The sequence below is a fragment of the Nelumbo nucifera genome, chromosome 1 (genome assembly GCF_055504915.1).
Source record: "Nelumbo nucifera cultivar China Antique chromosome 1, China Antique-T2T, whole genome shotgun sequence".
NCBI lineage: Eukaryota > Viridiplantae > Streptophyta > Magnoliopsida > Proteales > Nelumbonaceae > Nelumbo > Nelumbo nucifera.
The window spans coordinates 176,704,376-176,848,554 of NC_142649.1; the positions used below are offsets into that span (position 1 = coordinate 176,704,376).

The 144,179-nt window shown below is 37.2% G+C and overlaps 6 protein-coding genes across 13 annotated transcripts; 4 read left to right on the forward strand and 2 right to left on the reverse strand.

Moving 5' to 3' along the window:
* Nucleotides 1-728: 728 nt before the first annotated feature.
* On the forward strand, nucleotides 729-15,343 carry LOC104587249 (short-chain dehydrogenase TIC 32, chloroplastic-like). Of its 2 annotated transcripts, XM_010244785.3 has the most exons (9): nucleotides 729-1,381; nucleotides 4,151-4,382; nucleotides 4,548-4,627; nucleotides 5,077-5,230; nucleotides 6,165-6,243; nucleotides 12,761-12,845; nucleotides 13,724-13,770; nucleotides 14,858-15,046; nucleotides 15,135-15,343. In XM_010244785.3, the coding sequence occupies exons 1-8, from the start codon at nucleotides 1,276-1,278 to the stop codon at nucleotides 15,014-15,016; spliced, it is 942 nt and encodes a 313-aa protein (XP_010243087.1). In that variant the 5' UTR covers nucleotides 729-1,275; the 3' UTR covers nucleotides 15,017-15,046; nucleotides 15,135-15,343. The 2 variants fall into 2 exon arrangements, with proteins under 2 accessions (XP_010243087.1, XP_010243086.1); XM_010244784.3 differs by having other exon boundaries at nucleotides 14,858-15,343.
* A 21,383-nt stretch (nucleotides 15,344-36,726) lies between these two features.
* Nucleotides 36,727-71,808, forward strand: LOC104587248 (ERAD-associated E3 ubiquitin-protein ligase HRD1B-like). 5 transcript variants are annotated; one of them, XM_010244782.2, is made up of 8 exons: nucleotides 36,727-36,857; nucleotides 38,329-38,873; nucleotides 41,952-42,128; nucleotides 51,064-51,213; nucleotides 51,306-51,514; nucleotides 51,731-51,884; nucleotides 61,443-61,725; nucleotides 71,425-71,808. In XM_010244782.2, exons 2-8 carry the CDS (start codon nucleotides 38,341-38,343, stop codon nucleotides 71,593-71,595), a joined length of 1,677 nt encoding a protein of 558 aa, XP_010243084.1. In that variant the 5' UTR covers nucleotides 36,727-36,857; nucleotides 38,329-38,340; the 3' UTR covers nucleotides 71,596-71,808. The 5 variants fall into 5 exon arrangements, with proteins under 5 accessions (XP_010243084.1, XP_010243085.1, XP_088751514.1 ...); XM_010244783.3 differs by having other exon boundaries at nucleotides 36,735-36,870; XM_088895388.1 differs by having other exon boundaries at nucleotides 36,856-37,887.
* Nucleotides 71,809-77,939: 6,131 nt separating this feature from the next.
* LOC104587247 (large ribosomal subunit protein uL6c-like) lies at nucleotides 77,940-86,937 on the forward strand. The gene is made up of 3 exons (XM_010244780.3): nucleotides 77,940-78,198; nucleotides 85,295-85,603; nucleotides 86,440-86,937. Exons 1-3 carry the CDS (start codon nucleotides 78,164-78,166, stop codon nucleotides 86,774-86,776), a joined length of 681 nt encoding a protein of 226 aa, XP_010243082.1. The 5' UTR covers nucleotides 77,940-78,163; the 3' UTR covers nucleotides 86,777-86,937.
* Nucleotides 86,938-93,108: 6,171 nt separating this feature from the next.
* Nucleotides 93,109-96,260, reverse strand: LOC104587246 (pentatricopeptide repeat-containing protein At4g13650-like). 2 transcript variants are annotated; one of them, XM_088895386.1, is made up of 2 exons: nucleotides 95,369-96,260; nucleotides 93,109-95,263 (listed from the first exon to the last, which is right to left on the reverse strand). In XM_088895386.1, exon 2 carries the CDS (start codon nucleotides 95,040-95,042, stop codon nucleotides 93,291-93,293), a length of 1,752 nt encoding a protein of 583 aa, XP_088751512.1. In that variant the 5' UTR covers nucleotides 95,043-95,263; nucleotides 95,369-96,260; the 3' UTR covers nucleotides 93,109-93,290. The 2 variants fall into 2 exon arrangements, with proteins under 2 accessions (XP_088751512.1, XP_010243081.1); XM_010244779.2 differs by having other exon boundaries at nucleotides 93,109-96,083.
* A 13,882-nt stretch (nucleotides 96,261-110,142) lies between these two features.
* LOC104587245 (CDK5RAP3 protein homolog) lies at nucleotides 110,143-119,142 on the forward strand. Of its 2 annotated transcripts, XM_010244777.3 has the most exons (10): nucleotides 110,144-110,346; nucleotides 110,480-110,614; nucleotides 111,031-111,125; nucleotides 111,217-111,311; nucleotides 111,419-111,554; nucleotides 111,641-111,790; nucleotides 111,902-112,462; nucleotides 114,800-115,008; nucleotides 116,424-116,556; nucleotides 118,831-119,142. In XM_010244777.3, the coding sequence occupies exons 1-10, from the start codon at nucleotides 110,286-110,288 to the stop codon at nucleotides 118,960-118,962; spliced, it is 1,707 nt and encodes a 568-aa protein (XP_010243079.1). In that variant the 5' UTR covers nucleotides 110,144-110,285; the 3' UTR covers nucleotides 118,963-119,142. The 2 variants fall into 2 exon arrangements, with proteins under 2 accessions (XP_088751513.1, XP_010243079.1); XM_088895387.1 differs by lacking the exon at nucleotides 110,480-110,614 and having other exon boundaries at nucleotides 110,143-110,346.
* Nucleotides 119,143-134,936: 15,794 nt separating this feature from the next.
* LOC104587244 (small ribosomal subunit protein eS4x) lies at nucleotides 134,937-139,667 on the reverse strand. Its single transcript, XM_010244776.2, has 5 exons — nucleotides 139,528-139,667; nucleotides 136,807-136,884; nucleotides 136,530-136,710; nucleotides 135,712-135,809; nucleotides 134,937-135,582 (listed from the first exon to the last, which is right to left on the reverse strand). Exons 1-5 carry the CDS (start codon nucleotides 139,528-139,530, stop codon nucleotides 135,145-135,147), a joined length of 798 nt encoding a protein of 265 aa, XP_010243078.1. The 5' UTR covers nucleotides 139,531-139,667; the 3' UTR covers nucleotides 134,937-135,144.
* Nucleotides 139,668-144,179: the final 4,512 nt, after the last annotated feature.

Genomic DNA, 144,179 nt, shown 5'->3' on the forward strand with positions numbered 1-144,179 from the left:
ACCGGTGCAAGCCTCATTTGAACAATCTTTATAGCCTTGCATTGGGAATATCTCCCCATGAAATAAAGCATTGAAGTACGGAGATGTTCCCAATTCAAGGCTGCTCAAACGGAGTTTGCACCGACTGAAGTTGATCCCGTCCTCCCCCAAAATTCATATTTCAAGAAAAGAACTCCCCTATACAGCTAGTGCAGAAATTGCCATCCCAAATGAGTCTGGATCTCCTACCCACACAAACTTTGCCCCACATAACATCACAGCCACACATGGAGAACTTTTCATCCTTCGACATAGTATTACGCAGGGGGAAATGTTCCCAATTCACGGGGGTAGTGTGTTGTGGATAGACGTGGCAGAGTTCTCCTGGGCAGTGATCCGGATTCCGGAGTCATCCCACTCATCCTTTGCATGAATGACAAAATCATGAATTAGAGAACAACCGAAAGCGAAGTGCGGTTGGTGTGGAACGCGCTCTGGTGAGCAAATGGGATCTCCATTCTAAGTCGAGTCGGAACGGGATCAGCATAGCGCCTCACAGACACATCCCGTGAATAATAACAAATAAGCACGGGATATGTTCCGTGAATAATAACAAATAAGCACGGGATAATGTGTGTATGAGGCGCTCACTGGCGCCAGGTGTCAGGAGCAGATCCGGTCTCAGTCGAGTCGTCTTTAGTTTAGATCCCAATATCGCATATAATCTCCCTACACACGGCCCATATATTGATGACGTGAACTGTTTTAATTGATCCAATTCTTCTATTAACAATTCTATGACTATGATACCTGAAATTCATTATACCGAAAAGAACTTGTAACCAATCAACCGGTATCAATGAAAGTGCCAACCAATCGTGTGGTTCTTTATCAAAATCAAATTCAGCAGGGGAGGGGGTGATGGTCGAGAGTCGACAGGTCGAGGCCCTTTTTCCAGTATCATGTGTTTCCGGCAGCGTAGATTTTTCCATTATTCGATGATGATTTACTTACTTTGACGAGTTTGTCACTTTGTCCTCGTTTATCAGAGTCTGAATTTCTTCCACACACACACACACACACAAAAAAAAAAAAAGAGTCTGAATTTCGGTGGCTGGATTTTTTTTACATTACGTTTCCAATTTTTGATTGGGGAAGAAGGACTTGTGCCGTTGCGCGGAGGCTCCGAGTGACGTTGATTGGTCTTTGGTTTTCATTTTCTGGTTTCTGTTTTTCCAATTGTCAGAATCTTTCTTCTGTGAAGTTTGTAGAGTGTAGCTCTGTAGGCAAGAAGCTATGTGGTTGTTTAGCAGGAAAGGACCTTCTGGGTTCTCATATAATTCAAATGCAGAGGAAGTAACACAAGGAATTAATGGTACTGGCCTCAGTGCCATTGTTACAGGTAACTTCGATCTGGGTTTAATTTTCTTGTGCTTTATGGTATATTGCTTCTCTCTCCATTTGTTGATCTTGGTATTGAAATTGGAAAAGAATATATTATATATTTCTTTTTTTTTTCTTGGCGCTAATTGCCGTTCTTTCAGATGAACTCAGTAGGGGTTTCTGTTTTTGGTTGCTGGGATTTTTTCTTGCATTTTAAATACATCGACGAACTAATTGCCACTTTTCTGACGTTCTAAATCTAAACAAAATTGAAAATTTGTGCTATTCTGTAAGTGGATTTTCGTGAAATTCTATTTTTAGTCACTGGGTTTGGTATCACTTTAGCTAAATCCTTATCGATCCTATATGCTTGTTATGTTAGTTCATGTAACTACTACTCCTTGGATAGATTCAAAACCCCCAACTTGATGGAATAACACACACGCACGATGATGTTCCAGTAGTTTGTTACCTGTTTGAGTTTACTTCTAATAGGGTTCATTTCTAATGGTAGAGTACAGAAACACTTGTAACAAACACTGGTATTACAGTGCAAATTATTTATTCCTGTTATGGTCTGATATCCTTGGAGTTAGCTCAGTCATTTTCCTCAATTTTCTGGTGTGATTGTAGATGCTTGAGCTGATGGGAGTTGTTGCAGCTAAACTATGAACGAATTCAATATTTGACTAAAAGAAACCGATAAAAAGAAAGTGTTGAATGTATATAACAATCAATGACTGTTCAATAGGGCTTAATCTGGTGTTTGTGTCTGCTGTAATTTCTCTACACTTTGTTTGTAATCAGTAACAAAAAGCATTATATGTACCGTTGACAGAAATTTTCTTTCTTCTACTTCATACTGAACTATTAAGAGTTTTACAGATGGAAATGAGGGATAGATTCTTCACATTGTACCTGCTAGAAAAACTGGTTTGTTACAAGTTGAAGGGGCTAGAAGAGAGAGCTAGGGGCAGACCAAAGAAGGACTTGGGAGAAAGTAATAAGAAATGATTTTAAGTGCCCATAATTTAACAATGGATATGATACTGACCAGAATGGAATGGTGAAACAGGATTCATGTAGCTGGCCCCATATAATTGGGACGGGGGTTAGATGATGATGATGAATACTGTCTAAAGACCAAAACCAAATAAAACTTTCTTTCTTTCTATCATTTTTTTTTCACAATATACCTATGTGTGCTGTTTCTTATTTCTAGCTACTCAATGAATTTATTGGTATGTGAGAGTAATCACTTTTTCAAGGATTATTTACTAGGAGAGATAAGTGAAGTTTCAAGAATTGTATGTGAACTGTTTAAAAGCATCTGGATTTTTTAGCAATAGTTGTGACGATTTCCTTCTAGTAATTGCAAATTCCATGGGATTTAGTTCATGGTCTCTTCTTCCTTTTTTTAATCCAAGGTCTATTGTGGAGATCCTTTAAATCCTATCCTCTTATGTGGAGTCATATTTACTTAAGAGAAGGTCCAATGTTGCCGAGGCTTCACATATCTTTTATGATTTCCATGTCACTTGTCATCAGGGAGTTGAATGAGATTTTGCATGACTTGACCTGGAATGACAAATGAGTCTGCCAATTAAGACCCAGCTACTTTCAGATTCCATTTGAGGAACTCCTATATCTTCTTCCAACATTATTAAATAAATAATTTTTAAAAGCTATTTTGTTGCTTACATAATGACTATTGCAAGGTGTATATGAATATCTGTCTTTTTTCCTGAAGAAGGTAAAGTATTGAATTGCATTAATGGAAAAGCCAATTACATCAACCTATGTACAATGAGATCCTGCACAATGGGAATATACAAAAAGAACTGACTAATCACTCAAAAAAAGGCCCAGATTGCAAAAAAGAAATAAGCTGGATACCCTGAAAAGCTCTTTGTGTACACCCAACCAAGAGCATAAACAACCTATAAGGTTGTTCTTAACTGAGTTGTAAAAAATGCGACTATTTCTTTCTTTCCAAAGAGACCAAAAGATAGTAGCCGGAAAGGTCCTCCATAGCATTTTGCCCCTTTTGTTCAAACCCTTGACTTCCCACCCCTGCAGAAGCTGAAGAACTGATTCAGATGGGCAAAAATGAACACCAAAACAGGACTAAGCCATTGCGCACAACTGATAAGAAAAGCTACAGTGGATGAAAAGGTGATTGGAAGACTCAGGAATCTCATTGCATAAAGGACATAAGATACTAGGAATATGCATCCCCCTTCTTAGCAGCTGGTCTGGAGTTAAGCATTTTCCATGAGCTGCAGTCCAAACCAGGAAGGCTATTTTTGACAGGATGTGGGAGGACCAGATTAAAGCCCAAGGAAAATCAAGGTCTTCTCTAGCTGAGAGGTTGCTGTAGAAAGATTGAGTAGAAAAGGAACCTGAGTTCTCCCAATACCAAAACCTTTTATCATCAGCTTGAAGATTAGGATTTATACTTTGAATGAGGCTTAACAATTCAGTCATACTCAGATACCGTGAATATCATCAGACCAAAAATTAACAGATACTTTGAATATCTGTTAATTTTTACTTATTCATGTCCTACTCAGATAAACACTACATGATGAATTTTTATATGGTTTTGTTGTTTTAAAGAGCAGAAGTCTGTCTCTATCAAAATGGTGGGAATGCCCATTATTTACTTTGTTTTAGTTGTCTTAGGTTAATTCTAATCTGCATGAATGATTTGAATCTGTTCTCGACAATTTTGTGACTTGTGTTTGAGAGCATTATGTTCATACTTATCAAAAGAATTATTCCTCAGGAGCATCAAGTGGTATTGGCACTGAGACCACACGTGTTCTGGCACTACGTGGAGTACGTGTAGTTATGGCTGTCAGGAATGTGGATGCCGGTATGGATGTCAAAGAAACAATCCTTAAGGAAATTCCTGATGCTAAAATTGATGTTATGGAGTTAGATCTCAGCTCACTGGCATCAGTAAGGAAATTTGCATCAGAGTTCAATTCCTCAGGACTTCCATTGAACATCCTCATGTAAGAAATGGATGCTATGCTTTTAACATTCTTTTATCCGTGCATTTAAGAAGTGAAGTTACATTGATATTGATTTGATTCTGATTGTTGTGAAGACCTTGTAAACCTTCTTAACTCATAGATTTGGTGAAGAGCAATGTAATTTTCTTTCTCCTCTTCTGGAAGTAACAATGCAGGTGTTATGGCAACCCCATTCAAGCTTTCCAAAGACAACATAGAACTACAGTTTGCAACAAATCACTTGGGTATGCTACCAATATCTAGATGAATTGTCCATCATTAGATGATCTATGTAAACGTGTTTGTGAGTCCAACAAACATCTTCATGGGAGTGGCAACTTTGAGCTGTCGAAATTTTTGTTTTTTATTATTATTTTGGAACTCCAACAACCAACCTGCAATTTTTTCCAATCCTTGGAAGATTCCATTATACTGTTCTGTTGTCATATTGAAGGAGGTCAAAAATACTAGATACTAGATAGCATGAGTAGTTTTACTTCACCATCTGTCAACATGGCTTGATGGATTGTCAGTATTCAAAAATGAAAAAAGAGAAAAAGAAAAGGGAAAAAAATCTTCATGATTCAAATGAAGCACAATTTGTTGATTAGGTAATATACTTATATGTGCTATATTCTGTATGCCTTTCACTTCATGCATCAAAGAATGATGTAGAGTTTCTGTTGTTTTGCAGGTCATTTTCTCTTGACAGATCTCTTGTTGGCAACCATGAAGATTACTGCACGTGACAGTAAAAAGGAAGGGAGGATTGTCAATGTTTCATCAGAGGCTCACAGGTTTCCATATCGTGAAGGAATTCGTTTTGATAAAATCAATGATGAATCAGGGTAAAGTTTTCAATATCATTCATGATTGCATTGCTCTATAACTAGGAAAAGTTAATATTATGATTTCTGGGATAGAAGATCTGCAAATTAATAGCAATTTCTTTTTTGGGGTCAGCACCCCTTTGTCATGGGATGCTTTGCATATTGTACTCACCTTTTAATTTTTGAATGCAAGTAACCATTTCCAGTAAAAAAATCAGCACTAGTTATGCTTGTTTTCTTTTGATGATTTTTGTGATCTTAGGATGTGTATGGATCGGAGCAGAATTTGAAATGGGGCAGAATATGGATTGTGAATGCAAGTAACCATTTCCAGTAAAAAAATCAGCAGTAGTTATGCTTGTTTTCTTTTGGTGATTTTTGTGATCTTAGGATGTGTATGGATCAGATCAGAATTTGAAATGGGGCAGAATATGGATTGTGAATTCCACAGATCTCTGGATCCCTGAAACTAGGTCCATTTAGCAGTGGACCAGGATTTGGCAAAACATGGAACTTAATCTTCAAATTCCATGTTTTAGCAGTGTGCATAATCTGGGGTAGTCATTTCTATTCCATGGAATCAAGGCAGGAATAGGATCCAAACACATGGTCTAAATAGAATCTTAATGAATTTTAAAATCTAGTAGGGGTACGTGGCAGAAGCGTAGTTACATCTTTATCATCCTTCTAAAGGAAAAAAATTAACCTGTTGGTTTTGTTGTTTTAATAAATAAAAAAAAAGTGACACAAGTTGCAATTGCTTGATCTAATTGTTGGATTCATTGTTCCTGTCCATAATCATGGGACATAGGTGCTCCTGTTCACTTCTAGTGGTTTTTAGTGTTATTCTCTATTAATTTTCCTTTTTCTCTAATGGTATTGCTGTGTATTTTATGTTCATCAAATAGAGAATAATTCCTAGTTATTTGTCTTTCAACTTGTTAATCTGCAGGTACACAAGTTTCTTTGCTTATGGCCAATCAAAGCTTGCTAATGTATTGCATGCAAATGAACTTTCTAGACGTCTAAAGGTATAAAATCTATTTGCTAATAACAAGCAATTTCTTGACATAGTAAAAGATAATTGGTCAATGGCATTCTTTACCTGCTTACAAGAGTTCTAAGATGATTATATTATCTTGATGTGTAAGAAATTGCTTCAATACAGATTTAGAACTGCATTGCAACATTTATCCTTTTCTTTTTCATAAGGATTTTTTATTAAGAGAAAAAAAAAGAGAGCAAAAAAAGGGCTCCATTACACTTGAGCCAATAACCACAACACCCCTTATGCGAACCCAATGCAAAGCATGGGATATACATCAGAAAGATTGTGAGTAATAAAAGTAGGATATGTACTCAACTTCTGACTAGGAGTTTCCCATGATATCACAAGAAGGCGATCCACTCCCCCCTTTCTTATTCACACTCGTGGCTGATGTCTTTAGCAGGTTGATAACAAAAGCCAATAGGATTGAGGCAATAAGTGGTTGGAGGATAGGTAGAAATGGTGTGTCAGTGATCCACTTGCCGTTTGCTAACGATATCATTATTTTTTTGGTAAGGAAGTGACATTGAAGGTGAGAAACCTCAAAGATTTAATTGTCTATTTTCAAAACATTTCTAATTCGAAGATTAAGTCGGATAAAAGTTGTGTGGTGGGTCTCATATCAACTCTGTTGCAAGTTGCCTAGGTTGTTCCATTTCTTACTGGTTGCTAAAGCACTTAGATCTTCCCTAAGGAGCCAGCCCAAGGGAGAGTAGGTTTTGGGATCCAATGGTTGAAAATTTTGAAAGGAGATTGGCATCGTGGAAAAAATAATTACATTTCCATAGGGGGTAGGGTTACCTTGATCAAAGCCACCTTAGCCAATCTACTTGTTTACTACCTATCGGTTTTTAGAACTCCATCTAGGGAGGCCAAGAATCTAGAGAAACTTATGAGGGATTTTTTGTGGGAACTAGGGGAGGAAAAAAAAGGACCATCTAGTCAACGGGGAGATAGTGTGTCAAAGTAAGGAAGAAGGTGGTTTGGGTTTAGGGAATTTACGGATTAGGAACTCTACATTGTTGGGGAAGTGGGTATGGAGATGGCCTTTAGAGAGAGACAAGTTGTGGCATGAGGTAGTTGCAAGTATTCATGAAGTCTTGGGAATTGGTTGGGATGCTAGCGTCTCTCGTCATGCTACTATGGCTACACCCTGGAAAGCAATTCGCAGTATCCTTCCTCTTTTTCTTAACTTTGTGAGGTATAACGTTTGTACTGGTGACTCTGTACTTTTTTGGAATGATATTTGGGTGGGTAATCAGTCTCTAGAGGATCTCTTCCCATCTCTTTACTCCATTTCTTTGATTAGGAACGAGGTTGTTTCCAACTTGCTCTCCTCACCTATTCTTCCTTTGTCACTGACTTGGGATTTTGGCTTCAGGAGGGGGTTGAGGGATGCTGAGGCTTCTTGTGTTTCTGAATTTCTGCTTCTTCTTGATAGTGTTTGTCTGGACCCTTCCAAGCCCGATAGAAGGCTTTGGTCACCTATCCCAAAAGGTACCTTTTCTTGTGCGTCCTTTTTCAAGGCCCTTTGTTCCCACCCTATTCCTAGGGTGTTCCCAGATAAGGAACTTTGGTTTAAGCCGGTGCCACCCAAAATTGCTATTTTTTGTTGGGAAGTGTTTCATTGAAAGATTAACACTTTGGACAACCTGCAAAAGAAAAGACCTTTCTTGTTCTGTCCCCTAACTGGTGCTTTTTGTGCAATGTTAGCGGGGAGACTTGCTCTCACTTGTTTCAATCTTGTCCTTTGGTTGTAGCTATTTGGAGTTGGATTTTCTCTTTGTTGGGTGCAGGTGGAACCTACTGGCAGATGTAAACTTACTTTTTGATCCAGCTCTATTTGTTTGGCCCACAAAGAGGGGGAGAATTATGTGGAAGAGTGTTAGAGCAGCCACCTTTTGGACAATTTGGGAAGAAAGGAATAGCAGAATCTTCTGTGAGAAAGAAAGAAGTCTCTTAGAACTAAAGGAGTGCATTTTAACAAGGGCAATACATTGGTTGGGAACCCTTAACTCACTTCACTCTTATACATTTGATGATCTATGAGGAAACTGGTTGGTAGTGGCTAATAGCTCCACAAGGAGCACTAGAAGTATTTCAGATTGGTCTCCACATGTGGATGGGTTCATAAAATTGAACCTTGATGGAAGCAGTCAAGGAAATCCAGGGTGCTCAGGTGTGGGTGGGGTCTTGAGGTATGAGGCAGGCAGCTTATTAACCCTTTCTCAGGCCCAGTGGGATCAAGAGGCTCTACAAGAGCTAAACTACTAGCTTCTGGTACAAGAAATTCAGATTGCAAGTCAACTGGGTGTCAACAGATTATGTATTGAAGGAAACTCTAAAGTGGTGGTAGGGTGGTTACAGGATCTAGATTCTGCTATTTGGAAATATGGGGATTTATTAAGGAGAATTAAGTGGCAAACAAGAAATATGACAATCAGAATACAATGGGTGAGCAGGTCAGCCAATGCTATGGCTGATGTCTTGGCTAAACAAGAGGCTGTAAGCGAGTTTCTTTTTGTGGCTGAGTTGTAATACCTAATTTTTTAGTTCAATTTTCAGTTTTTAGGCTCAAGGGTGTGGCTGCATCACGTGCCCCCCAAAGGGGGCTTGTACCTGCTTTAATCTCTTGTCAATAAAATCTATTCATGTATCGAAAAAAAAAATAAAAGAAAAGAAAAGAAAATCTTCAATGAACATCACCCAGGGTCCTAGCCCACAAAGACCATCTGTACATGAAAGATCAGCAAGTTCAAAGTGCATTGGTGCATGCACTGCTATGAAGGTAGTCGAGCCCCAAAATCAACAGCAAAAGAAAACAACACATCTTTATTCAAAGTTGTCAAGGTGTCTAAGTGATTTGGGGTTATAGTGACTAGTGGGATGCCTAGTTACCTAGTTCCCTAAGCATTAAGCAATAAGAAATATAAAATAAAAACTAAAATTTCGCTAGTTCCCTAGTTTTATATACAAATCAGCATTCACATTAATTGAAAAAAGTAACAATTCTCTTTATTATTAAGAACATTAAATCTCCTCTCGAAACATTGCAAATCATTATATCTAAAAGTTATCAATTCAATACTTCACTTATAAAAAAATCAATATTTTCAAAATAATACTAATATAATAGGCAATAGAGCAATTTCATATCAAATTAGCAACTAAAGAAGGCTATAATTTTATATGATAAAAATTTAAGATAGAGATTAAGTAAAAGAGAAAAAGAACAAGTTTGAAGCTGCTATTTTATTTAATATAATAGAATAGAAAAAAACAAAAGAAAAAGAAACCTGTTTATTTTTCTTTCTTTCTTTCTTTTCTCTCCTCAAAACCTTTGAGTCTTTTAAGTTCAACAGTATAACTTCAAAACATATGAGTGATATATTATTATATAATTGAATGTATTAACAAATATATTAATAGGATGCACCCATATTAATGATATCATAATAAGGAGTTTGTCTTATTATCTTTGTTGCCTAGGTGGGCAACTTGTTGCTTTAAGTCAAGGCATTCAGGTAAGGTGCGTAACCATGGAAACCTAGTCAAGTAGGTGTGTATGAACCCTTTTTATCTCTCATTTTTCTTGTCAAATGATGATATCACCTCTAGATGGAGGTCATGACAGATGATAAAAAAAGACAAAGAGGTAGGAAACTGATCTGAACAAAATGGAGTGGCAAAACAGGGTTCATGTAATATATAGTTGGGACAAGGCTTAGATGATGATGATGATGATGAGCATATACAAGGTGACAAGGTGAAGCTAAGCAACAGGAGAGTGTGTAGACACTGGAGTTGGAAACAAAATGTGAATCCTGGGTTAATTCCCTAGGCTTTATAGCAAGAAGTCCTTCCTTATAGATTGAGATTTTCAGGTCTTTAAGAGTTCAAGGTGGCATCCATCAACTTGTTTGTTGATCTAACCTTAACAAGTAAGAAAATAATAGAAATAAACTAGTATTTGAAAATATTATAAACCCACAAACTGAATAATTTAGTGTAACAATGTTTATAATATTATAGATTCATAAAATGAAAATATAAAAATATTATAAAGCACCTTGTATAAAAACAACCAGGCTTTTGGGCAAGGTGACCCAGTATGGGCACTCAGTTGTGGAAGATGATCTATCAAATGACACCCTGAAAAATAAGCTTAAAGAAAAATGGTGTCATTGTATCTTAAACTTAAAGTTATAAAAGGTCTTAATAAAACTCTTTAGACTATGTTTACCCATTTAGATGATTGACCAAAATCTTAGTCATCCAAAAAATTATGAACTTGGCATTGGATAAAGAATCATGAGGACTGATCAAAAATAAAAAATCATGAGGAAACTGATTTATTTCTCCATGGATTCTTTCCTTGTTTTCATGTCTGCATCACCATATTTAATCCCTTATACCTCCTTTGTCTTTCTCTGTACACACCTTATCCCACCTCAGCAGGTGGAATTTCTTTCTCTCTTCTGGATTGTCTCACAAGAAGTCCCTTATTTTCAGGGACATTATCTACAAAATCTGGTATAGAGAAAAGTGATAAGCAATTGATAGGTAGTTTAGGTAGAGCTTTCTTCTTCAGTGTTATTTTATAATAGTTATTCTTGAGACTGCTATGGTGTTTTTGTTATTTATTTACCTTTTATCTATAATCGGATTATCCCTCAAGTTGATTTTGTTTCACTTGGTATGCAAATATAACAAGGGAACAATCAACAAGATTATCCAAGTACCCTCTTATCCTCTACATTGTACTGTAGCAAAAACTAAAATTTCTTTTTTTTTTTTTGAATTTAGTTTCAGACAGCAATTATCCTGATATAGTATAGCTAGTCTGCTTCTTAAGATGTGACTGGGATCTGAAGTTCCATATAAGAATTTGAAACCATAGGTAAGTTTATTGTGAAGTATGCCTTATAGTGAGTAAATGGTAAGCCTTGAATATTGAAACAGAGGGAACAGTCCTGAAAAACCATGGACTTTTTTATTATCTATATATGGACAAGTGATCTGTTACAAGTTGAGGGGCTGAAAGAACTAGGGGGCAGACTGAAAAGGACTTGGGTGGAAGTAGTAAGAAATTATTTAAGTGCCCATAATTTGATGATGGATATGGCACTGAACAGAACAGAATGGTGAAACAGGATTCATGTAGCCGACCCTATAACAAGGCTTAGATGATGATATGGAGAGTGTACACAAACTAGACCAAGTGAAGTCTTATCCTAACTGTATATGTTCAGCTATACCAAATCTCATTTCATGACTTGACTCTGTTATATCCTCCGTCAAATAGTGAGTCCTTGGATCTTTTCTTACAACCTCTTCTCAGGAGACCTATCGTTTTTCTCTTTTCATTTTCAGTAAGACATACAGAATCTTGTGTATTGCATGCATTACATGGTTTCACAGCACCCTTAACATGTTTTGACTACACTTGATGTCTCATAAACATTATTAATTTGTTGGAAGTTTGCTTATTATCATGCAAATTAGAGTCATAGTTATCAAGGTGTCTAGACAATTCTAAGTGACAGTGGGGTGCCTAGTCACCTAGGCGATAGGCATTTCATAAAATAAAAACTAAGTTTTTCGTGGTTTTCTAGTTTTATATACAAAGCATGCATATTAATCGTAAAATTAGCAATTTTCTTTATTAATAACATTATCTTAGATATCATCTCAAAACATGATATCTAAGATAATAGTATTTCAATTATATTCATTTCAATACTTTCAAAAGTGATACTAATCAATTGTACCGGGCTTTATTGTAATCTAGCTTGTGTAATTGGGGGGGTACATCCTGTAATCAATTGTACTAATCTTCTTATAATCATTTTAATAAAATAACTTTTTGCTGATAAAAATGAAACTAATATAATATGTATGTATTAAATAGAGCAATTTCATATCAAATTAGCAAGCAAAGAAGGTTATATTTTATATGATAAAATTTAAGATGGAGAGCAAGTAAAAAGAGAAAAAGAACAAGGGTGGAGAGAAGACTTCTTTATATTTCTTTTATTTTTTATTTTTCTCTTCTCAAAACTTTTGGATCTTTTAAATATCAATAGAAAAATTTTAAAACAAAGTATAAATGATGTATATAGTGTTATTATATGATAGAATGTAGTAACAAACATACTAGTAAGATGTAGCAATATAAATGATTTTGTAATAAGGCACCCACCTTGTCATTTTAGTTGCCTAGTGGACGCCTAAGTGATGCCTTGACAACTATGTTTAAAGTTGTTTCTGTAAATCTGTAATCCATTCCTGAAGGATATTTACTGATGTCTATCAAATTCTCTTAGCTTTTCTTTTACTTCTCAGCCATGATTTAATGAAATTAATTTGATATGAAACCAGTATGGTGCCTATACACTCCTATGAATCATGGTTGTCAATTTTGTTTATTTTGTAGTAGTCTTTACCATGTTAAGCAGAAATGTCCTTTATTTTTGTGCTTTGCCCTTTCGTTTGATCAGGAAGAAGGGGTGGACATAACAGCTAATTCACTTCATCCAGGATCTATTGTAACCAATCTTCTGCGTTATCACAGCTTTGTAAATGGTAAATCACTCAAGTTTTTCACTTTCCAATGTATTTTCAATATTCTCAAAGATATGCTTAGCAATTCACTTCCATAGATAATCTTGCATTGTTTTGGTTGAATCCTATTTAAAAAAGACAATGTCATCATTAGCAATACACACTACCAGATATCATTACTAAATCCTTATTTTATCAGTATTAGATCTTAGGTTGCAATGTATCATAGTGAGATATGGTCATATGTACCTTTATCTTTCTCCATCAGAGGGGATCATCATCAGGTTCAGTCCCCTTCATCTCTTGGAGCGAGCAAGCTTAATTTTGATGAGTGCTCGTCGGGCAATCTGCAACCATGGGCAGCAGGAGTTTTCAAGATCCATGAAGGAGAAATTCTAGAAGTGTATTCTTACCTAGTGAGTTTTGGTTGTTTGGTGGAAGATTCACAGGCCCCTATGAACAATGTATTTGGGAAATAGGATCAATAAAACCTAAGGAAATGATCAACAAATGATCTAGAAGATCCTCAGCTGGGAATGGCATAGGGAGGATGTAGGGACATGAACTTTACATTGGAATTGACCCATCTGAAATAACTTAGCATTGGGGTGTATGGGGGCCTGTGATAGGCAGCCCAGGGGGTAATGCGATTTTTTTTCTACATTTTTCAGTTGATTGTACTGGTGCTTTTCTAATGGTTATAATAAAAAATCTTTGAGCTGGTTACTAATAAAACAATAGCTGCGTATGTGGTTCAGAGGCTCTAATGTTTATTTTATGCTTCAGATGTTTTAGTTCCCCCCACCCCCAGCCCCATTTACTTCCCTTTAATTAAGCAGTGGTTTAGATTCTCTAATAGTCAACTCTCTGTTTTTTTCTCTGTTGCTTCTTTAATGCAGGTCTTGTGCAGAAGTTTGGCAAATATGTGCTTAAAGATGTTCCTCAGGTATGTTTTTTTAAAACTGTTATCTGAATCCGTACATCAGAACCTCTTAAAGAAAAGTTCAACTTATATACTCAAATCCTCCCCCAGTGCAACAAGGTTTGGCTTCAACCATTTGCTTGAAATGCCAGGTCTGGAAATGCTATATGCCTCTGTTGGTCTCACCCTAAACCCAATAGAACATGTGAAACTTTCAATCCTGCCCCATGGTAAGCCCCCTTGTACCAACTGGATGACCATAAGGAAGACCATTTTCAGCTATCCATTATTGGAGAAAGGGGGGGGGAGGTGGCAGTTCGTAACCCTTCAGAGGGAATTTAATGTTCTGTCATGGTCATTTCTTGTGAATTTTTGTTTAAATGATTTCTGTTCTGCAAGACTTTATATTTCCTTATTCAAGGCTGGGCACCCTCACTGAAAGTCTTAAGAATTCTCTACCACTTGTCCAAGTGTGAAAAACTTTTCTATATTCCTGCTATGGTACTGAAAAGGTGTGGGATTCACAACCAGACTCATTCAAATTCATGTGAAATTTTGGTTTAAGTATTCTAGGTACGGTATCTTTTTGGTACCATAGAAATTGCCAATAGATTCCTATTGGTGAGGCTCCCATACTGGGCTTAGATGAGCTCAAGTCCAACCTAGTCAAAATACTAAGGTTTAATTGGGTTTAGGCAATTTCAACCATAGTGGCCTAATCCAAACCCAGCTCAAATGAGGTGGACCATGTATTAGGTTGTGCTCAAGTTGGTTTGATTGGCAATATCTTGAATTAGAATTTCATATATGGACACATGCTCATATTCCCACTGAATTTGGGTTCAGACAGGCTTGTTTTTACTTGGGGCCTAACCCAGGTCTGGAAGACCATTGTTCTAACATAATGCACCTCATATATGCGTGCATAGCTATTAACCATCATTCAAGAACAAGTGAATGATAATTAACAAATGAACATGTTAACTATCATTCATTTATTCTTGATTCTATGCACTTGTTTTCTCGAGGCTCCAATTGCAATGTATACCTACCAAGAGCCCCATGCAGGATTGGAGCCTGTGCTTATGCATTTTACTGGACTTTATTGCAGGGGGCAGCAACGACATGCTATGTGGCATTGCATCCACAGGTCACAGGTGTAAGTGGCGAGTATTTTAGTGACAGTAACATAGCCAAACCAAGTAGACAGGCTAAAGATGTGGAGTTGGCACAGAAACTATGGGATTTTAGCCAGAATCTTGTCAATTGATGACATTGGAGCCATGAAGAGTATGAAAACGTAAGAAAAATGTTGTACAACATATTAGATGTTGGGATGAATTCCCATTGTTTTACATGTTAATGTTAATTGCTTCTTGCCTCATTAGGGGCGATGATGAGGATGACAATCTGACAAATTTATTGGCTGATGTTCCTCAACTCTAATCCTGTTGGCATCAAGTCAGTGTTTTGTATCTCTCTCCTACTATCCAACCAGATAAGGATTGATTATGGGTGAGCCCGTCTTGTGTTAGACTGTTTGTCATTGAGATTGGACTGCAATAGCTAATGAATCTAGCTGGTTCAACATTGTGTTGATGATCTCTTTACTTTCCTCAGTTCTCTGCCTAACTATCTGCCATGCTTGTGCTTATTGCCCATTCCCACTGTTATTCATGGGACATGTCAACCTAGTGCTAGGTCAAGTAGAACGGGCAGGATTCAGGTTGCACCAAGGTGTTTGCATCAATGTTTTTGAACCACCGTTGACCCGGACGGTCAGATCATTCGGCCTGGGAACCATCTAGGCAACTGGTTCAATTTTACCCCAAACCCGGTCCTTGGCAAAAATCGTTGAATTGGCCAACGATTTGTTGACCTAAGCGGTCAAACCGTCGACGCGCTCGACCCATTCAATGATATTTTGCTGTTTTTTATTTTAATTGTTTTTTAATTTTTAAATTTTGCCAGAATGGGTTGCCCATTCAAACCGAACAGTCAAACTGTTGACCCGAAAACCAGTGGTCAAAACGGCTCCGGTTCTGGATCGGTTTTTAAAACATTGGTTTGCATCCCCAAGTCGATGTAGCAAATAAGTTCCTCTGATGTCTGGAGGCCAATCTAAACATTGTTTCCCTGTGAGCTTAACCGAAAGATAATCCTATTTGCTTAACAAATAAAATAGGGCAGAACAGGATAGAACAAGCAAGGCAAGGAAAGTGTATGGTGTTAGACAGTTTTGTATGCCCTTATCTTCAATCAGAATGATGTACTTTATGGGTTTATTGTAAATGAATAAAAGTGCATATTTGATTCATGTTCCCTTGGTATGTTTCTGTGTAATACCCTTAAACTTGACACTTAATGAGAATCGTGTTAGTTTAGAATGTTCACAGTCAGTGGGTTGGTCTGGGGAAACCTATCTTGATAAGGCTAACACTGTGGTGCCATCAAATCGGTTGGGGTGGCCTGTCTCAGCTGCTAGGGTGAGACCCTAGGCATATACAGTGTAGGATTAATTGAATCTATGAACTGGACCAGATTTCCAGTATTGCCTTGGACCTTGGAGATTGATGGGAAAAACTAGAAAGTTACACCCGACCCCTAGACTCGATTATGATACTGCACTAGGTGTCGGATTTGGTTGTCTTTGATATACCAATCAGTGAGATCCTTAGCGGGGGTCAAAACTTGGGTATGTTGGGACAATCTGAGAATTCATCTAAGTGGGTGATCATAGTGACAGGATCAGTCCCTTTGTCGGACAAATGTAATGATCGGGGATGCACTCTCACTAATGGAAACCAAGACTGCCGGCAGCCGATTTCAATCGTTGAGATTTGTTTTGCAAAATATATTTTATATGAAATATAAAAGTATATATATTATGGTTTCTAAAATGTTTGCAAAAATGTTTTAATTCCCGGGATCCATATAAGTAGAGAGTGCAACACTGTTCCTTGCAGTCGAGGGAGATGTCCTCTCTTGTTGGGCAGTGTATGATCATTATGGGCTGAGAGATTATGTGTAAGACCATTGAGGGTAATGCCTGATGGGCTAATTTTGCATCTGTCCACAGTCCCCAGGTGTTACAATGTGGCTTGGCCCAGGGACCACTTATGGTAAGTGTTGGGCCCATAGAGCCCATTTGATAGGTTTCAGGGGGTGCACTGTCCATAATAGTGTATTCGGCCAAGCCTTGTAACAAAGGTTGGGCCGAACCCATGTGGTTGATGTGTAGATCAATGCTTGGGTCCCACGCCATACAAGGAAGCCCAACTGGGCAGTAGTTAGGAAGGTTAAGTGAGCACATAAGCTTAATGGGCCTAAAGCCCATTTCAAACTGGGCTATTTAATTAGTTAATTATGGGGTGAATTCTGAGATGGATTAGCAGATAGGATAGGGTCTTGACCCTATCCACTCAGAGAGTCCAGATTTGAATGTGATTCAGATTTAGAAACCTCCTAATGAGATTAGGAGAAAACTAATCTAATCTGCAGATAAGATAAGGGTTTATCCTTATCACCTAAAGAGAGGGCTGATCCAAATATGATTTGGATAAGCAGCTCCTAATTGGATTAGGAATTGATCTTTTAGGTTAACAAAAGAATGAGGGGGCGATAGCCTTTAGAAGACACACATAATCAGATCCTCTTCAGAGCTGAAATCACAGAAGAAAGAATTAAGCAACCCTGTAGAATTCTTTCTTGCCGCCTCCTTGTTCTTGCCGCCCTGTTTGCCAGTTCGATTTCCAGTTGTGGGAGAAGTCAAGATTCGATCTTGACGTCAGTTCTTTGAGAAAGAATTGATAGGAAGTTGTGCTCACGTGCCATCTTGCTGTTTCTTGCGAAGGACAGAGTTCTTGGAGAAGAACACTGCTGATTCTGCTCCATCCTGCATTGCGCCATTTTTAGTGGGAGCAGTATTTGGATCATTCCTTGGGCGTGAACACCTTCGTTGGGGGATACTGTTTCTCCGTATCAGGTATAATCCTCTCATACTCCTTTTGATTCAGATCTGGTTTAGTTTATGGTTCAAGAATGATCATTGAAAATAAGATTTTCTAAACAGGAAATGTGATTACCAGTTGAAGGGAGAGAAAAATTTTTAAAATTCGCCCATTTATTCCACAAGATTTGGGCGTCCATACGATGGATCTCTCATCCCTTCATATGGGACATGGATAATTGAATGCATCTCTAACCTGATTAGTGGAGATACAATGCTTCTGGCCCATTCTCTATCCCCATTTTTGGCTATTTCTTTTCTCCATTTGGTTGCACTAAAACAATTATTACAATTTTCCATGCTCAACCATTGCAAATTGATACTTGACTGTCATGAACCATCACAAACCCATGCTCAACTATCATAAACCAATATCTAACTGTTACAAACCCTATACTTGACTATTAGAAACTGATGTCAACTATCACATTCACAATCGAAAAATATTTCCACTGAGCTACAGCATTACAATTTGTCAAGATAAAATGTGCTTTTAAGTTTTAACTTTCTAAGCCATTTAATCAACTTTTTCTTATTGATAGTATATCAACTAGAAAACCCATAAACATGACACGATTAATTGATCATTTAAATTAATGATATTCTTCATTTAAATCATATTTTAAATCTCCTACCATTTTCCTTGGCATATCCTCGTAGTTCAAAATTCAGATAAACTGTTGAAGCTTTTTTTTCTTTACGTGCATATATGCAAAAATTGCATACCCATAGTTTCTAATAACTGATACTCTTCTTTTATTTTTTATTTTTCAGTTTGATAAATTCAGAAGTATATTAGGTTAGGCATTAATGTTTAAATCTACTAAAAAGCCTAATTCCTGATATTTAGCATTTCACTGGCCCTACAAAACCAATATATCAATACTTTGAACCACGATATTATGTATATATACACCTTATTTTTAGTTTTATTAATGTATTTTTGGGTTTTGTTTGAATTTTTAGAACTTATCCTTATTTTTCAACTGTATCCATGTGTATATTTTGATGTATCTTAATATCATGTTTTTTATGCTTTGTGTTTCTGATTTTTTGTATATTGTTCTCAAAACTCAAGGTGATGCATAGATTCATAGTCATTACATTCAAACACACCACAAATATCCTATATATGAAAAATTCATGCCCAAAAGTCATAGAAATTGTCATTAATACTCAGTTTGGAAGGAGTACAAATGCAAATATGTACAGTGCAAAACCTTATATTTTGTATTGTTTTATATATATTTGTCATGTATATATTTGTATTTGTACTCTTTCCGAACTGAGCCTAAAGTAAAACACCAATTGGTTGGATCCGATATAGGTTTGGCCCAGCCCAAACCCGATTCCAAGCTTTGTCATTTCTCTAATAGATGATGTATTCTAACGACTACAACGTCCATTAACATAAGTATTTGTTACAGCTCTGGACCAACCTGTATATATTCTTTCTGGCTGTTTTTACCCTTTCTTTGATCTTCTCCAACTATGCTCCTTTTTTTTAGTCTTATCACCAGTTCCTACATTCCAAGAGAAAATACATTTTGCTGTTAAAAACTCTCAAAACCAACCAAAGTCTAACTGTTTAGAAGATGATTCTCACCTTTGCTCGGTTGATGGGTCAAAGAAGAAGAAGAAGAAAAAGAATCATCTTTGTCGCTGAAGTCGAAGCCCATGAGATTGGAGATGTGTCAAATTTCGATTAGAGGTCTTGCAACGCCAAATTATGACTATGCTTCACATCAATGAAATCGGAGATGATAGCTCCTCTGCACATATTTGGTTTAGATAGAGAAACAAATATCAAAATCAAATAAACCCAGAGTGATTTCCACCACACGCCTTTCATTTATAATGCATCTGTTATACTTAATCCTTGAACCATCCATCCAATAATACTAAAAACGAACAAAATCGTAACTTTGCTTTTTCTTTTTGGTGCAAACATCTCTAATGAAGGGCAAATGAAAGGACGAAGAAGAAGAATACATAATGTATGATGGAGATCATGGGTGATGAGGAGGGGCATGTTTGGAAAATTTAATCAACAAGTAAGGACATTTTTGTCTTTTACATGAGAGATGACTGGCGACTCTAGTCCTGAGTTCTCGAGAAAAAAAATGAAGTGTTTTGAAGGATATTTTAATAAATATACATCTAGGCTTAAGGGCAAAATAGGCATTTAGAAAAAACAAGCACGTTAAATCGGCTTTTCAACTAACATAGGGGAGGCTTTTATGATTGTCAAAAAACTCAAGGTGGTTTTTATATTTTACCCCAAAACTTAAATAAGGTCAACTTGAACCAAATATGGTAGAGGGTTTATTGCTTTACTCGAGCTCTTTGATAACAGCTAAACTTGCTAAACTGAATGACTTATTAATTTGTCTTTTAGTGGATAAAATAATTAAATAAAAATGAAAGACCGTCTTGTGAAAAATCGAGTGAGCTCAAATCGACAATCATTCATTTGCTTCAACTTCTTTGTAGGGTGTCAACGGTGTTCGAAAATTTGATTTTGAATTCGAGATTTGACATAATCGAATCGAGTTCAGATAATTTAAATATCTAATTGGTCGAATTTGGATATCTTATTCATATCGAATAGTTAATCGGATTTGAATTCAGTTATGACCTGATTCGATTCGATAAATATCCAAATTCGACCGATTATTTAATTCTTATATATAATATATAAAATATTTAAATATCTTATATAATTTATATAAATAAAATATTTATTAATTACCTAAAATAATTAATTAGTCGATTTCGAATTCGAATATTAATTTTTAATATCCGCCGGATATATAATGGAATTTAGATATTGAATTTTCTAATCGAATTCGAATTCAGATATTACTTGATCTGATTCGAATTCGATCCGTTTACACCTCTACTTCTTTGTATAGCTTATCTAAAGCCTTTTATGGCGAATTTGATTTAACATAATGCTTTAGTTATTCAGCGGACTGTGGAATCAATGACGAGGTTCCATGCTAGTAATAAATTTATGATCCCCACTATAAAAGATCTACACTAATAATAAATTCATGAGCCCTACCGTAAAAGATGCGGGTTCTATGTCTTTAAACACTAGCATGAAACCTTGTCATGTGCTGAATAGCTAAAGCATTCAGCTAAACCTTGCTATTTTATGGCGAGTTCACATTTGCGCCCCATAGTGTCCCACAACACATCTTCGTCGTGCATTGGGAACACATCCTGGTGATGGTACCTGTCTCGATGATGTTTGAAGGGATGAGAGATCCATCATATGGATGGTCGAACCCTACAGGAAGGTTGGGCGAAATTTCAAAAATTTCTCTCTCTCCCATGTGGGAATCGCATTCTCTATTTTAGAAAACTGCATTTTCAAGGATCAATCTTGAAACCAAACCAGACCAGTATCTGAAACCAAAAGGGATGAGAGAGATATACCTGATACGGAGTAATAGTAACCCCCAACGAAGGTGTTCATGCCCAAGGAGAAGACCAAAGACTGCTTCCACCAAAGATAACACGGTGTGAGGTGAAGCAAAATCAGCAGGATGACTCTTCAGCAAGAATATGATAGAGGACTGGTGAGCACAACTTCAGATTGCCTCTTCTAACAAAAGACAATGTCAAGAACCGTTCTTAATCACTCCTATTGGTGGAGATTGAACTACGTAGGGGCGGCAAGAGCAGAAGACAAGAGCAGACAAACTATAATGTCTTCTCTCTATGATCTGCAAACTCTGAACTCTGTACTGTTGTTATTGTTGTATATTTGGAGGTTCGCCCTGCTCTTCTATTTATAGCCTTAAAGAGAGGATGTCATAATCCCATTAGGAGTTTCCTAATCCAAATCTTTTATTTGGATCTGGACTATTTTTAAGAGATAAAGATAATCCCTTACCTTATCTGCAAATAAAGGCTGTAGCAGAGAATCAGAGGCGGTTACACCCGATTTGACAGGGCATCAGTATATAAAGGCCCCAATTTCCAAGGGGCAAGGTAATTGAAAATCGCGCATCTTCACTCTTAGCATTTATTAATTCGCAACTCTCCCAGTTTTCCGCCGAGTTCTAACTTAAGCATCGGAGTGTACCCGCCGGGTGAACTCCCCGGGGATCCTTCGTCTTCTTTTCCTTCTCAGGTGTTGTCCGTTGCCAGATAGGAGCGAGGCCCCTACCAGCTAGGAGTGACCAGATCGCGCTACATCACTAGTGATGCAATTGCAAATGATATTAAACCTTGCTTGTTATCATAGGGTTCGTATAATTTACGTACAATAACTATTGACAATGTGTAATTTGCAAATGATGTAGTTGTTTGGATTCTTAAGAAAATATTAACCAAAAAAATGGTTTGTTATTTAATGGTGATATTGTTAAAGATGGGGGATTAAAGAAGTTGGGGACTTAATTAGTTATATTCGTAATAGCATCAAACATGTTAAGAGTTCCCCATCTTAAATGTAGGAATTCAAGTTGTGCATTAATAATCGAGGATAACAAGTAAAAAATTAGTGTTTTTGGATGTTAGCACCCTATGGAATTCCATATGCTTCATGCTAGAAAACTTCATTGGAGTTCCAAAGAGCTTTTGAGCACTTATAAGAGAAGGATATAAATTTTTTGGTTTAACTTAAGGATGGTGCCCCTATTGAGTTTGATTAGGGAAGAGCAAGGATTTTATGCAAGTTTTTGGATGCTTTCTATAAGGTTACAAAACTATTGCTATGATCAATTTATGTGACAACCAATTTGTATATTCATGAGAGATGATTGGAATTGAACATTGTTTGAGTAAATTGTCAAAACATGATGGTTGTCCTTTTTTTTTATAGCATGGCAGTAAGAATGAAGCAAAAGTTTAACAAATGCTAGGGTAACATTGATAAAATCAATGTTTTGTTGATCATTGTTATTATTCTACACCCATGTTACAAAATAAGAAATGTGCAATTTTGGTACTCTAATGTATATAATGATGAAAACATGCATGGTGTTTGGAAGCATGGATGCTTTTTGGGACCAATTTTCAAGAAAAAATGTCCATGCTTCCAAGACCTGTTTTTCACAAAAAAAACAATTCTACCACGTAGGCAATGAGCAACACTATGCTCTTTGGTAAGGTGATTTTCAACACCGTTTTTCATGTATGTGCTGACAAGTAAGGTAAGCACCACATAGGATACACATCAGTCAACCGTTGGGGGAAATCGTTCACCAATTTTTCATGCATCAGTGGGGTCCCGATTTTCGAGGCATGCTCGATTTTTTAGTAATCAGCTTAACCAAACAATGAGATACATGAGTGTTTGTTGAAACGCCTATGTGGATCCGACATGACACCGTTTTTTTTTTTTTGAAAAATGGCCACGGTTCCAAACATCCCCATGGTTAATGGTGGCTTGACAAAATTTAGAAATATTATGGACCACCTTTTTTCAATAGTATAAGGATGTTTGTGCAAATCCTGAAATGCTAGTAGAAAACGCCATCTCAAAATAGTAAGGAAGATTCTGAAGAGTTGAATGATGATCAAACTGAAATGTTTTAGAATTTCATAAAGTTTTGAAGAACAATGAGATGTGTGTAAAGTCAGAATTGGATTACTATTTGGAGGAAGCATTGGAAGAAGATCATGTAAATTTTGATATTTTATGTTAATGGAAAACAAATAGCTCAAAATATCGCATACTTTCTTATATAGCTCGAGATATTTTGGCTATTCCTGTATCTACTGTTGCATCTGAAAGTGCATTTAGCATGAGGGGTCGAGTACTTGATCAATTTTGTAGTTCATTGACACCAAATCGTGGAGGATTTAATTTATACTCAAAATTGGTTAAGATAACCTTTACATGCAATTCAAGATGAAGAGAATTTGGAAGTGCTTAATCTCATGAATTTATTTCTGAGTTCTTATTTATTTAGCAACACTTCCTTTTAATCTACAAATGAAGCCCCTACTTCCACTCCACTCTAAATTATTCTAATGGTATGGCATCATGTTCCATAACGTTGAAGCATTGCATAGAAATTTTCAGGTTTGGAATCTATATAAGCATTAAAACTTATATAGTACCATTGATATTTCTAGTAAAATTGATAATGTAGATTTTTCTTTTCCAGGTTCAAATCCATTAAACATTGAAGCTTAAACATTTTGGGCAGATTAAAGAAACCTATGATTGGATGGTGACAAGATTTTGAAATGACATATCAATTGGAGATCATTGGAGTTTTTTTTATTAGTGAGAAGACGAGATCGTGGTTGATGATGAGAAGGCTTTTTCTTTATTATGTGATGGATAAATGATGATGATGTTTTTTTCTTTTGATGAGTTTATGGATCTATTTTTAATGACTCTATGTTTTTTTTTATTTAGTTACTAGTTGTTATTTTGTTCTTATATTTTGGTATCCAAACAAGAGTAGGTCAAACAATATGAGTTAATGTTTTGATGGATCGACTGGTTTTCTGATTTCTTACTTGTGTATTTATCTAGTGAGAATTGAACCTCCTTATTATTTTTCACCATAAATTTATCCAATAATTAAGGGGAAAAATAGCTAAAAAGAAGAAACAACAACAAAAACAAAAGGAGAGATGAAGGGGAGAGAGAATTCTAATTTCTAATAAGTAGAGAGAAACATGAGAGAAAAGAAGAAAGAGGGTGGTTTACTTGTTTTCATTTTGGTCCTACCTCCTACATTAGTATTGGTCCTTACAAGTGAAGTCAAGGTGGAATGTTGGAGATAGGGTTCACATTACTATCATCAGTGCAAGTTCACTATCATACGCCTGTGGAAGCTTTTGGCCTTTTGGTTAAAGGGTGGCTAGCGTCACCATTGATGCTTCGGTTCTCTCAGTGCAGCTTCAAGTTTAGTTCTCTAACAAACCTAGATAACCTACGGACTCGAAGGTGCAACTTGGGTGGGCCCAACCCAACCCGAGCCCACCCCAAGTGTGTTAAATTTAAGCTCGGGTTGGGCCGGGTCTGATCCTTTGGTTTTTACTTCGGGCCTGGTCTGGGCTCAATCCCTACTTGTAAATGATAGGGTCGGGCTTGTGTTTATCATAAGCTCATCCCAACCGGCTCGACTTGCACCCCTATGAATGCAAGTTAATACTTTAATACTAAATTTAGTGATTAGGAATTGAATGCATTGAATATCTTAAAATTATCCCCTGAAAAGCCGACTATCCTATTTGCCCCCATTTTTTAAATTCATTTCATGCTTTTTTAAGGTAGTATAGATATGAGCATATATATTTAAATTGTAAGAAATCAAATTATATCGGATTGGATAGGGAGGTAATATTCATTCCACTTATAAACAACTTGAATTCATAACATATTTACGTGATTGGATTAAAATTAAAATCCAGTCTATCAAATTACTATTTACAGCCTTGGGCTGGACCAGACAATGGGGCCTAACGAAAAATAGAACAAATTATATTTATCTTTTTTTCACATATAAGGGAGTGGTCACTTTAACTTTTCTTTCCTTTTTTTTTATAATTTCCTAGTTACCCTTTTTTTCATTCCCCTCTTTTTTTATTATTTTAAATAAATATTTGTTAAGAATGAATATTTATTAGTATCATAAGAGACCCATGCGGTGCATGGATTGGTGTTAAATGTGTAAGTATGAAAAGATCCCTAAATCTCGATTTGGAATGAGTATAAATATATAATACATACATACATATATATATATATATATATATATATATATATATATATATATATATATATATATATATATACTAGTAATTAAGCACATGTGTTGCACGTGATAAATTTTTCTTCATATTAATTACTTGAATTTTAAATATATCGTAGTTAAGATAGAAATCGAAAATTAATAAAAATAACACTGATTAAAAATAAACTTAAATATTTATTATTCAATTATGACATCATAGGGATGGATCATTGACCCACCATCTAGATAAGAAAATAGCATTATTTTTTTATTAGTTTTAAATTAGGAAAAATTATAGTCGGAGTCGGATGTACATTTAAAAATAGGCCACAAGTTGGTCCACAAACCAACAAAACCTTGACAACTGGCTCTACATTTCAAATTATAAAAACCCTCACCATGTCATTGGAGGCTTATGTGGCTATTGCCAACATGGGACTCTTAATCCATATTATACATAACAAAAAGCTTATACCGAAAATGCCCTTTAATGTTGGGTGATTGGAAAATAAAAAAAATAGTGTTTTTAGTTTCTTTCTCTCTCTCTCTCTCTCTCAATCACCCTCACACTCTCTCACTCATAGCCATCTTTATCTACTCAACAATTATGTGATTTGAAAATAAATAAAAATGGTTTTTGGTTTCTGTATTTACGTTCTCTATATCAATTTCTCTTATTATTCCTTAATTTCTATCGTTCTCCCTTAGTTTCTCTCATGCTCTCTCTCGTTTTTTTTTTTTCTTAAACACTTATATGGTATTAATCAGATCGTATAAAAGAACATGAGACCAACTTGGTATGGTTAAAAAATTATTACGCCAATTTGATAAAAATTCACAATAAACTCTTGGTTATGAAATTTACACCAACTAGAAAACGATAGAGATTGAGGGAGAAGGAGATATTGACTAAGGGGGAGAGTGAGGGAAAAGAATGAGAAAGATTGAGGAGAACAAGAGAGAGAGAGAGAGAGAGAGTCGTCTTGATTTGGCTACAAACTAAAGCTGAGAGAGTGGGAGAGACAGAGGGAGCGGGATATCGAGAGATGACTGTGAAAGTGAGAGAGAATGGAGGGAGATCGAGAGATAGAGGGAGAGGGAGAGAAACTAAAATCCTATTTTCAGTATAGTTTTTTTGTTGTGTCCAACATGGGATAAGAGTCTCGTGTTGGCAACAACCACATAAGCCTCCAATGACATGGCGGGGGGTTTTATAATTTGAAATGTAGAGCTAGTTGTTAGAGTTTTATTGGTTTCTGGACCAACATGCAATCTAATTTTAAATGTACAAATAACTTTTACTATAATTTTTCCTTTAAATTATATATCTCATTTACATTATATAAAATATTTTTTACTTATCATACTTAATTTTTGTTTGTCTATGGTATCGTTTGACTGAAACCACCATCTAAAAATAAAAATTGTTTGATTTCTAGATTGACATGTGATGATGCATGATCCGGTCGGTCCTAGTTGCCGATGACCTTGCCTCTGACGGAGCAGGAGATGCTTGAAACAAGGAGGAAACAAGAGATTCCGGGGGAGGAACCCGGTGGGAATGCTCTAATGCTCAAGTTAGTACTCTTGAGAAGGCAAGGAGAATGAGAGATTCTGATACCAAAAGGCACAAAAATATCACTTACCTTTACTTTGGGGGAAGAAGGTCTTTTATAACCACCCTGGTGCACTCACTCCCAAGCCTCTGCCAGATTAGGTATAACCACCTCTATGGAGGGCAGGCATAATCGACATTGTCTTCTCTGTCAGGGCTGTCTCTGCAACAACTGAGATGGTGGTAGCAGATGGCCGTTGGAGTGCAGTTGTCATTTGTCAAATCCCTGATCAGTTAGGTGCACTGCCTCAGAGTACGAGCTTCTTTGTCAGGTACGGTTTATTCAGTCACGCGACCTGAGCCGAGGTGTCGGAGTGGTGCACGAGATGAAGTATTGAGTCCGGATAGGAGTGTGGCCCAGACTGTCCCGAGGTGCCGGGGTGTGGCCCGGACTGACCCGAGGTGGGTTGGTCCGGGCTTCGCCCTTTGCGGGGTTCCTTGCAAGGTCGGGACTTCTAGGGAGAGCTCGGGTTCTTCCTCTTGGGAAGCACGAGTTCCTTTTGGGGAGCTTGGGGGCCTCTCCTCGAGGAGCTCGGGCTTCTTTTTGGGATATGGTTATGTCGCTGTGCCGAGCTGACGCTCCTGCCAGGTCATACCCAATTGCTTCCACGTGTCGCGCAGCCAAGGGGTTGGGCCAAATCTACCTCCATCAATTGCCCCCCACTCCCCGTGCCCGGGGTCTTGACCCGGCATGGGGAGTTCACAGATTGACGGGTGGATTTGCCACGTGGCGTTCTTCGTCCAGTTCAGAGATTCTCCGGTCTGACCTGCCTATTCTCTTGGCTCGACTAGGGTCAGCTCGGCTCGACTAAAGGTCAACCCGGGTCGCATACAACTTACGCGCGGACGTCAAACAATTATCAGTTTTCGGACGTCAAAAGTTCACGCTAAACTGATTTCACCTCGGGGGTCGTGCAGCCGGTTTTCCTGAGAGCCGTTGGATGGCTTTGATCTTGACCGTTGCGCGGGCATTGCGGCTATAAATAATGGGGGCCCTGGTCACTTTTCCTTCGCCAGTATTCAGTGCTTGTTTCTTGAGCTCGCGTCCAAGGTCTTCAGCTCGCGTCACTTTTCCTAGTTTGGTAGCTTTCCCTTGGTGATTCCCCTTAGCTTCTTTCAATTTCCTTTCCTTTTCAATGTCTAGTTCGGGTAGTTCGGGTAGCTTAGAAAGGTTGCCCCAGTGTTTAAACAACTTATTCACAAGCCTTTGAAAGGTTGCCCCAGCGTTTTTTAGTCCAAAGGGCATAACTTTGTAGCAGTACAGGCCGAATTCGGTTATGAAGGCGGTCTTTTCCTCGTCGGTCGGGTACATCCAGGAAGCTTAGCAACTCGTGCCCCGAGGTCGCGTCTACTAGGCGGTCGATCCTGGGGAGGGGGAAGCAATCTTTTGGGCAAGCTCGGTTCAGGTCGGTGTAGTCGACGCACATGCGCCACTTGCGGTTAGTCTTTTTCACCAGAACGGGGTTGGCCACCCAGCTCGGGTAATGAACTTCCCTTATGAAGTCTGCTGCGAGGAGCTTTCCGACCTCCTCGCTGACCGCCCTCTATCGTTCTAGGGCTAGGTTGCATTTCTTCTGTCTAATAGGTCTAACTACAGGGTCTGTATTGAGTTTGTGAGTTATGAGGTTAGGGTCTATGCCGGGCATTTCTGCCGCGGACCAAGCGAAAATATCTAAGTTACAGAGTAGGAAGCGTACCAGTTCGGATCGCAAGGGCTCCTCCAGGGAAGCACCGACCTGAAGTGTTCGGGTTGGGTCCTCTGTCGAGACGGGGATGGTAACAGTCTCCTCCGTGGGCGCTGCTCGCTCCTCGTTCTGTTCCACAGGTCGCTCCAGCTCGAGGTCGCTGGCCACCTTGGCTTTTCCCTTGAGGGCGGCGACGTAGCATTTGCGGGACTCAAGCTGGTCGCCTCGCACTACCCCAATGCTGAAGTCCGTGGGGAACTTCATGGCTAAATGGTAGGTGGAGACCACAACCCTTAAAGCATGGGTGATCGACCGACCTACTATGGTATTGTATGGGGAGGGGGTCGCAACCACCAAGAAGTCATGTTCGAGCCTCACCATGCTAGGCCACATGCCGACTTCCACAGGTACTGTAACCTTTCCCAGGGGCCTTACTTCTTCTCCGCTGAAGCCGACCAGTGGGGTGTTCGCGGGCTTCAAGTCACCCTCTTGGAACTGGAGTTTGTCAAAAGCCGCTTTGAAAAGGATGTCTGCCGAACTGCCAGAATCGACGAGGACGTGCCGAACTCCGAAGTGCAACCCGCTACAATCGATCCTCCAATGATCATATGGATCGTTCCCCGAACTGGCCTTTCCTCTGGGAGCTGCTTCTGTGACTGCTTTGCTGGCCGGTTACTGGACTCGGGAGCATCCCTACTGTGCTCCCCCTACCGACCTGCCTTATTGTTATTATTATTACCATTATTCTATACAAAATTCCTTAGGTACCCGTGATGAATGAGTTCCTCTATTTCGTCACGAAGATTCTTACAGTGCTCGGTACTATGACCGTGGTCATTGTGAAAGCTGCAATATAAATTTTTATTCGTTTCATTTGGGTTCCCTTTCAGACGGGGTGGCCACTTTACGTACGGGGTGTCCTTGATCGTCATGTGCCATTTGAATTCCTTGTGCGTCACTCCCCTCTTGGCCGCTACGAGCTGTACTGTGGGGTTTAGGCGTGGTATCTGTAAGTACGCGTCGTTGAATCACTTGATATAGCCTCGGATGGATTCCCCTTCCTTCTGGACTATACCGATGAGGTTCTCCTCAGTTCGGGGGCACCACTTGCTAGTGACGAAGTGCGCGATGAAGACTTGCACGAACTGGGTCCAGCTCCTTATCGACCCGGGGGCTAGGTTCCTATACCAGGTGCGGGCCACTCCCCGGAAGGTGGTAGTGAAGGCCACACACATGCAGGACTCGCTGGCTCTCGCTAGGTGCATCTGGGACTGAAAAGCATCTACATGATCACTTGGGTCAAAGGAGCCATCATATTTGTCTAGCGGGGGGAGTTTGAAATCTTGGGCATGGGGACAGCGAGGAGTTTTGATGACAGGGGAGAAGGGACTAAGAGAATAGGGGTAACCTTTATCTCGTCTGAGCTCGCTTCCTCTTTACCTCTGAACTCGGGTAGGATGTGGGTGGTAGTTCGGTGAGCTCGTCGGCGCCTCCGCGGCTGCTTGGAAGGCCCAGTGTTGGCGCTGCTTGCTTCAGTGTTGCTGAGCTCAACGGGCTCGGACTGCTGGTGTTAGTCAGCGGCTAAGGCGTTGAACTGGTTTTCCGCGAGCAGGAGCCCGAACTGAGAACGCCGAGCTGATGCTGGCTTGATAGGTTGGGAGGTTCCCGATCCGTCGGCATGCTACGAAGCGGGGGTAGTTGGTCTTTCCCTTCTGCCAGGGGATGACGCTTGGCTTTTGGAGGGGTTCTGAGCCTGGGAAGCTTCTCCCCGGTTAAGGCGCCCGCCCTGAGGAGAGGGCTTGACTTGCTTGACGGCAGGGTTCCGAGGTGGGAGTTGTGGCTGGCTCTGAGGCAGTTGGGGGAACTAATGTTGGTAGTGGTACTGAGAGACGTGATGTAGTACCTGCTGCTAGTAGAGTTGGTGTTGCTGAAGCTGCTGCATTTGGGCTTGCATGGCCTGCATGCATTGCATCAAATCATCAAGTTGGTTCTGGCTAGTTGCCAGGGGAACAATGGTTGGTCCAGTGAAGGTTGTCTCGACAGAGGGGGGAAGGGGAGCATTCACAGGCGCCACTGTTCATGGCACATTCAGGCTAGGGATTCTGTCCACCGAGAGGGGGATGGTGAACTGCCCGATGCAGACAATGGGGGGCTGAGGGTGTTCCCTGACGACATTCAGGTCGGCATTACGTCTATCACTACCGGAAGAAGCCATGAATGCTAAGTTTTCTTTCTTTAGGAAAGAGCTGGAGGTTGGGGGAGGCTTTTTGAAGCGTTCCCACAAACGACGCCAAATGATGATGCACGATCCAGTCGGTCCTAGCTGCTGGTGACCTTGCCTCTGACGGAGCAGGAGATGCCTGAAACAGGGAGGAAACAAGAGATTTCGGGGGAGGAACCCGGTGGGAGTGCTCCGATGCTCAAGTTAGTACTCTTGAGAAGGCAAGGAGAATGAGAGATTCTGAGACCAGAAGGCACAAAAATATCACTTACCTTTACTCTGGGGGAAGAGGGCCTTTTATAACCACCTTGGTGCACTCACTCCCAAGCCTCTGCCAGATCAGGTATAACCGCCTTTGCAACAACTGAGATGGCGGTAGCAGGTGGCCGTTGGAGTGCAATTGTCATTTGTCAAATCCCTGATTAGTTAGGCGCGCTGCCTCAGAGTACGGGCTTCTTTGTCAGGTACGGTTTATTCAGTCACGCAATCTGGAGCCGAGGTGTCGGAGTGGTGCACGAGATGAAGTATTGAGTCCGGATAGGAGTGTGGCCCAGACTGTCCCGAGGTGCCGGGGTGTGGCCTGGACTGACCCGAGGTGGGTTGGTCCAGGCTTCGCCCTTTGCGGGGTTCCTTGCAAGGTCGGGACTTCTAGGGAGAGCTCGGGTTCCTCCTCTTGGGAAGCACGGGTTCCTTTCGGGGAGCTCGGGGGGCCTCTCCTCGGGGAGCTCGGGCTTCTTGTTGGGATATGGTTATGTCGCTGTGCCGAGCTGACGCTCCTGCCAGGTCATACCCGATTGCTTCCACGTGTCGCGCAGCCAAGGGGTTGGGCCAAATGTACCTCCATCAACATGAAATTTTGTATTACATTTCCATCATTGATAAAATTATTTCTTATGTTGAAAACTTATTTTTGTTCAATATAATGAATTCACAATATTAGAGATGTACCCAATATTTTATTTTTTATAAATATATAACATTAGATATGTGCCCAAAATTTTCTCTATCTTTTTTTTTTATTTTTGTGATTCTTTGTATTTTCTATTATTAAAAATTTTATTATTTGACTATGACATCATTTAATTTCTAGGTATATTTTGAATTTGGCATTCCATTTTCATCATTAATAAAAATACTTCTTACATTTCATAGTTATTTGTTTTAACTTTTATTATTTAATTATGACATTATTTATTAATCCATTTGACCCCAAATGGTCGAATTGCTTTTACCCACCACTGGGAGGGAAGAAAATGGTTTTGTTTTCAATTTACTTTTCAAAATATTTATTTTTATACTATTAAAATTAATATTGTGAATTTAAGTACAATATTTTAATGACAAGAAAAATATATCTTAAATATAGGATTTAATGAGAGAGAATAGGAAAATATTTTTATTTCCAATTGGCTTTAAAATTTATATTCCAATTTCATCATTAGTAAAACATTTCTTAATTATCATACTTATTATTGTTTAATATGTATGTTAAAAATGTTTCCAAATTTTTTAATTTCTATTTTTTTTATTTTATCTATTTTTTAATTTTATTATTTAATTGTGGCAACATGGATTAACCCATTTGACCCTAAATGATTTAATTTCTTACCACTACTTAGATGAAAACACTATTTTTGCTAGGTATATTTTAAAAGTAAAAGCTTTAATGTTATTATAATTATTCATTTATTAAGTATGAATTTAATTAATAGAACTTAATGATGAGAAGAAAAAAAAATGACTTAAATATATGATTCAATGAATATTCTTGAGAGAGGGAGAGAGAGAGGGGCTCACTTTGGAAATAGTGCAAATGTAAATACATACACATTAATACAAAAACTCGAGATTTTGCACTCTACATATTTGCATTTGTCTTCCTTCCAAACTGAGCCTAAATAACAAACCACTACTAAGCACAACAAAGTTTTATGTTGCATGTCCTCAACACTTGAATTATATATATATATATATATATATATATGTATATATATAGGCAAAAAACAAAACCTTCGTTAAAAGACAATAGAATTTAGAAGTCCATAATTCTGAGTTCTTAGTTACATTATTATCAAGACACTTTTGTTAATAGACAAAAAATGCATATATGTTACTACATTCATATTCCTATTTACATAACTAAAACGAACGTGTTGAAAAAAAAAGAACTTGATTAAAAAATGTTGTTCTATCAGTATTTGACGATTCAAGAAATAATCCATTTATGCTTGTTAATCTTCTTATCATCTGTTATGCATCTAAAACATATTTACACCTCTAAATCTTCATTCAATTGCGACTTTGCAAGTTATATGCTAGTGCACAAGGCTCTTGCCAATGTGAGATTACATACAAAGAGGTTGTTTTCAAGATTTGAACCTTGATCACCCACATCGCAATGAAGTAACTCAAATTTTACACCAAGGCCCACCCTTCCCAAACTATAAACCATGTCCCTTAATTCAGTTTCACCACTGATACCTATATCCTTCTGTGCAGTCAATTCATTATTAGTAGAGAAGAGCATGGCATAACTAAACATGTTGTTCCTACTCCATGATTGAATGATGTGGGAATCGACATATGACGGGTTGCCCCTACTTGAATGCTGAGATGGTAAAATTTTGATTAGCATTATATTCTCTTCCTATCAATGACATAGTAGCCTTGCAATTGGTTTACAATCTTAGTGGAATGAGTTGTATATTATCTTGTGTCTGTATTTTTGTGTTTAATATGAATTACATTGTCCTAAAACTATGGACAGATATGTGTGTAAAACTTGATTCTTGGGTGAGCCTTGACACTAGAAATATCTTTGTAGCCCTTTCATAAACTATTATGTGCATATTGTTGTATGATACTATATTAAATATAGAATCCAACCAAATAGCATTAACATATATGTTCATTGGGTACTGTTTTTCGTCTTATATCTAATTTCCAATTGGTCATAAACTCACGAAACCCATGAAATATTGTTGTAAACGAGTGTCTATTTCGTCCAAACATGAATTTGAATACAATCCAATTAAGGGTGATCTAAACTTGATATATTTATAATTGGATTGAATATGCATCCAATCCAACCGTATCCATTGTATTTGTAGAACAAATATGGATTGCAATTGGTTTGAGTGTTATTTGTTTAGTAGAGTCATAGGTTCAAGTTATGTCAACTTTTTTCATTCATAACACACCATATAGAAATAAAATTTACGGCCCATTTGGTTCATGGGATTAAGGGTCTGGAATTGAAACCAAAATGGGTCATTCCGATTCCAACTGTTTGGTTGGGTGGAATTGGAATCTCATTTCCATTCCTAGTGGAATGACATTTATCCATTTGAGGGAATAGCCATTTCCTCCCCTCCCATGGGAATGGAATCCCATTTTCAACTTATTCCAATTTACTTCTTGAGTCAAACAGACTATAGAAATAGACCATTCCAATTCTAATTCCAATTCCAATTCCAAATTGATCTAACCATGAGTTCAGATTATCCATGATGAATATACAATTTAGACCATTGGATATTACTTGTTTTGCCCAAATGTCAGCTCTTGTACCTATAAATATATAATTACAGGTTACCCATCACCGAAAATGTATGGAGCCAATAGAGGATTCGGGTGAAATCCCCAATTCACATGAGATACAGGTAAAGACACAAAAATCTACTGAAATGGCTATATATATATATATATAACAATTTGGTTTATTGAACCGGTTTGTTCACATATTAATTAAACATCATGCTTAGAGAATTATTATTTTCCAACTTCTTATCCTAAAACATGGTTGAATAAAGATCCAAACATTAGCTACATCTTATTGCGGCCAAATCATGAATTCAAATTAGACCTCAATATATTTAAAAAAATGGAACCTATAATGATGATTGGGAGCACTTAGAGAGAGAGAGAGAGAGTCAAGGGAATGTTCTAAATAAATTTTGCAAGAGTCAAGGGACAGTTCTTAACAAATTTTGCCATTCATACAATTCTAATAATTTTCTATAACTAATCAATTAAGAGTAAATTAAATAACAGTAAATTATAATATTGTATGATAATTTCCAAAAGAGTATTAAAACTGCTATTGATTAGTAGTAATGTATAGTAAATTAATTATTTACTTTTTTAAGCCTAATTTTTTTACTATTAATCAAAATAAATGTAATTATAATAAATTAATATAAAATATATCAAGGTGACATGGAAAATGAAGGATTGGGGTAATGGAGCAAGGAGAAGCAAGGTGACGTGGACCGTCTTATTTATATATATATATATATATATATATAATGTTATATTATAAAATTAAAATGACACGCATAATATACAATATATCATATATTGTATCTTATACACATATCAAAAATATATTATATCTTATATAATAAATATTATAATATACATTAGACAAAACTTTAATTAATGACTTGGGACCAAAGCTCGCCCTAGCTTGACATGGGCCCGAGCCTAGGCTGTAGTTTGTGGGTGCTAAGCCCGGCCTGACCCATGATCACCCCTGCAATTATAACCTTAGTTGTTAGTTTGTACAGAACCAACAAAGCTATCAATTTCTCACATGAAAACTTCCAATCTAACAGTCCTAAACTAGTGAGGTCCGATAGTGTTGTCCTCCCTATGTAAGGTGGCGTTTGATTGCACTTTTTAGATGTCTGATTCTAAAAAGTTTGCTTTTCAGACACCTTGTTTTGTTTGGTTTTACCTCTTATTACAAATTTGAAATTGGATTTTATATCTTAATTTATAAGAGTTGGAGAAGTTGCTTAATGCGCTCAGACCCAATTTAGGGGTGCATAAATGACATAAATACTCTCAAAGAAATTTTAATATTACATATTTTTGTCCTTCATGTAAATCGAATTGAACCCTCACTGTGAACTAACGAAGCTCCACAACCACCACCACCGTTGCATTCTCTCTCTCTCTCTTTCTCTCTCTCTCCGCCCTGTCTTTCAACCGCCATTGCCGCTACAAGAGAGAGAGAGAGAGAGAAAGAGAGAGAAGAACCAATGCCGCAACGGTTCTCTCACTTTCTGTCTCAGCCCAGTCTTACCGCCACTGCTGCTGCAACTTGCAGCGACTCTCTCTCTTTCTCTCTCTCTCCCACCACTGCCATCATCGTTGCAACCAGCAGCGGTGGCTCTCTCCCCCTGTCTTCTCTCTCTCTCCTCCCTCCCTCCCCTTATCTCTCTCCCTGTCTTCCACCGCAAATTTTTATTATTTTTTATTAAACATTAATTATTTATTATTAAATTTACTCGTGTTATTTATTATTTATTTCATTATTTTTAAAAAAATATTTTAATTTTTATTTGTGTAAATTATTAATTAGTAATCATTAATTATTTTAATATTTTTATAGTCATTAATTATTTTTTTTTAATTTTAATAATTTTATTTATTAATTAATAATTAATAATTTATTATTTGTATTGTTTCAATATTATTTTGAGGTTGAAAATTATTTTTTATGAGATAATGTAAATTGAACTCCACATTTCCAAATAATATGTTATAGAGGTAAAATAGTAAAATCAATAAATTTTAGATGGTAAAATCAATAAATTTTAGATTGACTTTTCATATCTGAATTTTCTTCAGATTCATCAAACCCCACCTAAACGTCTTCCGCTAATTACGAATGTTACTACGTGGCCGCCACCTCTAAAGAATGGACAAGTGTCTTTTTCTGATAGGTTAGACAGCGTGTCTGACATCGGTTGTTCACGAGAGACCGGGACTCGGTTTTTCACGTTTGCGTGTTTTCCGCGTCGACTCGGTCGACGAAATTCTACTCTAATTCGATTTCTGCTCGACTGTTCCAGACTTCCAGGTACGAATATCTAGTAAGTATTCTTGATTCTCGAATTAATTCGACTTATTATTTGCAAATCGTTAATCTGTAGTAAAGCAGAATTTAGGGTTTTTTTCTGTTGGGTTTGATCTCAAAATTATTAATTTTTCTTCGGATAAGAAGTCGCGGTATTCGATCGAGCCTTGGTCTTGTCATTAGGGCTCCTTCTTCCAGTGCAAATTGAATTTTGCAGTCTCAATTAGGGTTTTCTGAAACGATGTTTTCTTCAGGGACTCCTTTAAGAAACCTTCCACCTCCAAGCTTGCAGTATTTCTCGTGAAATTCGACCTATCACAGTATTTAACTTCCCTCTTTTTCTTTTTGCGTAGAATCAATTTTCCCAAATCTATCATATTTGTTTCATCAGTGCATTTTTTGAACTGCGTATTAGTAATTTGGGAGTTACACTCTATTAGGGTCAATTTTTTGTGGAGCTTATCTATTTTTTAAACTTGTTCCGATTGAATCTATTGTTGGCAGTTTCAATACTTGGATGTTTTGTAGTTCGACTCTCCTATTTTTGCTGTCTCTAGAGCTGGTCCTCTCTGGCGTCGAGAATCAGAAAAAAAGGAGCTTAATGTTTTTCTTTAGCCTTTTCCCCTATTGAATATAGTTTTTAGATTTCGTAGGTTTAGAAGATAGAGTCTGTTCTATATAGTTTTATTTTATTTTTTATATTTATCTTATTTTTTTGTGCCTGTTCTTATAAAATTTAGGAGAAGAGAAGTTTAAGTTGGCATTTAGAAGTTGCCTAGCTGTAGATTGAGGATCATTTCATCTATTTTTTCATTGGCATTCTAACCCACAGAGGCGCAGATTCATATATAAGGTGGAATATTGTTGGAATTATTTTTTTTTATAGGTAACGAGAGATAAAATTTATATTACCAATGAAAGGTAAAGGGTAAGATAAGCATAAAGGAAGGAAAAAACTCCCTCAGAAGGAGAAAAGTAGTTCCACAGCCCTGTCTGCACCTGAAAGAAGGAAAGCGCACCAAATCATAGGCAGGTGACAGAAGCAAACACACTTAACTCAAGAAAGCACCCTGCAGAGGTGAACCATATAAATAACCGTCCCATCCTGCAAAAAGGATGACTTTCAAACAAATCCACTAGTAACAGACCTCCAGTCCAGTGATTTATCTTATTCACGCAGGGGTGGTATTCTCCAACCATCTTCTGCTTTTATCTGGCTAATGCCAAAATCATCAACCCCTTTGCCTGTATTGCCTATAACACAACAATATCCAAGTGAAATTCATTTGATGAATCTTTTGAAATAATATTAGAATCTGTGCCAATTTCATTATAGATGATGATTTTCTGCTTTATATAAAATACAAATGTGTACATGCCAAATGGTTTTCTGTTGTCCCATAAGTTATTGGAACTTACTTTCAATTTGGATATGGGTCTGATTTGTGTTCTTCTAAATGATGTGCTGAAACAGCTCATATAAGTGATGATGAGGCTGCAAACTTATGCCGGGCTTAGTTTAGTGGGCACACTTGCTATAATTTATCATGCCTTCAGCAGTAGAGGTCAATTTTACCCAGCTATGGTGTATCTGTCCACATCCAAGATCAGTTTGGTGCTTCTTTTAAATATGGGTCTGGTCATCATGTGCATTTTGTGGCAGTTAATTAAGCGCTTGTTCCTTGGGTCCCTCAGAGAAGCAGAAGTTGAGAGATTGAATGAACAGTCATGGAGGGAGATCATGGAAATCCTTTTTGTGATTACAATATTCCGACAAGATTTCTCTGTTATGTTTCTTGCAATGGTAACTGCTCTCCTGTTAATTAAAGCTTTGCATTGGTTGGCTCAGAAGAGGGTTGAGTACATTGAGACGACTCCATCTGTTCCCATGTTGTCTCATATCCGGATTGTGTCTTTCATGGGTTTCCTTCTTATCTTGGATAGTCTCTTCTTGTACAGTTATTTGAAACATTTGATACAGACATGGCAGGCTTCTGTTTCTATTTTCTTTTCATTTGAGTAAGTGGCTTATGCTTATGCATTTCTTATTATTTATATACTCGTGATTAAAATGTTTCTTGCTATTGATTGTACATTAAGAGTATCTGTCTCCAACTATTTTGTCATTTTCAGTTTTTATCTTAAAAAAACTTACGTGCACTGCAATGGTTATTTGCACTTTTCCCCTATACATGCCTCAAGTCTTTTTTGTATACATGCAATAGGCAGCATATTTTAAAGAATTGCCTATGGACTTGACTTGGCTATCTATTCCTGTCTACTAAATAAGGGGTATGGAACAAATTCATGGATGCTTTTGGAAGCCCAAGGAAAATTTTATTGGCTAGAAGTAGCATAATATTCCATCCAAAAACATCCATGAATTTGTTCCACTTCCATGAGGAATTAAGGTCCAGTTTAAGACCTTGGCCTCATGTACACATGCATTTCTATGCATGGAAATTATATATTCAATGCATATTCAAATATCCTATATATGTGAAAAAATTGGTAGAAAATAAATAATTAAAAGGTAAATGTGCATAAGCAAATTTACCTCAAGAAGGTAAGATCATGAAATTTATTAAATAATGATGGGTGATGTTTGGGCAACTGAGGAGCTTCAGATGTTGGAGGAGTTTTTAGGGACCATGATGAGAATGTAATATCTTTGTTCTTGAGTCCCATTGGCTATGGGGACTCTATAGGGGTGGAATTTCTGGATGTGTTCTACATGCACTTAGACTGGGAAAATCTTTATAACTTCAGGAATTTTAAGGTTGAAAGAGATTCTAAAGTTGTATTGGGCTGGCTTGTTCATAACAGCATAGGTCCTTGGATCCATAGGCAAACAATAAGAGAATAGCAAAACTGACAAGGGGACTAGAGTCAGATCAGCCAACGCAATGGCTGAAACCCTGGCTACTCAAGGAGTGAATAGGATCCAATTATTTTGGGGGAAACTTTCAAGGGGAAAGAGGTGTAACTTGAATTTTGTAGTACAAATAGGACACATGGGTTAGATTATATGGGGTGGTTTGGCATGTTTCTTTGTATATTCATTGTACACTATTCTTTTGTTTAACTAACAAAACCTACTGATAAAAAATGCAGAAATAAATTTATTATTTGAGAAAGCTTCAGATATCCCATCTGTTAGTTAATTTTGAATGGTTGAAATGAAAATTATTCAAGGATTAACAACTTGATGATATGTTTGAATATTTCCTACTCAGGACCAAAACGTGTTTGAAAAGGGTTTAAGGGCTTTACTGGATTTTCCTTTGCTAATTAATTTAAAATAAGTGGTTGTTTACTATGAAATGAAAATTAGGTGTCGTGTTGTTGTAAAGCCCCTGGTTTGAAAGTGAAAAAGAATTAAAAAAAACATGATAAAAAGATAACCGGTGCTTTCAAATAGGTTAGGTATATTTGCCCTGATTACTTATGTGGTATACTAGCCATGAAACTGAACTTGTGTGTGATAATGTTGCCCTCAGGTTGAAATTAGAAGTGAATAAAGAAAACATGTTAAAAGGTGATGAAAAGGGACCCGATGTAGGGCAAACACTCAGAGAAGCTGAACAATCAAAACTAAGAATTAAGGGCTCAAGTGGGAACTTAAAAGGTAGGTTTTGAGGATCATAAGAAAGGAAGGGCTGGACTGATTTGTCAACAAAAGAGATTAATGATTTAGAAGTAAAAGGTAGACTAAAAATAGGATTAAGATGCATTGAAAATGATCCTGCCCTTTTTGAGATTGCAGCAGGTAAAGGGGGGCACATATCTTATTGTTATGAGCAAGTGGGGGAAATGTGGTTTGGACACCATCATCAGGAGGAATTTCGAGGACTGGGAACTGGGGGAAGTGGCATCTCTCCTGAACACAATTATGTCCAAAAATGGAGGAATCAGGGGTGTGGAAGTGGAGGAAGGGTGACAAGGCTTACTGTTAAATCATGTCCAAGGATCTTAACTCAATTGCAGAATCCTTTTTCATGTAATATTGTTTGGAACTATTTGGTGCCAATGAAGGTGGCATTTTTAATGTGGGTGGCTGCACATAACAAGTGCCTAACTAAGGTTCATCAGAGCAGAAAAGGTATGCCAATTCAGAATATTGATTGCACTCTGTAACCTGGAAATATTTGATCACCTATTTATCCATTGCCTTTTGAGCAGGGAAGTGTGGTATTTTTTCTCAAAGGTCCTTGGTATTAGTTAGGTGTTTCCCAAATCTCTTAACGAGACCTTTGGGGGGTGGGTAATTGAAGGCCTTGGTAAGAGATGAAAAGCTTTTTGGAAGTCAATTTCTGCTGTGGCTGTCTGGATTGTATGGTTTGAAAGGAACACTAGAATTTTAAGGAATCCTGGACCACTGTGGATGAAGTCATTAGGGGGGCTGATGGGTAGTTGTTTTTGTGGTTATCTTCTTCTAGCCTGTTCATGGATGTTTTCTTTAATAATTTGTATTCTATTGAGTGCTTGATGGGCTGATTTGGGGATGGGCTCCTTGTTTTTTAGGAGCCCTTGTATTCATGTTGTACAGTCACTGACTGTATACTAGGGTTTCCTTTTTTTTTTCCTGATCAACATCCCCTTTTTTTGTTTATATCAATGCAAATACATTGCTGTCTCTCAAAAAAGGATGTATTGAATTTGGGGAAATAGAAAAGTACACACAAACAAAGATAAAGATATGATTTTTTATGCTAACATAAAAATTATATTAAAATAAAAGAAAAGCAATATAAAACTAGAGAGAGCTTTGCCCAAAACCCTTGAGGAGTCTTAACTCTCATCTCTAATCTTGTGCAATACTAGTCTAGAGTGTTGGGCAAAGAATGAATCGAGAATTCATTTCTCTTTGTAAGTATGTGAATGTGTGGTGTGATTCTGTACATTCAATGGTGAGATGCAACTGAGTATTGGACAAGAGGTGTTAGTGTTACATTGGTATATATAGAGCTTACAAGAAAAACTCCTGATATTTCCTCAAATATTAATTTCCTAAAGCATTACAATCATAGTAGAAATGTTCTGCTTGTTTTATTCATTTTTTAGCTTTAAATAACGACCTTGATTATTGTGTTTCAGGTACATGATACTAGCTACAACTATAGTGTCAACATTTGTAAAATATATTTTCTATATTAGCGACATGCTGATGGAAGGACAATGGGAGAGAAAAGCAGTTTACACCTTTTACTTGGAGCTTATACGTGATTTGCTTCACTTATCTATGTACCTATGCTTCTTCTTTCTGATTTTTGTGTAAGTGATTCATTCAACATTGAATTTTCTATTTGGAGGTTGTAGAGAAGATGGGCTGAATGGCCCATAGGCTGTTTATCCTTTTTATCTTTTATGTTCTTTGCTGTAATGGGCCTTAATCTGGGCTTTATTCTTTCTTATGTTATGTCTTTTTAATTTTTTGCCTAACTAGGGGCCTCTTTATAAATTATTAAAGTTTAACTTAATGAAATAGAATTAAGGGAGTAAGAGAAGAGGTTATGTTCGAAAAATCTCTCTGAACCCAAGTTGCCGCCACCTTCTTCTTCTTCTTCTCTCCTCTTGAACTCTGATTTCTGCTAATTTCTTTTGAATTTTTGCAACTTTCTAAACAATCCTTTCTTTTCAAAAGGCTGTTTTTCTTCTTGGTATCAGAGCAGGCTCGTTTTTCCCTCATTTTCACATTTTCTTTTCCCATACATAGTGTGTATGGAGAATTGAATCGTATGAATAGTTAAGGAACCTATTTCAGCCCAGTTGTTAGTGGTTTCTGGAGAGAAGGGGACTGGTTTTGTCGTCCTCTTGACAGATTCAAGTGTGTTGCTTGAAACCCTAATTTTCTAGAGAAATCTGATTGCGGGCCCCACAGGGATTTTGACCTAGGCGCTCAATGACTGAAGGCCTTCTCATTCTTCTTGAAGATCGAATCAAGTGGATTGGTGTTCTGTGAAGTCTACAAGGAGCAGCTGAGCTTTCTCTGTTTCTCTCGTCTTCCGGGTGTGATGCAGGTTACTGGTATGACTGCATAGAGGTTGGCTCACAACACAATTTTTGTTCTGTCTTCATTTGCTGTTGTTTGAAGTCATTTTTGAAGTATTTAAGAAGATGAACTCCTCAGACTTTGAAAACAAGCATGTTGCTGAATCCAGACAGGTTTCGGGAGCCTCTGTAGACTCTCTACTCCTGACCACAGTCAAGCTGGATGGAACTAATTATCTGGGTTGGTCACAATCAGTAAAAAATCATATTTGTAGTAGAAGCAAATGGGGTTTTATCTCAGGGAGCAAAAAGACTCATCCGAAAGATGATCTATCATATGAAAAGTGGATGTAAGAAAATTATACTGTTATTGGATGGCTTGTGAACTTAATGCAATCACAAATTAGTTAGCACTATTTGTAGATGAATTTAGCAAAGGAAATTTGGGATAGTGTTGCTGAAACCTATTCCCAAAAATTAAATGTGGCCAGGATTTACAAGTTGAGAAGTGATGTGAAGAATTTGAGACAGGAGGAGAAACTATTAGCTGTATACTTCTCAACACTGAAGTCTTTATGGCAAGAAATAGATTTGATAGAAGCTGTAGCCTGGGACACCACTAATGATGCTGAGACCTACAAAAACTGGTTGAGAGAAACATGGTGTTTGAGTTCTTGACAGGGCTAAATCTAGAGTACGACACTACAGAGCAAAATATTTTATCCAAGGATAGTATCTCACTGTCTCAAGCATATGCCTTGGTAAGTAGTGAAGAAATCAGAAGGCTTGTCTAGGTCCAAGGGGCTGGTCTAAATGATCACTTTGCTAATATGGGAGTGAAACCCAAGGGGGTTGCAGGGACTCCAAGTAGCTCAGGGAAAAAGAGATTATCTGTGAGTATTGTAAAAAGCCAAAACACATTAAAGACAAGTGCTGGAAATTGCATCCTGAGCTTCTACCACTTCGGTTTCAGAAGAAGTCTGATAATATGAAGGTAGGGAGTGCCAATGTTGCTGCTGGTCCAGATAGTGACAGATACCAAACTGAAGAGATGACAACTAGTGAGCAGCTAGCAGCTATGAAGGCAGAATATGAGAAGTTTGGGAGGATGATCAGTCACCTAGAGGGTGTGACTTCTTCTTCCAACCCTCCATGAAATTCAACCTCTTCTGCATTTGCTCCGTCAGGTACACGGGCTTCTGCCAATCATGCAACCATTTCAGGTAATCGTAGGATCCCTTGGATTATTGATTCTGGTGCTTCTGATCATATGACCGGCCTTTCCACTTTGTTTGTTTCATATGATTTACTTCCTGGACATGACAAAATTACCCTAGCCGATGGATCTTTTGCTCCTATCTCCGGCAAGGGAACCATCAAGGCTACAAACTCCTTGGTTCTTCCTTCTGCTTTTCATGTACCCAGACTAAATACAAACTTGTTATCTATAAGTAGCCTAACTAAGTCATTAAACTGTTGTGTAACCTTCTTCCCTTCCTACTGTGTTTTTTAAGATCTGGATTCTCAGAAGGTGATTGGGAGTGGTCGTGAGGCGAATGAAATATATCTGCTGGATACTCTTGGACAGTGCCATGAACAACCTGGAAAAACTGCTTTTGGGTCTACATCTACAGAGTCCATCAGTCGAGTCATGTTATGTCATTTTCGTTTGGGTCATCTTTCTTTTTCTGCATTAAGTCATTTATTCCCAGAACTGTTTAAGGGAATTAGTTTGTCTAGTCTTAATTGTGAGTCTTGTGAACTGTCAAAACATTGTAGAAACAATTATCCTCTGAGTAATAAAAGATATTTTTCTCCTTTTAATATTGTGCACTTTGATGTGTGGGGGCCTTACCACTTACCTTCTATGGGTGGCTACAAATATTTTATCTTGTTCATTGATGACTTTTTTCGGTTCACTTGGATATTTTTGATGAAATCCCATGATGAAGTTCCCAGACTTGCGAGGCAATTCCATGAATTTGTCCTAACCAGCTTGATACCAAAATTAAAATTTTCAGATCCGACAATGCAAAATAATATTTTGAGAAAAACCTGACCTGCTATCTCACTGATTTAGGGATTACTCATCAAAGCTCCTGTGTTAGGACCCAGAACATAATGGAGTTGCTGAAAGAAAAAATAGACATATTGTTGAAGTTGTAAAAAGTATTCTATTTGCCTCTCATGTCCCTACAAAATTTTGGGGTGATGTTGTTCTCACTGCTACCTACCTTATAAACCGTATGCCATCCAGGTTTTTAGGGTTTAAGTCTCCCTTCAGTCTTCTTCATCCAGACAATGATTTTTTTCCTATTCCTCTTTGTGTCTTTGGCTGCACTTGTTATGTACATATCCCAATTGTCCAGAGACATAAATTTGAACCAAAAGCCCACAAGTGTATCTTCCTTGGTTATTCCCCCACACAGAAGGGTTACTGTTGTTTTGATCCGAAGACTGACACTCGGTATGTCTCAATGGATGTCACATTTGATGAACTTTCTTCCTTTTATGGTTCTTCTCTAGAGAGACGTTGAAAAAAAGGGGGAGGATTTGTCACAGGTGTTTGCTCTTCCTCTTCCTGTCCCAGTTGAGTCTTTTGCCGAGTCTTTTCCTCTTTCAAATGAGTCAAGGGAGGATCAGTCATTTCACTCTCATTCTAGTGTTCCTATTCCTCCTCCTTTACCTCCTTGCCCTCTTTTTAATCCCAGGTTGTACCAACGGCCGATAACCAGAAATGAGCAGATTGTTTCCCCCATAACACATGAGCCTCATGCACTTCCAGTTACAGATGAGACAACAGGTACTGTTACAGCCCCTTTGGAGCCATCCTTCCCAGACCTTGATAGCCCCATCGCTATTAGGAAAGGAAAAAGGAAGTATACTGTACATTGCATTTCCAAACACCTTTCTTATAGTTTGCTCTCTCCTTCATATTTTGCCTACCTTTCTTCTGTTGCTTTTAACCCAATTCCCAGGTCTGTGTCAGAAGCTCTTAATATTTCAGAATGGAGGGATGCTATGAGAACAGAAATTGATGCCCTGCACAAGAATGACACTTGGGAAGTGGTTGATTTGCCTGAAGGAAAGGATTCAATAGGCTGTAAGTGGGTTTTTACTATCAAATATCATGTTGATGGCACCATTGAAAGGTACAAGGCTAGGCTGGTTGCAAAAGGCTATACATAGACATATGGGATTAATTATCTGGAGACCTTTGCCCCTGTTGCCAAGATGACTTCTGTGAGAGTTCTACTATCTTTTGCTGCACACTCAGACTGGCCACTTTATCAACTGGATGTAAAGAATGCATTTCTGAATGGAGAGTTACATGAGGAGGTCTATATGTCTCTTCCTCTAGGGATGCATGAAACAGATATGAAAGGAAAGGTCTGCAGGCTGAAGAGATATTTTTATGGATTCAAACAGTCCTCTAGAGCATGGTTTGAAAGGTTTAGGGCTGCCCTTATTAGCTTTGGCTATGTACAGACACAATCTGATCATACCCTCTTTGTGAAGAGGAGAGGATCCTTGGCTGTTTACCTGATTGTGTATATTGATGATATTGTTGTGATTGGTAATGATGTATCAGGGATTAATGATCTCAAATCTTTCCTTCATACAGAGTTTGAGAACAAAGATTTGGGATACTTTTTTGGCATAAAAGTTGGTAGATCCAAGGATGAGATTGTTATCTCTCAGCGAAAGTATGTTCTTGATTTGCTCTCTGAAATAGGGAAGATGGGTGCTAGACCAGTTGCTACTCCTATCGATATGAGCCATAAACTCTCTGCTTCAGATGAAATATTGTTAAAAGATAAGGGAGTCTTATAGGGACTACTTGGAAAACTTCTCTATCTATGCATGACTCGGCCAGACATTGCATATGCTGTCAGTTGCATCAGTCAGTTCATGCATGCTCCTAGGGATACTCACATGGCAGCAGTAGGGCGGATTCTGTGTTATTTGAAGGGCTCCCTTGGAAAGGGAATTCTATTTGCTAAGCATGGCCATATGAAACTTGAAGCCTACACAGATGCTGACTGGGTTGGAAACATTGATGACAGAAGATCTACCTTTGGGTACTGTAGCTTGGTGGCAGGTAATATTGTCTCTTGGAGAAGCAAGAAACAATCAGTTGTTGCTCAATCTTTAGCCGAAGCAGAATACAGAGCCATGGCTCATGGAGTTTCTGAACTATTGTGGCTTAGATTCTTGATGGAGGAACTGGGTATTGAGCATGATAAGCCAATGATGCTATACTGTGATAATCAGGCCGCCATCAACATTGCTCACAACCCAGTGCAACATGACAGAACTAAGCATATTGAAGTTGACAGACACTTCATTCGAGAAAGAGTGGCTTCTGGAGAAGTGTGTCTACCTTTCATCACCTCTGAAGGACAGTTACCTGATTTCCTTACCAAGGGCTTTCCCAAGGCTAAACTTCAGCATGATACTGGCAAGCTTGGCATGATTGACATCTATGCTCAGCTTGAGGGGGAGTGTAGAGAAGATGGGCCGAATGGCCCATAGGCTGTTTATCATTTTTATCTTTTATGTTCTTTGCTGTAATGGGCCTTAATCTGGGTTTTATTCTTTCTTATGTTATGTCTTTTTAATTTTCTGCACAACTAGGGGCCTCTCTGTAAATTACTAAAGTTTAACTTAATGAAATAGAATTAAGGGAGTAAGAGAAGAGATTATGTTCGAAAAATCTCTCTCTCTAAACCCAAGTTGCCGCCACCTTCTTCTTCTTATTCTCTCATCTTGAACTCTGATTTCTGCTACTTCCTTTTGAATTTTTGCAACTTTCTAAACAGTCATTTCTTTTCAAAAGACTGTTTTTCTTTTGAGGTATACATTGTAGATGCAGATATAGTATGCATATAATGCCTAACCTTCATTTTCCTTTATTAGAATATACATATACTTGCATTTGCAGACACTTACAAATGCATTTTATATATGCATATATGTGCATGAGTTTCTCATTATTGGCATGGCCCCTGGCAATCAATCTATCATCATCATCTAAACCTTGTCCTATCTATATGAGGTTGGCTTCAGCTAGCATCAATCTCAATTATTTATATGCATGATGTGTGCATGTTTCGTTATACACAGACACAAAATAAAACTGATGTGTTAAACCATTTCTATCCAATTACATAAATATTGGCAAGGGCCTCTTTGAACATACCTATTATAAGTGTAACACCATTTTTAGCAATTGAAACTACGAAACTGACAATTGTTACATTTGTCTACTCATGTAGAGAATTTTATTCAACTTCCTCTTGCTTAAAATCCTGAGTAGGAATCTCCTATTAAAACCTGAAGTTTGGTTAACCAAAATTTTTCATGTGACTAAAATTTGGCCTTCCTCTTGGTAGAAGAGTTATTTATTTATTTTTTTTGAAGAATCAAGAAGAAAGAAAATTTATAAAAAGAGAAGGTTACATCCTATCACATTGGTTGTCTAGATGACACACCAACAACATCAAGTATATACTTCAATTACATGTCCAGAACATTAAACTGAGAATGCATCTACATTACAAGGCTGTAACTCAAATGAATTCCAGAAATTTTCCAATAAATCAACTTTGGAGACTTCTGAACTCCAAATTATCACAAGCCCTCCTAACAATCTCGAAGCTTGTAGATCCACCCGTTCTCCACCCTCCTCTCCCCAAATATCCAGTTTTAATCTCAAGTCAAAACTTTCCAGTTTTATTTCTTGGAACAACACCATATCTGGTTTGGTGTTTCTAATTAGATTTCTTACCATTTCCCATCTTTTCCCATCCCTCAAACCTCTCACATTCCAACTGAGAATCTTCATCCCTCTTCCCTTCCCTCCCACTGTCCTACTCCTCTTTACTTGTTCTCGTCCAAATTTTCCTCTTCTTCCTCTTCCTCGTTCCACCCCTTGTTTTTCTCTAGGATTTCTCTTTCTTTCTCTCTCTCTCTATCTTCTTTCTTCTTCTGCTCGAATTACTCGAACACTATTTTGGCAAAACCTTCCCCTCCCCAGAAGACTAATCCAAGTGATTTCCCAATCTGAACCTCTCTCTACCAACTTTTCTATATTTACTTCCCCATATTGTATTACCTCTGAATCAGTTCGAACAATTTGAGGGGAGTGCACAGTTACCTCCTCTCCTTCCCCCTCCCTTGTAGAAGAATTCTTTGTAAGTGTATAGCGAAAACTGAACTTTTCAATGTCTGAATGAGTCCATGTTAAGGTGAATAACCACTTTCTTGGCTTTATCACAATGTTTGTGAAGACCTCATGGAGCAGTTGATCAAGAACAATCTACTTGCCATATGCAACTTGCAGCGCTTCCCAAACCCAACTGAAGGAGCTTGGCCTATATGTTTGGTTTAGTTGCATTTATAAACATTGGATTAAGAAAAAACGTTACAATTTAGTTCAAGCGTAGGTCATCATATTGGGAAAGCTAACCAATATAATGCACGGGCAATTTGATTTTGGCTTAGCAGTATGACTTTGATGAGAGTTCTTGAGTGTAGTACTTATTAAGAAATTTACTTTGATATATTCTTGTGTGAGACCTAACTTACAAGTAGACCTGTTCATGGGTCGGGCCGGGCCGGGCTCGGGCCGGGCTTTTACTCTTCATTAACAAGATTTTTTCAGGCTTGAGCCCGAGCCCGGCCCGAAATGGGCCTACAACTTGGGCCCGAGCCCGAAGCCCGACCTAACAGAGGTTGAAATGCAGGGTGACTGAGTTCACTAGTGGTGCGGCTAGCGCCGGTGCCTGAGTTCGCCATTGCCGATGCTTGAGTTCACTGGTTCATGAGAATATGCAACAATGCATGAGAATGAGAACTGCGAGAGAGACAAGAGAGAGAGGAATGGTGGAGAGAGAGAGAAGATTCATCGCCGGAGAGAGAGGGGCGACTGAGTTCACTAGTGGCGCCGGTGCCTGAGTTCGCCGGTTCCTGAATCTTGAGAATATGTGAGTGCGTGCGAGTGAGAACTCTGAGAGAGAGAGAGAGAGAGAGGGCCGGGCTTTTGTGACAAATCCCAAGCCCGACCCGTAAAATAGTTGGGCTGTCAAGCCCACGGGCTAAAGTTCATGCGCAAGCCCGTCTGGGGGTCGGACCGGCCGGCCCGTCGGGCTACCCGACCCATGAACAGGTCTACTTACAGGTTGAACCTTTTAGGGAGAAAAGCCAGTCATTGTACATTTGTACCCTAGTTTTTTGAAGGGTTTTGTGTTTGAATAAGTGGGTGCACACAACACCTAGTGATGTAGGACCGGTTCAATTCTAGTCCTTAGGGAACGTTGAATGACCTTTGATCAGAAATTATGGCTGTTGATGGCTGTAATGGCTTCTTGAAGGAACAAGAAAGAAAATAGGAATAGAAAAAAGAGAGAAAATACCTGGAATCACTCATGGGGTGCCTAGAATCACTCTAGGGTATGGGAATCACTCACCATAATTAGCATAAGCAGAAGAAAACTCAATAAACTTCATTGCTTTTTTTTTTTTGTGTAAAACATCCATACATATTTATAGACTGTAAACTCATAATAATCCTAGGAATCAAACTGTTAGACTCATAGTCCTAGGATCGAACTGTTAGACTCAGTAATCCTAGTAGGACTCAAACTAAGCCATCATATCCTATTTCAATTCAAAGAAGACTCAAGAACTCTATCCCACTTATGCAATGACTCTGAAATTTTAAACATAAACAAATCATAAATAGACAATCAAACCCTATTATTGGACCCTACAGAAAAATTGTAAAAATGGCAAAATTATCTCCGGTGTCCAAAAAAATACAGAAGTACATAAAATTTCACAAAATTCCAATTTTGACACTTCAGATCCTGCATCACCTAGATATACATTTTGTTTATTCCCGTTAAACCAAGTACCACCTGAATTATCTTGGTAACTGTTTTATGAGTAAACAAAATACCACCTTTTTTATGAATAATTTTGTTTTTCTTTATTGATCTTCAAAAGAAAAAATGCTTGGTAATTGTCCATGCCTCGGGCTTTGTTTCTTGCAAGGAGTTGATATTCATAGGCCACTGTACAGTCGTCTGTTCCTGTTAAATTGGTTCTCTTTGTTAATATACTTGTTTTTTCCTAATTATAGAAAAATTGCTTTTTTCCCAGTTATTAATCTTTTCGTTTCATGTTTTACTGAATTTGGTGTTTCTTTCCTTAGGAACTATGGTGTGCCATTACATTTGATTCGAGAGCTTTATGAGACTTTTCGTAACTTCAAGGTCCGGGTTGCTGATTATATTCGGTACCGGAAAATTACTTCAAACATGAATGACCGCTTCCCTGATGCAACACCTGAAGAACTTAATGCGTGAGCCATTTACTTGATTTCCTCTTTAGGCCTGTACTTTTTAATTAGGTCACTACGTTAAGCATTGTAAAATAATTGTGATGGGTATGCAGGAGTGATGCAACCTGCATTATTTGTCGTGAGGAGATGATAACAGCCAAGAAGCTCATCTGTGGCCACCTTTTTCATGTGCATTGCCTTCGATCATGGTTGGAGCGGCAACAGACTTGCCCAACATGCAGAGCATTAGTTGTTCCACCCGAGAATGTGACAACCACAGCTGGAGGGCAACAGGGAATACACACTGAGGTTCATCAACAAGGTAAGCTTTTTATTCACTTTACTGGCTTGATTTCTTTGTCATACTTCTAATGACGTTGAGTTGTTCCATTACTATTTCTTCTTAACTGTGGCGGTTTATGGATAGATGGATGAGTTGATCATTTCTAGTTTTTAGTATTTAGGGATTAACAAATCAAATACTAGAAATGGATCCAACTTTCTTTCTAATAGCTTTACTTCTTTCCACTTTGACCAGAAACAGGAGCTGCTGGTACATCATCTCAGGGTTCAGCAGATGGTGTAGTGGATGATAACCTGAGGCAGCATTATGCTAGACTCCAAGCTGCTACTGCAGCTGCTTCAATCTATGAGAAATCTTATGTATATCCTTCTTCAAATGCTTTTGCTTGGTATGTTATATGTGCTATCATGGTCCTTTTTTTTAGTATGTGTGATTGCTATTAGTTAAACTTTAATGCTTATGAGTAAAAAATGATTTATGTACACTAAGTAGAAGCACACCTTACGTTTAGGCTAGTGGTTCTATCTAGAACTTCCCTTCCCTAATTACAAGTAGTTCGTTTTTTTTATCAGTAAATATGTGTTTTATTAAAATTCAGATTGTAAGCATTTTATACAATTTGATGATGGGACTGTTGATCCCTTTTCCTCACTCTATTCATCCCTCATTACAGTGTAGCCCAAAATAATTGCTGTCTCAATGCCCCTTGTTTTTCTAATCCATCAGCTAGCCCATTTGCACTTCTTCGGACCCATTTAAATTCAGCCTCAACCTCCTTGTCAATCTTCTCCACTTCCCTAATCACATGTTTAAACGTCCATGGGGTGTGGCTGCTATTTGTTGCCCATGGAATTACTACTTCTGAATCCTCTTTCACTTCAACATGTTTGCATCCTAGTTGTTTGACTAGCTTTAACCCTTGTAGTAATGCCAATAGTTCAGCCTTCAGCGAGTTTCTGTTGCCAATCGGTCCTGAGAATATACCCAATATCCTCTTGTCAGGGTTTCTTAATACTCCTCTTATTCCTGAGATGCCTGGATTTCCATATGAGCAAGGTTCAAAGTATCGATACAATATGAGTTTCGGCCGTATCGTATCGACACTTAGAAACGGCCGGAACTCTATTTTTTTTAGTTTTTTTTTTCAAATTTTGGTTTCTTGGGAAGCTTTAGCATGCTTTTTATTATTAAAAAAATTGGGGGTCCGAAACACCTGGAAACAGGCGTTTTGGATCGTATCGTTTTCAAAAGATACGATACAATATGCCCGATACGGGGCATGTCATATCGTTACTTTGAACCATGCATATGAGCACCCGTCAAAATTCAGCTTTACTTTATTGCCTTCAGGTGGTTTCCACTCTGGCCTTACTTTATCTCTTACTCTCGAAGATTGTGTTACTTCGAACCATGTTCTTAGAATATCTGTGACTGAGAAGACTTGAAAGCAGTCTGAGAGTTTTGCCCAATGAGCTACTTTCACCTCGATATTATCAATCACTTCCTCTACTGTTCTACTTTTTTCCAAGAAAATTCTGTTGTTTCTCTTCCCATATTACCCAACAAATTGCTGCCTTTGTTGCTTTCCACATTACCATCCCTCTTTTCTTTCTCTGTCTCAAGAAATCATGGTTGAAGAGTCCTGCCACATCTTTAGGGGGAGCCCACCTGCAGGCAAAGAGAGTACAAAAGAAATCCCAAATTCGATACACAAAAGAACAGGATATCATTAAATGAGAAAGGGTCTCACCACTTTCCTTACACAGTGAACACACATGAGGAGAAAGGCACATATATGGCCTTCTTTTCTGCAGCATATCACAAGTATTTACCTTACCAAGGAATACTTCCCAACAGAAAGCTTGGATCTTCAGGGGAATAGGCTTGCACCAGATTTCTTTCACAGGGAATGTCCCACCTAGAGGATTGGGGGAAGCAAGTACTTTGAAGAAAGAGGAGCAAGAAAAGAGGCCATCTGGAGAGCCTACCCAGATTCTTGAGTCTTCCAACGAAGTGTCCAGGTGGATCTGCCCTAAGAGGTTCAGCAAGCAGGTTAAGGATTCACACTTATTCTCCCTTAGTAATTACAAGTAGTTCTTTTACAACCATCACCAAAACATAGCCATATTGTCAGTGAATTTATTTGCTAACCTGTGAACTAGGGGTTCAACTTGGGCAAGCTCGGATTGAGCATTTGTTAAAAGTTGAATGGGCTCAGGCTTGATGCTGTCTAAATTCTTCTTCAAACAGGGTACCTGTGTTGCAAGTCGAAAAGGACTTGGGTGGAAGTAATAAGAAATGATTTAAGCATCTATAATTTAATGATGGATATGGCACTGAACAAATGGAATGGTGAAACAGGATTCATGTAGTTAACCCCATATTGTTGGGACAAGGCTTGGATGATGATGACAATGATGGTCGGTACCCTAGTTGCACCCGTACTTCAAACCCTAGGTTGATGGCTTGCTGTTAAGATTTTATCGTTTTTTTGAAAGGTGAGTATTTGTGTTAAAGATAGGGAGGGAGAGGAACACTTGCTGCTATACAAAAAGTTAGTCAGAGCTATCAGCTGAATCAAGAATAATACTATACCACTGATTCTATAAATGAATACTTTAAAACAAAAAACTCCATGTAAGCTCTTGATCAGAAAGTCATTTGATATTTGATTTTTTCCTTTCAGCTGCTCAATGGCCTGACTTGTCTCTAAAGATTCTGTTGTTTCTTTCTTGCCATAAGCACCTGCTGATTGCTCCTGTAATTATTCTTTAGAAGATAACACCTTTTCTGCTAAAACCTGTCATTGGCCACACCACCAACTGAGCCTGCAAGTCTTTTGGAGTCACCCATTGCACACCAAACAGCTTTGGACAGTGCGACTAACAGCTTTGGGCAACCTTACATTGAATTAGCAAATGGGAAGCAGTCTCTAGATGGCTCATGCACAGGCTGCATCTGTTTGCCAACTGAACACCCCTACTCTGCAGCTTGTCAAGGATAAGGATTCTATCCAGCACTGTGTTCACAGGAAAAAAAGATCACCCTGGATGTACCTTAGATCTCCAGATCCATCTCCACTCCACCTTCTCCCTTTCATCCTGCCAAAGATTAATAAAGCATGATTTTACTATGAAGCTTTCTTTCTGGCCCACCCTCCAGCGACTTTGATCTTCCTGCTCACCATTGGGCTGGGCTTTATTAATGGCTTCCATGAACGAAGCTAGCTCCTGTAACTCCCGATCATGGATGTTTCTTCTCAGTGTTGGGGTGCACACGATCTCCCTGCATTTGAAAGTAGCCACTGACCTTATCCTTCTCTTGGATTGTGATGCCAAACAGAGTTAGGGATGCTTCACACAGAGGGTCCCGACCACACCTAGTGTCCCTTCAAAAAAGGATATCATGGCCATTGCCTGGTCTGAAATGAATGTGTTTGGCGTAGCCATCAACTCATCCTTGGTCTTTTAAGATGTTAGCAACCCAGTTGCTATTTGAAAAAAAAATGTTGATGGCTTGCTGGCTCATTTATGTAGTGAATATCATTTTGTGTTGGGAAATTTATCTAGGACTGGATGTATCCTAGTAGAAAAGTTTGGACAACCTGTTTTGATATAAAAGCTGTTAAAGAAAGAAGAAAAGAAAGAGAAGAAAAGGTTTCAGCTGAGAAAAAGAGAGAAGAGAGAAGAGAATGGGAGAAACTCCGAATTAGGTCTGGCCGCCCTTTTCATTAGATTATATACTCGTAAATAAAAGAGAGTACAAAGACAAGTATGCCCTAAGTAAGTTGGCTACTTGTGAGAACTTAAAAACACTCTTAACTTGAAACATAAACTAATGGGCCTAAGGCCCAATAACTCCCTAACTATGCTATGTAAATAAAAAACGTTATATCAGCCCAAAACTCAACTATTCTCAATAGGATTTTTTTCAAGAATGTTGGGACATTATAAAGAATGGTCTTATATTTGAAGAGTTCTACAAGAGAGGGATTATTAACTTTGAAGCAAATGCTAATTTTGTGCCTCTCATTCCAAAGAGACACGGTGTGAATCATCCAAAGGACTTTTAGACCCATAATCCTTGTGGGAAGTCTCTACAAAGCAATTACAGGTCCTGTCCCTTAGAATCAAGATGGTCTTCTTTTTCCATAATCTTACAAAACCAAGGTGCCTTTGTTTAAGGCTGACAAGTAATTGATCAAATCCTTATTGCCAATAAATGCCTCCAAGACTTCAAGAGAAGAGGTAAGGAGGGGATGAGATTTATGGGATCTAGTGTTGAATGAATGTGGGCTTAGAATGCATTGGAGCAATTGGATAAAAGGGTGTCTCAAATCTTGTCAAATCTTGCCACTAGATTTTAATGAATGGTTCTACCAAGGATCTATTTCCGGCTAAGAAAGGACTCAGGAAGTGTGACCCTTTATCTCCTTTCTTGTTCACCTTGGTAGCTAAGTTCTTGGTGGTCTCATCTCTTGATCTAATAGTTGTGGTTTGATTAAAGGCTTAGAGTGGGTTATGAATGGTTGTTTTTTCTTGTCTGCAATTTCTGGATGATATTATCATCTGTTATGACTTGTGAGGATATTAGTCTTCATCAGTTGCATAACCTTCAAATCCTTGTGATTTGTGAGTTGTTTTGAACTTATCTCCAATTTAGGAGTCAACCTTGGGAAAAGCTGTTTGGTAGTGATAAACTTGAGTAAGGTTGAGGTTGGATACTATGCTAACATTTTGGGTTGTCTTATTTCTGAGTGGCTTTTGAATTATCTTGGGCTATCTTTGGGAGGAAACCCAAGGTTGATTAACTTTTGGAACCCTGTCCTGGAGAAATATATGAAGAAATTGGCTTCTTGGAAAAAGAACTATGTCTCTTTGGAAGGCAACATAACATTTATAAAACTCATCTTTGCAAATATTCTTGAGTATTTTTTATTTATCTTAAAAATTCCAGTCAAGGTGGCAAAAAGGTTGGAGAAAATAATGAGGGATTTCTTATGGGAGCTAGGAGAGTTGAAAAAGGATCATTTGATTAGTTGGAGCACTGTGAGCAAAAGCAAAGAGTGGGGGGGAGCTCACATCGTCTGTCCCTAGGGGACAAAAAATTTTCTGTCCCCACCAATGGAATGCTGCCACGCTGCCTTATTTTTGAAACTCTAATTTAACGGAGTCCGGATTTAAACGGTAGTCTGGACTCCGAAAAAATATTAAATTTTATTAACCCGCCTAATTCTCTTCCCTTTCGTACCTCTCATAAACTCCTCTTTTCTTCTACCCTCCTCACCACCACTACAACCAGTTGCCGCCTAATTCTCTTCCTCCTCTCCTTTCACCGATCTCTCCTCCTCTCTCTCTCTCTCATTCTTCTTTCTTCTCCATCGAGTATTAGGGTTTTCTTTCTTTGAGATCATCAGCAACCAGTTGGCCGGTTAGGAGCTATACCACTTTCTGGCGTGAAACTACTGCAACCAACTTTCATGTTCTATCTTTTTTGTTTTCCTGATAGGTTACTCTCTTCTTCCAGAGCTCGAGGACCCTTGGAGTTCAAATCCATGTGTCCTGTTGCAAACCCTAACTCTAGTTCATCCCTCTGCCCTTTCTACTTAGGGAACAAGCACCATTGCGTGCCAGAGATCTTCATTGAAACTCCGATTCATTCTTACTTTTGGTAGGGTCTCTTGCCTAGTGGGGTTGGTGACGTCCTTGTAGCTTTATTCTGGATTTCATTTTCTTAGTTATGAATTGATGGATTACATCTGTGCACCTACCGATCTAGATGAAAAGAAGGTAACCACTAAACCCTTTCGCATGTTTTCATGCGTGTGGGCATGGGACATCTGTTTAGTGAAAGTTTCATCTTCAGAATTCCCTGTAACAGTGAATGTTTCATAAATAAATATTAAAACGACCTTCTAGGAGAGTTCACAATAAATACTAAAAATTGATTCATATCTTATATGGAAAAAACAGTGTTTGTGGTGGTTATTTGGAGTTTATTGTTTATTAAATCTCATTATCATTGATAAGGACCAAAATTCTGGTTCAGGGCTTAGGGCTCTTGACCATAAATCTGAACTCTGAAGTAGGGTTGCTCTACTGATAATCTTAAGTCTAAAGCAGAGCAGGAGGAAGAGATACGGCCGAGGGGCTGCAGTGGTTGTAATGGCGATGAGGGAAGAAGAAAAGAAGAGTTTATGAGAGATATAGATGGGAGGACACTTGAGCGGGTTAATAAAATTTAGTGTTTTTTAGAATCCAGACTGCTGTTAACTCTAGACGCCGTGAAATTTGAATTTCAAAAATAAAAGGTGGCGTAGCAACATTTCATTGGCGGGGACAGACGATGTGAGCTCGGGGGGGGGGGGGGGGGGGGTTAAGGTTAGGCAAACTGAACCTTAGAAACCTTTCCTTGTTTGGTAAATGGTTTTGGTGGTTTCCTCTGGACACAAACAAATTATGGTGTGTTATATCTTGTTGGTGGTTTCCTTTTATTATCATGTCTCATTTATTTGTTTTTAGTTATGAGCCTGTTATTAGTGGGCTGGGCTGTAATTTTTAAGTTGTTATAAGGTGTTGTAACTGCTGCCGCCTTAGTAGGGGCAGATTTGTAATTGGACTGTTATTATTAGAAAGTAAAAGGAATAGTGTATCACATTGAACCCCACCATCTGTTTCTCTCAAATCCTCTCCTCTTCTCTCTTCTCTCTTCCTTCTTCTCTTTTCTATTCTTCTTCTGCTGATGCTGAAACTCATTTGTTCACTCACAGTTATCTAGTTTCTGTAATCTGAACCTGTTTAACTGATTGATAACTGTATGTGGTGACCAAAAGCATCCACAGAATCTCAAAAAATGGTTGAGAGGCTGGATTAGCCTCTATAACAACACTTGACTCTCTTTGGAAATCCATTTTTAATATCTTACTTTGTTTTTGTTCCACACAATAATTGGTATATCCTTTGGGGATAAAGGAAAAATCTGGGAAGACCTTTGGGTGGGGGAAATCCCATTGAATGATAAATATCTAACCTTCCACTCCCACTCTGTCAATAGAAACAAAACAATTTAAGGTTGTGCCTCATTTTCTGTATCAGGGATTTGTTGGGATCTTGGGTTGAGAAGTGGGTTAAGGTGAGGAGAAGCATCACTTGCCTCAGACCTTATTCAGTTTCTTGGTGATGCCATTCTTGATCCATCAATGTGGTTCTCAAACTCAAATGGAATTTTTATATCTACATCTTTCTTTCATTTGTTTTCCAGGTCTCATTCCCCCATTGTTTTTTGGCTATTGCTATCTTGAAAGGGTTGATTTCACTCAAAATTAAAGCGTTTTGTTGAGAGGTGGTTCATTCTAAAATCAATAATTTGTGAAATGCTACATAGAGGAAGACAGGGTTGTTGTTTTTTCCCTCCATATTTGCTTTCTATGTGGAGCAAGTGGTGAAACTACTTCCCATTTGCCTTTTACCTCCTGCATTTAGGAGTATGTTTTCTCACTGTTTGGTTGGTTTGGGGGGGGGGGTGGCTCTAGATGGTGTGGGCAGAATGTTTGAAGAATCTTTGATCATGCTTCCAATAAGGAGAGGAAAACTGCTATGGAGATGTTCTAGATCAGTAGTAATTTGGACAGTATGGGAAGAAAGGAATGTAAAAGTATTCAAGGAACAAGTTCATTCTAAGGAGGCCTTGGAAAATATTGTGATTAGAGTGGTTTATTGGGTTAAAACATTGCCAATATTTGTACCATTCTCAATGGAAGACATTGTGAGAGGTTAGAATAATATAACTAACTCAACATTAGTAAAGAGAACAGTTGCTCGGTTTTGGTGGTCTCCCAGGTTGAATAAACTGAAACTGAATTTTGATGGGTGTAGTATGGAAAATCCTTGAAGATAGGCATTTGTGAGGTGATTAGAGATGGGTATGGGATTAGTAAATACCATACTCAGGTATGATAGATCAAGGAGACTCTCTAAGAGCAGAATTAATAGCATTACATTTTGGCTTAAAGCTTGTTAGCCCTTCAAATTTCATAGATATTATGGTGGAAGGCGACACATCATAGTTGACAAGGCATCGCCTAGGCAACTAAGTGCCTGCCTAGGTGGCAAAAATGACAAGGCGTCTTATATAATATCATTTATATTGCTGTATCTTATCAATATGTGTGTTAATACATTTTATTATATGCTATATATATCATTTATACTCTGTTTTAATGTTTTACTATTGGAATTTAAAAGATCAAAGGGTTTTGAAGAGAGAAAAAGAAAGAGGAAAGAGAGAATAGAAATATAAAGAGGTTTTTTTTTTCTACTTTCTCTCTTTAATTAAATAAAACAGGAATTCCATCCTTGGTTTTTTCTATTTTACTTTGCATCTTAAATATTTATCTTATGAAGTTAATAACCTTCTTTAGCTGCTAATTGGTATGAAATTTCTCTATTAAATATTATAGTAGTATTATTTTTGAAAATAATGAAATCAATGTATGTAAAAGATTTTTATCTTTTGGATGGATGATTTTCCACGTTTTTACAGGAAACTTAATGTTCTTAATAAAGAGAATTGCTATTTTTTCAATTAATATACATGCTGAATGGCATATAAAACTAGGGAACTAGCCAAAAGTTAGTTCTTTATATTATAAAATTCTTCATCGCTTAGGTGTCGCCTGGGTGGATTAGGCAACTAGGCGCCCCAGTGTCGCCAAAAATCATCTAGACACCTTGCAAACTATGTGACACATGCATAACTCTGGACTGCTTATCATGTGACAATCCTGGCCCATTCAAATATAGAAATATGCTACGAGACATAAGAAAGATGGTAGAGGAACTAAGAGCTCAGGTTCAGCAGATACCAAGGGAGAGAACAAGTTGGCATATGCTATAGACAAACAAGGGCTGAACAAAACTCAAGGGGTAACTACTAGCGGGCAAGCTTACCAGTCTGTATGGATAAAAGGGTGTATTGGGGTTGGTAGCAGGGGTTGCCAGGTTGCATAGGGGTGCTTGGAACAATATTTGTACAATAAGCACATTATTTCCCATAAATCAATAATGTTACCGATCAAAAAAAAAATCAGCACTGTTTCATGTATTGTGCCCCAAATTAGGATTAGTATTGCATTCCGTGTGGTTGTTGTTGATACATTAACTAAGATAATGAAAACAAGTTTGGAGTTATCTTTTTATATAAATAAATAACTGAAACAATATTTAAAATGATAGTATTAACATAAACCGCCTTACACAATACTAACAAGTCCTATTTCTTTAATTAATTATAGCCTATTAAATGGGATAATTCAATATACATGTTTTCTATGTGAATCATACTAATATTTTAATCTATTGTTGTTGTGGATCTGTGGGTCAGTTTGAAGGTTATATTCCATTGTCTGTTTAGGTTGGTTGCTCAAAAGGATGAAATGATCTGTTTATATTGGCCATTGAATGATTTGTGTAGGATTAACTAACTTCTCATTCAAAATTGAGTATAGATTGCTTTGCTGATTCCTTATTTGGCTTTAAACAAGTAGCTTGCCTTGAGAATGTTTCATGGATTAAGGTGCAGTTACTTGTAACTTTTGCTTTTATGGATAAAGTGGTGTCTTATGCTGAGTTGTGTTTATCAAAGTATCCCATGTTTTTTTGGTCCCTGGGGCACAGCCAAAACCTGAATTGCATTGAAATGAATACCCAAAGTTCCGAAAAGTCCAGATTACACTCCATCCAACATTTACATGTATTGTTTTGTTTCATTAGACCTGACTGGGGATTTCTCATCTTGTTTCCTAGACATAGAATTTGGTTTTTTGTCTTTGTTTTATAGATTCTTGGGACTTTCATTACATAGAAGTGTGGCAATGTTTCACATTATATGTTGTGAAAAGATATTGCAGGACTCATGAAACCATTTTTTCTTTTCTGCTTACAAACAGGTACCCTGGATATTCTTTACTTCCCCTGACGTGTATGCCTTCGGCAAACTCCTGTACCATGGACTCAACTGGAGATAGAACTGCTTCTGGGGAACTGCAACAACAACAATTTGCAACCCCTGGTGGACAGTTAAATTTCACATATCCTCAGGTTCCACACTACCCATTCATCCCTTTCCAGGCGATTAGTACTAATTTTACAGGGCAGAGACTGGGAACTGATGTAAATGTAGAAGGTTGTCATCTGGAAGCTAGAGAAAGATTTATTCAGCACCAGATTGAGGTACACTGTTCCAGTGATCTATTGGCATTCTTGATCTCCCTTTCTGGTTCTGTTAAAAGTTGTGATTGATATTCTTGGTTCTTCTTTCTAAGTGCTTACAATTATGACTAAATCCCAAGATTCTGTTGGATCAGAATGGGTGTCATATGGCTTGTGCAGTGATGCAAAAATGATGCTTATGTCTGTAATGTTCTCTTTGAAACATGGACTCTTTAGTTACTGATTGTTTGGATTATCATATTCAATCTTGTATTCCCAATGGCCAAGGATCAGAAACTGAAACTCTAGGCGGGAAATTACACTTAATCTACTGCATAAGAACTACGCTGATTATGATTCTACTTATGCTACTCTCTTCTAGTATTTTTGAGGTTGTTTTCTATAACTTTTTTTTTTGAAATAGGTAAAGTATTTTATTGCATTAATATATGAGGAAAACATAACATCAGCCCATGTACAATGAGATCCTGTACAATGGGAATATACAAGGTTTGAAAACATGTGGTTATGCAAGGAAGTGGTGGAATGAGTGGAGGACTTGCCCCCTTTGGATTTAAAAACATGTGGTTACTCCATCCAGGGTTTACCAGTAGAGTAGGGGAGTGGTGGAATGAGTGTAACCCCTTGGTGGAATGGGAGGGGATGAGATTTCATAAGAAATTACAATTCCTGAAAACAAAGATTGAGGAGTGGAATATTTTGGAGTTTGGGAGGATAGAAGAAAGAAAGAGAGATTTGGTGGACCAACTTGAAAGCCTCGACTCTAAAGAAGAAAGGGGAAAACTTGGAGAGGAAGACAATGAATTAAGAAGGGGCTTGAGAAGCCTATTAGAGGATTGCCTTCATAAGGAGGAGATAAGTTGGAGGCAAAAATCTAGGTGTAAATGGTTGCAAGAGGGAGACATGAACACCAAGTACTTTCATTCTCTGGCAGATGGAAGAAAAAGGAGAAATTTCATTTCCAAATTGGTGGTGGATGGAATTGAGTTATCTCAACAAGAGGAGGTAGCCGGGGTATGTGTGGAACATTTTAAATCCATTCTAAGAAGGCCTGTAAATGGAAGGGTGTGGGTTGAAGGTCTGGACTGGGCAGATGTAGTGGGGGAGGGGATAATAGGAGGAGTTTGGAAAGGAACTTTGACTTGGAGGAGATTAAGGAGGCTGTGTTTTCTATGGACAAAACAAAAGCTCCAGGGCCAGATGGGTTCACAATGGCTTTTTATCAGGATTGTTGGGACATTTTGAAAGATGACTTTCTCATGGTTTTTGAGGAATTTCATAGGTCAGGAATTGTTAATCCGGGGGGTGAATTCCACTTTTGTAGCTTTGATTCCGAAAAAGAAAGAAGCTTTGCATCGAAGAGATTTCAGAACAATCAGTTTGGTAAATAGTCTGTACAAGATTATTGCAAAGGTGTTATCCTTGAGGCTGAAGCGGGTATTGCTAGACATAATTGAACAAAATCAAGGTGCCTTTGTAAGTGGAAGACAAATCACAGATCAAATCCTCATTGCCAATGAGAGTGTGGAGAATTTCAAGAAGGATAAAAAGAAGGGAGTGGTGTGTATGTTGGATTTGGAGAAGGCTTATGACATGGTGGATTGGGAATTCTTAAGGAAATTTATGATCAAAATGGGATTTGGGGCCAGATGGTGCAAATGGATCATGGGCTGTGTTCGGAATTGTCATTATTCAGTGCTAGTGAATAGGACAGTGGTAGATTTCTTCCCAGCCATTAGGGGTATAAGACAGGGAGACCCCTTATCTCCTTTTTTGTTTTTACTGGTTGCTAATGTTTTGGGGAAGTTGATCCACAGGGTAGACTCTAGGGGTCTCATTAGAGGTTTGAGGGTTGGAAGGGAGGACATCCCACTCACTCACTTACAGTTTGCTGATGATACGATCCTGTTTTGTGAAGGAGGTAATGTGAGCTTCATCAGGAACCTGAAACTGGTGATTCAGCTATTGGAGCATATGTCAAATTTGAAGGTGAACTTTGGGAAGAGTTGTGTAGTGGGGGTGAATCTGGAGGAGAGAGAGATAAGGGAGAGTGTAGAGGTACTAGGGTGGCCTTTGAACTATCTAGGGTTGCCCCTAGGTGATAATCCTAAGAGAGAGAGTTTCTGGAACCCGGTGGTGGAAAGATTTGAAAAAAGACTTGTCTCTTGGAAAGAGAATTATCAAGGCCACGTTAGCAAACTTACCCATTTATTTTCTTTTAGTGTTTAAGATTCCAGGGAAAGTTTGTAGTAGATTGGAGAGGTTGATGAGAGGTTTCCTTTGGGAGCCAGGAGAGGAGAAGAGGGACCACAAGGTTAGCTAGAAGGTGGTGACCAGAAGTAAAAACTATGGGGGTTTGGGGCTTGGGAACATTGGGATAAGGAATTCGGCCCTTTTGGGGAAATGGTTGTGGAGGTTCCCTCTAGAGCCGGAGAAGCTATGGGCTAGAATAGTGGCAAGCATACATGGGCTGGAGCAAGATGGATGGGATGCTAGAATCAGAGCAAGGACCACAAGCACTTCACCTTGGAAAGCCATTCATGATTTACTTCCAGTCTTCTCCCCTCATGTCAGGTATGATTTGAATTCAGGTAATTCCATAAAATTCTGGGAACATATTTGGGTGGGGAATGTTCCTCTTAAGGAACAGTTTCCTTCTTTGTATGCTCTTTCTGAATTTAAAAATGAGCCAGATTCTTCTTTTATCACCCCTTATTCTTCCAGTTCGGGGTTTGGGTGGAACTTGGGTCTGAGGAGGGCTGTGAGGGATTCAGACCTTGATAGTATTTCAAGCCTCTTTGAACTTCTTGATAATGTTTTCTTGGACCCTTCTAAGGTGGACTCTAGAATTTGGACCCCCACCTCCACGGGCTCTTTTCCTTGCGCTTCCTTCTTCAAAGTCCTTTTCCAGTCTACCAGTCCTACAACCTCCCCTTTCCCGGTTAGTGAGGTTTTTTGCAGACCGATTCTTCCTAGGGTTGGTAGTTTTTGTTGGGAAGCCTATTTGGAAAGATTCAACACTGGGGATTTGCTCCAAAAGAAGAGACCCAATACTTGTTTGTCACCTCATTGGTGTGTTCTTTGCAAAGCGGACAGGGAGACTGATTTTCACTTACTGGTGTCTTGCCAATTTGCAAAGTCAATCTGGGAGTGGGCTTTTTCTCTCTTTGGGTGTAGGTGGAACCCTCCATCAAACTTGCAGAGCCTATTTTCCCCTTTCTTTTTCAGGTGGCACATGAAAAGGGGAAGGACTATGTGGAGAGGTCTGAGGGCTGTGCAGTATGCTGGACATTATGGGAAGAAAGAAATACTAGGATCTTCTTTGAAAATGAGAGAGGGGCTGAAGAATTGAGGGCTGTGATCCACATAAGGGCAGTACAGTGGCTGAAATCACTAGAACTATTTATAGATTACACAGTGGAAGACATGTTGAGAAAGTGGGGCGAGATTGCAAACTGCACTCAGGTCAAACCAATTATAAGGGTGTCCTGGACTCCCCCACCTGCTGGCTTCTTAAAGTTAAATTTTGATGGGAGTTGTAGGGGGAATCTGGGACAATCAGGGATTGGAGGTGTTTTTAGGGATGAGAGCGGGGTCATTTATGCCCTGTTCTCAGGCCCAATTGGTGTGGGGGATTCCCTCAGAGCTGAGATTTTGGCAGTTATGAAAGGAGTTCAGAAAGCCAAGGAGATGAATGTCAGGAAACTCATAATTGAAGGGGACTCAGAGGTGGTGATAGGGTGGCTGATTAAAGATGACTGCGGTTTATGGAACTACAGAAATGAGAAGAGGAAATTCAGGTGGCTGGTGCGGGAGATGGAAATCAGGATGAGTTGGGTTAAGAGATCAGCTAACTCTTTAGCTGATGGATTAGCTAAACAAGGGATAGAAAGGGAGGCAATATTTTGGGCTAAGCTGTAACTTAATTGTTTCTTTTACTCTTTTTCTCTCTTTGGAGGGTTTAAATTGTTTTCGGAAGATAAGAGTTCTTGTCTTCCTTGCTGTAAATATTTTGGTATTTCAATGAATTGAATGAATCTGTTATTCATCAATATATATATATATATATATATATATATATATATATACAAAAAATGTCAACAAAAGATAGGTCCAGCTTGCAAAAAAGAGAAAAGCTGGGCACCCCTGAATGTCTTTTGTACACTTAAACAAGAATACAAAGTACCTACAACCTTTCTTTTTACTGAAACCATATCAGAAAAATTGTTGTAAAAAAATCGGCTATTCCTTACCTTCCAGATGGCCCATTGGATGGAAGATGGGAAGATCCTCCAAAGCAATTTGCCCTTAGTGTTCAGTGCTCTTGAGGGACCACCGTTGCAGAAGTTGAAGATCTGATTCAGATAAGCAAGACTGAACCCCAAAACAGGAGAAAGCCATTTCTCACAGATGGGAAGAAAAACTGCAATGAAGGAAAAGATGGATGGAGGATTCAGGAGTTCCATTGCACAGGGGCATAGGATGTTCGAAAGAAGCATCCCCCTTCTAAGCAGCCGATCAGTGGTTAGACATTTACCCAACACTGCAGTCCAAACCAGGAAGGAAACCTTGGAAGGAGCATGGGAATTCCAGATCAAGGCCCAAGGGAAATCATTGTCCTCACACGACATCAGTCTGTTGTAGAAGGACTGAGAGGAAAACTTGCCTGTGGAGCTCCATGACCAGATTCTTTTATCTTCAGATAGAGGATTAGGCTGGGTGCTTAGAACTAGACATAACAACTCAGTCAAAGGGCTGATTTCCCAATCATTGGGATTTCTTCGAAAGGTGGGACCCCAAACAACCTCCCCATTCAGAGTCAAAGCAGTTTTCAACACAGCATCTTTATCAAGTGCAATCTCAACAGAAGGAAATCTTTAGACACTTCATCGACAAAGTCAAAAACTCTCCCTGTATTTTTGGGATGCATCCAGGAGTCTCCTGTCAGAGATGGTCAATAATGGAGAACATGAAGTTTTAACTTTTAATATACCCAAGACACCCTTGAGTAATTTCTGTTTGGTCTCTATTTAGTCCACCCCTCCTAAGACTTCAGATAGCTGGGACCAACATTGGGTAATGACCTTATTAGAAATTCCAAAATGCCATTAAGGTTTGATAAAGGAATCTGTCAACAATCCATGCAATGTAGCAAATAACTATACACTATTAATGCACACCTCCCTCAGGGGTATTGGTCATTGTAAGCAAGACCAAAATGTATCTGAAGTGAAATGCATATGGTCTAGACATGCACAGTGGCCAATGCCATTATTAGGCTTGAATAGTTTTGACACAAATGCAATCCATTGAAATAAGGTGTATCACTACTATGAGAAAATTGTAAATTCCACTTGTCTCGAAGTGAACTCAAGCATTTATGGAGGTAGGTAGAAGCCGCTTCTGTTCCTTTTTGAATCTTGTTCAAGAAAGCACAATTTGAGCTATTTTCTGGTACAACCTTGACCCAGCCTTATGCCCAACATCCCCAACCCTTTTTTTCCAAGGAACCTTGACAAAACAAAGTAGAAAGAGGATCATTTGGTTAAGTGGGAAGTAGTGTTAGAAGCAAAAATCAAGGAGGGTTGGTATAGGGAATGTATGAAAGAAGAGCATGGCCTTATTAGGAAAATGGTTGTGGTTGCCGAGACTACCTGAGAGGGACAAGTTATAGCACAAATGGTGGTTAGCATTCATTGGCTGATGGACAATCGATGGGTTGCTGTCTTATCTGCTAGAGCTATATGAGCCTCTCCTTACTTAGAAGACAAGTCATAGTATCCTACTGGTCTTCCTCAATTGTATCAAATATGATATTTGATCTAGTAATATTATCAGCTTTTGGGAACATGCTTGGGCAGGGGAATGTCCTTCAAAAGATCAATTTCCCACCTTATTCTCACTATCCAGTATCCACTCTCAAAGGGACCTACTTCTAAGTTTGCTGTCCCTCTTCTTCACTCAATGGCTTTGATTGGAAATTGGAATTTAGGCTTTAAAAGGGGTATTAGGGATTTAGAACTTCCTAGTGTATTTAGTCTTCTACATGTTCTAGAAGGAGAGTTCCTAGATCCTCTTCAGTTTAATGGTCGTATTTGGACTTCTAATCCCTTGGGTTCCTTTTCATGCGCTTCTTTCTTCAAGGTCCTATCTTCTCCCCCCTTCCTTTTGTGGCCATTCCCTGTGAAAGAGGTTTGGAGCTGGCCAATCCTTCTTAAAATTGGTGCATTTTGTTGGGAGGTTTTCCATGAGAAAATTAATACTTTTGATTTGATACAGAAGAGGAGGCCTAATTATAGCTTATTCCTTAATTGGTGTATTCTTTGCAAAGCTAATGGTGGGACTTGCTAATCTTTTGTCCATTTGTATTTGGAAATGGTTTTTTTCTTCATTTGGGTGTAAGTGGACGCTTACATCAAGCATGACTAGCTTGTTCTATCATCAACCTTTGTTTGGTGAAAGAAAATGGGAAGAATCATGTGGAGATGCACTAGGGTAGCACTCATTTGGACAATTTAGGAAGAGGGGAATGCAAGAATCTTTAGGCTATGTTTGGTTTGAATGAAGGGAAAGGAAGAGAAAGATAGGAAAACCTGTGCAAACCTTGTATAGGTTTATCTACCTTTCCTTTCCTTTCTCTACCTTTTCTTTCAAACCAAACAGAGCATTAAGGAACTGGAGAGAAGGAAGCAATAATTGAATGCATTATAGTTAGGGTGGCCATGGCTCATTGGATCAAATCATTGGAAGCCTTTTCTTTCAATAGATGATATAATTGGAAAGTGGAATTTGTAGGAACATCTTCAGGAAAAATTGTCTCACAACAATTGGGTGCCACTGGAAAGGAGATTCATAAGGCTTAACTTCAATGACAGCAGTATGGGGAACTGAGGCCTGAGGGCCTTCAGGGGTGGGAGGTTTTCTTAGGAATGAAGAGGGTCATGCTGTTATGTTTTCGGGCCTGATTTTTTTTTATCAGTAAACATGTATTTTATTAAATTTCAGATTGTAAACAGTTTATACAACTTGGTGATGGGACTGTTGATCCCTTCAATCACTGTATTTTATCCCTCATTACAGTGCAGCCCAAAATAGTTGCTGTCTCAATGCCCCTTGTTTTGCTAAAGCATCAGCTAGCCCATTTGCACTTCTTCGGACCCATTTAAATTCAGTCTCAACCTCCTTTGCAATCTTTTCCACTTCCTTAATCACTTGTTTAAACGTCCACGGGGTATGGCTACTGTTTGCTGCCCAGGAAATTACTACTTTTGAGTCCCTTCCACCTCAATATGCCTGTATCCTAACTGTTTGGTTAACTTTAACCCTTGCAGTAATGCCAAAAGTTCAGCCTTCAGTGAGTTTCCGGTGTCAATCGGTCCTGAAAACAGACCCAATATCCTCCTTTCAGAATTTCTGAATACTCCTACTCCTGAAATGCCCGGATTTCCAAAGGAGCTCCCATCAAAATTTCAGGCCTGATTTGTTAGGATATTCTCTAAGGGTAGAGATGATGGCTGTTTTGGAGGGTGTGCAGCGGGCAAGATACATGAAGCTGAGTGGATAAATCATTAAAGGTGACCATGGTTCAAGTATTGATATGTAGTGGTTTTTGAGATAGGTGATATGCTATATAAAAGAATTAGTGACATCTGTTACTTTTAAATAATAATAACAGGTATGTGTTAACCATGACAAAAGGGGTGTGGAGTGAAAATAATGGGTAGAGAATTGGTATCTTTAATGGCTTGAAACTGAAATTTTCAGTACTGAGCGTATTGATTCTTTGAACCATGAAGGTGGTTCAAAGGTTGTGATAGGGTGGTTGTTGAATAACAAGACATCTATGTGGACCTATAAAAATGATATCAAGAATTGTATCGCTGACTAACAACACTCAAGTAAAAATCCAATGGGCACAAGTTCTGCTGACTACATAGCAGATGCATTAGCAAAACAAGGGGTGGTTAGGAATCAATTATTTCAGGCTCAAGTGTAAGGCAAATGTAAGGGGAGAGGTAGAAGTGACTATCCTCCATAAAGGGTGTATGTAAACTTTGTACATTACTACATTGTACTGTTCACAATTTGTTCAGTTGGAGGAAAACTGACTTTTGGGCTAGAGAATTTGGATATGGATCGAATGCCTTCTCCATTAACTTCTTGACTGTTGGTTAAATACAAGGAACCCATGGAGAACATGATTAATTAACTTAAAACTCCTACCTTTCTCAACTACTATATGATTCAATACAAGAAACCTATGAAAAAAGAATATATATATATATATATATATATATATATATATATATATATATATATTCTAAAACCCAGATAAGATTCTTGAAATTAAAAAAATTTCTGAAAACCCATGTAGTTAATTTTAAAAAGAGCGACTTGAAAATTTCCATTTTCCTATTTAGTTAAGATACTACAGAGAAACTACTGAAACCCATTTTAGATTTTGACTGGAACATGAGTGGGGTGAGGAGATGTAGACAAGGATGTTTTGGAAGAAGAAATAAGGATTTGATTTCTGATTATTCATCTTTTCCTTTTCTCCTTCATTGTCCTTGTCCTCTTCTGAAGGGAGTCGCTTCTTGCCTGGATTGCATGCTTAGCCCTTGACTTGACAAGATCAAAGAATGTGGCATGGGAAAAAACATTTGCACATCCTTTTTTGCATCTGTTTGTTCGTAACTATGATTTGCATCCTAATTGATACAGAAATTTGCCCTCATTTGTCTTATTTGCACTCACTGGCTGTGCAAATATAGCATGCAAGAAACTGATGCAAAATTTGCACCACCTTTCTCCTACCTCAGTTCTGTCTCACATAAAGCGGGGACCACATCATCTTGCTTCCTACATCACTCCCACAAATAATTCTCCTACCTCCATTCTCTTTCATATAAACTATGAATTGGGGACTGCTTAATTTTACTTTTCACAAACAAATAAGATGGTCAAATCTGAAGCAAAAGCAAATCAGAACTTATTCTCTACCTGTTTGCACTCCCATACATTTAAACCATTGCAAATGAGATTCATACTGAATGGACTTAAGCATCTAGAATGAAATTCACACTCCCATACATTTACACCATAATTTAACGCATCTAGAGTGGACTTAGTTATGTAGTAAAACTTCAATTCATTAGTAACCCCCTGGTTCCTTCGCTCCATGTAAACCCTAAACAACCTGCAACATAGTCAATTTTAACCTACCACCTATGAGCTGTGATGATTTTGTTCTGTATATTTCTTTCATAGGGAGATTCTTGGTATTTGGAACATCTTGTAATATATAAAATATGATGTAATATTACATAAGAAATCCCTTGTAGGAGTTCCATGCTCGTTGAAGGTATTCCTGCTTGAACTCCTCCCTATCTATGGGGTTTAAGAGTGTTTCTATGTGCTTGATTAACATAGATTAGAATTTTGGATTTAATTCAACTCAGTATTAGAAAGATCCAGATGGATTTGGGACAATTAACTTAACACTTTCCACTGTAAATCATAGTTCAACTGATGTTTTATTTTGCTTCATGATTTGGTCTCTATCTATGGAACGTTTTTTCCTCACTTATATGGACATCCACTGTATGACTAGTGAGCAATTGATTCAATTGTGATATTTTTTGTTAAGTAATCGTGCCCCTGTTTTATTTATTATTTTTGTTCCCCTTCCTTTTCCAGATTCTGCAAAGCCAGCTGCAGCTTTTACGACAACAGAAACCAGGGGAAACCATGAAAATGAGTTCCACTGCTTCAGATAGTAAGGGTAAGACCAGTGCATCTCCATCCTCATCTTCGTCCATTTCAGACTGTGGCTGTCATGGTGAGGTTGAAGAGGTGGAGAAACAATGAAGTACTAACTTTCATGCTAATTGCAACTTGCAAAATATAATGCAATGGATATAGAAAATGCAGGGCTCCCTCTTTTTTTTTTTCTTGTTTTGTTTTTAGTTTTGCCTTATGTTTTTCTTTATATTGTTCAAATCAGTTTTGTTTGATAAACTATACTATTGTAGGTAACCCCTTTATTAAATGACTGTAAGTGTACATGCCTTCAGAGTTTCAGATTTGCTGGTTGTTATTACTGCCAGTAGTGTTCTTACAGGCTAACCATCAGATAAAGTTAATCTGACAAACCTTGATGTCTTGTGTTTGGTCTACTGTCCACACAGATGCTCTCTCATGTTGTGTTTAATGTTAACTACTTTTTTTCCTTTTGATCAAGTGTTGTAAGTTGGTACAAGAACAATTGGAGATGATATGTTCATCAATTACAAGGTAGCAAATACGCTTTTTTTTTTCTCGTTCCTTCCAGTAATTTGACCCACTCGAATAATCTTCAACAGAAAAGCATTTGGCAATTGTTTGTTGATGATAAATTAAGCTTCTAGCTGCAGAATAGGACTAGTAGTAGGGGGTTTTAAAATCGGTAAGCTTGGACATGGATACATATCATATCATATGCCTTTGAATATATATACATGTTACGATACACATGGATACAGTGGAAAATTATGGATATATCATATACTTTGGAAACATTGGATATGGATATATATTACGATATACTTTAAATATACATGGAGTCCGTGGAAAACCATTGACACTCTTTGATGCATTGGACTATTGGAGGGATTTTTACAAATCTCGCAAATATATTAATAAATATAATGATGAATAAGGTGCGAAGACATAAGAAATACACACTTCAATGGTTTTTGAAGAAATATATTAAAATCAACAATAGCATCATCTAAAACATGTAGATATCTGACTTCAAAAAAATAAAATAAAAAACAGGTAGATATCTTACAACTTTATTAATAATGCATCAAACAATGTTTGAGTTTCCAATCTGCTAAAAATTCATTTCAAGACACATTGAATTGTTGTTAGGTCAATGAGCTTGGTTGATCATTGATAAATCCATCATATAATGCTTTTTACCAAGATTCAAATGTATCAAATATTTTTTTTTTTTAATTTTCCGATATTTCCTAAAAATTAAGAAAAAAAACATAAATTATTGTTATATCAACGAGTTTAATAGGTCATTGATCAAATTCACTCTTGTATTTACATAGATGCAATTGTGACCCATTTCATTTGCATTCTTCCTTTAAAACCTATTTATATTGAATTCTTTATATCAACGAGTTTAATAGGTCATTGATCAAATTCACTCTTGTATTTACATAGATGCAATTGTGACCCATTTCATTTGCATTCTTCCTTTAAAACCTATTTATATTGAATTCTTTACATTATAGTTAGCACCAATACTCTCAATACGAAAAAAAGTACATATTGAGCTTTGATAAGATGCAACTCTGTTTTTTTTTTTTTTTTTTGCCTATTTGTCAGGGATTATCTTGTAGTTGTAACCTCTTTTATTGGTTAAGGCCAATGAAATAGCTCAACTCCAAGGTGTATGGGAGAGGTCAAAAACTGATATATCATATGATACACATCGCTAAACTATTTTAAACCTAGCTTTACATATGAGTTTTTTTTTTTTTTTTTGGACTTTGACAAGGGGGAAGTTGGTTAATAGGATTTTGGTTCCTATTGATCAAGATACACATGTTCTTTTTTTTTTCAGATTTATGTAGGGTCTATGGAAAATTTATTTTTCATGGGCAAGTGATACCAAAGATTAAAGTATCGGCATCGGATATCGTATTGGACAACTTGAATATGGGTATGTTCTGGAAATGCATGGATATAGACGAAAAATATGAAAAAGCTTGGATATGCTAAGGAAATACATATAAATTTCATAAATACATTAATAATACTAAATTTAAAGTTAAATAGTAATGCTCACAAATAATGTATAAATACATAGAAAATGTATATGACAAAATATATTAAAATTAATATAATAGGATGCATAGATATCATACAAATTTATTTATAATGCATCAATGAAGATTTCAAAACACAAAACATATGCACCTATATATTTTAATTATTATATCAATTATTTTTTATTTTTCTATTTTATTTTTGTACATTAACGAAAGAGTCAGCCAAATATTAAATTATCTAATGTTACTTAAAATATATCAAAAGATACACAAATGTAGATTGTTAGGTTTGATACATATCATATGCAAATTCATCATTTTTAATTACTAAAATTATTATTCCATTATAATATTTTTATTTCTATAAATTTTTTAAAATAAGAAATCATTTTTTGATATAAATGTGGATTGTTAGGTTTGATAGATTCAATTTAATATTATATTCTTGAATATTTTGTAAATAATAAATATATTATTTAATGTAAATTAAAATATTAACTATTAATTTAATATATAATTTGTAAGATACACACCATGTACAAATTTGTAAATTTTAAGTACTAAAATAATTATTCTTTTATTAATATTTTATTTGTATAAATTTCTTGAGATTCAAATAATCTTTTGAGATAAATGTAGATTTGATAAATTATTTATTCTATTATTTTATAAAATACTAATTTTGAATATTATTCTTTTTAATTTTTAGGTGGAGTTGTAAAACATAAATATGTATTGTTTATTAGGATTTCATTTAGAGAATGAAATTAATAAAAGTTATTTTATTTCATTTCTTATTCCAAGTAACTAAGTGGCTTAGTTGGTTTAAGAGTTTAAGTTGTAAACTAAGTATGCTAATTGATTTGGGTTTGAATCACCTTATTATTTTTAATAGAAATCTGCATGGGTGCATAAGGCGTATCATTGTGTAGATACAGACCGAAATGCACTTGTATTAGCCGGATATGCAACAGGATATGCCTCGACGTAGGGTATCCCATACAGGTTATTATCGATACCGATACCATATGCCTTGTATTTGGATCGATATTTTGATTTAACGTACAAATTGCTAACTTTCATTGACATTTTTGAATGTTGCTAAAACCTCCCCTGAAGTTTGATAATTGCAATCACCTTTCTTGAACTTTTTGACACAGTTGCAAGTAGACCCCCTTTGTTAGAATCCTATAGAAAAAGACAAAAAAATGTCAAAATATCCATGCAATTACTATTGAGGCTGATTTCTACATAAAAAAAAAACAATACAAACTTTATAAACAACAAAAGAAAGAGAATTTAAAGTTGCAGTTTTACCTTTGAATGGTTGATATGAAGGACAAATTTGGAAAGTAAATCTATTTCAGAAAAAGAGATTGGAAGGGCTTGGGCTAGCTAATCATATGGGGAGAACATTTAGAATGTTGCTGAAACCTCCCTAAAGTTTGATAATTGCAATCACCTCCCTTGAACTTTTTGACATAGTTGCAATTAGTTTCATGCCTCTTCTTTTCAAGGGATTTTAATAAAGGGGATCTACTTATAACTATGTTAGAAAGTTTAGGGGAGGTGATTGTGATTACCAAACTTTAGGGGAGGTTTCAACAATTTACCTCAACAAATATTTAAATTGCATTATAGTCTAACTCTTTTTATATCAACATGATAATATTAGTTATCTTTCAAACTTTAAAACATATAAAAAATTAAAACTTTCTATTTTTTTTACCATTTTTTAAAATCCTAATTGTTCATATATTATAATTTATAGTTTATCTAAATTATTTGGATATTTCTTCATTTTCTTAAAAAGTAAATGCGAATATAATATGCTATGCATCAGTGTACTGGCTAAGGTGCTATGATGTCGGAAAGACATCATACAAGAAAAAAGTAAATACGAATGCAATCAACTTTCTAATTATTTCTTTTTTTTTTTCTCAAACCAAATAACCTAAAGGGGAAATAAATAAGAGGTTGAACTAGGACTGGAAAATTTGACCCCAACCCACTTGATCCACCCAAACCACCCACTCATACCCATCCAATTCAATAGTGGATCAAGATGGGTCAAATGACCCATAAGGGTCAGGGTCGATTGGGTCAAGGGCCTTGACCCTCTCTTTAGTAAAATTAGGTTATTCTCCCGAAATTCTCTCTCTCTCTCATTTCACCGATCATCTCTCTCATTTCTCCGATCAACTATCTCTGTCTCTCACTCAAATCTTTCGGTTATCGTAGTGTCTCTTTTCTCTCTCTCTCTCTCGCTTCGCTCAGATCTATCGTAGGCAGATGCCGCACCGCCCCTTTCTCGTTCAGATCGCCGCAGCACCACCACTCTCCCTCTCTCTCGCTTCATTTTCAGATCATCGGTAGGTGGATGCCGCACCACCCCTCTGTCGCACTCGGATCTACCGTAGGTGGATGCCGCGCCGCCCCTTTCTCGCTCAAATCGTCGTAGCACCACCACTCTCCCTCTCTCTCGCTTCATTTTCAGATCTTCGGTAGGTGGATGCCGCACCACTCCTCTGTCGCACTCAGATCTTGAAGCTCGCCGCCACACCACCACCCTCTCTTGCTGACTCAGATCTACCTTTGAAGGTTGTCGTCGCACCACCACTCTCACTCTCTTGCTGACTTAGATCTCCGGTTCGAAGATTTGAAAGAATGAAGAGTCGAAGACTATCATCAGAAATTTCAACGATTTTTTGTGTTTTGAAATATTTGTAATGTCTTGTAAATACTTGCAACTTGAAATGTAAATCCCATCAAGGTGCTACAAATTTATGCGAAAATATTTTTGTAAATTTTTATCTCTAAAATATTTTTTGAAAATTTGCTTCAATATTCGATGGATGCATTGTCCATTTTTGCTTGATTTTTTTTGAAAAATTTTATCATTTTATTAGTTTGTCTACAATTTTTTACTTTTCTTCTATAATATATAATTTTTGAATTTTATCATTTTATGTATTTTTGCAATTTCTGCTTTTATCCCATCTTTATATTTATCTAATTTTTAGTCTTTTTTTAGTGTTTTGCTATCATTTCCATTGTTTTTATAATTCATTTTTTTTGCATTTTCTATTTTCTACAATCTATACATTTTCTGTAATTTTTGTTATTTATTTGCAGTTTCTTTGTTTTTCTATAATTTTTGTTGTTTTCTATAATTTTATTTTCTGATTTTTTTTTTTATTTTATGCAATTTCTGCAGTTTATATAATTTAATTTTTTTTTTGTTTTTGAGATTTTCGTTATGTTTGCAATTCTATAATTTTCGATTCTTTTGCAATTTCTTTGTATTTATATATTTTATATATGGAAATATTTTTGAACTTGTTTTCCTTTTTCATGTTTTTTAGTTAAAAACACATGTGTATATTTTAATTTTTTCTGTAATTCTATTCACATTTTTGCATTTTTTGAATTTTCTTACAACTTTCTCATATTTTTCTGCAATTTTCAATGTTTTTTACATGGAATATTTTTTACATTTTTTGTATTTTTATAAATTTTTATTTTTTTATTTATTTGAAAAAAAATGAATTTTTTTATTTTTTATGCAATTAACACAGATAAAAATTAAAAGGTTAAAGTTTTGCTTTGAATTAGTGGGTCAAATGGATGGGTTAGAGTGGTGGGTAAGGATGGGAGTGGGTTGTGACCCACTAATATGAGTGGGAAATGGATTAATGGGTCAATATGGGTGATTGATACTCAACGCTCACCCAATCCAACCCAACCCAACCCAACCCAATCCACCCTTTGCCACCCCGAACTAATAACTTATTACTTTGTCTCTTTTAATGAATAACTAAATTAAATAGTAAAATATCTGAAGGTATCACAATTCACAAAGAATCCAACTTCAGCTTTAACCATTAAAAAACGAGTTCACAACCTTCTTAAATTCTTAATAACTATAAGATACAAGGACAAAATAATAGCTAATAAGTCATTCACCAGAGCCATTTCAGCAGTTATGAAGTTGCCCCTATATGTGGACCAAAGAAGGCTCCATTCAAATGGGCTGACATGGATGGGGTAGTGAATACGTGGCAAATTCACAAAGTCTCCTATTTGAGAATGCTCTCTGGATTTGCCACATCATCCCTCTCTCCACAGCCAAAGACAATGGGAGGTGGGTCGTCTAAAAGAAAAGCCTAGGTGAACCGTCTGGCCGTCTCAGAAACCTGGCAAATGTCATTGACAGTTCACTCAAAGGACCATCATTTTGTTCCTGGTCCCTTGAATCTCAGTCCACCATCTAGAAAGTAGAAACCCAACTAGAAACGTTCCCCAGATTCCAATCCTAAGGTACGTATTTGGTGCTTCAGAAGCTGGAAAAGGCTCCTATATCGCGGTCACCAACTCTTCTTATCTCTCTCGTTTCTATCCACACTCGGACATCGCAGAGACCGACCACTCGGTCACTCCTCGCTCCTCTCCTTCCAGTCGTCTCCAGCTTCTGCTCTCGCTCAGTTGCTTCTCCTTTTCGAAGACTTCGGACTTGTAACCGTCAAAGGGAGTGAAGGAAGGAGTTTTGGAAGTTCGATACAGACTTAAGACTCGGGAGCTTTCTGTAAGCATCAAGAGTGAGGGTGACGATGTTTCTCCTTCAACCTTCTGCTCCTCGCCCCTGGTATGCGTAACCCATAACCTCTCTTTGAACAAAACGCAAATGGGTTGTTTATTTTCTGCAGAATTTGACTAGTTTTGCAGAGTTTCTACAACTCTGCTCCCATAATGAAGATTTAATCATCTAAAGAGTTTGTGAGAATCCTGTTAGAGCCCTATTAGAAATCTAAACTTGTAAAACAAAGGGATTATTGTAGTGGGGGATCTCAATTTGTCTGGCATTTGGGAAATGTAATTGGGAGAATAGCAACTGCCAAAGCTTGAGTTTTTTCTTCTATGAAAATTCTTCCCTTCTCAGCGGTGTAAATAAATGGGGTATTTTTCTCAGTTCAGAACTTCAGATGGTCGTAAAGTAATGCACTTAGTTTATTAGAACATTTTGTGCATTGAGTTGGACAATACAAATACCAATGATGTACTGGAGGATTATGGGTTTTGAAAATGATCTCTTCGCTTGTCCCAGGAAACACCAAAGCTTCTTTAGCAGTCTTTTAATTAGCTAACAACTTAAGGTAGACTAGGCATTCTATAATCCTTAGTTCTGCGGATGACTGATATTTCCTCAACTCCCTAAGTTGAATTTAAATAATAAAACTAAAAATGACTTTGTACAGTTTCATATTGCCTGAGCGAAATGGCTTTTTGATGTGGGAAGTTGGGAAAAACTTGAATTTTCAAATTTGTCTCGTTTCCTTCTTTGATCAATAACATAAGGGGTTTGTTGATCAAAGAGCTAAAGGGGACAATGCTGGAACTGGAAGGAAGGCTCCATGCAAAAGGGGACCCCAGTGCAACTCAGCTGTCTCTAGCAACTCCTGGCAAGGTTATCTGCAAACGAGTTAGCATTCTAGGAATCCATTAGAATGAGATGCTCACTCTGTATCCAATTCTCTTGTCTACCTGCCATGGTTGTTGAGCATTCAAGCTCCAGGAGCCTCACAGATACATCTCTCATCAAACCAACTATCATCTCAGAGTCTGCCTCCACCAGTCCACCTCTATATGCTTGAATCCCACCAAATACATCAAACATAGATGATGAAGAGGTGCTAAGACCTTTTGTCTAATCATAAGCCATGCATAAATGGACTAACATAATATTTGCCTAGCCTCTGAACTCATCTAATGCCCAAGGGGCTGGGTTTCTGTAATCATTCATGGAGAGAGAGAGACGAGAGAGCGAAAGAGAAGAAGAGGAAGATATGATTGAGAGAAAAAGAAAAACTTCTTCTGGCTGCCGCCAGTTCATTATTTATATTAACTTAATATAAAAAGAATGGAAATTACAAGTATGCCTCTGGCAGCACTCCCTAGAAACAAACTAATAAGAAAGAAAGAAAATAACTAACTGACAACATCTTAAGAGGACAACCCACTAACAACAACTATAAAATAACAATTAAATAATCCTCACAACACTCTCCCTCAAGTTGGGCTGAATATGTCTATCATGCCCAGCTTGTCACATAACTCATTGTGCCGCGAGTATGGAAGCCCTTTTGTGAGGACATCAGCGAGTTGTTCCTTGGAGTTGACATAAGGGATGCAGATTTCCCTTTTTTCCAATTTTTTCTCTTATGAAGTGTTTGTCCACCTCAATGTGCTTGGTCCTCTCATGTAGGACAGAGTTGCTGGCGATGTTTATGGCTGCCTTGTTGTCACAGTAAAGAGACATAGGATTATGAACAACAACTCCAAGCTCCCCTAAAAGATTCTTTAGCCAAAAGACTTCAGCCACCCCATGTGCAATAGCTCTATATTCAGCTTCAACACTTGACCTTGTTACCACACTTTGTTTCTTGCTTTTCCAGGTCACTAGGTTTCCTCCCACAAATGTGCAATACCCACTCGTGGACTTTCTGTCATCCACAACACTTGCCCAATTAGCATCTGTAAAGATTTCCACCTTTAGGTGATTATGTTTACTGAATAGTAAACCTGTTCCGGGATACTTTTTCAAGTATCTAAAAACTCTCTCTGTTGCCTCCATGTGTGGTTTCTTAGGAGAGTGCATAAATTGGCTTAGAACCCCAACTGAATAGGCAATGTCTGGATGGGTCATGGACAAATAAATCAGCTTTACCACTAACCTTTAGAACTGTTTCACATCTTTCAGAGGTTCACCATCACAGTCACCAAACTTGTGGTCAACATCCATGGGAGTATCTGCTGGCCTTGCACCTAATTTGCCTGTGTCTTGTAATAGATCAAGGGTGTATTTCCTTTGAGAAATGAAGATACCCTTTTCCGAGCGGGTGACTTCAATTCCAAGGAAATACTTCAGGGGACTTAAATCTTTCACTTCAAATTTTGATGCAAGGAATTGTTTCAATTTTTGTATTTCTGAACTCCAACTTCCTGTAATGATGATATTATCCACATACACTATCAATACAACAACCTGTTCCTGACATCTCTTCACAAAGAGTGTATGATCAAACTGACATTGTTTGAAGCCCATCTGCTGAATTGCCATGTGAAACTTACTGAACCAAGCTCTAGGAGATTGTTTTAAACCATAAAGAGACTTTCTCAGCTTGCACACCTTATTTTCACTTCCCTTGGCACAGAATCCAGGGGGTTGAACCATGTATACTTCCTCCTCTAAGTCACCATTCAAAAAAAGCATTCTTTATGTCCAGTTGATGCAATTCCCAGTCAAAATTAACAACTAATGACAGGAGAACCCTAATTGAGTTTATCTTAGCTACTGGAGCAAAAGTCTCATCATAGTCAACCTCGTACACTTGAGTGTACCCTTTGGGTACTAATCTTGCTTTGTACCTTTCAACTGTTCCGTCTACCTTGTGTTTAAGTATAAACACCCACTTACACCCCACAGGGTCTTTCCCTTTTGGAAGATCCACCAATTCCCAAGTTTGATTTTTATGAAGAGCATTAATCTCCTCCTTCATGGCATCTGTCCATTCGGGGAATTTTAAGGCTTCTGCAACATTTCTGGGAATAGGGATGCAATCAACTGCAGATAGAAAGGCTCGGTATGAGGGGGGAAATGTGATCATAGGAGACAAACTGGGTAATGGGGTGTTTGGTAGTGCATGACCTGACTCCCTTTCTTTGAGCAATAGGAATGTCAAGGTCATCCACAGTAGGAGTAGGGGTATCAATAGGTGCAACATGGATTAGACTTACCTCCTGGGAGTCTAACAGTGTCGGTTGCTCAATGTTTGGCTGCTCCACATCTCTATCACATTGCTGATCTCTATGACGTGTACGTTGGAAGACACGAAAGGGAGCAAGGTCCGGAATAGAAGGAAGAGAGACTTGGCAGACCTGAACTTGCTTCTCCTCTTCCACACTACTACTCTCCCCCTGAGGAGAAGCAGGGAAGAATGGCTCAAACTCAAAGAGGGACACATCCATAGACACAAAAAACTTATGACTAACGGGATCAAAGCACCGATACCCTTTTTGAGAGGAGGGATGCCCCTGAAAAATACAAGGAATGGACCGAGGGTCTAACTTACCTCGAGACGGAGACAAATCATGGACAAAGGCACGACAACCAAAAACTCTCATGGGAATGGAAAATAAAGGGGACTGAGAGAACAACAACTGATGATGAGCATGTAGTTCAGCACTTTGGAGGGCATGCGATTGATGACATAAGCAGCTAAAAGTATAGCATCCATCCAAAACCTTTTTGGAACATTCATGTGTAACATTATCCCGCGAGCTACCTCAAGGAGGTGTCTGTTTTTCCTTTCTACAATACCATTTTGTTGTGGTGTTCTGGTGCATGAACTCCTATGAATAGATCCGTGGGAGGCAAAGAACTCATTGAGCTCACATGGAAGTATTCTTTTGCATTGTCGGATTGGAAGATTAGTATTTCAACATGGAACTACGAAAATACCATCCTCTGGAAGTCTTTCACAATCTTTGGAAATTCGTCTCTACTATGCATAGGAAATACCCATGTATAGCGAGAGTAGTCATCGATCAATGTGATAAAGTACTTATATCCGCCCACAGAGATTACAATATTAGGCCCCCATACATCAGAATACACAACATGAAAATGAACACTTGATCTTTTATTATTTGAGTGAAAAGTTGTTCTACATTGTTTGCTCAACTGACATGTTTGACACTGGAACTCTGACACTGAACATGACTTAAATAAAACCGGAAACAAAGACTTTACTATTTCAAAAGAAACATGACCTAACCGACTATGCCACAAAAAAATTTGACTCTTATTTGATTGACTATGTGAATCTGAGGATAACACCGAGAGACCAGCTTTGTTGTCGAGAATGTAGAGACCATCCACTAGGCTTCCTCTACCAATCGTCCTCCTAGAAGTTAGGTCTTGAAAAACACATGATCCAAGAAAAAAGGTTACACTACAGTTTAAAGAGCTTGTGATACTACTAATTGAAAGCAAATTTATAGGAAGTTGAGGGACATGCAATACACAATTCAGGTTAAGGCCATGGGGAAGAGATATTGATCCTTGGCCTGCAATGGAGGAGAATGAGCCATCTGCAAGCCTCACTTTATCCCTTCCTGACAAAAGGCTATAAGTTTGAAACAAGTTCGGCTTACCGGTCATGGTTAGAGGCCCCTGGGTCAATGATCCAAGGGGAACTAGTGGGAGTGACATGGAATGCAGAAGCCGTATTACCTAATGTAGATGCAAATGAAGTAGAAGGAGTACCAGTGACTGAGCTATCCATCTGTCGCAAATCCCTACCATAAGACTCCAAATGGTCTCTGAAGGAATTCATTATATCTTCCTTGGGGTCAGAATTATTAAGGTGGTCCCGGGTAGTACCGGCAACCTGAGTATCTTGGGTTGCCACATGTGCTGCATTATGTGTTGTGTTCATCTTCTTCTGACCTTGCCCTTTACCCTGTTCTTGGTTCTTCACTGCCCACTTGGGTTTCCCGTGAATGTCCCAACATGTGTCACGTGTATGTCGTGAGCGCCAATAGTGGGTACAAAACTTGTCTTTATCATCAGCCTTCTCGGTGTCACTTTTCTTCCCCATGTTGTTATTACTCATCGCAGCCAAAGCAACTTGTTGCTCCCCCTCAGCTGTAACCATCACACTCCGCCTACTTTCTTCCGATTGAACAAGGGAGTATACCTCATGAACCGACGGCAACTTTTTGCTTCCTAGGATCTGAACTCTCAAAGGTTCATAGGCAGGGTTCAATCCCAACAAGAAGGCAAACACACGTTGCTGAGAAACCAGTTTCCTGTAGGCCTTAGCATCGTCATCATGTTTCCACTCTACAGCCTAATAATGATCCAATTCTTTCCATATGGAAGTAAGGGCTGAATAATAGGAAGACAAACTACGATTTCCTTGTTTACAGGTTGAGGATTCAGCTTGCAACTGGTAAATCTTGGCATAATGCCTTTGCTCAGAATAGGTAGTTTTGGTCTGTTCCCAGATCTCATTAGCGGTGTCTACCCACATAAAGTTCTTCTTCACATCAGGTTCCATGGTTGCAAGGAGTCAAGACATCACCATACTGTTTTCTTGATCCCACCTATCATGTTTAGCTGTCTCACTCTTGGGTTCTTTCACCCTTCCATTCATGTAACCAGCTTTTCCCCTTGCCGTTACATAAAGTTTTACACTTTTAGCCCACTCCAGGTAGTTTAGACCATTTAAAGGGGTAATGGGCATGGGAAACATCATGATTTCACCTCCCATACCAGCTGTGCTGCGAGTTGGTGTAACCCCCGATGAAGTTGAGTCATAGTTTGCCATAGAGTACTGCTGAAATCAGTCCAAATCCCACACAACTACACAACAGCCACAAACAGAATACCAACCCTCAAGAAATTTACTTCTGGGATGTGGAAAAGAAAACAAAAAACTGTTGAAATCAACTTTGTGATGGTTCAGTCATTAAACTAGCCCGGTAATCAGTCCAACACCAACCAAGGCAGACGTTAGAATAGTATAATATCAGTCCAACTACAGCCCATACAGTCTAACAATCCAGCATCCAAATGAATGTATAGAACCAAGGAATAAGGCCTTCACACCATTGGCCAAAAACAAAAAAACAAGAACACATACCCTGTCCAGCACCTGTACGAAGGTGCCAACCAGAAATTGACTTCACAGCATCGAACAGAGAAGAAAGGGAGTCTCTATCTGCATCGCCCTTCTTCGACTAGGGTTTCCTTGATATTACGACCAAGGAAGAACCCAAAGGAGGAGCCATAAGTAGTCTGCTAGGGTTTCTCTGTCTTCCATGTCCAAGAAATCAAAGAAGGAAAAGAGGACGAAGCAGGTTCAAATTAGGAGAGACCGCAATTCTTTTATAGCCCAGAACCTTGCTCTGATACCATGTAATCATTCATGGAGAGAGAGAGAGACGAGAGAGAGAGAGAAAGAGAAGAAGAGGAAGATATGATTGAGAGAAAAAGAAAAACTTCTTTTGGCTGCCGCCAATTCATTATTTATATTAACTTAATATAAAAAGAATGGAAATTACAAGTATGCCCCTGGCGGCACTCCCTAGAAACAAACTAATAAGAAAGAAAGAAAATAACTAACTGACAGCATCTTAAGAGGACAACCCATTAACAGCAACTATAAAATAACAATTAAATAATCCTCACAACAGCTTCCTCAAGCAACTGCCAGAGTTTTCACTTAGTTGGCCTATCAGTTTGAGGAATATATTTTTGCATTGTATCCACTGTTCTATTGAATGGGGAGTGACAACCTGCAGGCTGCCACCCTCTAACCATTCAGTTTAAGGTGAAGCACTTAAAACTCATTTGTTGTCAAGGTTTACTCCTTTGATCAGTTTCAGTAACAGTTTCAAATGAGCAAATCACAAATATCACCTGGCTTTTTAGTTTACTACATAATTTGGTTTTGTTGATGGCCAAAGTTCATCTAATATTGTCTCTTAAAAAAAGTCTCTATGTAGGGAAAATCATAAAACTTGATCAGTTAAACTTTTTTTTCCCTTTTTGAGCAGAAGCATGGATTGAAATTCTTATTATTGTTGTCATTACATGACAATTTGAGTTTGAGGTGATTACTGAAGAGCAAGTTTACCTGATAATCTGATAACTGTTTCTTCCTATCCTGCTTCAGTAATTTGAAATCCACATTTCTGGGTGAGATGAGTGCAACCCAAGTTGTACGAGTTCCTGTCACTAAGGTTGGTCTTCTGAGGAAGGTTGTGGAATGCAAAGAATCAAGAATAGGGAAGAAGGCAATTGAGGTACCATCCAATGTGACTATCACACTGGAAGGCCAGGATTTGAAAGTAAAGGGTCCTTTGGGTGAGCTTTCAAGGACTTATCCACGTGAGGTCAAGATTGTGAGAGAGGAATCTGGGACTCTGAAGGTCAATAAGGCACTGGACACGAGGAGAGCTAACCAGATGCATGGGCTTTTCAGGTGAATTCTTGACTGTCTATTTCCTCAATACCCACAATTTAACTTCTAAATTATAATTTATATTTTCTTATCTTACCCTTGTTTTTATACTTATTTTTCCTCTTACCCTTCTATAATCCAGTCACTTATTCTTATTTAGAGAAATATATAATGTTGCCTGCAAAGTGCACGGTGGCCCTCTGAGACCTAAATAACTTTCTGAAAACCCTTTATCCATAGTTCATTTACTTTTATTTTCGTATTTGTTGGCAGGGAGGATATAGTCATACTAGTAATTAATAGTTAAGCACATCATTTATCAAAAAAATTAATAGTTAAGCACATTGCTTTGGTAGTTTATGGATCACCATGGATTATTGCTCGTATGCATTGAGAATTGGGGGAATGGATGAGATAGCTATCCCTCCATACTCCATAGGCGTGCATATTTCTAAAGATTTCACCAACTTTTCCTTGGTAAAGTTTTAAATATTTGGATTTGGAAATTTCCATAAATTAAGAAGAGACTTTGTGCCTGGCTATATGGTTAATTCTTTGGTTCTCATAATATGCTCAGCACATATGCCACATATCTAGTTCTCATAACAGAGACTTCCAAGGCATTTTTTTGAATCAACCAAGTACTTTTACTAAATACCAATGAATGGTGGCTACTGTAGCTGAACAACTTTTTCTTGATAAAATAATTGAAAGTTAAAGTTTAACTGTTGCTATATATTAGGAGAGTTTGAGCTTTAGTTCTCAAAACCTGTATGCACAGAGATGCAGATTTACAGAGTAAGAGAACATGTCGAGATTTACACTTCAATTTTTTGGTGTTCCTTGAATTTGTGCAGGACTCTTACAGACAACATGGTGGTTGGAGTTTCTAAAGGATTTGAGAAGAGGCTTCAATTGGTTGGGGTTGGGTATCGTGCAACAGTAGAAGGCAATGACTTGGTATTAAATCTTGGGTTCTCTCACCCAGTTAGGATGGCAATCCCTGATGGTTTGAAAGTGAAGGTGGAAGACAATACCAGAATTTCTGTTAGTGGATATGACAAGTGTTCCATTGGTGAATTTGCTGCTTCAATTAGAAAGTGGAGACCACCAGAACCATATAAAGGGAAGGGTGTCAAATATGCTGATGAGATTGTAAGAAGAAAGGAGGGGAAAGCTGGGAAAAAGAAGTAAAATGGCTACCCTTCTTTCTTTCATGTCATTTTTTTTTCATTTTGGGCTCTTTTTGCTTGTGCTTGTGTTTTTTTTTGCTTGTCTAGTTGTTTAGTATCCTTTGTTTTGAGCCAACTGTACTTACATCGCAGTTGAAGAAAAAAAAACTAAATTTATGAACAGATTATTCTTTCTTTTCCTTATTTTTCTTCTGTCAAGGTTGTTTGGATTAGGGATGGCAATTTCTACCCTTCCCGGTGGGTACCCATCCGATGGGGCTGTTTTTTTTTTTTTGCTTGAAAGATGGATTTTGGGATTTGACAACCTGTACAGGTACGAATAGGGTATAGTATTAGGCTAAACCCGGACTTGCATTATTGCTGGAAGGCATATGAACTTTATGTATTAGGTGTTGAATTTAATAATATTTTGAATTTTATGAGGACAACTGGTAGTTTGTGTTTTTTACATGTCTTAAAAAATAATTGGAAATTTTGGTATTTGTTTATGTTATTTCACTTATTTATTGTTTATATATATATATTATATTTTGATCAATAACAAAATGCTTTGTTAATAAGATTTGTGAAACTTTAAATACAAGAAAGGGGAGGTAACTATCTTTAACTCCCCCACAATAAAAGAACAAAGAAAGAAGTTAAAAATTAGTCCAAAACAGAGATTCCTTAAGCGCCCCTTGCTTGGCTAAACCCATCAGCCATTGAGGTAGCACTTCTCTGCACCCAGCTGTATTTCACCTCAATGTTGGGGAGGGGGGGTTGGATTTGGAAAATCAAATCCCCCATATTGTCTAAGGCCCCATTCGCTTTTCGATATGTTATTTATCCGGGTAAATGCAGTTTTTTCTAGGAAACATTTATCCGGGTAAGTACATTTACCCATGTTCTTTTTTTTTCTCATGTAAATAAAGCAATGACCATTTTAACCATAAAAATCCATTATTAAAAAGGGCATTTTTGTCCTATTGAAGTATTGGCAACTTTTCCCCTAGGTGGGAAAGTTATTTACCTACCTAGGAGATGGGTATCACTTACCCAGGTAAGTGGTATCCAGGAAAATAAACTTTCCCTAGTCCCCACATAAATCTGAAAAAAGAACATGGGATTCTTGGTCAATGGGAACCAAAATCCCATTGCCTAACTTTCCCCCCTCTCAAAATCCAAAAAAAGAACACCCCCTAAGGGTTTTCAGGACAGTATGGGTTGGAAGGTTTAGGGAGGCTGATCGGGTCTAGAATTTACAAAATCTTCCCCAAACTTGCCTCTTGGATATGTAGTGCATATGAGCAGATAATTCTTTTCCCTATTTTTTCCCCGGAGTTTGAAGATTTTCAACCTTACCCACAGGTTAAAAAGAAAAGGGAATTACTCAATGTTGGTCTAGCCATCTGAGATTCTGAGGTCTTGGAAGGAGCAAACCGTCCTATGGCATTTTTTTACACATAAGTGGCCATCCTCAGATTTGAGCCCACGTTCTCACGCTTGCCAGCCCACGATTTTACCATTACACCAAATTATCTAGCGGCCCATGTTGCACCACTCTACAAATGTGCGACTCTGAAACTCAGACCTCTTGTAGTATTCGGTTTTGGTTCCGGTTCATCAAATAGTTACAAGTTTGAGATATGTCAAAAACAAGAAAAGATTGGTGGAATATATAAAAAGGTAAACTGATTTTTTTAAATAATTATCGGAGGCATTTAGTTCATTATCACAATGCTTTCAATTCTAATGAGTTCAATTTTTTATTTTATTTTTTGGGATGGTAATTTCAATGAAAATCAGCAAAACTTCATACATACATACTAGTAATTAAGCACATGCGCTGTACGTGAGAATTTTTTTCATATTAATTACTTGAATTTTAGATATTTCATAGTTAAAGTAGAAATTGAAAATTAACAAAAATAACAATATGATTAAAAATAAATTTAAATATTTATTATTCAATTATGACATCATGCATTTTTTTTGAAAAGTTTGATCATTAACCCACCATCTAGATAAGAAAATAGCATTGTTTTTGGGTTAGTTTTAAATTAGGAAAAATTATAATCAGAGTCGGTTGTACATTTAAAATTAGGTTACAAGTTGGTCCATAATCCAACAAAACTCTTAACAACCGAATCTACATTTCAGGTTATAAAAACCTCGCCATGTCATCGGAGGGTTATGTGGCTATTGCCAACATGGGACTCTTAATCCATATTGGACACAACAAAAAGCTTATATTGAAATTACTCTTTCATGTTGGGTGATTGGAAAATTAAAAAAAAAATGTTTTTAATCTCTCTCTCTCTCTCTCTCTCTCTTTCTCTCTCAGTCAATTTTATCTGTTCAACGACTATGTGATTTGAAAATAAATAAAAATGGTTTTTGGTTTTTGTATTTACATTATCTATATCAATTTCGCTCATTCTCTCTCTACCTATCATTCTCCCTCAATCCCTCTCATTCTCTTTTTTGGTCAATCTCTCATTCTCCCTTAATTTCTATCATTCTCTCTCAATTTTTCTCCTTCTCCCTCTTTCATTTTTTTTTTAAATTTTCTTACACACTTATATGATATTAATCAAGTTGTATAAAAGAACATGAGACCAACTTGGTATGATTAAAAAAGTATTACATCAATTTGATAAAATTTCGCAAGAAACTCTTAGCTATGAAATTTACACCAAATGGAGAACGATAGAGATTGAGGGAGAAGGAGATATTGATTGAGAGGGAGAGGGAGAGTGAGGGAGAAGAATGAGAAAGATTGAGGGAGAATAATAGAGGGGTTTCGATTTAGCTATAAACCGAAGCTGGGAGAGTGGGAGAGACAGAGGGAGCGGGAGATCAAGATATGACGATGAGAATGAGAGAGAAGGGAGGGAGAACGAGAGACAAAGGGAATGGGAGAGAAACTGAAAGCCTATTTTCAATATAGTTTTTTTGTTGTGTCCAACATGGAATAAGAGTCCCATGTTGGCAATAGCCACATAAGCCTCTAATGACATGGCAGGGGTTTTTATAATTATGTAGAGTCGGTTGTTAGAGTTTTGTTGGTTTTTGGACCAACCTACAACCTAATTTTAAATGTACAACCGACTTTGATTATAATTTTTCCTTTAAATTATATATTTCATTTATATTATATAAAATATTTTTTATTTGTCACACTTAATTTTTGTTTGTCTATGGTATCGTTTGACTCAAACCACTAAACCACCATCTAAAAATAAAAATTGTTTGATTTCTAGGTTGACATGAAATTTTGTATTATATTTCCATCATTGATAAAATTATTTCTTATGTATAAAACTTATTTTTGTTCAATATAATGAATGTACAATATTAGAGATGTACCCAATGTTTTATTTTTTTATAAATGTATAACATTAGATATGTGCCAAAAATTTCTCTATCTTTTTTTTTTTATTTTTGTGATTCTTTGTATTTTCTATTATTAAAAATTTATTATTTGACTATGACATCATTTAATTTCTAGGTAGATTTTGAATTTAGCATTCCATTTTCATCATTAATAAAAAATAATTGTTACATTTCATAGTTATTTATTTTAGTTTTTTATTATTTAATTATGACATTATTTATTAATCCATTTCACCCCAAATGGTCTAATTGCTTGCCCACCACCGGAAGGGAAGAAAATAGTTTTGTTTTCAAATTAATTTTCAAAATATTTATTTTTATACTATTAAAATTAATATTATGGATTTATTATTGTAATTTAATGATGAGAAAAATATATCTTAAATATAGGATTTAATGAGAGAGAATAGGAAAATATTTTTATTTCCAATTGGTTTTAAATTTTACATTCCATTTTCATCATTAATGAAAACATTTCTTATTTATCATACTTATTATTGTTTAATATGTATGCTAAAAATGTTCTCATTTTTTTAATTTCTATTTTTAAATTTTATCTATCTTTTAATTTTATTATTTAATCATGGAAACATGGATTAACCCATTTGATCCAAAATGATTTAATTTCTTACCACCACTTAGATGAAAACACTATTTTTGTTAGGTAGATTTTAAAAGTATAAGCTTTTATTTTATTGGAATTATTAATTTATTAAGTATGGATTTAATTAATAGAATTTAATGATGAGAAGAAATAAAAATGACTTAAATATATGATTCAATGAACATGAATGCAAGTTAATAACTTAAATATTGGATTTAATGAGAGAGAATTGAATGCATTAAATATCTTTAAATTACCTCTTTTCAACTCGTTTAATGTCAAGAACCGATTACCCTATTTGCCCTCATTTTTTATCATTAAATTTAAATATAGAGGGGTAAATATTGTCCTTAGAAAATTCCAGAAATATTCTAGGGATCATTCGTACTTTTTAAAATAGTATAGATTTTAATAATATATCGTATAATGTCAATATTTGAAAATGGTAGTTATCAAATGTTTTAATCCTTAAATCTAATCGCTGGTTGAGACATTTAAAGAAGTACAAGTACAGTAAAAGGACTTTTAAAACGTAAATATCTTTTCAACATTTTGCAAATAGTGGTTGTCCAAATATTTTGAAATTTAAACTAGAAAATCAAACATTAACTAGATCATAGGCCCAGAATTAGGTCCGGCCTGGCTTGGGCCAAACTAGAGCCCTTAGCATAGGTGTTATGCCCAGCTCTGGCCTAGAACAAGACCATCAAGTTTGACCCAAAAGGAACTAATTTTTATTGGGAATTAGGGGTGCAAGTTGGGTGGGTTGGGCCGGGTTTATGGTCAGCTCAGGCCCGACCCTAAAATTTGGGCTTAAGGCCTGAGCCCGAGGTCAAGTCCGATTTTCTCAACTCGAGACCAGCCCACCCTGTAATGTCATGCACTCGGGTTGGGCTCGGGCCTGGGCCGACCTCGGGTTGGTCAATGAATCTACTCTAAAATTACATATATAAATATATTTATGCAAATATATATACATATATTTATGTATGCAAAATATCTATATAAATGTTATATATACAAATGTGTATGTATATATGTAAATATGCATGTGGCATTTACATATATACACATATATATGTATAAATGTATATAATTGGGCCTGGCTCGGGCTGGGTTCGGGCTACCTAAGGCCTACTAGGCCCGAGCCTGGCCCAAAAAATAAAAAAAGCTTGACTTCTTGGGCCTGAGACCAGCCTAAGGACCGAAAATCCAAGCCCAACCCGTATAAAATTCCAGGTTGGGTCGATTTGGGCTCGGGCTGGGCCTGCCCAAGTTGCACCCCTATTGGGAATGTACTCTTAGATTCTATATTTTTTATTAAAATATCTTTATTTTTGGATTTTTCTTCTCTTTATTGTAAGGATGAAAGTTTTTAAAATTAGACTGAACAGGGAACTGTTTTGGGTCTGGTTCCCAGGTCGAAAGGTCCAACCATCTAGTATGAATGGGCGGCCTGCTCTGACAGAAAAAATAAAAAATAAATAAATAAATAACAAAGAATGGCCAAAAACCATTGTCCAAGTTTTGGGGTTAAATGGAATTGGTGAGGTGATTGGTTCCCGATTTTTCCTGTCTGACCATCCGGTCCGGTCCGATTTTGAAAACCATAGTAAGGACAAAAATATAATTTAAACTACTATTTTTAAATTCAATCTATTCTTTATCATCAAATCTTATATTTAAGGATTATTAAATACATGAGATTTTTGGACTCTTCTTGACTAAAACACCCTTACTTTTGAATTTGGTCCCTCTAACACCCTTACTTTTGAATTTGATCCCTCTAGTTGTGAGAAAAGAATTGCAACTTGAACATATTAAATCCTACATTTGAGATGTTTTTGTTTATCATCAATGATATCATGATTATATATTAAAAGTTAAAAATACGAAAATAGAAAAAAAAAAGATGTATTTTACAAAAAAAAAATGACTCATCTCAAATATAATACATTTATCATATTAAACAAAGATTAGTGTGATAAAATGCTTCAGCGCTAACTATAGATTGCCAAATCCGTTAAGCTTTTTTTACAATCATCAAAAGGTTTTAGCGACCTAAATCTGTGTAGCAACATTTGGTGCACCTCCATTTCTTTAACCCGCCCAGATCCACAGAATTATGCATTCATCAGGTCTTCGATTATTACTGGATCAGCATCATCAGTGGTCTTACCAAAAAAAAGCATCATCAATGGTGGTCCATCAAACTCGATGTCAAGGAACCGTTCAACCTAAAAGCTTAAGTGGTTGAGTGAGGTTTTTTCAAACACGCCCCCTCGTGTGAAAGCCTATTGGACTTGAAGTTTAATTAATTATATTGGGGTGGTGAAGATCAAACACTAGACCACTTGAACAAAAAGACCTGTTTGATGACTAATGTAACTTTTGATCTAAAGTTCAAAGTTTTTAGGTTGGCAAATCAGGATTCATGATGACTAATGTAACTTTCCCTCAATTTTCTTTTCTCACTTATTCTCCATCAAACCAAAGACAGCCTTAAGGTATCAACTGTATTTCTTTCTCTTGTAAACTATACAAGTCCGGATGGATTATCTTTCAAGTAACCCATCTCTTTCATCTGTGGCAGAAGAGTTTCCAGTAGCATAGCATAGATTTCCTTAACTTGCGGATGTGATCTATCCCCCACGAAGAATACACGACTTTTGTTCCTCACTTCAATTTGACTAAACCCAGGTACTTTCTTCACATTCCTTTCCTTCATCTTCTTCCTCACAAGTGCAAAATCGTCCCACTTCCCAAGTGCTGCATATGTGTTAGCCAAAAGCACATAACCCCCTGAGCTAGTTGGTTCAAGCTCTATTAGCTTTTCACCTATTTGTCTCACTACTTCAACGTCCCCATGCAGCTTGCCTGCGCCAAGCAATGCGCCCAAAACAGCCTCATCGCGTTTGCTAGGTGGCATTTGATTCACCACCCTCAAAGCTTCAGCAACATACCCTGCTCGACCGAGGAGGTCAACAAGGCAAGAGTAGTGCTCAGCCTTTGGCTCCAATCCATAAACATGGCCGATTGAATCAAAGAGCCGTAACCCTTTCTCAACAAAACCTGCATGACTACAAGCTGATAAGACACCCACGAATGTAATCTCATCTGGCTTGGCCCCAGATCTCAGCATACGTCCAAAGACCTCCAATGCGTGGTTTCCATACCCATGGTTTGAGTAAGCTAATATCATCGCTGTCCATGACACGACATCCTTAGACCCAAGATCCTCAAAAGCCATTCGAGAAGAGTCAACATCCCCACATCTTGAGTACATAGTAACTAAGGCATTTGTCAGAGAAGTTTCATGCTCGAAGCCAAGTGATATAACAAGAGCATGAGCTTGCATGAGTTCCAGCATGCTTGAGCAGGCGGTCAGGACACTTGTAATAGTAGCTTCATTCGGCCTATAACAAGTCCGAAGCATGAGAACCAAGTGCTTCAAGGCCTCTTCTTCAGGCCCATTTTTAGCGTACCCATCAACTATCGCATTCCAAGTCACGATGTTTCTTTCTGGCATCAGATTGAAAAGCTCACTTGCTTTAGTCATGGAGCCATTATCAGCATATGCTGTTATCATCGCATTCCATGCGGCTATGTCTTTTATTGGCATCTGATCAAAGTGATCCCTTGCATCCTTCGTCAACCCATTTCTTGCTAAACCCGACACCATGATTGTCCAGGAAATTGTGTTCTTCTGAGGCATTAATTTGAAAAGCTCAATTGCTTCACTCACTCTCCCGTTATCTAGATAACCTGAAATCATTATATTCCAAGAGTACATGTTCCGCTGTGGCATCTCATTGAACAGTTTCCTTGCTTCATCGAGATGATGATTCTCAACATATGATTTAATCATAGCTGTCCATGCGATTACATTTTTCATCGGCATTTGATCAAATAGAACCCGGGCATCACCAATTAAGCCGTTCCGGGCATAACCCATAACCATTGTTGTCCACGAAACAGTGTTCTTGACAGGCATTTGATTAAAAAGCTGGCGAGCTTCTTCGACACGTCCCATTCTCAGATACCCAGATATCAAACTGGTCCATGAGAATACGTTTCTTTCCGGCATCTCGTCGAAAATTCGTTGGGCATCTTCCAGCCGATTAGCTTTCGCATAACCATCGATCATTGCGGATTCAGCTACAACGCTTCTGGTGGGCATTGCCCGGAAGAGTCTTTCGGCTCTTTGCAGATCTCCATTTTTCAAATAAACGGTAATCATGGAAGTATAGGAAACAGTGTCTCGTTGAGACATTCCATCAAACACCATTCTTGCTTCTTCCACTTTTCGGCAACGGCCTAAATCCGCTATTTTCAAATTGAAACCATAGGCATCCGACCAAGTTGAGTTGGCATCAAAATCTCCATGGTTTGAACTTTGGGTTATTTCCCTCCACCACTTGGGTTTCGCGTCTGGAGAAAACGACGCATCTGAATGGATGAAGCAGACAAGATTTGCAATAAGCTTGGAAAGATGGTAAGAACGACAACCTGATAAAACGGGTTTCGTAACTTTCATTTCTCAAATAAACATGCGAAAATTATTGAAAAAAAAAAGAGAGATCTGAAGACCACATTCAGGCTATCACAGAGAACCTTGGGAAGGCTTCACGACCAATTCACCTTCTTGACTCAACACCCCAGCAGCAGCAGTAGCAGTTGCTGCTTGAACCTTGATTGATTCTCGTGGCCATCATTGTCCGATATTGGGACACTACACTTGGTTGCAGTGTTGTATAGTAGTACACTTGCCTACCCGCGCCATCATAAGTCATCTGCGTATACCCAGAGCCCGCCATTGCTGAAGGCCTTACCATTCCGACATCCAACCCCACCTTCCTCATACACCCCTACCTTAGATTGTGCCGCTACTGTTGGTGCACCCACACTGTAAACTGGTGCTTCCCTGTAAGTATCTGGAACTACTCTTGACATCGCATAATAACTCTTATGGAGCGCCCTGTCGGTGCCTGATACACAGCAGCTAGCGTCGGAATCAGATACACATGTTATTCCATTCCGCTTACTGCTGCCACAAGAGAGGCGAGTAACTACCAGTTTCCATGTGTCTATCTAGACAATACGTTGCCTGAAGGAATACTGTCACCGGAATGGGCGATGGAAGTATCCCTGGCGGGATTGATTCTACAGTACTTTCCTGCAATTTTGATGTAGTCGGAGATCATATCCCTCAGACCCTCACCCAACCCGAAGGGGAAATCGAGAATTCTGTATTTATTCTGCGTGGCGGCCGCTACATGGAGATCGGCTTCAGTCGGTCAATGCCCGTTCGAACACCGTTAGTGGAATTAGTAACGGAATGGAGATGTTCGCAACTTTTTTCTTTGAATATGCCAGTAGTGAATAATGATGGCCATGAGACGGGTTGGGGGGTTGGTTGGATAATCCAAACCTCTCGATCCGAACCCTCAAAATTTGTAAGGGGTTGGTTGGATAATCCAAATCCTCTCGCCTTACGAATAGGGGTGATCATGGGCCGGGGCGCCAGGCTTTGAGGATTATAGCCTAGTCCTGGGCCCGGGGTTCTGGACTTTGAAACATAAGTCGAAGCCCCAGGTCGCAAGCTCGAGCTCAGCTTTGCATTTATGATAAGGATTATAGTCTAGTCTACGCCTGGGTCCGGTTCGGCTCGATTCAAAGTTTTGGGCCTAAAGTATAAACCAAAGCCTAAAGTCTACAAGGCCCAGTAACCTGGGCCCTGATTCCGGGTCTATGTCTTCATATAAAACATTACATATATAACATGTATATAAATTTATTTTAAACATTATATATATAATATAAATTATACATACCATATTATATAAAATAACATGTATATATACATATATATATATATATACACACATATACATTATACATAAAATGGGTGGTATGTTCAAAATATATGCGGGCTAGGTTGGGGTTGAAGTATTAGGTCCATGCCCAACCCTAAAATTTGAGGGCCTCCCAAGCCTAGAATTTCCAGGGCTAACATGCATATAAACTTACTTTATACATTATATATATAATATAAATTATACATACCATATTAATAGTTATATATAAAATATATAATATAATATAAAATAACATGTATATATATGTATATAATATATACACACACATATACATTATACATAAAATGGGTATGTTTAAATATATGCGGGTTGGGTTGGGGTTGAAGTATTAGGTCCATGCCCAACCCTAAAATTTGAGGGCCTCCCAAGCCTGGAATTTCCAGGGCTGGGCTTGTGTAGGTCAGGCCAGGCTGAAATGATCACTCCTGAAGTGTAAAACCCTCATCAACCCTACCTCCTCACACTTAGGGGTGTCAATGGACCGGTTTTGGGTTCGACTCCATCCAAATCAAAATCCATTTGGACGGGCCAATAAGACATATTGAATTTGGACGGACTGGATGGACCAATATGACATATTGGATTGGATCTGAACCATCCATAATGAATTTATATTGGATTGAGCCAATATTTGGTCCATTGATAGAAGATAAGAACATAGGTGTCAATGGACCAGGTTTGAGTTGAAACCAATCTAAATTAACAGGAATTTGAACAGATTGGATAGTCTCTAAACCGATCCAAAATGGTTCAAAATATTCATTGGATTGGATTGGACCAGGTCCATTTGCAATGAACTCACATTGGACCAGGTCCAATTGACACCCCTACTCACACTTGTGGGTAGGGCACGTTATGTCAAAAACCTATATATAATTTCTTATTATTTTAAATTATATATAAATATTAAACAAATAAAATAACATAAATAAACATCAAATTTTTTAATTATTTGATTTAAACATATAGAAAATACATAAATTACCAATTATCCTTCACATAAGATTCAAAATATTATTAAACTGTTTAATAATATATTTAAACTAGAGAAGTCCCCCCATTCTAAGTTTAGGGTCACTATTTTAATCAATTTTATTTGACACCCATTATTTATAGAGTAAATTACATGGTCCCTTGTGCAATGGGGTTTGTGACAAAGACCCCCTTGGCTGTTAAATTAGATGACAAGGAAATGTTAAATTACCAAAATACCCCAATGCACTTCTAATTTTTTTTTTTTTGCCATTCTTTCTTAAAACTCTCCAATGTCAAATTCCACCCGTAGTGCCTCAAAAAACATCCCACCTGACCGGTGAGGCTGAGACAGAATCACCACCATGGAACAATCACTAAAGCAGGGACTGGAGAGGTTTTCTGGGGCAGACCTAGGAACCCACGTGCTTGGTGGTTTTGGGGGCATCTCAGCATTCTATCTTCATCCTCATGGAGTTAAAATCAGCCCCCACAACATTCCACAATACATCCTTGTCGTGTATTGGGAACATCTTCCGATGATAATATCAGAAATAATGAGGCATCATCGGAAGATGTTCCCAATACACGACGGGGATGTGCTGTGGGACGTTGTAGGAAACTATCTTGTGGGGGGCTGATTTCAACTCATCCTCATGACTTTTCCCATAGCAGATCCCACGCATCTTGTTTCCCATCAACGGCATGGAAGGATAATTAGCTGCATCAACTTTTCAAGGGAAGGGGATAATTGGATTGGGACCTTCCCTAGTCCCAGCATCCCTACCCCACATTTTTTTTCCTATAAAAAAGGAACCACTACAAACATCATGGGTACAATTGAATCCTTCTTTTTCAGCCACCCAAAAACATGCTTGTAAATACATAGGGGGATTGGTTCTGTTTACAAAAGTGCTTTTAAGCCTAGCCTGTTTAGCAAGTTCATGAGCTGGCTTAACCACCTACCTGTTTACATACAATAACTTTACGTTATCAAAAAGTAACAACAAATCAAATATATGATCATATAGCGCTTGAAATTCGCAGGTGATGTTTTTATCAATTCCTCTTAACTCCAAAAGTACTTTCTTGGCATCCCATAGCAAAAAACCTTCTTTGTAACCCATACAAAAAAATTTACGCAAACCTCTTATTATTGCCCAGAGCTCAGCTGTTGATGATGAGCTTTGCACCAGTTGCACACATTTGTTGTGTGAACTGTGCATCAGCTGGAATGTATGCGGAGCATAAGTCCACCCGTTCAGGAAATGAGCCATCCTATACAGGACTATGAAGGCAATGAACTGAATGGCACTCAATCGCAAAGGCTGAGCGGTCTCAGACTCTCAGGCCAGGAACAATAGCAGGCATCATCTTTGGAGATTTGGTTGATACTGGAGTACAAAAAGAACTGAGAAGAGAAGAAAGACGAACGGAGGGGAGCGGAGGAAAGATGATGAACAGTACAAAGTATAAAAAAAAATTAAATGATTTCATAAATTAAAGAAAAAAAAGGTAATTTGGGCATTTAGAAAATTCTAAACAGTCCAGATGATAATTTTTTTTCCAAGTTAATTGAGGAAACATAAATGGAGCGGGTCTTTGTCTAACGGCCAAAGTTTAGGGAGTCTTTGTCATAGACCCATAGTATGGGGGTCTGTGTAATTTATCGTTATTTATATTATAAATTAACTTATTTGTTTATTTGATATTTTTAATATATAGATTTGTTATTTAATTTAAGAGATTAGAACAAAATTTATTTGTAAACAATAACCCATTTTATGGGTCTTAAATTTATTTGAAACGAGTTTTTTCTTGTTCTTTTTTATTGGAAGCTACTACCACTAAACTTTTTAATAGAAGAGCTAACAACCATTTGAATCTCATGCTTTTCTTTTTTTTTAAAAAGATTGAGTAAACATATGTCTAAAAAAATACTTCTATTTGAGAGTGGAAATGACCACTTTTTTTAACTCTTTATTGAAAAAATATGATGCCATTGCCCATTTGTCTAAAAGGTATAGACATATCATCCCTTTGCAGCCCTACCCCAAATATTGAAGTATTCTTCATGCTTCTATCAACATCCACCATGAATTAATTGTTCAATTTATATACAGTGTATCATCCATTCTGTTTACCTTACTATCTTTTTATTGGAATTTATGCCAAGAGAGTATTGCCTATGCTTTGACTCTAACACTAGAACTCAAAAACTACTTTTCATTTCAATTTCAACCAACCTCTCATGGTTTCTTACTTGACCCATATTTGTTAGAACTATTATCGTAATAATTTTTACGGGAAAACTGATTGGAAAAAGATTGCTAATAAAGTAACAATTTTGGCAATACTTTTCCTGGTTTGATTGTCAAACATTAGTAAAATTTGAATCATGTACCCTCAAGACCACAATCATTAATGTAACCGTCGGGGCTTTTTTTTCATGTTGGAGGTACACCCATGGTCTAGATAGGGGCAGTTGTCTAGTGCAACACCATACCCATAGCATCCCTCCCCTTAACTTTGGTGGCAATACAGATTCAAGTCTTTATTCTAATAGTAGTGGGTATGGTTTTTTGTTTAGGAATTGAGATGGATCTTTTTCTTTTTGGTGTGGAAAATGCAATCTAGTTTCTGCTCTGTATGCTGAGGTCTTTGCCTTAAAACAAGGCTGTTTATCTAGTGTTAATCTAGGTTTTGAGATTTTAATTGTGGAAAGTGACAATTAGTCTGTTATTAAAGCTTTAGAAGCAAGATCTTTTTGAAAGCTTAGTAATAGTCACAATAACAACAGAACTCGAATAAATTGTCATTAGAACAAAAGAATTTATAGATACAATTAGTTGGTGACAATTGTGACGCTGACGTGTGAAACTAACTAATAGAATTAGACAAGTGGGCAAACAATCCAATGCACATGTGCGTAATATCCTAACACCCCCCTCAAACTGGAGCATTTGATGAAGAGATGCCCAACTTGGGAAGTAGATGATGAAACTTGTCACAGGGCATGACTTTTAGTTAACAGATCAGTAGGTTGATACACAATTGATAAGTGGTGTGTTAGGAGAGCTCCACTTTGTACGTGTTCACGAACAAAGTGACAATTGATGTCGATATGTTTAGTTCGATCATGGAATATGGGATTTGCAGCAATATGTCGAGCTGCCTTACTGTCATAGTGTAGTTGCATAGGTGTATGCAATGTGACTGTGAATTCAGCAAGGATGCGACGTAACCAAAGTAGCTCAGTTGTTGTGGAGGCCATTACCTGATATTCGGCTTAGGTTGATGATCTTGAAATGGTAGGTTGTTTCTTGGTTTTCCAAGATAGGGGAGAAGAGCCATGCAAGCATTGTGATGTATCCAGTAGTTGATCTTTTGGTAATTGCGCAAGTGGCTCAATTTGAATCATTGAAACCTTTAAGCACATGTTCACTTGTGGAGGAAAGAAATATGCCATGTATGGGAGACCCTTTGAGGTAGTGGACAACACGAAGTGCGGCATCAAGATGTTCTTTTTGTGGCTCTTGTAAGTGTTGGATGAGTGTATTGACAGAAAAACAGAGATCTGAGTGAGTAACGATAAGATAAACTAGTTGTCCAACCAAACATCAAAATTGAGATGGATCTTCCAATAATGGGCTGGTCATGTCATGGAATTGTCGTTGGGCCTCCATGGGTGTAGATGATGGTTTACAGTCACTCATGCCAACATCAACTATTATGTCAGTGATATACTTGTGTTGCCCCAAAAATATGCCTGATGGAAGTCTGGTGACTTCGAGGCCCAAGAAGAACTTTGGAGATCTGAGGTCCTTGATCTGAAACTTCTTCATGAATAAACGATTTCAAAGCAAAGATGCAGGATGAATCATTTCTGGCAATGAGAACATTGTCAACATATACAAGAGTTGCAACATATGAGTCTCCCTGACTTAAAGTGAATAGAGAGTAATCTATTGTAGATTGGTGAAAACCCAAGGAAGTGAGAGCTTGGGTAAACTTTTCAAACCACATAGGAGAAGCCCGTTTGAGACCATACAAAGATTTTTGTAATTTACAAACACGACAATCACCTTCTTTGGCAAAGCCTTGTGGGATGGTCATGTATACATCTTCACACAGATCATTGTGTAAGAAAGCATTGTTGACATCAAATTGATGGAATTCCCAATTTTTTATGGCAGCCACAGCAAGGAGACATTGAACGGTGGCTAGTTTGGCCACTAGAGCAAATGTATCATGGTAATTAATGCCTTCTACTTGATTATAACCCTTTGCAACCAATTGTTCCTTAAACCATTCAACTAACCCATCAACTTTGTATTTTATCTTGTACACCCATTTGGAGCCAAGGGCTCGCTTGCCCAAGGGTAGATTAATAATGACCCAAGTGTTATTTCGTTCTAGTGCAGTTATTTCATCTTCCATGGCCTTGTGCCATCTAGGGTCTATTACAGCTTGATTGAATGAAGTTGGTTCGATATCAAGGGCTGAATTTGTAGTGGTAGACTAGGCTAGGGATTGGATTTGGGGTAAATCACAGATGAAATCTGTAAATCGGCCTAGCAACTTAGTGGACCTTTGAGGCCTCTAATTGTTGGGTTAGTTATAGACTCAATGTTCTAGGTTATACCACTTGAGGGGATAAGTGTGGGTTCTATCACAAGATTCGGGGCCATGGGCTCATGTGTGGGTGTGTCCATGGGCTGCAAGTCATTTGGAGGAGGTGGAGAGGATGTCAGGGGAAAACAATGGGAGACGTGGTTTGTGGTTGAGTTATGGATGCTGAAAACTGTGGATGAAAAGGGAATCGACTTTCATATAAGACTATGTCATGAGAAGTGAACATGCGATTGTTTTCCAAATCATAGACCCTATATCCCTTTTGACCATGAGGGTACCCCACAAACATGCATGGAATGGATTGGCTAGAGAATTTATTTGATGGTCGAGGATGCACTTGGGTGTAACACAAGCATCCAAAGACTTGGAGATGGTCATAAGACGATGGTTTGTTGAACAAGGATTTATATGGAGATTTCCCTTGAAGGAGAGGAGTGGAAAGTCTATTGATAAAGTAAATTGATGTTAAGAAGCATTCTCCCTAGAACTTGATGGGAATATGAGCATTGAATCACAAGGTATGAGCTACCTCCAAAAGGTGGTGGCATTTTTTTTCAGCTACTTCGTTTTGCTAAGTGTCTATGCAAGAATGGTAGTGGATAACACCATGAAAAGCAAAAATCTATGAGGGAGTGAAATTCTGCACCATTGTTTGAACGCATGATTTGGATTGAAGTTTCAAATTGAGGTTGTACCGTGGCAAAAAAAAAAAAAAGAAAGAAGACAAGTTGCTACTTCTGATTTATTTCGAAGGAGATATACCCAAGTACATTTTGTAAAATTATCTACAATGGTAAGAAAATAGCGAGCACCTATAAATGAGGGAGTACGATAGCCTCCCCAGATGTCATAGTGCACAAGTGGAAATAGTCTGTTGGAGCTCAACTGGTTGGCTGGAAATGGATTTTGAGTTTGCTTGGCATGATGGCAAGCACCACAACAATGATCAGGAGGCAATGTGATAATCCCTTGAATGGAAGAAACACTGTTATGGAGGCATGTTCGAGGCGTTGATGCCACACGCTTGGAGAGGTAGAGATTGTGTAGGCAGTGGAAATAGGGAGGAAAGTAAATCGGTAGAGACCGTCGTGGCATTGTCCCACCCCAATCACAGTCTTGGAGGACACAAAATGAGGAAAAGAAAAGAACAACACAATTCAATTCTTGCATGAATCAACTAACAGACAAAAGATTGCATGTAAACGAGGGAACATGTAAAACTCCAGTCAAAGTATATGATCCAAATGAGATGCATCCATGGTGAGTTGTTGGAATAGTGACACCATTTGGGAAGGTGTATTGGTCGGGATTTATTGAGTGGTGAAGCAGAGTTGAAATAACAGGGAGTGGAGACCATATGATCAAAGACCCCGCTATCAACGATCCACTCAAGGGTGTTGAAGACCTTACCGAATGCATTGGCAGAGATGGCATCACAAGATTTTCTATTCAAAATTGACATTAGTTGGTGATATTGCTGGTTAGAGAGTCTTGGAATCAGAGAGTTGCAGTCGGATTCTGAGGTCTCTGTATTTGCATAGGAGCTTGGCCGAGTCAAAGCTTGATCTCAGCATTGAGATTTGTCTGGATTATTAGAACCAGTCTTACGAGATCGATATCCAACAAGCTCGTAGCACCTATCCTTTGTGTGTTTGGTCTTTTTACAATGGTCACAGTAGTATTTTGGTCGTGGTTGGCCAAACAAATTCCCCTACTTTTGATTTGGACAGGTGGCGACTAAGGTAGCAACTTCTTGCACCGGAGGAGTGTGTTGGGAAGAAACCATTTGATGGTGTTCTTCTTAAAGAACTAACACATAGACTTTACTGATAATAGGTAAAGGATCTATTCCAAGAATGTTTACATGGGTCATATTGAATGACTTATTGAGCCCCATCAAGAATTAAGGCAGACGATCTTTCTCGTGCCCAGCGGCAAAATATTTTGCACTGCAAGCACAACTCGATGGCATTGTCAAGATTTCGTTGTTGACCGAAGATATGCTATGCTATCATAAATGTCTTTTGAGACAGAATTAAAAATCCACGATGCAACCATTGCGTTGCATTTAATCCATGCCCTTTCATCAGTTGATGTAGCAGTTGGTTGAGGCAGAGTTCCATCCATGAAACAGATTTTATTTTTGGCCTCGAGAGTTGTTCGCATTCACTACTACCATATGGAATAATTATCACTGGTGAGTGTGCAAGAAACAAGCACAGCACTTGGACTATCTGCATTGATGAGGAAATACAATAAGCATGGATCAGTTGTTTACACCACCTTGATGGTTGCAGCACCGCCATCTGTAGCCATGGTGGTTGAAATTTTCTTTCATATCTTCCATCTTTGATACCATGAGATCTTAGTATCAGTCACAAGAATAGCAGAACTCGAATAAATTGTCATTAGAACAGAAGAATTTATAGATACAATTAGTTGGTGATAGTTGTGATGTTGACTTGTGAAACTAACTAATAGAGTTAGACAAATGGGCAAACAACCCAATACACATGTGCATAATATCCTAACACTTTTGATCTCCATCCTTAGGTGTGGAGTTCGTTGAATGATATTTATATTTTTTTACCTAGTGTTAGTTCTTTCAATTTTATGCATAGATAGGCTAACATCTTTTGATCTCCATCCTCATTTGTTGGCTGTTGAAGGAGCCAATGGTTTTGAAAGTAGTTGGTCAAGTCCTCTGATTGGCTGGTTCCTTCTCTCATGGTGGATTTCCCCTCATAGAGGTTTTGTTCTTTTCATTTGTTTGTTTGTCTCTTTTGTTTTCTCTTCTTTTCTAGCTTGTTAGCTTTTCCACGAAAAAAAAAACTTGGTGGCAATAGGATTTGATCATACATTTCAGTTACAATTAACTCGAGGTCGTATCAATTAAGCCACCATTAGTTGGTCAATTAGAGTTTATAGAATTTGAAAAAATAAAAAAAAAAAGAAAAAAGAACTATGTTTAGACAACCTTGTTTTAATATATAGATATAATTTTTTATTTAATGGGAACCAAGTGTGGAGCCAGGGATTTTTTTTTTTTTGGATGGGGGGAGAAGTTAAACAAGAAAATGAGATAGGGAGTACAAGAAATAAGGTTTGTTTTGGGAGAAAATAGCTTGAGAAGGTTTGGGTCTATTAGAAACTCAAACTGAGAAGCAATATGCTACATAATTTAGACTATATTAGAGAATTATAAAACAACCATCTAATGAATTAGGGCTGATTTATCCGCAAACTCATTCTAAAGCACGATTAATTGGGGTTATTAAAAAGATTCCTTTTTGGAATTGATTTATACAACAAAAACAATTTAAAAAATATAAAACCCCTAGAAGAAGAATTAGATTTATGTGTTTTTTTATCCTTGTTTTAATATATTCAATATCTTCCAAATGGAGTGGGGAGTGAGCAAAAATTGGCAACGAATGAAGGCTCTGATATTCAAGGGTTATGCTGACAGAGTAGAATAATAACAGAAACTCAAACTGAGAAGCAATATGCTATGCATGAAAATAGTAAAATAATTTCTATTATTAAAGAGTTTGCATATACTAGTAAACAATAAAACAGTGAAATAGTTTCTATTATTAAAGAAAGAGTTTGCATATACTAGTATTGCAAAGAGGAAGTTTACAGAAACATTTAACTTACAAGGCAAAAAGCACACCGGAAGCACACAACTTAACAATTACACTCATCAAAACCTCACACAACTTTCACTCAAACAAGAAAATGCTCATAGAACACTTCAAAGATGCACAAACAAACTTCTTAGAGGAAAGCACAACTTAACAATTACACTCGTCAAAACCTCACACCACTTTCACTCAAACAAGAAAATGCTCACAAAACACTTTGAAGATACACAAACAAACTTCTTAAAGGAAAACACCCTTAGAGCGCAATTCTCAATCGTGCTTTGGAATAAGAAGGCGATCTTTATTTAAAAACCAGAGAGTTGCTTCGAGAAATATCTTTCAGATTCGATCTTATCTTAAGAGCATATATAATTGAGATGCTTCTTTATTTCTTTACTATGGGAAGATGCTTCTTTATCTTCAACTTTTGAGGTGGCGAATCTCATTGAGGTGGCTTTATGGATGAATATTATTGTTGATGATAAGGACGAACCTTTAAAGTGGATAGATGTCTATCAACAGTGAGATTCCTTTACAATTAAGGCCTTAATGGGGGCTGAGGGACTAAATGATTTCGACCTCAATGTCCTTAGAGATTCTCTTGCTTTTTTCTTTTATTTTTCCTACAAACCGAAGGGACATCTCTTCGAGCTCTATGGGGTCCAGATCAGGAAACTTGGATATGTGCTTTTCCTAATAAGACTCAAACAACACCTGGAATACCTCATCTTCTTGCATTGGTTTTAGTGTTGATATGAGATCAAATTTATCCCACCACTTTATTTCCATAACTCTTTCAATTGTTGGGGGCACCCACGAAACGTCTAGATGATAACTCCACTTTAGAATCCAAGGGAGGTGGTAGGTTTTGAAGAACTTGAATTGTTTTACATGTTCATGTTCCAGATAGCTTCTTCCTTGACCGAACTTAGAACATTTGTAAATAATTTTGGTTTAGGAAAAATATCATGTGAAGCTCCCCAAGTGGTCCACCAAACATATGCCCATTCTGGATATGGGCCCTGGAATTCTCTAGAGAATCAAATGAACCATGAATGCCTAAATATAGAATCCTACTAGTCATCTTTTATTAGTCTTGCAATCAATTTGTAAAGTAAAATGTCGATTTATTAAATCTCCTTGAAATTTTGAGATGCATAAAACAATGCTTAACATTTCTTTTTTGACAGTGGAATATTCTCTGGGTTTCATTCCAGGTGCCAAAGGTGAAACAGATGAATTCATTCCTATGTTGTTTTAGAATTCCTCCATATCCTATTTCATTGGCATTAGTTTCAAAAATTTTTTGGATCTCTAGATGAGGGATATTGAGACATGGAAGGGTTTTTACCCTTTTCTTTATTCTCTTCACTGTTTGAGTGAATTGCTCATTCCATTCAGGGGGGGCTTTTCTTCAGTCTCTTTTTTGAAGTAGCTGGAAATCTTTGGCCAGGTCATGGCAGTAGTTTGCTACATAATTTAGACTGCCTAAGAATCTTTGGAGTTGTTTTGTCCTTAATTTCGCTTGGGAATTTATCCGCAAACTTTATTACTCTTTGAATTGGGGCTATTTTCCCTTTAGATATGTGGTACCCTAAAAATCTTATTTCTGTTTGAAACAGTTTCATTTTCTTAGTTGATGCCGCTAAGCCATTTTCTTCCATAACTCTAAAAAATATATTCAGATGCTTCCAGTGATATTTCAATGATTGAGAGTATACCAATACATCATCTATATAAACTATGATGAATTAGGTATAAGGATTAAAAATTTCATTCATAATTTTTTGAAATTCAAAGGGAGCATTTTTTAATCCAAAGGGCATAACATTCCATTCATAATGCCCGAAAGGAACTATAAATGTTGTTTTATACTTACCCTTCTCACTTATTTGAATTTGCCAATAACCTGACTTTAGGTCAAACTTGGAAAATATTTTTGTGTCATACAATCTATTTATTAGGGATAGGATATTTGATCCATCTCATGGCTTTGTTAAGTGGCTTATAATTAATCACTAGCCTTGGTATTCCTCTTTCTATTTCGGCTACGTTTTCTACATAAAATGCTGGACAGCTCCAAGGGGACTTACTTGGTCTATTTAAACCTATAGTTAATAATTCTTGAATCTCCCTTTTGCAGATTTCTAATAATGTTCTATTCATCTGGATTGGTCTGGCTTTAGTGGGAATTATGTTTCACTATATCCTTCCTCATAAGGAAGATCTATCATATGCCTTTTTCTGTGCTAGAATGCACTGGGAATTTCAACGCATATCTCATTTTCTAATTTTGTTTGAAACTTTTCTATTTCTAGTTGGGCTTTTGGTTCTTTTGAGGATTTAGCCAATTGTTTTTCTTTTATTTCTGTTTGTAATTCATAGATAAATTTGACTATCTTTTAAGCTTTCTTTTAGAGTATTTATTGCCATTATTTTTAGCTTTTGGCAGAACTTGTAGGTGACTGCTATTTCACCTATGGTGGCAGTAATTCCTGTAGAATCTATTTGGTAGGGAAGAATTGACAGTAGGAAGGGTGCTCCTAATATAACATCTTGCCTTAAGTTTCTTACCATGAGAAACATAGTCTTTAGGTAAGTTCCTTGATTGAAAATATGGGTAACAGGGATCTTATATTTAATCTCTAGTTTTCTTCCATCAGCGGCATTCACTTGCTGAGAAGTTTTCTCAAAATATATAGAAGGTGCAATTCATTCTCTAATACAACTTATATCAACACCTGAATCAATTAGGGCTATTATCGAGGAATTAAAATCTTTAATTTTAATTGTAACTTTTGAGTACCATTTTTGGTACTTGGCTTCTTCAATTGAATATACAAATTCTTCATCATCTCCTACAAATTTAGTAGGTTCTACATTTCCTATTTCTGAGGATCTACTAGATCCTCCTTGGTATACTAAATCTTTATAAGATTCTGATATTTCAGTTCTTGTCTTTAGAGATCTAACTTCATTTTTAAGATTATTGATCTTTATAATTTCGCTGTATGAGATTATATCTTCCTTCTTAAGCAAATCTTTTTTGATATTTTCTCCCGATTTCCTCGTCAGGAATATCTTTTAATATTTATAATAGATGTTCTTCAAGTTTCTGTTATTATTCTACTCTGTCAGCATAACCCCTTGAATATTACTTTTGGGAGTTGGATGAGCCTTAGTGAGGAATCCTTTAATGGGGACAAAGGAAGATGTTAGAAATATTGACCATTGGAGAGAGAGAGAGAGAGAGTAATAATGAATTTTATTAGAAACAATTATTAGCTAAGAGAGTTTTTATTTGAGTAGTGGATGGATTTTATTAGAGACAATCAAGATAGGAAAATGTTTTTTTTTATGTTGTTTTCTTATATTTTTTATGATTTAATTAAAAAAAAAACATGTGTGAAAAATGAAGATTTCATAAAAAAAAAAAAACACATGTTGTTTTCTTATATATGAAGATTTCATATATAATACACAAGTTCAATGCCTTACAAGTTACAACCAATGTTTTAATAGGACTAGACAATCAAACCATTAAAATCAGGAACCAGTGGCCTTTTTGGGTCCCGATTAAATGATGGTTTTGACAGGCCGGACGGCCAAACCACCTAATTAACTAGTAAAACCAGGACATAGAGAGTTCCATTTATTACTGATTAGAGTCTTAAAACATTGCTTACAACAACAAAGTACGGGTTAGGGGGATTCAATTTAGCTTAATACCTTATCCTACATGTTTTTTTGGGTGCAAATGGATCGGATTCTGATCCAATCGGAAGTCTGACCCTATTTTGTCAGATTCGAATATCCTCATTTTAGATTTTTGAATCAGATCGAATCAAATAATCGGATTCAATTAAAAAAATCAGATTCAGATGATCAATCGGATCCAATATATATATATATATATATATATATATATATATATATATATATATATATATTTATAAATTTTGTTATTTATTTGTTTATAAAAAAGCATGTATATATATGGTAAAAATAGTTGAAATATACTGTTATTTTTTGTATTTATTTATTTATTTAAACTGTTTTATTTTTTAATAATTTATTTAAAATGTTGGGGCGGTATCCGCGGAAAGGGTGGTCCTTACACTTAAGGGAGGTTTACCTTAGAGTAAAAAAAAGACCGGAGAGATTAATATGATTCTCAGAAAATCTAGGAGAGATTTTTATATTTTAGTATTTTACTTTTACCACGAATAATTAACGCGAAAACGTGCGCCCCGTCAGTTCGTCATTTACGTTTTGCTAATGCCTACCTTTTGACAGCAGAGAGCTACACGCGAGTCGGGAACTACTGCTCTTCAGTCATTCGAAGCAGAAAGAGAGAAGTATAGAATTTCGAATTCTGGCGAGAGAGCTCATCGGAAGATGCACGACCCAGAAGAGATTCGCAAACTTCCGATTGATATAGCTTTCGCTCGTCTCGCAGGTAAACTTTAACAATCTCAAGTTTGGCCTTGGGTTCCTTTTTTTTTGTTCTTTCAAAGTTAATTTAGGGTTCAAACTATTATAATATCTGTTTGGGTTTATTCATGCTTTGGTATATTTCTATTGGAGTGAAGAATGGTTGGTCGATCGGAAGAAAATTCCAGCTGATTATCGAAAACGACTGGCAGCAGTAAGGGCTCGGATTTCATCGGCTTTCTCGGCTCTACCGAAGAATATTGATCCCTATTTTCAGACCCTAGATCAAGAAGGTCACGCCAAAGTTCGATTTTTTTATCATGTTTACTGTTCCTTTTGTTTTCGCTCAAGAAAGGTTGATTGTTGCATAGAATTCAGATGTACATTTTTCATCAATAAGAATGTAAAGTTGCATAACATCCATGAACTTCGGTAATTTAAGAAATTGATAACTTGATAGTGATAAGAGGGAATTTGGTCTTACAAGCTTAACCTTTCCAACTTCAGATCCTGGTAGGGTTACATGATTAAAAAATAGAAGAAAAACAAAGAAAGAAGTAGAATCTCCATACAATACTGGGATGAATTCAGTAGAACAGCCATTTTTTGGTTATTTAGAATTGGAAAGAAAAACTAAAAAACAAAGCTATACTTTTAGAGATTCAGGATGATTCCTGTCATATCCTGATGGCATCCATTTCCTTTTCAGCCATCGGATACACAGAAGCAAAGAAAATATATGACATTCTTCTGAGATCAGCTCCAGAAAGCCGGAACATTTTTGGCCGGTTATCAGGTTCTGCTGTAAGATCTTTAAAGTCAACCATATCACACTTATGTTTTCTCCACCCTTTCTTTATATTGTTCTTATAGCCTTGTTTTGACATTCTGATAGGGTGAATGGGAGGCCATTGTGCGAGCTTTTGAAAAGGATCGCATTTTTCTTGGTGAGGCTGCTCACATAATGGTCCAAAATGTGAACTATGAAATGTAAGGCAGTTCCAGATTCACATTGTTAATATGTCACATGTAGGGTATGGAGCTTTTAATTTTATGTTATGTGATTGATTACTTATCACTGCACTTGTATGTTGAAGTCCATATCAGAAAAAGCAGGTGCAGAAGATTCAGCAACAACTAACAGAATTAGAGCGCAAGGAGGTTGATATTAAAAGAAATGCAGCCCTATCAGCAGCTAAATATGTAGAAGCTTGTCAAGAGCTTGGGCTGCAGGTTGTTCTCTTGGGGTTTGTCATATGAGTATAGATTTTAGTATCAGAAATAATTAAGATTAACAATGTAATAGTTTTGCTTTGCAGGGGAAAAATGTTAGGTTGGAACTTCTAGAGACTGCAATGTCACTTCCAGGCACCTTCAGCGAGATTCTTGAAGTCATAAATGGAGATTCAATATCGCGAGCAATGGACTACTATTCAAATTTTGTTAGAGATGCTCATACAGAAAAGGAGGTGAGGCTCATTAATGACCAGTGTTGAACTTTGGATATTTATATAGTGGATGACCAGGTGAACTTGTCTGCACATTCATATAGTAAGTATAGTTTATAAATGTGACTGCAGAACTCTTCAGGGAATGTGCTGCCAAATTTAAGGGACATTCGTGAAAATCCCCCTTCTCTGAATATTTCTGTGGTCCCTGAGGACCTTGATTCTGTAACAGATCTTTCAAAGGTCAATGCAGATTCTCTTATGACAGGGAATCTTGCAACTGATGCCATTGACTGGAATATTTCTCTGGAAAGCTCTCAGATTGATTGGGACATTGGGGTTGTGGAAGAAACGAATGATACTGCAAATGGACTAGGCCCTTATGAAATGGTAAATATCAGTGATGCCATACAGGATTCATCAACAAACAATGGCATGAGTTCTGATCAGACTCCTGTAAGTAAAGTGGAAGAAGGCATTGCCCCAGAGTTTCACACATCTGAGATATCTTGGGATATTAGTGTTGAAAATCCTGAAGTTGAAGTTCTTGAAGATGTAGATAGACAGGACCCGGTTCTGGAATCACAGACATCAGTTCTGAATATGTCAGCTCAAACTCAGGAAACAAGAGAACAGAGAAGTCAACTTCTGGAGACAGAGTACAGAAATAAGATTCTTGATGATCTATTTGAGGTATTTGCTATTTGTCATTGTTCTTCCCTATTCTGGTCTATATCTGTCTTAAATTTGTCTTCATATAAGGAAATTCACATGTATACATACATACATGCATACATGTACATACATACATACATACATAAATACATATATATATCACACAAGGGAAAGTTGTGTTGTTTAATGAGCTTTTGTAAATGACCTAGGAGTCTTCTACATGGCAGGTTAGTTTAGAGCTCTGGAATCTCCTCATCATCTATCTATGGGAAAAAACATTCTGCCCCAAAGACATTGTCTTGTGGTCAAAATAGACCCTTTTTATAAGCAATTTCTAGATTAAAGACTTGCAAAATTACATACAAGGATCAATATAGGGATGATGTACACTGCATAATTGAACAAATGGCCTATCTAGTGGGTCCTCCATCTATGACTGGTTTGGGTTGAGCACATGATCCCTCCGTGTGGCAGACACAGGTGGTGTTATTGCAGGGAAGCTCCCTAACTGACCCAGTTAGTGTAGTGCACCTTTCTCATGTAGCCTACTCTATTTTTGTTATAATGTGTCCATATGAGCTAGAGTTGTAAACTAGGCTGAGCTTTGGTCAGCTCTGCTTGGAATTATCACTGCATCATCTGACTGAGGCTTGGTTCAGGCTGTTGGTGAGCTTATAGTGCCAAGATCAGGCTTGAAGGGCTTTATGCTAAGCTTGACTCTGCTTGGCTTGATCATCGATTAATGGAGAACTTGCTCCTTACAAGGAGAAGGAAGATCTAAGATGAAACTGCATCTATATAATAATCCTTTAGTCATTGTTCGTAAAGAAAATATTTTCAAGATATGGAAATTTTCAGGGATACAGGAAACCTTATCTCTGCTCAATGAATGGCTTTTGGTGGGCACTATCTTTCCTTCAAATATAATCCCACCATCAAGATTCTTATTATCTTTTACGTGTCTCATTATTTTCACATCCATGCAGAGATCAAGGGGGACAGGTTGATGAGTCTAATCATATCAAACTCAATCATAATGTCATGGATGATGGATATGCTCTCATTTTCAGAACTGACATTGATTCCGTGAACCCTCTTGCTAAAAATGTGCTCCTTGGAGATGAAGATGACAATGGAAGGAAGTGCTACATTGGTCTGCTTCCTTAAAATACCAAGGAGGAGAGTCATCTCCCAGTCAAAGACAATAGCCAGATAAACTCTGCACAAGCTTGGCTCAGGGCTGAAAGCTACCATCTTGATGATATGTTAAGAAAAAGAAAAATAAATCAACAACCATTGAGTACAGATTAATAATAATAGTAATAATAATAATAATATAGAAAGCATGTTTTTTCCCGGCTAAACTTGGAAGGGGGTGGAGAGGGTGAAGTCAGGATTTAATCCCACATCAGTGGGAACTACATCCACTGACTTTACCAGCTAAGCCAACTAGCACATTCCAAAAGTAGGAAAGATTGCAGCACCTATGTTACCCATGTCTGGCAAGGACATGGCTGGATACAGTATCAGGTACATAATTATACTAAAATTTGAAGTATCCGACATGATATGGCACCTTTGTACAGGTATCCAGGTATCATAGTGCAGCAACAAATTTTACCACCAAATCAATACTCAAGTAATAGTTATTGATTGTTTTCTTTTTTAATGCAAAAAAATCCCATATGGGAAGGATTATATGACATTTGGCTGGGGTTATGAAGCTGAAATTTCTCACATAACTAGAGGGTGAAGGGGCAAACATGTCAGGTACTTTTGGGCTCAAAACAACATTGCCACATAGAAGATTTCTGGGTAAGTTTTGGGCTCTCTAAAATACTCAACTAGCAAATCCTTTTCCATATACTACATGCATATATACATATGTACATACATACAAACCATATATTTGTGTGGTTTATGAATATGCATATTCTACATTATACTATATATATATATATATATATTTGTCATAGCAATCAAAAGCATCAGGAGCTTATTAACTTCATTGTTGCCAATCTTGGCTTTTGGTTCTCTGCTAAGGGAAGTGGTTATATGTCCCCATGGCAGTCCTTAGAGTTCTGGAGGGTGTATTGTGTAAATCTTGTAGTTTTGGGGTCTGGGCTTCTGTTATGGGCCCTGCCCTTCTTGTTATTAATATTATTCTGAATTGAAATAAAATCTTATTTTCCCTTGTTCTAAAAACAAAAAATGCTACGTACTTAAATTCTGAATGCAAACACGATACCATCTTGATCAGTGTGATGGTGGAGCTGCAAACCAGATATGACTTTCTTCTAGAATTTTGGAGTTTTTTTTTTATTTTTTAACTTGCTGTTAGTATTTTATGCTCAGATCAAAGCATTTCTAAATCAACGGTTAATGGAGTTGAGAAGTGAAGAGACTGCATCTTTACAGCATCAAGTTCAGGCAGTTGCTCCATTTGTTCTGCAGCAATACACTGCTGATGCCATTGAGAAAATGTTGGCCGACGTTTCCTTGTCAATTTCTATGCTTACAAACAGGAAAACAAGGGACTTAATCATGATTCTGAACTCCAGAAGGTGGATAGCTTTTTTAGCATTCATTTAGACTGGTTTGATATAAATTTGCTTCCCATATGTATAAATGAGGTTTATCTACATTTTCACGTATAACCAGCAGTCTTTTCTCATGCTTACTCATGCCTATCTCATCTGAATAAGATCCTTTCTTCCTTGTCTAACAGCTCTTCTGATGAAGATACTCCATTCTCAAAGACCCCCCCTGTTCCTCTCAGTCTACAAAGCCCAACTTTCTTCTCTTACTGAAACCAGTGTTTGGCCATGAGTTGAAGGCTTTGAACATCCCAAGTATCACTCATCACAAGCCAAAAAGCTTCCCAAGTGACACAAATTATCCAATTGCATACCTTTTTACCTCAAATTGTCAACATTATGAACTTTATTCAATATGAAGTCCAAACAAAAAAGGTCACCTTAGATGGGGCTCCAAGTCTTAACATTCCAAATCCACTTCAAAGGCACAACTTGAGAGTTACAAGTCACCAGCAACATATAGTATGACTTCACACCAAGTACACACCATCATATCTATCCCGCCACCATTGACAGTCCCCCCTTTCTGGGTCCGGCTTGTGCCTATCAATGAACTCTAGCAGAGATACCAGCTCCTCCATTTCCCAAACCAAACATGTTTCTTACACCCTTAGCAACCAAATCGCCTATCCACTAACCACTTCATAGCATTTCTTTATTGTTTCCTCCTTGTTTAGTACAATTTCATACATGGTGGGATGTGAAGTAGAGAAAGAGATCTGTGTTTCATAATCCTTTCCAAAGACTCATACCATATTAGCCTAAGATATGATCTGTCTCCCATCCCAGACCTGAATCACCATATATACAGTGGATTATCTTCCTCCATATCTCCTTTTTTCTCCTTCCCATACCCCAATATCCATTCCCAAGCAAAGCTTTATTTGAGGTATTCAATGTTTGTAATCCCAATCCACCTTTTTCCTTTGTAAGTAGACTTTTGACCATGCCACCAAATGAATCTTTCTCTTGTCTTTCATCCTATCCCAAAAGAAGTCTTGCCTTGGTTTCTCCAACTCGAGAATCACTAGGTACCCTCTAAATTTTGCACTGAGCGGCCATGGATGTATCCGTCCTCCTTGATCTGAGAATTTATTGTTTCAAATGTCCATCTGTACTAGAAGAAATAATGATGTGAAACTGTGAAAGTGCATGATGCCTCAAAAAATCCACAAGATCTTTCTTTTTCTTTCTTATGGATGTTCTGTTTTTTTATTTTTTGATCAATAACCATGGATGTTCTTTTTTTTTTCCATTTGCTTCTTCCATTCTTAACATTTTGCATTTGATCTCTATGGTGTTGTTCTGTAGTTCTGAATTAGTCCTACCTCCTTGTTTTCCCTCTTTCAATGCCTTTAGCTAAGTTCTTTCATAAATTTCAGGTTTTTAGAAAGACTTGTGAGCACATTGGAGGAAAAGAAGCATCATGAAGTGAAGTTGAAAGAGAGCTTGAAGGATTTGTCAGCAAAACGCATGGAGCTGCACAATGCACTATCTTCATCCTGGCCAAAGCAAGTAAGTTGTACATCTCCTATTTGAGTTCTCACTGAAATGAACTTTTATCCATAGAAAAAAAAAACTCCACTAAAATGAGAACATTCACAATTGTAGGACAGTGAATTTGATTCTATCCATGCTTGTTTTCATATAGGATAGCAAAGCTTTATGTTTATGCAACTATTTTTTATTATATATATATATATATATATATATTTTTTTTTTTTTGCATGGGTCTATATTTTTAAACTTTTTGAGGAAAAGATAGCAAGTATACATTCTATATGAAAGAGCAGGAGAGTACATGAGAAAATGTACATTGATACACAAATGGTCAAGAAAAAAAGAACTGCATACAAGAAGGCCTCTTCTATTCCAATTGCAAGACATTCTATGGCATTCATGCCCCAATCCATCTAATCTGAAAATTAAAGCTTTCCAGAGATTCTCTGATCTTTTTTAATGGGTTTGCTAAGTGCTATGGTCCACTGGTCATTCTTTGGCATCATGGGGGATGGTGTTGCAGTTTATTGAGTCTCCTTCAAATTGATATTTTATAAGTGCAAGGTGCAAAATTTTTACAAATTAAAAAAAATATATTATTTCAAAAAAATGCTAACTTGAAGTTTAAAAGAAACCAAGTGTTTTAAAATTGGCTCAAATTATAAACATAATATATAAAATATATTTAAGCACTCAACAATTCAAACATGTGAAGCTTTTAATCTGTTTATTATCTCCCAATTGCATTACCTCAGGTAGATAATGTGATGTTAAACATCTTTCATTCCTAATTACATGAGATCAGCCCTCCACCTTTGACCTGCCACTTGAGGCAAGCCCAAACAAGTCCATGTGAGGGTCCTAAATTTTTGGCCCATATATAAAGGGATTAGTTTTGTGATTTTAGGATCAAGAATCAGATGTGACATAGATGCGTAGAAGAGAGAATATGTAAGTCTGTTAACTGCAAAGAAAATTAAAAATAAAATGAAGGGGTAGAGCGTTTATTCTAGTCACATAAAGACAGAGAGGTGACTAGAATTTTTTTTTAAAGAACAAAAGGAGCAAAGCCCATTTTTTGGCTCTGTAAGTTGAATTTTAGGCTTTTATGATGCCTTTTACACCCATTTACCTTATTTATACAATTTGATATGATTTGGTTGCATTGCACCTAAAATCATTATATATCCTATATGGAAACAGCAGCACAACCTGACCTCGAAAAAACTCTTATCACCTAAAATCATTGTATCTCCTTGATATTTATGCCCTATAGTACCATAAATGTAAAGTTTTGAGATTTGATCTTCATATTATATTCTTAATTTGCTCATATTCTAACCATGCAAAGGTATATCCAAGACACTAAACCATTAAACCATTTCATTCATTTGAAGAAAGGAAAATCTAGAGTGTGTATGAGTATTTACTTTTTCTTAAACACAAATATGAGCACAGATGTGATACGTGGCAGATATGCAGAGCAAACAGGACCCAGTTACTGGGACAAAAATCAATAAGTGGATATCATCCACCTATTACTTTGGATGGGAGAACTCCCCAAGCATTGTAGAAAGAACACTATGATGTATGCTTGGAATCTGTACGATCATAATGATTAAGAAAAAAGATCATGCAGCCATTCTAATTTGGGAGTATTGGAAGCTTCCTGGCGCGGTTAGTGTTGGGTACTGCCTATTGTAAATGGAAAGAAGACAGAAAAGAAAAAAGAAATATTGGAAACTGGAAAGGTAGAGGAAATGAATAGAATCTGACTGCCTCACCCCTAGGCTTAGGTTGGGGTCTCGCCAACTGAAGAAAACAAGATAACAAAGTGTAGCAACTGTAGGAGATGATTCTCACTTCTCAGGGAGTAAACAAAAGTCTGGATTCTTTCATCAAAGGGTTTCTTTTTCTGGAATTGCAGACAAGTATCTTTCAAAAGAAATTGGTAGAGATAGAAAAGCAGATTATAGAAGAAAATTGCTTGGGAATTGTGATCACATGCTTTGTAGGTTCTATTTGTTGGACCGATGGTTTAGGCTTTTGAAGCAATATTAGGTGTATCAGGAAGGTTCATTTTCAGTTCTTGCCGTTTAATTCATTAATTCTCTCTTGGACATGATTTATTATTAGATTTTAATGCTTCTCAATCAGTCTTCCTTCAGAAAGAAAGGTTTGGAATTTTGATTCTTAAGGCACTAAATTAATTGTTTTTCTTTGTAATTGATCTACTTGACGGGAAGGGAAAGAAAAACTTGAGAACTGAATAAATATGCCATGTTGCAGGAAGCAGCACTTGCACAAACCAGGGAGCTGAAGAAGCTGTGTGAGAGTACACTTTCATCGATGTTTGATGGAAGGTCTGTCAACATTATTGGAGAAATCAACACTTTATTAAGTAGTAGTATCGGTACATAGAGTAAAAAATTTTGCTTACAAAAACTAATCATTAGTTAGAAATCATGAAACTGACAACTTTCCATCAGTTAAATTGCATATTTAAATTCCTTAGAAAATTTTGATTGTCGCGGCTTTTAAATGGTTCATAAGGGAATATTATAAATGTCTTAGTTCTCATAATAAAGTGCTATTTCAATACTTCTATGTGTTTGGATTTTCTAACAGCATTTTGCACGCATAATGGTGATTTAAATTGCTTGAAATGTTTTTTTTTTTAAATTGTTGAAATGGTTCAATCCTGAAATATGAATAGTATGCATATAGTGTTTGGTCAAGGCAAAAAAGCAGAAATTTCCTAAAAGCTACTTTTACATTGATATGTGACCCTCGTGTATGGGCTTGAGTTGTGAAACACATCAATGAGTGATGATGCAAAAAAAAATGTGAATGTATTATGTTTTGCATGTTTTTTTTCGTAGTAGGATCCCAAATTGTTATTTTTGGGTAATTTTGTTGATAGTTTGGGAATAGGGGCATTTTCGTCATTTTATAAGTCGGATTTTTGGTCTTGGGTTTTTTTTTAACAAAAGTTATCTTTTAAGGGTTCATTTGAAGTTAGTTTTGTTCTTAAGGAGTTGCTTGTGAGAGGAAAACATCTAGAGGCTTGTGTAAATATTTTAATTGGCTTGTCCAGCAAGCAAGCAGTGAGTTATAAAAGAGAAGAGGGTTGTTTTTGTAGTGGTATTTTTTCGGGTTCTTTCTCTCTTATTTGAGTTGTAGCTTAGCCCTAGTTAAGGTTTCAAGTATTGGGAACTTGGGTTTTGAGGAATTGACATATTTTTGGCACCTTCCAATCCTTTTATCGTTGTGTGTTCTTACGAGAGGCCAGTTTGTTGCCATTGTTACTGTAGCGGAATTGTTCCAAGAGAAGTTTTACTTCAGGTTAAGGTCTAAAATCCCTAAACATCCAACTTGTTTGTTGTTTTCAGTTTGGTATTTCTTATGTTTATTGTTGTATATTTGAGGCATTGCATGTAATGGTCTTTCTGTCCACATCAAGTGGTATCAGAGCAAGTTCTTTCCTTGGGTTTACTTCAAAGTTCATTCCTCATGTTTTTCTATATTATCATAGTTGCAAGGGGTGGATGTAAGTAATGAGGGCAGATTTGGCCCTCCATTGACATCAGGACATGTGGCATCTCAAAACAACTAGATGACACCTCGACACCACGTAGGCAATGATTTGCCTTAGCTGAAATCTGACCTGGCAACTTACATCCGCCAACTAATTGGAGTCCTAACTGGCGACCTCATTTATAACTTGGGCACCTCGGTAAGGTGGCTAAGAACACCTTGTCCAGGGCCGACTTGTGGTACCTTGTTGTTATTGGTCCAAGTGACCTCGGCACGAGGAACAACCTCCCTTGAGGACTTGTCAACTCGACTGAGGTCCAGATGGCGGCCTGCGAGGCGTGCTTGCCAACCTCCGTGTGTGAATTTCGTCACTCTTGGGTCTTCCAGAAGTCATCTCCTGCATTGAATGTTTCGGAGGCACAAAACTTGGTCTACATGCGCCACTCCCTCTAAAGACTTTGGCCTGGCCAGCCACGACCTTCCAAAGATTTTGGGCAACGTGCATGAAGCCCACACCAAACAATGCCTATTTATAGGCCTCACCTCCAACCTCACAAGGTACATGCACGATTTAGTTTTTGTAACTCTCTAGCTCTCTTACTTTTAGTCAAGGATCAAAGTTTCGGTGTCGAGTATCGTATTAGACAAATTAAATATAGATACGGATACGGATGCGCTTTGGAAACGCATAGATACAGACGAAAAAAATGGAAATGCCTAGATATGCCGGAAAAACACATACAAATTCCATAAATATATTAATAACACTAAATTTAAAATCAAATAGTCATAAATAATGTATAAATACAAAGGAAATGTATATTTTAATGGTATGCATAAATATTACACAATTTTATTGATAATGTAGCAATAAAGAGTCCACAACACATAACATGTACATATATTATATTTTAATTACTATATTAATTATTTTTTTTAATTTTTTTACATTAACAAAAAAGTCAACTAAATATTAAATTCTCAAATGTAAACTAGAATATCAATTAATAATTCATAAAAAATATAATTTCAATTTAAAATATATTAAATCTGTTAAAATTTCTAAGATATAATATGCAAAATTTTAATTACTAATATAATTATTATATTATTGATAGTTTTATTTCTAAAATTAAAAATCATTTTTTGGTATAAATGTTGATTAACAAAGTCGATAGATTCTATTTAATATTATACTCTCAAATATTTTCTAAAAAATAATGTAATGTAAATTAAAATATTAATCAATTATTTAATATATATTAATTTTAAGTATTAAAATAATTATTTTATTATTAATATTTTATTTGCATAAATTTCAAGAGATTAAAATCATCTTTTGGTTTTAATGTGGATTTGATAGATTATTTATTCCATAGGTTTATAAAATATCAATTTTGAATATTGTTCTTTACAATTTTTATTTAAAATTGTTAAACATAAATATATTATTTATTTGAATTACATGTACTATTTAGATGTTATATGCAATAAAAGTTGTTTTATTTTAAATGTTTACACAAGTGTGAAGTAGCCTAAATGGTTTACGAGTTGCCTTAAATGTGCTTCCCATATGGGGGGACTCAGGTTTGAGTCACGTGAACGCCTTTAATTTTTAATAAACAAGTACGTGTGTGCAAACGTGTATTAGTTTATATCGCATGATATCGGACCAATACGTATTAATACAAGGCGTATCAACCCGATACACACGACTAACAGCATACACCTCCAATCATAGTGTATCGTGTGCCAGGTAAGGCTGATACTGATACGATACGCCCCATATCGGGCGTATCATGTCGATATTTGAATCCTTGCTTTTAGCTCTCTCAAAAATATCCAACTTGCTGACTTAAGCATTGGAATGCCCACCTCGGGTAAAGAAATTCGGGCACTCTAATATTATTTCACTACAGGTCTCTCAGAAAATTACACAACTCTCCATTATATAGCTCGACACCCAAGCTATCTTCTAGCTTGGCCTTACTCAGCTCGGCATCCAAGTCACCTTCCAACAAGGAATTCTCCAGCTCGGCTTCTGAGTCATCAGCCGACAGGGAGCTACTAGATCGCGCATCATCAATAGGGGTGGTAGAAGACCACAACATGTCACTGTAGAGGTTTTGTAAGAGGCTATAAGAGGATTGCAAGAACATATTAAACATCTTTCTCAACTTGTAGCTCAAAATGCTGCTAGGGATGGTGATATAGCAAATGATTTGGGGCTAGGAATTAGAAGACAAGCTCCTAGAGTTGATGAATAACTCAATGACATTATTAGTGAATAATCAAGTGAAGACATTGAGCAACTTGAAGGTGATCAACAAGAAGGAAAAACAACCAACGGTGGGAAGACCGAATAGTGCAAGTTTTACAATCCAATCAAGGTCATGGTGTTCAACTCCATATTTCCGAGTTTGATGGTGAGTTGGAACCTGAAGAGCTTCTAGGATGGTTGGACATCATTGGAAATTATTTTGATTAGAAAGAAATTAATGAAAAAGAAAAGCGAAGCTTGTAACAACAAAGATGTGTGGGACAACCTTAGATTAGTGGAAAAACTATCAAAGAGACAAAAAAAGGAAGGGGAAAGAAATGTTAGTTCTTGGGGAAGAATGAAAGAGAAGTTGAAATCCCCATTTTTACCACTAGACTATGAACAAATTCTTTACCAAAGGGTGCAAAATTTAAAGCAACGGGAAAAGAGTGTGAAGGAGTACACAAAAGAGTTTAATAGATAACTCTTCGGAGTAATATCTCAAAAACTGAACAACGAAAAGTTGGTAGATATATCAATGGTTTGAGGTTTCTAATACAAGATCAAGTCAGCCTACATTGCCTACATGAGGTAAAGGATGCATATCAGCTAGCTCTAAAGGTTGAAGCTCAACTGAGTCTGAACTCAAGGCAGAGGCCAAGTGTTGTTCAAGGTACATCTTCAACTATAGGTTGAAGTGTTGGGGCTCGTAGGGGTCATGGGATCAACCAAATATGACCTATAGTCCAAGGGACTTCAAATGCAACAAATAGTAGTCAATGGCAGTCTACTATTAGATGTTTCAGGTGTATGGAGTTGGGATAACGTTCAAATGAATGTCCTAAGAGAAGGATTGAAGGGCAAACACATCTAGTTGATGAAGTCACTAGTGAACAACAAGATCGATATAGGCCATGTAGAAGTGGGCAAGTGACCGAAACTACTAGAGCTAATGCTTTAGAGGAAGAAAACTTGGATGGGGATATTGAGGGTGAAGCTCTAGTGATACGACACTTTATGGTTGCACCTCAAGAACCACTAATAGGGGACTGGTTGAGAAAGAATATCTTTAGAACACGTTGTACAACTGGTGGGAAGTTGTGTAACCTAATTATTGACAGTGGGAGTAGTGAGAATCTTGTTTCTCAAGAGATGGTGGATAAATTACAGCTCAAGACTGTTTAACACCCCTGACCATATCGTATTCTGTGGTTCAACAAATGAAATGAAGTAAGACTATTTGAAGAATCGGTATGGTGTGATGTTGTCCCAATGGATGCATGACATGTTCTCTTGGGTCACCCATGGCAATATGATCGTAAGACTATTCATTATGGGGACAAGAATACATATAACTTTGTGAAAGATAATAAGAACATAACTCTTAAACCAATGCAACTTGATTTATCTCCAAAGAATGAAACAAAGCCAACCACTACTCTCTTTGGATCAAAAAGATGGGAATTTGGATGTTGTTTACAAGTTGATTACAAAAGAAGTTAGCAAAGAAACACATGTTCTAGAGTTGGTGAAGAAACTACTTCATGAGTATGCTAATGTGATGTCTGAAGAATTACCCAATGGCCTTCCTCCCCTAAGAGATGAACAACATCATATAGATTTAATGTCGAGAGCAGCATTGTCTAACCTACCCCATTATAGAATGAGTCCTAAGGAGCATGAGAAGCTCCAAAGACATGTAACAGAGTTGTTGAATAAGGGGTTGATCCATGAAAATTTAAGCTCATGTGTTGTACCAGCTTTACTCACACCACAGAAAGATGATAGTTGGTGTATTTGTGTTGACAATCGTGTCATTAACAAGATTACAGTTAAATAAAAGTTTCCTATACCCCGCTTTGATGACATGTTAGATACATTGGTTGGCTCACAAGTCTTTTCAAAGATAGATTTGAAAAGTGGATACCATCAAATTTGTATCTAAGAGGGGGATGAGTGGAAATAGAAGAATAAGGGTAATGAACAGTGCCTTCTGATCAATTGGTTGTGGCGGTGAAAATAGAGGAAAGGAGGAGAGAGAGAGAGAGAGAGAGAGAGAGAGAATGGTTCTGTGAAGGAGGAGGGAGAGAGATCAGAGAAGAGTCAGAGAGGCAGGGGCCAGGGAAGAGAAAATGGTGGGGGAGTGTGAAGAGCGGGTAAAAAATAAAATTTATTTTTTAGAATTTCAAAAGCTAAGTTAACGTGGCAATTTTCTATTTGATGTTGCACAAAGTTTTCTACATCCTGGCTGGAGAGAATGCGATCTCCTTATAGACGATGTCACTATATTCTCTACACCGAGTACCCTCTTAGGCTGCGTTTGGAAACGTCATCGATGTAAAAGTTCATCAAGTTTTACACTAAACCATAAAAAAGTTATTATTGAGCTTCGAAAAGCGTGGAGAAAAGCATGAAATTCTTACACCAATTTTATCGATGCAGTATTCACATCAATAATTGATGTAAAACTTTACTTTTGTTTATGCTTTACATTGATTTACGATGTAAAACTCCACTCCATCCAAACATCGACAAATCTAAGGTAGTGTTTGGCATTGATGTCGTTTTCTAAAAAAACAATACTACATCAAAAAAAGTGGTGCTTCAGAAAATGACATCTTATTTGACATTGTTTTTCAAGAAAAAAAAGGCATTACTCCAAACCATGCCTTCGAAATCGGGAAAGTGTGGTATGAAGAAATGACAAATTCAATGTTTTCTCAGAAAACAGCCTGTTGCTACCAACGGTGCAATGACGTGGCATCAATGCAGCATTATCTTAGGCATTGGATAATGTAGACCAATGCTGAAAATGGTTATATAACATTGGTACCAAACAAAACCAGTGTTGTTTTCCCAGAAAATAGCCTATGTGGCAACATTGATGTCAAACAAAAAAAAAGTTGTTTTCTGAAAAATGGTGCAACAAACCCTCATGCATATTCTCAAATTGTGGTGGATTCGAGCCGAGCCGAGCCAAATAGTATGAGGCTCGAGCTCGGCTTGCCAAGTTTGTATAAGGATCGAGCTCGAGCTCAATTCAAACTAAAATATTGAGCTCGAGTTCGGCTCGAGTCAATAACTCATAAGCTCGAGCTCAATTTAAAAAATATATATATTTTATAAAAATAAAATTTATATAGCCTTCCCCAAGTCCCTAAATGCCGAGACAATACGTGCTCGCTCTCCATCTACCCTAACTGTTGATTGAGACAACACTGGATCAGTCCTGTTCCAATAATAAATGAAATTTATTTATTTTTCTAAATTAAATTATTCATTTATTTATTTTAATAAATTAAATATATTTTTATCCATAAATTTTTATTTATTTAATTCAACCCAAACCCAATATTTAGGGTTGTTAATGGGTCAGCTTCGGTTATGAATAGCTTGGACTAGTCTTGTCCCAACAATAAATGAATATTTATTTTTTATTTTATTAATTAAATTATTTATTTATTTTTCATTTTTATTTATTTAATTCAACCCAAGCCCAATATTTAGGGTTGACAATTGGTCGGGTTTAGTTCTAGATTAGCTTGGACTAATCCTATACCAACAATAAATGAATATTTGTTTATTTTATTAAATTAAATTATTCATTTATTTATTTATTTTACAAAACCAAGTAAATTATTATCCATTGATTTTTATTTATTTAATTTACTAAATTATTCAATTAATTAAAATTTTATTTTACTAACTAATTATTTCTTTTTCTCTTTCCCCATGCCTAATATTTAAGACTATCAATAAGTTAGGTCTGGGTTGGGATTAGAGTTGTTCACGGGCTGATCCATGCAAGGCATTGACTCTATATCATTAGAATATATTCAAGCCCAACCCGACCATTAGGCCTAGATCTTGAGCTCGAGCCCAGTCCTCATATAAAGTCTAAATCCTAGCCAAGAAATTAAGAAAAAACATTTTTATTCTTTATTTAACAACAAAACTAATTTTTTATATTAAATTAACTTAAAATATAGTTTTGTTATATAAAATAAATTTTATTAAATAAAATATTTTCTTTTTGAGCTTGGGCTTGGGCCAAGTTCCTTTGAGAAAGCCTGAGCCCGACCTGAAGAAATGTCAAGTTGGTGTTTTTGGCCCAAGCTTGAGCCTATGGGGCCTAAATTCTTGTCCGAGCCCAACCAAGAGCAGGTTAGGCCAAGCCGTCGGGTTACCCAGCCCATGAACAGGTCTTGTTGGGATAGCCTATACCTATCTCATCCCAATAATAAATGAGTTTTTATTTATTTATTTTATTAAATTAAATTATTTATTTATTTTAATAAAATAAATAAATTATTATTCATAAATTTAATTATTTAATTTACTAAATTATTAAATTAATTAATAATTTATTTTACTAACAAATTATTTCTCTCTCTCTCTCCCTTAGCCCAATATTTAGGATTGTCAATCAATTGGGTTTGATTTGAGATAGCATGTACCAATCTCGTTCCAATAATAAATAAACTGTTATTTATTTATTTACTAAATTATTTAAAATGACTACCCATAAAAAATATCATTGACATGATTTTTTTTCTTTTTTTTGGTAGTGGTTACTGTTAATATGGTGGGCTTCAAATTGGTTTAGTTTGTTATTTTTAGTTTTATTTGTTTGGTTGAGCACATTTTAAGTAAATTTTTTTTCCAAAAAACATTTAAATAAAAAATTTACCTTTTGCAGATTTTTTACCCATACAATAATTTTCCTTTCGCAAACCCCTGCAACGCAGGACCCCTCTACTAGTTCTCTATTTATAGAAAGTTTACGGACACTTAAATGGACACAAAAACAACCCAAAGCGAGAGGTTCAAAATATCGCAATGGGCCGTATTGGTCGATACAGGCCCGTATCGAAACGTTTCGAATTTGTATTGGTCGATATGGGCCCGAAACATACAGTTTGATACATATCATTAATTTCGTTAAAAATTTCAAATTTTAGCAATAGCAAGATTTGAACCTTAGTCACTTGATTTTAACAAACACCAATTCACTAGCGAGCCACACATACTTGTTTGCTATGGTTACATGTATTTTTTATTTTAAATAAAATTTCACTTTTCTTAACGAGTGACAAGTGTTTATTAATAAATGTTAGAATTAATTATTAAAATTTATATACTAATAAATATTAAGATTAATTATAATATTATATTGGTTTTTGAAAATTGACATTAACATTTTTATTTTTTTGTTTATTTTACATTTTAGTTATTCCATCATTTTAAACGTTTACTAATTATGTCCCGATATGTCGTACTTTATATAAACCATTAAATTATAGTTTTTTACATTTAAATGATTTATTTACAATCATATAAAATTTGTAAATATAGTTAGTAATATATTTTTTAATATTTATTTGAATTTTCTATCATATATATACGTATCGTAATTTTTCGTCCGTATCCATACATATCCAAAGCATATCCCAATACGTCTCTTAAAATTGTCTTTCCAATACACCTTGCGTTTTTTATACTTTGAACCTTGAAATATAGTGTCAAGAGATGCATCTCCCTTACAATATAGTGTCAATGAGTTCGACTTCAATCAAGGCAAAGCCCGTTCGATCAGCCTTTACATCCTTACATTGAGAATATCTCCCTGTTCATGTACTTTATTTCATGAAAAGATATTCCTAATGCAAAGTTGCAAAAGGCGGTTGGAACAGTTTGGAAACGGACTTGTCCTACCGGACGCCGATCCCAATGGTTAAACGAATTAAATTTAAAATATTAAAACTAAAACGGTTTATGCATGTACACTTACACTCACACCCATACACCCACAGGCCACAGCCAGAAGCAATGATTAATAAAACAGTTAAATAGATTTAACTTTAAACTTTTAAAACTAAATAGTTTAAAAAGGGTATGGTATTTTTCTCCAATAAGACCTGATTTATAAAGGAGATCAAATTATTTTATTAGGTGAACGCTTACTTCTCTTTCCAAGCAATGTGTTTTCACATGCTCAAGAGGTTTAGACACATCATGCTGTTCTGTAACATAGAAATCATATGCTTTATTATGATTTTAGTCCTGGAGCAAGTTGATCAACATGTGATATGATATTTGGATTTAATTTTTATTAAATTCCATCTTAAATAGTAAAAGAAATCACCCATAGAATTAGAGAATGGTAATTGAATAAGAGTTGGACCTTACCACTTACAAGCACATATCAATCTATACTACTATTAAAAATGTGAATGATAGTGTGAAACTTTTGTTTGATTAAAATACTTTAATTTTTTAATTTGGTCCTTCTCTAATTGTAGGGACAAAAATGTAATTTAAACAATCACTTTTTCTCTTCATTCAAATTCTTCTCATTAAGTGTTATATTTGTATTAATCCCTTAACATTCAATGAATCCTATTCTTAATTAAAATACCCCTATTTTTTATTTTGGTCATTTTTTAATTGCCATGGCACAAAATGTAATTTGAGCTACTACATTTCTCCTCACTCGTTCTCTAATTGCCACATGAAAAGCACATGCATACTTACTAATGACATTAAAAGAAAAAAAAATATGAGACCATTGTTTTATGGGATAGGATTTGAGCATATGTGAGATGAATGAGACATAAGACTAAAATAAGGTTCAAATTATTACCATCACTAACAGAAAGGTATTTTTAAGACATGTATCAGGTTATAATTACCAAAAAAAATTAAGATATTACTGAAATATTAGCAAAAAAAATAGATATTACCATTTGCCCCTTTGGATTTGTGTGGACAGATAGAAAGAGAGTAATCAGGATATACATGAATAAATTAGGGGAACTTACAAAACTCCAGAAATGCATCAATAGATTAAAGGGTTAGACTATGATAACGAAAAGACATGAGGCTGGAAAAACTTGTAACTATGGGTGGCCATGAGCTGAGTTGTTTGAGCTCGGCTCGTCTTGGTCTAAACCGAGTTTTGAGCCAAACTCGAGCCTAATATATAGGCTTGTTTTCTAATTGAGCCAAGCTCGAGCTTAATAATGCTCAGCGCGTGAGGCTCATGAGCATATGTCACCTCGGCTACTGAGGGAAACCTCAACTCTGCACCTCAGCCATTGAGGGTAACCTCAGCTTGGCACCTTGGCAACTAAGGGAGTCCTTTACTCGACACCTCAGCTGCTAGGGAAACCTCAGCTTGGCACTTCAACAACTGAGGGATACCTCAGCTTGGCACCTCGGCAACTGAGGGAGACCTTGGCTCGGAACCTCGGCTTCTAGGGAGACCTCGGCTCATCACCTCAACTACTAGGTAAACCTTAGCGTGGCATTTCAGCAGCTAAGGAAGACATACAATCAAAGGTAGCCAAGCTCGAACTTTCGAGCCTTTGGCTCAATCCGAGCTCGAGCTCAAGTCTCTAATTTGAATCAAGCTCAAACTAGAGATCGAACCTAATAGTTTATGAGCAAGCCAAGATCAAATAGCCAAATATTCGGCATGGCTTGATTCGAATCCACCCCTACTTGTAAGTTATAACCAATGAACCAATATCATAAAAGTGGTAATAAATCAGGTGGTATTTATCAAAATTCCCATGGGGTGTGTGGGGTGTTTTGATTGGTCAAAGACCGTCAAGTATAATGTCTTTCCGACCACACGGATTTTTCCTAGATTAAATATAAAGCTAGGGTTTTTATTTCCTATCCTTCACGGAAGAGTAAAGACTACTCTGGTGATAGTGGGGGTTTGATCTTAAGCCTTCAACAACCAACCAGAGACCTTACCTATTGAGCCAGATAGTACCATATATTTAACAAAACTAGTACATAATTAGCTTAATTGATGCAATAAATATATGATTGAGGGTTGGGTTTTAAAATTTGAGAGTCGATTGTATTGATCATGTGTTGTATCCGCTTACAATGGCACTGAAATTGGACCATTCCATTCTACTAGTGTCATGTATCATTTGTTTGCATCTTTGTGACTTACCTGGTAAGTGCATTTACGCAAATGCACTTACCCATGTTCTTTTGATTTCTAGGATTCCCAGGTAAGTAATAAAATGACACTTTTACCCATAAAAAAAGCTAAAATAAAAAAGGGCAAAATTCTTTTTTAAATAATCTCATCTCCTAAAATTTCTCCTAAACCACCTCCCCCACTTTCTCCTAAATTATCTCTAATTTCTATTTATCATCTCCCCCACTTTTTATCTATATCTACCTAAAGAAAGTATGAATTAAAAAATTAAGAATTATTTAAATATTCTAATGAAATTATATATTAAAAAAATAATTCTAATAGATTCAATAATCTTCATATTATTAATAATTTTATATTTTTACAAAATTCATCAAAAATTATCTACTAAAAATATAAATTATGGTTTCATTGATTATTCAATTTAAATCTTATTCAAATAATAAAAAATTAACACCAAAAATATAAAATATTATATAAATATTTTAGTAACTAAATATCTTAAATAAAAAAATGTTAAAAATGGCTAAATAATTATATAAAAAATATTAGGTAATAGATTTAAAACAAATAAAATTCAAATAAAAAAACGATTAAATATTTTACATCTTACTTAAATATTTAAATAACTAAATATTTTAAATAATGAAATATTTAACATAACTAGATTTTAAATAGTTAAATAACAAAATTATGTAATAAATTTAAAAATCCTTAAAAGTAGAAAAAATAATGATAACATAATATTGAAATTAATAATAATATAATATTTTACAAAATTTATAACGAAATTATGTAATAATAGTATAAATTATACCTTTGTGGATTATTAAATTCAATAAATAATTAATATTTTAAATTTAAATAATGATATTATTTAAATAAATAAATAATATTGTAAATAACTTTCACTTATATCAATTAATAATTCTAGAAAATAATTTCAAAAAATTAATATTTATTAATAATAATTTTAAAATCTCAATCTATATTTATTATATTATTATATATGTCAAAATCAATATTAATTGTATATCAGTAATTATTTGTTATTTTTTTGATAAATATATTTTCAATAATTATGTATAAATTTATTTTTTTGTTATTTAACAGAAAATTTTCAATAAATATTGGAGTTAAAAAACTATTATTTAATGTTTTAAATTTAATTTATTGTATTTTTGTTATAATTTATTGATCAATATTTATTAGAGATTAAACTATTTTTGAGATTATACTATTTATTGACTAATTTAATATTTTTTTAGTATTTATTTTTGTTAGTTATTTATATATTTTCAGTATCAATAATTGTATATTTTCACTATAAATTTTCAATAGCTATTGAAAATTAAAGTATTGTTATTTATTAGAGATTAGACTTAATTTAGCTGAAATTAGGAGTATTCACGGGTTTGTTTCGTTCAGTTGTAGGCTGTTTGGCCAACCAAATCGATCTGGTCAAATTAGGGAGTTGGTCACCTAAATCTGACTGACCATTTGTGAAAACCGACCACTTGGGTTGTTTCGATTTGGGTTGATTTTTGGTTTGGTCAGTTGGTTCAAAAAAATGAAATAAAATTAAATTTAAATTTAAAAAATTGTAGTAACATTATTAAATTTTAAATTGATGATATAAAATATTTTAGACTAAGAAATATGATAATTTTTCCACTTTACCGTATTAAAAAAATATATTTAAAATATAAAATATTAATATATATCTATAGTCAAGTCATTCAATTTTGGTTAGTTTACCAAATGACCAAAGCAAAACTTATCCAATCTTGTCAAGTTGGGAAATTATTAAACCAGATTTGACCAAAAATACTAGAAAACTGACCAACCAAGTCAAATTGATCAAGTTGGCCGATTTCATCAATTTGATGAGCAACCCTAGCTTGAATTAAATATTGTTATTTTCGTATTTGTAAAAATCAAAAATATATATAATATAAATAATCATTAACTATTTAAAAAATAAAAATATAAAACAATTATATATTCTTATGTGTTTCTATTGTTTAACTTTCGCTTACTAAATCATAGCTTACCCATCGTTTTACCCAGAGAAGTGGAACTTATTTTACTATAGAGCTCATTAGTAACTTGCAAAAACAACATTGTAAAGTTAGTTAATAAGAAAAAGATATACCAACTTTTCCAAACTTATTTACCAATAAACGAACGGGTTTTAGACAAATTTGGATACGTTATTGATTAGAGTTGGAATTTTTTTTCTTTTAAGGGGGCTAGAGGGGAGACCCATAGAGAAGCTCTAAGATCATGTTCTGAACCAAGGTTTTTAAAACCGAACCTAACAACGAGATTTTGCACAAGGAAGAAATATATGCAGTAGGAAAGACAAGATTCTGGAAGAATTTGACAAATCAACCCCACCAACCAACCTTTGACCACTTTATTGGTTACCAACAAGGTTTAAAATATCACAACATATCAGCCGATATGTACCATTTCGATAAGAAACCGATACACAAAACATGTAAAAATGATGTGTTCTGTTTCTTTCGTATGTATCGGGCTGTTACGGATTTGTATCGGATTTAATACTGACTCATTAATGTCGTTTATTACTTCTCTATTTAAGTCTAACTTCTTCATTAATTAGTTAATAACTCTTATATTTAAGGCAAATTTAAATTTAATTTGAATTTTAGCTCCCAATTACAATTCTCTCATTAATTCTATTAATTAACGACTCTCTCTCTCTCTCTCATTAATTTCATTTTGTTAGTGTAAAAACTATAAATATTAACAATAGCAAGACTTAAACTCTGGTTACAAGATTTTAATGCACATAATTTCACCACTAAACCACTCTGATTTGTTTATAGCAATCATATGCATTTTTAGTTTTAAGTCAATTTTTCAATTCTTAGTGGTGCTTATTAATAAATGTTGAAATGAATTATTAAAATTTATATATTAATAAATATTAAGATAATTATATTGGTTATTTGAAAATTTATGTATATACATTTGTATTAGTTTTTTTTTTACACATTTTAGTTATTCCATCATTTTTCAACAGCTACTAATTATATCTCGATACATCACATTTTATATAAAAATTAAATTATGGTTTCTTAAATTTACATGACTTATTTTTTATGATTTATTTGAATCTAACATATTTATACTTATCTTGATTTTTCATTTGTATCCATGCGTATCCAAAACATATCCCAATACGTCTCTTAAAATTGTCTTTCCAATACACCTTGTGTTTCCGATACTTTGAACCTTGATTACCAACTTACCATTTTTATGTTGCATGTTGATTTGTCTTTCAGATACCAATGTCAGCAGTCCCGACTATCTGATGTCCCTATGTTAATAAATAAATCTTGTCCATCTTGGGCTAAATGATAGGATGGCCTGAAGGGGGAAAGGGTGTCAATTTGACTCGATTTGGTCCAATGATTTCTTAAATTTAAATGACTTATTTTTTATGATTTATTTGAATATAACATATTTATACTTATCTTGATTTTTCGTCTGTATCCATGTATATCCAAAACGTATTACGTCTCTTAAAATTATTTTTCCGATATACCTTGCATTTCCGATACTTTGAACCTTGGTCACCAACTTACCATTTTTATGTTGCGTGTTGATTTGTCTTTCAGATACCAATGCTGAAGTAGCCCCAACTACCTGATGTCCATATGTTAATAAATAAATCTTGCCCATCTTAGGCTAAATGATAGGATGGCCTGAAGGGGGTAAGGGTGTCAATCGGATTGGACCAAATCCGATCCAATCCAATCTGAATTGTAAGACTAAATCCAATCTACTCCAATGAATATTTTGGACCATTTTGAAACAGTCCAATTCAATATCCAGGTCGTCCAATCTTTTCAAATTCATTGTTATTTAGCTTGATTTCAACCCAAATCCAATCTATTGATACCTATAATCTTATTTATATCAATAGACCCAAGGTTCAAAATATCGACATGTATCGATCGGCCCGTATCAGTCAATACATATCATTCCAGGACCCCTCCGATACGCCCCTACAGTGGGTGTATCGGGGGTCTGACCTGTTCAGGGGGTGGTCCTAAATTAGCCCCCTGAACTGATTTTGAAAAAAAAAAGTAAAAATAATAAATTAAAAAAAATGTATGGAAACGCCTGATACACCCTTACCAGCGTATCGGGCATATCAATATTTTGAACCTTGAATAGACCAGATATTGGTTTAATAGGTTAATCCAACCCATACGATATAAATAGTGGACCAAATTGGTCCAATCCAATGTCTTGTTCCATAATCCATCCAAATTGATTTTGGACTGAAAAGGGTCCCCACCAAAACCGGTTCATTGACAACCATAAGGGTCCGGCTGCAAGCACTGATCACATATGCAGCTGGACATAGGGAATATCTTTGGTAATGTATGCTTAATCCATTTCATGAAGAGATGTTTCCAATGTGTATAGCTGGATAAACATGCTTTCAGAGCAGATGTTTTCCTTGAAGGGAATCCCATCGCAACATGAAGCTCAGATTGGTAGCCAAACTTGCAATGTGCGACTTGACTATGTGCCAAGGGTGGGAATGGAAGAGCTTAGAGCGTAGGTTGGGGTACACGACAATAGGAATGCAAATTTTATAAAACACAACATATTGATTAAGCAACTTCTATCTCTCCAATTGAATTCGAACTACAAAAATCTGAACTTAGGGAAAATGTCAACAAGTGATCTAAATTTGCTTATCAAAGACTCCAATTTCAACTATGTAAAAACAGTCACCATTTAACTTAACAAAAGAAAAGCTCCCAATAAAAATCTTGGCCCACTCACAAGTACTGTTTTATGCCGTTGAGGCTGCTGCTGCTGCTGCAATGCGTTTCCTTGCTTCTTCAATGATCGAGAGCTTGATACCCTTGCCCTTGGGAAGAGATACCCATGGTTTAGTGCCTTTGCCAATTGTGAAGACATTGCCCAGACGGGTAGCAAACTCGTGACCTGTAGCATCCTGAATATGAATGGTCTCAAAGCTCCCCTTGTGCTTCTCCCTGTTTTTGATAACTCCAACTCGTCCCCTGTTTCTACCACCTGTCACCATAACCACATTCCCAACATCGAACTTAATAAAATCTGCAATTTTGTTGGTCTCAAGGTCAAGCTTGATGGTGTCATTAGCCCTAATAAGTGGGTCTGGATAACGGATTGTGCGTCCATCATACGTGTTGATATAGGGAATCCCCTTGTCTCCAAACTGCACCGACCGGACCTTGCATAGCTTGAACTGCAAGAGGGAAAAATTGGCATAGAAATTTAAAAGAGCTTTTCATAGACCACCTTGACATGTGTTCCTTTTATTATTGCCATTGTAAAATTCCTTCAACCATCTTCAGATGTTTCAGATGGAACTAACCTTTGCCTCTTCATCCTTAATTGAGTGAAGGCGGAAGCGGCCTTTTGTGTCATAGAGGAGACGGAAGTTCTCATTTGTCTTGGGAATGGATACAACATCTGATAACAGTAACCATTGGTAAAACATAGAAGACATAACGTCATAAACAAGTATAAATTAATCAAAACAATATAAAGCCAACAGTTTTATAAAGTCTATGCTGCACAGCAAACCACTGGCCTTCAAATCTGTATAACATTACACACCCTAAAATCGTTTCTCACTACCCTGTACATCTTTTCAGGACTCCACACTTCCTTGAGAACATTTTTTATGTATAATCAAGTATTTTATTAACAATAATAAAAGTAAGCAAACAAATTCATACAAAACTGATATCTCTCAGGAGGCGCAAGTTGCTGCCTCAAAAACAAAGTAAAATTACAGATGAACCCAAAATAATTGATCCCTGTTCACCCCTTGCTTAGCTAGTAGGTCAGCCATCCCGTTTGCCAACCTCCTCTCCCACTTAACTCTGTGAGATTAGAGGTAAGCCAATTAACCTGCAGTATCATATTTAGAAGGCTAACTCAGCAGGTTTTACTATGGAGATCCAAAAACCCTTGACCACATTATCGCTTCATCAACCTATTAATCCTAAATAAAATCATGCAAGGATAGTTTGACCTTGAATACAAGCCCGACTTATCTTGACCAATGAGTGTGCACAGAACAATTTTCAAGGATGACTTCTTCCAACTATATTAATTCTAACATTTCTCAAGAAGATTCTAACATGATAACAATAACATATTTAAGTAGCTGGGAGTGTTTATTACCCATGAAACCAGCAGGATATGTCTTGTCTGTCCTAACTTTTCCATCAACCAAAACATGTCGTTGCATCAAAATGGCAATAACTTCACGGTATGTAAGAGCATACTTCAGGCGGTTTCGAAGAATGAGGATTAATGGTAAGCACTCCCTGGATTTGTGGGGGCCAGATGAAGGCTTAGGAGCCTACAAAAGAAAAGGAAAGAAAAAAAGGTAAACTTTTATACAAGGACACAAAGGCAAAATAGCATCAATACAGGAATTTTAAAATCTAAAACTTACAAATGCACCACCAAGCTTGTCAAGCATCCAATGCTTTGGGGCATTGAGCCTCTTAAGATGCTTCTTCAACCCTCTAGCCTGAAGTGAAAGAAAATTATCGAAGATTAAAAAATGGACTTAGTAATTAAAGAAAGACCACGATAATTTAAAGAATATATCTAGAATTCTTTGGTTAGCAAACAAAGCCTTGTAAAAAACCTTTCTCCCCTTTTTAACAAAACAATTTTATTTTAAAACATAAGAATGTACAGATGAAAGAACCAATAAATGACTTTATTACAGTGAATTACACATTAAGCAGGTAAAAAATAAGTCAATATTGTCTGCAATCCTAAAAAACTGTAGCAATGGACCCAGCATGGACAAAACTTGTCTTTCATGATCCAAATTCTGACTCCTTTATTCATAACTATGAAGCCATACTGATGTCATTGTTTACTATGAGTCTTCATTAGTGTTGTTAGAACCAAGCACACCACAAATGTAAGACCAGACAGCTAACTGACCCACAGTTTTATCAGTTTAACAGGCAGTGAAATCAGTCAGCCTATAAAACTATCAAAAAATCAGGACCCAGAAAACTAATTGAGCCACTGGATTTAGCAGTTCAACTATCCTCTATGATCCAAGTCTGATAAAGCTCTTCATGACATCTAATTCAGGCCAATATAAATAATACCACTGGAATAAGAATGAAGTTGAGATGTAAAACTAAGGCTAGTTAAAACCTTTATGATGGTGTAGTTAAAACACTTGCACAGGAAGCAAAAGTGCATAGTCTGTAACCATTCAGAATGCCCAAAAACTATAATAATATTCCATCTAATCCTATTTGAGTACAAGAGACCATGCACTTTAATCCAAGATTACAAAAAGATGAAGCCTAACTTTGGAGAATAGAATTGTAATAGAAAGCCTTATATTGAGTTAACTCAATAGCACTTGTTCTAAACTAATAGAAGGCACATACACCATAATTACACATACAAAACAGAGAAAGAATAAAGAATTGATAAGCCTCAATTAAAATGATCGTTATGTACAGAGCATTAATAAAACAAAGAAATGCTGAACAACAAAAAAGAATTGGCAAGCCAAACTAAAATGATATTTAAGTACAGAGCATTAATAAAACAAACCATGGCAAATCTTAAAGTTGTAAGAGGAAATGACTGTATCATTTCTCAAAATCTTCTACTTCAAGAGCAAAGATTTTTCAATTTTTTTGCTGTATGCATGAGCAGCATTACTGAAGAGGCCCAAGATCCATGATGAAGCATATGGACCTTAAGGTTTGCCAACTAGGAGCCTAGAATGGAGCTGGCAACATTATTTGGCAGTTTTCACATAGAATAGTCCCATAGGAAAAACCAGATTTAATGAAGAGGAAGTTACAGCCTTGTCATCAACATCAGAAAATTCCAATGAAAATGTAATCAGTCCAATAGCTGTGGAGGTCATTAATACGACTTAGTGAACTAAGGACGAGACTACAGGGCCAATGAAATTGTAACATGTAAGAGATGATTATATTGCTTTTGGTTGATTTACTGTTAAAAAATGGGGTGGGAAGAATATAATTTATGGTGGCAACCTTGCCATTGAAAAGCTCTTGAGAGGGCCAATTTTTTTCCAACAACCCCCCCTACACATCTTCCGTAGGTTTTACTCAATATTTAGTTAACTCTTAATGAAGAGGAAGTTACAGCCTTGTCATCAACATCAGAAAATTCCAATGAAAATGTAATCAGTCCAATAGCTGTGGAGGTCATTAATACGACTTAGTGAACTAAGGACGAGACTACAGGGCCAATGAAATTGTAACGTGTAAGAGATGATTATATTGCTTTTGGTTGATTTACTGTTAAAAAATGGGGTGGGAAGAATATAATTTATGGTGGCAACCTTGCCATTGAAAAGCTCTTGAGAGGGCCAATTTTTTTCCAACAACCCCCCCTACACATCTTCCGTAGGTTTTACTCAATATTTAGTTAACTCAGAGTTGGACAACGGTGGGATTTTGACGAGTGAACTGATCTGAGGTTTATTCGCAATTAGGGTAAATTTTACATTTTTGTGCACCTTCTGCAGATCTTTTGAGATGTTGTCTTCGTATGGATTGCATTTTCAAGTCCAAAAGTAAATACTCAGGCAGCAGAGATTATTTAGAACTTGTAAACAAAAACGCAGCCTGAATAATAAACGGGTAACCTAAAGAAACTTTCCAAATACAGAATCATAAGTGAATATATCAGCATCTCTCCCTCAAATCTAAGATTTTGGAGCTAGTCCAAAACGACTAAACTGATCCCATATCTAATCCAGATAAAAAAGGTCCATGTTTACACGGAATGTAACAATATCGAGTGAAAAATCAAGTCATTCCGACAGGTTCTTCATCTAATGTTATCCAGATTGCGCGCCTATTCAATTGAAACGATTACACGATTTAAGTACATATGTAGAAACTTGCAGCAGAAAAATGAATCGTCTCTACAAAGGAAGACAAGAACACAGAAGAATCCGGCAACTGAACCAGAAAAAAGAAAAGAAAAGAAAAGCCAACAGCACAGAATCTCCATTAAAAATAAACACCAACAGATTTCAAGACATGAAAGATCTTCAAAGCCCAGAAGACGAAAATGACTACAATCTAGAAAAACAACACTCTCATTTGATGAAACAGGGTTGAACAAGACAAGAGTAAAGAAGAAGGCGCACCATTTTTCTCTCTTCTGGAGAAGAGCTTCCCGATCAGGTCTGGCTGGGGCTCTCAACCTTGAAAGAGTGACGGGAAGGAAGCGGCTGGGGTTTAGGGTTCAAAACAGAATATATGCCCAAGAGAAGTCCAGACCCTAGAGGTGTGTTTCTTTAGATGCTTCCTGACTCGTCGGATGCTTTGCTTCGAGATCTAGGCCCTCCAATTTTAAATGACATAAAATACCCCTATAAAAAGAAGTAGTTCTCTCTGTCCACTGATAATAAGCATGGACCGCGAGTTTTACGTGGGCCGTAATTAGATGTCCATATCCTGAACATTGGAGATTGGACGAACTGCACTTAGTTCGGAAAGCTTATATAAGCTTTTCGAAATCTTCCCAAACACAACTTTTGGTATTTCTATGTGAGGCTCAACTCGAAACTCCATAAACCATGTCCCAATTTCCAAACTGGTTCTGCTGCCCAAAAAGAGTTCAGATCTGCGCCCCACAACACATCTCCTCTGTCGTCTACTGGGAACATCTCCCGATGATGACATTATTAGATAGTTATGCCTTTAATTTTAATTAGATTGATGTATTTTTTTTTACATTTATTGTAAATGAATAAAATATATAATTGATTCATGTCATTGTGGTGTGTTTCTGTGTAATACCCTTAAATCGGATATTTATGAGACTCGTGTTAGTTTATAATCTTCACAGCCGTTGGATAGATATGGGGAGATTTATCCAGCCAAGACTGACACTGATATACCGCCAAGTTGGTTGGGGTGGCTTGTCTCAGCTGTCAAGGTGAGACCTGAGGTACATGCAGTATGGGTTTTCTTTAAACCCTGAATCAGACCAAAATTCCAGTATTGCCTTGAACCTTGGAAATAGATGGACAAAACTGTAATGTTACACATGACCCCTAAACTTGACTATGATACTACACTAGGTGTCGGATTGGACTGTCTTTGATATACCAATCAATGAGATCCTTAGAGGGGGTCAAAACCTGGGTATGTTGGGATAGTCTGAGAATTCTTCTGAGTGGGTCATCATAGTGACAAGATCAGCCCCTTTGTCAAACAAAGTGAATGATCGGGGATGCACTCTCTCTGATGGAAACCAAAATTGTCGGTAATCGATTTCAACCGTTGAAATTTGTTTTGCAAAATATATTTATATAGAGATATACATATATATATTATGATTTCAAAATGTTTGCGAAAGGTTTTAATTCCCGGGATCCATGTGAGTAGAAAGTGTAGCATTGTTCCTTATAGCCGAGGGAGATGTCATCTCTTGTTAAGCAATGTTTGATCATTATGAGCTGAGAGGTTAAGTGTAAGACCATTAAGGGTAATACCTGATGGGCTAATCTTGCATCTGCCCATAGTCATTGGGTTTTCATAAGGTGGTTGGACCCAACGACCATTTAGTGTAAATGTTGGGCCCATTAAGAGCCCAAGGTGATGGACTCAGGGGTTCACTATCTCCTACAATGAATTCGGCCAGGCCTTGTAGCAGAGGCTAGGCTGAACCCATGTGGCTAATGTGTAGACCAATATTTGGGTCCCACGTCATACAAGGATAACCAACTGGGCAGCAGATTAAGAAGATAAGTGAGCACATAGACTTAATGGGCCTAAAGCCCAATTCGAACTGGCTTAATAAGATTAATTAAATAGGAGCAAATCTGAGATTTGGATCAGCAAATAGGATAAGAGATTATCCTTATCCACTTAAAGAGTCCATTTCAAAATAAAGATTTGGTTCAAAGGAACTTCTAATTTGATTAGGAACTAGGCCGATTCGATTGGTGTAGGTAACCATCACAGAGTACGGTCCTGTCAGCTGAGAGACGTTACGCAGAGCTGGCGTGCACGACACCGCTTGATGTGAGACGTGGGCGCAATCCTCTGGACTGGCAGGTGCTGCACCGCCAGACAAGAGACGTGGGAGTAGTCTGATAGGCACGGTCTTGTCGGATAAGAAGTTAACCAAAGACTCTAGGTTACTTAATAGCGAGCTCCTTCGTAGCGAGCACCTCTGTAGCGAGCTCCAATAGCGGCTGGCTTGCAGCAAGCAGTTCTACAGCGAGCTGTCTTGTGGCGAGCTGTTCATGCTAGGTTTTCAGCGAGCTCAAGACGCCGAGTTGTGCCCAAACTGTCATGCTGAGTTGTCATTTACGTCGAGTCATGTCCACATGTCCCCTGGTTAGGAGGTCGAGTCAAGTCACCCTCCATCAATTGCCCCCCACTCCTCAAGCTAAGGGTCTTGCTCTAGGACGGGGAGTTCACGAAATGACGGGTGGATTTGACTCGTAATTCAAACTAGGTTAACCGACCGCATGAAGTATATGCGCGGATGTCAGGCAATTTCTAGATTTTTTGAGTGCCAAAAAATGTGGCAAGCTGTCTTCAATTTTGGAAGACGTGCAGTCGGCTTTATTTCAGTCTCGAAAGACATGCAACCGGTTTGATTATGAGCCGTTGGATTCGCTTTGATCAAGACTGTTGGTTTTCGGGCACCATGGCTATAAATAGGAGGGCCCCCAGGCCTCTTTTTTTTTATGCCAACTTGCCTTGCTTCCGGTTTTGAGATCGCACCTTCGCCTTGTTTGCTCGAGCTCTCCCCGTTCGTGTCACTTTCTCAGTTCACTTTTCCTGGTGAGTCCTCTGTCTTGTCCAACAATGTATGGGTACCCGTGGGATGGTAACCAGGGCGAGGTCCCCTCGAGCTCGGGGGGAGCTTGGGGTTTACCCGAAGGGCGGTCTTTGGAGGCTCAGGAAGCCTCCGGTAACTTGGCTTCCACTTCCAGAGGTCGGGAACCGGATAGCTTCGGCCCTTCCTCCATGTCTATGGAGAGACTTCGAGCCCTAGTCTTTCATTACAACCTCCCCAGGGATCTTATTTACAACCTCCCATCCGGCAACTATCCCTGGGAACACGATCACGACGAGATCGTGATTTTTGAGGAGCATCTCGCAGTTGGTCTCCGACTCCCTCTACACCCTCTGATAGTGGAGGTTCTTTCCCACTTCAACGTCACCGTAGACCAACTCCACCTGAGCTCAATCCGGAATGTGGTCGGGACAATTTCTCTGTGTCTTCCTCTTTCCCTTGATACCTTTGCCACTATCTTGTCAATTAAGAATGCCTCCCCCGAAGCCCCTCCAGAAAGGCGCTCTTATTACTTTTCTCCCCGTCCTGGCTTCAAGCTCCTCCATGGGCTGCCTAACATGATCCCAACCTGGAAGTGAGGTTATTTTGTAGTTCGTAACCCCGAGGGGTGGCCCTGTCCGACCCACTGGAGGGCCGCCGTTCAAGATCTGAGCGTTGACTTGGACCCGAAGGTTCGAGAAACGCTGCAGTCCTGGGCAGGGGTCGGCTTTCTCTGTTCGGATTACCTGGCTGAGGACAAGCTTGTGCAAAGCCAATCTGAGCCCCGGTAGGTTACCTTTAGGTCGCCTTCTCTTTCTTTTTTTTTTTTTTTGCGAGCTGGACTAATGCCTTGTGATTCTTGCAGCCAACATGTCTGGTGTGGTTGCACATCGCGTGCTGTCGAGCAACCAGAAACATAGGGTGAAGAGGTCACGCCCCGACCAAGCGTCCACTTCTGGGGCCGCCAAGTTTGAGGCTGCGGACCCATCCTTTGTTCTGCCTCCAGACGTCCCACCTGTGTCGTTTGAGGGAGTATCCGCTGGAGGCAGCGAAGAAGAAGAGGTCCCACCCCAGGAGTAGTACCCTCCGGCCGCGTGGTCCGGCCCCACCGTCTTCCCACGGTGTCCTACCGAGGGGAGGGATGAAAGTGTCACCAACTTCCTCGTGGCCTCACAAAGGAGCCAACAGGCGGTCGGTCATGAAGAGATTGCGGACTGGGCCGGGATGCACCCTAGGCAGCTCTCCAAGCTAGCCTCGACTCACTGCATGGTGGTAAGTGCCTGCTTCTCCCCTTTTTCTCCCCCCCCCCTTTTTTTACTTACTTCGGCTTTCTATTGGCAGCTGAACTCCGCCATCCACGCCATGGCCTGTCAGACTGCTATTCACTCCCAGGACGCCATCAAACAGAGGTTGGAAGTGCGAAGGCTCCAACACGAGCTCGAGCAGGCCCGAGGTGAGGTCCTTCACACCATCAAATAGGAGCTGCTCGTTAGGGACTAGGAAGCGTGGATCTCCCGATTGTCTGAGGAGAGCGCCCGTTACAGGGAGGAGTCTTCGAGGGTGGCGGCGGAGAGGGAGCTTCTTCATCAGCAGGTCCAGAGCTTGGAGTGCACGCTCCACGAGCGGACCCAAAACTTCGACGCCGCGGTGGAGGAAGAGCAGGCTAAGGCGGTGGAGGACTTTAAAGAGTCCCAACAGTTCCATGACCTCCAGATCGAGTACGGCTCGAAGTCCTACCGCTCGGGGTTCAAGCTTTGCCGGTGGCTGGTCTGGAAGAAGTTCTCCGGCCTTAACCTTTAAGGCGTAACAATGAAGGACCTGGCTCCGGAGACGGAAGATGCTGCGGAGGAGGAGGAGCCCGACTCCCTGGAGGAGAGCGACGAGGACGTAGAGGTAGTGGGACCCTGAGGCTGGTTGCTCTTTTTTTCTTCTTCTGAATGGATCTTTTGGAGTTGTTGTTCCTGGGCGGCTGAGCCCAGTTTTCTTTTTTCTTTGTCCTGA

Bases quoted from the DNA above. Each gene is read 5' to 3' on its own strand.
- LOC104587248 (XM_010244782.2), top strand. From the start codon at position 38,341: ATGATGAGGCTGCAAACTTATGCCGGGCTTAGTTTAGTGGGCACACTT. The intron at 51,214-51,305 runs GTGAGCCATTTA...ATGGGTATGCAG, and splicing joins ACACCTGAAGAACTTAATGC to GAGTGATGCAACCTGCATTA. The intron at 61,726-71,424 runs GTACACTGTTCC...TTCCTTTTCCAG, and splicing joins TTATTCAGCACCAGATTGAG to ATTCTGCAAAGCCAGCTGCA.
- LOC104587246 (XM_010244779.2), bottom strand. From the start codon at position 95,291: ATGAAAGTTACGAAACCCGTTTTATCAGGTTGTCGTTCTTACCATCTT.
- LOC104587247 (XM_010244780.3), top strand. From the start codon at position 78,164: ATGTTTCTCCTTCAACCTTCTGCTCCTCGCCCCTG. The intron at 78,199-85,294 runs GTATGCGTAACC...ATCCTGCTTCAG, and splicing joins CCTTCTGCTCCTCGCCCCTG to TAATTTGAAATCCACATTTC. The intron at 85,604-86,439 runs GTGAATTCTTGA...GAATTTGTGCAG, and splicing joins CAGATGCATGGGCTTTTCAG to GACTCTTACAGACAACATGG.
- LOC104587244 (XM_010244776.2), bottom strand. The intron at 136,711-136,806 runs GTAAGTTTTAGA...TTTCTTTTGTAG, and splicing joins ACAAGCTTGGTGGTGCATTT to GCTCCTAAGCCTTCATCTGG. The intron at 135,810-136,529 runs GTAATAAACACT...TACTGTTATCAG, and splicing joins ATATCCTGCTGGTTTCATGG to ATGTTGTATCCATTCCCAAG.
- LOC104587249 (XM_010244784.3), top strand. From the start codon at position 1,276: ATGTGGTTGTTTAGCAGGAAAGGACCTTCTGGGTTCTCATATAATTCA. The intron at 4,383-4,547 runs GTAAGAAATGGA...CTCTTCTGGAAG, and splicing joins CTTCCATTGAACATCCTCAT to TAACAATGCAGGTGTTATGG. The intron at 4,628-5,076 runs GTATGCTACCAA...GTTGTTTTGCAG, and splicing joins GTTTGCAACAAATCACTTGG to GTCATTTTCTCTTGACAGAT.
- LOC104587245 (XM_010244777.3), top strand. From the start codon at position 110,286: ATGCACGACCCAGAAGAGATTCGCAAACTTCCGATTGATATAGCTTTC. The intron at 111,126-111,216 runs GTAAGATCTTTA...ACATTCTGATAG, and splicing joins GCCGGTTATCAGGTTCTGCT to GGTGAATGGGAGGCCATTGT. The intron at 111,791-111,901 runs GTGAGGCTCATT...ATGTGACTGCAG, and splicing joins ATGCTCATACAGAAAAGGAG to AACTCTTCAGGGAATGTGCT.